At 43.0% G+C, this 129,619-nt stretch overlaps 6 protein-coding genes across 8 annotated transcripts; 3 read left to right on the top strand and 3 right to left on the bottom strand.

The window, feature by feature from the left end:
• The first annotated feature begins 33,453 nt into the window (after positions 1-33,453).
• Positions 33,454-46,692, top strand: ncln (nicalin). Of its 3 annotated transcripts, none has more exons than XM_030050411.1 (15): positions 33,454-33,747; positions 34,586-34,776; positions 35,418-35,559; positions 36,265-36,359; positions 38,885-38,965; positions 39,289-39,392; positions 40,250-40,338; positions 41,132-41,271; positions 41,655-41,881; positions 42,550-42,637; positions 42,762-42,800; positions 43,799-43,962; positions 44,320-44,373; positions 44,610-44,688; positions 44,840-46,692. In XM_030050411.1, the coding sequence occupies exons 1-15, from the start codon at positions 33,573-33,575 to the stop codon at positions 44,900-44,902; spliced, it is 1,731 nt and encodes a 576-aa protein (XP_029906271.1). In that variant the 5' UTR covers positions 33,454-33,572; the 3' UTR covers positions 44,903-46,692. The 3 variants fall into 3 exon arrangements, with proteins under 3 accessions (XP_029906271.1, XP_029906272.1, XP_029906268.1); XM_030050412.1 differs by having other exon boundaries at positions 33,455-33,747; positions 35,415-35,559; positions 41,655-41,833; XM_030050408.1 differs by having other exon boundaries at positions 33,455-33,747; positions 35,415-35,559.
• A 597-nt stretch (positions 46,693-47,289) lies between these two features.
• On the bottom strand, positions 47,290-84,338 carry cers1 (ceramide synthase 1). Its single transcript, XM_030050413.1, has 7 exons — positions 82,902-84,338; positions 57,718-57,877; positions 54,153-54,333; positions 52,788-52,949; positions 52,471-52,618; positions 52,145-52,317; positions 47,290-50,577 (listed from the first exon to the last, which is right to left on the bottom strand). The coding sequence occupies exons 1-7, from the start codon at positions 83,163-83,165 to the stop codon at positions 50,535-50,537; spliced, it is 1,131 nt and encodes a 376-aa protein (XP_029906273.1). The 5' UTR covers positions 83,166-84,338; the 3' UTR covers positions 47,290-50,534.
• A 290-nt stretch (positions 84,339-84,628) lies between these two features.
• cope (COPI coat complex subunit epsilon) lies at positions 84,629-90,119 on the bottom strand. The gene is made up of 10 exons (XM_030050436.1): positions 89,960-90,119; positions 89,713-89,775; positions 89,435-89,535; positions 89,182-89,334; positions 88,436-88,489; positions 88,041-88,122; positions 87,377-87,532; positions 86,253-86,321; positions 85,536-85,610; positions 84,629-85,021 (listed from the first exon to the last, which is right to left on the bottom strand). Exons 1-10 carry the CDS (start codon positions 90,059-90,061, stop codon positions 84,968-84,970), a joined length of 909 nt encoding a protein of 302 aa, XP_029906296.1. The 5' UTR covers positions 90,062-90,119; the 3' UTR covers positions 84,629-84,967.
• A 1,630-nt stretch (positions 90,120-91,749) lies between these two features.
• Positions 91,750-104,888, top strand: tnfaip8l1 (tumor necrosis factor, alpha-induced protein 8-like 1). Its single transcript, XM_030050515.1, has 3 exons — positions 91,750-92,091; positions 101,386-101,665; positions 102,145-104,888. The coding sequence occupies exons 2-3, from the start codon at positions 101,394-101,396 to the stop codon at positions 102,431-102,433; spliced, it is 561 nt and encodes a 186-aa protein (XP_029906375.1). The 5' UTR covers positions 91,750-92,091; positions 101,386-101,393; the 3' UTR covers positions 102,434-104,888.
• A 5,723-nt stretch (positions 104,889-110,611) lies between these two features.
• On the top strand, positions 110,612-115,726 carry LOC115357944 (atrophin-1). The gene is made up of 2 exons (XM_030049706.1): positions 110,612-111,994; positions 114,671-115,726. The coding sequence occupies exons 1-2, from the start codon at positions 110,813-110,815 to the stop codon at positions 115,724-115,726; spliced, it is 2,238 nt and encodes a 745-aa protein (XP_029905566.1). The 5' UTR covers positions 110,612-110,812.
• Positions 115,727-118,078: 2,352 nt separating this feature from the next.
• On the bottom strand, positions 118,079-123,872 carry mydgf (myeloid-derived growth factor). The gene is made up of 6 exons (XM_030049961.1): positions 123,622-123,872; positions 122,841-122,891; positions 122,623-122,684; positions 121,884-121,965; positions 120,139-120,211; positions 118,079-119,607 (listed from the first exon to the last, which is right to left on the bottom strand). Exons 1-6 carry the CDS (start codon positions 123,781-123,783, stop codon positions 119,528-119,530), a joined length of 510 nt encoding a protein of 169 aa, XP_029905821.1. The 5' UTR covers positions 123,784-123,872; the 3' UTR covers positions 118,079-119,527.
• Between the last annotated feature and the right edge of the window lie 5,747 nt (positions 123,873-129,619).

Genomic DNA, 129,619 nt, shown 5'->3' with positions numbered 1-129,619 from the left:
CCTTTGCAAGGACCAAGTGATTCAAAGTGGTTGTGTGTTTCCCCCTTCAGAAAAGGAATAGTCTGGTGAACTTTTCACATATATTAAAAAGCCCTCCAATTTTAATTGATACCACAATGAACAGAACTAGATAACACCATCACCCCCCACATACACATATGCCATGACATGTTCTAATCTTTGCCTCCAACAAGATGTTTGTCTGTTCCTCAGTTGAGTAGAAGACCCAGCCGTGCGAGAAAATGTTTGTAGGCTGCTCTCCCCTCCCTGCTCTGTGACAGAATGACTGATTGAAGTTCAAGGCGGAGGGGGCGAGGGCTGGGACTGCAGCCCCAAGGGCATACACAGCCGGGGCTTATTGATAAATTCATTATGACTGTCTGGCACGGGAGAAAGATAAGGTTTAGTAGGTAGTATCCACCCCTGTATGAGCACCATGTTGTACCTAAACGTCTGCATACTAGAACAACCTGTTTTTTTTTTTCTTTTTCAGCTTGAGAACACTCGAGGTAGTTTCATAGAGAACAAAACCCAACAGATAACCACTCTACAGAGGCAGACAGTATGCAAAATCAGTTCGGCTGGAACAGTTTCATATTTTAAATTAAAGACACTGAAACAAGCTGTCGAGAGTCGCTGTGACACTGTTCCCACTGTTTGTTACACGACTGAAGACTGGGTTGATTTTGTCTGTATTTAATGCAAGAATTCAAGAATTCATGCAAGAATCTACTATTTCCACTGTAAACATCTCAAAATAGTGTTGCTGTTTTTTTTTTTTCTTTCTTTCTTTCTTTCTTTTTTCTTTTTCTTTTTTTTTTTTTTTTTTTTGCTGAGGTGACTCTCTCAGGCCCTGGCAGTGGCAGCTCTGTGGCAGTCATCAAAGGCTTTTACAGGTCTTAAAATAATACAAATTCTTGCTTGTCATATATCGTCATGCATGCTGGAGGAAATGATGGAAATGATTGATGCATTTTATTAGATTGTGGGAGATGGAGGATTAGTTATTACAAATTAGAGTAGACATACTGGCAACTAATTGACAGAGTTTTCTCCTCTCTCTCTCTCTCTCTCTCAGTGTGTGCGTGTGTGTGTGTGTGTGTGTGTGTGTGTATGTGTGTGTGTGTGTGTGTGTGTGTGTGTGTGTGTGTGTGTGTGTGTGTGTATGTGTGAGTCATGATCACAAGCCCGTGATGTTGATACAGAAGATTAAAGCAGAATATCGGAAGTGAATAGAATTCCCTTTTCTAAACCAAACTTTGCAGCGTATTATCTGAAAATATTTTACTGTCGAAAGCATCCTGAAAATGCATGTTACTATATGTCTACTTTGTGTGTGCAAGCATGGAAAACTATAATGGCAGGGCAGTGAGCATTCATGTAAAGTGCCTCGAGTTAAAAATGTAGGCAAAAGTTACTTTGGTTTTTTTTTGTTGTTGTTTTTGCACTGGTGCTATGTTGTGGAACAGCCTTCCACACCCAGTCTTTAAATATGACAGGGGCTTATAGAAGTCAGGTAGGAGTTTTTTACAGTTTCATGATGACATCTGCAATGGCATTGTTCTTTTAGCTGTCTTGTTTTGATGTGAGAGTTGTTTTTGGACTTTTTTATGTTTCTTTGTCTTTGAACATCGTGGAACCATATTTTCACTTTTGCATGCTATCCCTTGGAATATAGTGTCTGATAGTCTATGAATAAAATCAGTCACTCAATCAATAAATAAAATCAGTTTGTTCACCAATTATGAAAAATATGCAGGAATTTCTGTAGGCCACGTTGCTGCAGACGCATGAACAATTAAGAGAGTAACAGAGCACACACACACACACACACACACACACACACACACACATACACACAAACACAAGGCACAGGGACGACAGGATGTTGCAAATGAACCAATTTCCTGTGCATTTTCTGTAAATGCCAATCACAGTGAGTCTTAGATTTATGAATATGATGATTCACATCCTGACCACTTCTTCGTTTTATGCCTCCTTCACCCGACCTGTGGAAAGGAGACATGGCACAGGAGCTAACTGTTGAGATGTGCTTGTGCTCTGGCTGCCGTTCAGGCAGGCATTCCTGTTCATGACGTGTGTGAGCTGCACGGGCTCGCCAGTGACGACTGGAAGAAGGAAATGAGGCGTTGAGGTGAGAGGAGAAGAGCGTCGCTGTTATCCTTTTCACCTGAGATGGCCGCCCACACAGTGGCTGCGCTGCACAGACACCAAAGCACTCACACAGGACACACACACACACACACACACACGCACACAAATTTAACTTGACTGCAAAGTTGAATGCAGATGCACACAAATGTAAATGTACACACATGTAATAGACACACAAATGCAAATATATATATATATATATATATACATACTACATACTGTGTATAAGGATGCATTTAAACATATGCATAGTCACATACATGCATACACAGATATACAGACACACTCACATTCACCCTTTAAAACCTGTGGATTTATTTATTTATTTCATATTATTTTATTTATTTTTATATAGGGGGTATTTTATGGTAAATTTTAAAACTTTTTCAGTGCTATTGTAGTATTTTTTTATTATTATTTTTTGGGGAACAATAATTATTTGGCCATTTTATGTTGATTCTCTTGTTTTTTTTTCTTTTCTTTTTTTAAATTCTGGTCTTTTTTAGGAAATTTTTCAGTAATCAATTTTCTGGTATTTTTTTTTTAGTTGTTTTTTTTTTTACGTTAATATTCTTGTCATTTTCGTGTCCTTTTGTTTGAGAGATATAAATCAAGTTGAATTGCTCAGGTTTCAAAGGGTTAAAACCTGCCTCTATAGTCTTTTGTGAGGTTTCTGAGAAGTAATCACATCCCTGTGAGATGTTCCGAGGCCAGCTCTCCTCTAAACCTTTTCCTGTTTTTATTTGTGGTTATGGAAGCAAACAAGTCAATGCTAGTTTTGCATGTCTGAGTGTTTGTATATATATGTGTGTGTGTGTGTGTGTGTGTGTGTGTGTGTTTCCTCTTCCCCACTCATGAATTCCTGCATCTTTATGGTTAAGAGCAGGGGATAAGCCTGCCTCATCTCTGGTCCTGGCACGGCTCCAGGTCCTTTGCCTGATGAAAAAGCAACAGCAAATTCCAGGCTTTATTAGCTCCGGGCTCAGAGACGTTTGTTGTATCATATTTGACATGTCAGGGGCTGATCACCAATCCCTACTGCTCTCTCTCCTCCCTACCTCTCTCTTTCTCCTCCTCTCCACAAAACAAGAAGGCCTTTTCTCTTCTCTAAATGAGGTACGATGGGTTAATGATGGTTGCGTGCAGACGTAGCCATGCCCTCAGTAATTACCTTGCTGGCTTTGCCTCCAGGTGTTCAGCAGACAGCTAATGATGTACTGTCTGAGGAGAGACGAAGGCGGGCAGAGGGAGTGTTAGGCAAAGCAGAGAGGTGCTGGAGCTGAGGGACCTGAGGAAGCTCCAAGGGACAGACAGTCTGATCTGAGGTCCTGAAAAAACACTGAAAACACAGGAGGAGTCACTCAGTCAGCCGGACAGTCGGGGAGACTGACCCACAGCACCACTTCTCGCTATATAAAAACACGCAGAATAAAGTTATGTTATAAAAGTAAAGGCCTTTTTTTGTTAGAATCTGCAACTTCCTCAACAATCCAGCCAACTTTCTTCAAACCCACAGAACTGATCCAGAGAAGATACCAAATATGTCATCTAGATATTTTTAGATTTGATGTAATGATGCAGCCACAAAACAATGTCTTCTTGAGTTTGAATATTTCATTCAGTATGTTTGTGATGTAGCTTCAATTAATCAATGTAATATGTTAGTGACACTGTTGTACAGTATGGAAAAGGGTGTTTTTTTAAAGATACTTAAAGTGGATATTTAGAGGAAAATCAGAGTTCAAGGGGTTGAAATGAAGCTGGCGTTTTACATATGTGGTGTAATTTCAGAAAATTATCCAAAGTTACTGACAAAGTTTCCATTTTCACCATCCATGCACATCACATTGCAGCAACTGGGAGATCATAGAGAATTATGGCTTTCTTTGTCTTATTCGACTTGTCACTCTAACATTTCCATGTTAATGATATTTGATCATTTCCATTATATTTGACTCGGTAACAGTTATTTAATAGCCCCTAAAGGCAGCGTGGCAGCTAGAATTTATGGCAACACTATACTGCTGCAAGTTGATGTTAGCAGAACTGATGCACTGTTAGTTCCTGTGCCACCAAATAAAAAAATCAATTTGTGCCATTTGGTTACAGCTGCCCCAAGGGACTGTGTTCACTTATTATTTCGGGGCCCATTGCTGCATTTTTGCTGTTTTTCTGCTTTACAGTGTAGCCCTTGGATAGACTGAGTCACAATTTATGCTCAACATAACCTCCTGTTGTTGTTGGCTCAATATATGAAAGGTACAATGTGTGAGAATGTATGGAGCCAGCCAGTATAGACCTTATTTATCTTTTCATATACTTGACTCACAGGTGAACCAGCCCGCTCAGAAAAACTGCTGCTGCTACCGACGGCCTCTGCACACCCTGCAGTTAGTCAGTCAGTCAGTCCCTCTCTGTCTCTTTTCCCATGTCTCCTCCTCTCCAGTCTGCTATTGTGTGCACCCAGCAGCAGCAGCAGCAGGTATGCTGTTAACCAAACCCGAGGTACACAATGTCCTACCCTGCACTCCTGTACCTGTAGGTCATGGGAAAGAGGAGGGACAACATGTGAACATGCTGGTGTGTGGAAACAGAGCGAGGTGCGGAGTGGGTCAAGTCTTCCCATCGTTTTGCCACATGAAAACATTTACATGGTTTGCCACAGGGGGCATGGCTAGTGGTGGAAAAAGTACTGCAAATTGCTACTCAAGTACAAGCACTGTTTCTTTCCTAATATTTTACTTAAGTACACGTAGAAGTAAAAAGTACCTCATTTAATCAGAGTCAAAGTTCTTGGAAAACTTTTTCAAAACATCAGGTGTGATCTTTTCCATGCTGTTATAAAAAGATGAGACTTCAAACTAGATTATCTTAAAGGTGCATTCTGAAAAACTGCCAAGGGTTGATTAAGGTGAGCACACTGTAGACTGAAAAATGGGGAATTAGCGCATAATATAATAGTTGACTCATCGTCAGGGCAACTCGCTGATATTCTTCACATTTTTCCACACTCACTCCACTTTTTTTTTTTTTTTTTAGTCCAAATGGTCCTCACTTCTGTCGACCACCTGCAGTTTTTCATTCCGCACATTTTACTGATAATGTGGAAATGACAAAAAGTAGAACCAGATTCCTCTTCTCATCTTTGCTGATGGGCCTTTCTTTGTGAAAGGTTCCACAATCTGTCATGGATCGTTTGTTTTCTGTAATGGATATGATTTGAAATGTAGTGAAACACAATGCTCAAGCAAAAACAAAGTCAAAAAAGTACAAGTACACAAAAAAAGCCAGTCAGTTACAGTAATGTGAGAAAATGTAATTAGTTACTTTCACCTCTGAGCATGGTCGTCCATTTTAACTGCAGCATCAACACACACATGAAGAACAGTGACATCAGATCCCTGGACTCTTGCATGTGTTTTTTGGTACAGAGTGGTTTTCTTGAGAATCACTGCACAACAATAGATTCATTGTAAGGACAATAGATTTTTGGATATGAGAGATCTGATATCCGTCATCGTCATTCAGTTCTTACTGTATAATTAGCCACACAGCACCTGTCCCCGTACCTGTGCAGGACAGGAGAATACACAATAGTGCTTTGTGCAAGTGGGTGAGCATGTGTGTGTGTGTGCGTGTGCGCCTGTACGTGAACCCATGTGTTAATGCTTGTGTGCATGTGTGATAATGCATGCGTGCGTCCGTGCACGTGAGTGGGCGTACATGAGGTAATGGAGACAGTGACAGCCAGGTATCTGTGAGGTCAGCGGTTATCTGGTCTTTCTCAGCCACACAGAGGATGATTTCATAAACTGGCAGCATCAGGAAGTTCTCTCGTTATTTAACCCAGCGGACATTCTGACTAGGAAAAAAAAACTCCCTGAGAAAATAGGCTGTGTGTCTGGCTACTTTACAGCGTCCCATTCCACACTCAGACATCAGTAATGGCTGTATAAATACTGAGTGTTGTGGATACAATTATAGCCAATCAATCAAAGCAGACGTTGTTTTCCTCTGGGTAGCCGGCGTCGTGCTCCTGCCAGCACGGAGAACAAAGAGGAGGAAGGGTGTATTTGCCGCGTGTCCACAAGAACAAATTAAACATTTGCATACAAGGCCATTTTCTTCCCCGTATGTCGGCTTTTCTGTCGGCTGCACCTGGAGGAGCTGGAGAACCGGGAAGTCTGGTGGTGTGTGCCACTGGATTTGTGGTGCCGTTGGTTTTGATTCAAACCGATGTATGTTCATGGTTAGAGGCATGTATGTCTGTTCAGTGATGTTCAAACACACACCAAGGACATCCCATATACTTCTCTTCTCACGCACAACACCCTACACACACATACACACACACACTGGGATTGTGACCTGTAGACGCACAGTACGAGGAGAACAGCTGAAGAGGACGAGGGAGGATGAGAGAATGGGGAAAAATGAACTCACATCAGCTGTTTCTTTTTTTAAAGGAGAAAGAGCCTTCGCACTCTAATTTTCTCTTTTTTCTCCGTGTGTGTGCGTGTGTGTCTTGAGGGAAAGAAGGGGGAAGGAGGACACATGAGAGACGGCTCATCTGAAATTCAGTCGTAGGCCAGCATGGGCACGTGTTTGGAAACGGGGGTCTTAACAACTACATCATCTTTGGGCACAGCTGTTTCCTCTTTCTTTATCAGATTTCAGATAGCGGGGCAGCGGATACAAAGAAGAACAGGCCAGAGGTTATGAGAAATAAAGTGGACACACTGTGCACACCGATCCTGAGTTTTTTTGTTTTTTTTTAACCTTTAGAGTTTAGAAAATAACTTGTTTCAATAAGGTGAAAAATTGCCGCCAGCACATCAAGGTACTTTTTGGCTCTTTCGTTTTGAGTAGAGAAAACAATTACTGAAGACAACACTAGTTTTCTCCCAGGTTTGGATCTCGGCCATCTTCGGTGACTTTGCTCTCAACCTTGGGAATGTATGTGGGCATGTTTTCCTCCTTTTCTTAATCCCCTCGCTCAGTCTTCCTCTGCTTTGGCTGAGCACCGTGACCACTTAACTAATTGTGTTGTGAAAGATGTTCCAAGGGTGATGATGTGGCTTCGGTTTCCAAAAGTTTCCAAAGTCAGGACACGGGTTTTCTTTGAGAGGAATCTGTTGTGCGCAGGTTCCAGGGGCCACATTTAGGAGAACATGCTTTGTCTTTATTTATTTATTTTGGAAGAAACTGCATAGATCCCAGAAGGGTTTCTTTTCACTTTACCACCTCCACAGGAAGGTCAAAGGTCAGAATCGGCTGCACAACAGTACAACCGGAGCTGGATGGGAGTCAGTGGGTGCGTCCCGTTACCGTTGAAATGCCTCCTAGTTTCCTTCCCTACCTCCTCCTCCTCCATCCTTGGTGACCCGGTTTTGAGGTCTCCATCTTGCGGGCTGTCCCAACACTCAGACTCTCCCTCTGGAAACTCTGAGCGAGGAAACTGAGGAGGATCTTTCAGGAAGTATTTGTGATCGCCACACCCAGTTCTGTCATCTGAAAGTCAATTGATTACCAGCTCTCACTGAAATATGGATTTAGGAAATATTTATTTTTTTTACCTTTAATAATATTGATTTTGATTTTTATTAATTCAAGTGTTCTGCATCCTAAACTATATGAATACTATATTTATAACATTCAAAAAAGGAGAAATTCAAACACTACCCATATTTTAAAAGTCAAAGGGATATTGACCATCTTGTTTTATCTTCTAAGCCTTTTCCAAAAATCCTATACATACTATTATTGCAAACCAAAAACTCCTAATCTACTAATGAAGTGCATAATCAACTGCATTTAGTGTGTTGTGCAACATCATTTTTAATATAGCACACTATTAAAACTTGCCTTTAGAACATGCCAGCCATTTTAGAGCTTTGCAACTGGCTGTTGGCAGTGGTCGTGATATGAGGAAACAACTGTCCCGATTTTATTCACTTCTGCGTCCTTCTCTCTTTCCCTGTCCTTCCCTCCTTTCCTCACTTTCCTCGAGTTACCTCCTGGTAGGAGAGAGGTGGTAGTGAGGGAGGAAGGGAAACGAGCGGTAGGACAGACAAATGGGACGCAGCCAAAGACACTTCAGCACAGGGGATCTTTAAACTTAAGCCTCGCAGCTGAAGGACACTCTCTCCACTTTCTACACCTCTCTGCTGTGCATCCGGCTAGAGCTTCACTCCAGCTTGCCTTCCTTTCAGTAAATATAGTAAAAGCAAAAGCTTAAATTATACTCACATATTCATAACTTGAATGATTATTTTTTCTAGGTGTTTTTATGTCAGCAAAACTTGAAGAAAAGCAATTTGGCATCCAGATCAGGATTTCATAAATCCCAGCTAGGGCTTGGAATTGGTCATAGGAGCAAAATTTGTGCATACCTTTTATGATTAAGGTCTCAGACTCTGACTAAAATGGCACAGAGTAGTAAATGAATGTTTTCTTCGCCATGTATCATAATGCTGTCATAGAGCCAGAATGCCACATCTTTTATGTATCCTTTAAAACGTCCAATACCTGACACATTAAATCAATAAAATATATCCTGAGTTTAAATCATTCCAACCATAATTTATGCCATATTTATGAGTCTATACAAAAGTTCAGCCTGAATTTTGCATGTCAAAGCGCTGTCACTCCTGTCCCCCTCTGATCTGTGAGGTTGCCATCGAGTGGCTTTGTTCATGGGGTCGTAACCTTGGTTTTGAGGTCCTGCATGGCAGCGGTGGCCCCAAGGTCTTCACAGGGCCTTGGTTTTTCACATAACTTGCCATTTACATGCTACGGAGCAGGAGGAACGGAAGGGAAGGGACTGAGGCTTTTGTAGGACAGATGTTCCCGTTCAGCCCTAAACCAAATTACCCAGCCCAGCTCTCAGCTATGGGCCAGAACCACACGGACCCTGATTGAATGGCGGAGGGGGCAACAAAAGCAGATCAGGCTCAATAAAGCAGCCACATCATGAAATCTGGTCAGCCTTTGAGGCCTGAGGATGAAAGCGGCATTGACATCGCTATGGGGACTAAAATGAGAGACGTGGTCAGAGCTGGAGGCTTTGGACTGGGTAACCCATTTATGGCTGTGTAATTGTGTATGTTCTCTCTCTCTCTCTCTGTGTGTATGTGTGTGTGTTTGTGTTCGGATGGGGAATGGAGGATGTGTATTGTCATGTTTATGATTTCAAGTGTATGCGGCAAGCAACCCGGCCAACTGGGTGTAACAAGTGTAACTTTAGAAGACAGATGAACCCATGACCCTCTGCAGTTCGCTTTGAACCCTCCAACATGGAGCTAACATTAACCTGTTAGCAAACCACTGTCGGGTGAGGTGACAACCCAAAAATGTAAGAACAGAGCGTTCACCCAAACTCATCCTTTCATCCTGTCTTAGCATCACTCACTTTCTCAAGCTGACATTTAAACTGTTTTTTTATTGCTATCTTTTGCGAGTTCGACCGTTTATGATTCTTTGTTCTCTAAACTCCACCTCTGTTCTTTGCAGCTGCAAAGGCCCAGTTTCCCCTCGGGGATCGGCAGTTTTATCTTGAATTTAAAAAGAGAAAAAAAACAAAAAAAAACAATGCTAGAATTCTTCCTCAGGCATGTTTGAACTTTATTCCATTAAACTGTGGTCACATTAGTAAATATTTTACATGAAAGACTGCTTGCACCTGTAAAATCAAAAGAAATCATGCTTCAAATGGTTGAAAGTAGTTAGAAAAGTTAGTGACATTTTGAATACCGCACTTCATGCACCGGTGTATCCCATACTCAGTTAGATTAACTGCTTACACAAATCATGTCCTAACTTTTCATTAATACCAGCTGGCTGGAACAATGCCACGGAGTCAAGATCCCACTGCTGACACGATGAAAAGCCGACTCTCTAGTCAGTCTTTAGGTAATCTCCTCAAGGTTAGAATGAAACATCCATCCACTGAAACTCTAACTCTCACCGAAATGTAATTTTATGGCGCCAACCACAATCAATGGGGGTTGCTGGATAAGAGCAGATTCATCGTACTCACTAATGAGCTTCCATTTTCCTACGGGTATAAAGTCTTCAAGATGAAGCACTTTTCTTTGGTGGTCGTGAGTTATCTCTAAAGTAGAGAGAGGGGATGAAGCAGCATTGCACACATTCCCAATCACTGATAATGGGGTCTTTTGGGGTGACATCAATTACACAGGCATAGCAGGCATTTCACTGGGATTACCTCACAATGAAGTGTAGTCTCAGTCTGGTCTTTGACAGCTCAGAACAACAGAAAAGAGAGCGAGAGATGGAGAGAAACGTAGACTGAGGGAGAGAGACGTGTTTGCAGCCTTGTCACGGGAGGAATGCGTCGCTGAAATAAACATGAAGGCTGAGCCGAACAACAAGTATGGAACAATATTCACACACAATGGCTCAGCACACCAGGGCCTACCTATCAAGCAAAAATGGTAAATCTGCTTATGAAACATTCATACTTTGACTAAGAAAAGGACAGTCGTCTAATGTGGGTGCATCGCCTTGGATACACTTCAGGGTTCAATGCCGTCATCTGACAGGTTGGAATGCTCGGGTTCGATTTCAGCAGGGCCAACGACGGCAGCCAAAAGCCCCCAAGGAGCTTATTGGGGTGTGGCTAACTGAAGAACAGGGTACAGCGATTGAAACTTGCTGCATGCTGATTGATGGTTGATGAGGTTACACAGATTCCACTAGTGAGTGGGCTCCACTCCTGTTCCTGCTGAACTGAGCCAGTTTTCATTGTAAAACACTGATACCAGTTCAGTAGGCACGGGAGGGCATAGCCCGAACACGCTTCCTTTGACGTGGGAGGGCGCAGCCTGAGCGCTAATTATTAAAAACCTACGTACACAACAATCACACACAACATGAATGGTGTCAGTGTGATATTTACAGTGTAACTACAGTAACAAAAGAATAACAGAAAACAAGCAAATAATCTGTGAGGGTGATACTCTGGTATCCTTTGTACCACACAAATTCAGGCTGCTTGGTGCCAAAGTGCTGAGGCGACTCAAATGGACAAGAAGTGGGCATGCCCAGACGGGTCTGACATTTAGCACCACATTCCTAAAATCCCAATACACACTTCGGCACATTCAAGTCCACATCAAACCTGGGTCAAACTGTATGTCACTGTAATCCTTTCTTATATCCGCATGCATGATGATTCTTGTCAGATGCGCTGGTAAGAAGTGATAAAGCCAAATGTAAAACCCGGTTGCTTCAGGCAGACAGCCTTCAAAATAAAAGGTTGTCAGGTACCACTTCTCTCGTGCGCAATCATAACCTGTGGAGTTTGGTCCCCAGAACGTGTCCAAACCCACACATCTCCTGCATGGACTCAAAATTCTTAGTCATTAAGCCTCCCACATTTGTCCTGATTCCCTTCCAGTCTCCCTCTCCTCTCTTTCCGCCTCCCAAACTCCCCCTTCTCTTTCAACCTAATCTCTTGTCACTCCTCTCCTTCCCTCCTCCTTTCTTCATTTCCAAGATCATCAAGTTCTTTCCATTCACCGGAACAAATCCCCTCCGTCGAATCAACTATTTCACCTCAGGCACTGAACTTAGCCACTGTGAACAACACATAGCAGGGATCAATGCTCACCAATTAGCTAAGCTCTGTGCCTTTAGCAAGTGGCTGGCTGGCTTTGGAGGGAACAGAGACTCACGCAGACCTTTACGTGACTACTCAGTGGTAGCACTCGTGGTTTCAAAACCTGCAATGCTTGAGATGCCAGAGTTCACTCCGCCTTTGATGGGGCTCATTTCATATTGTATTTCAGCATATGCTGCCAATAAGGGACCCTTGCCTACATTTCAAACAGCAAAAAAGTCTCCTTGGTTATAAAGCTCTAGGTCACTGGACACGGAAACGCGATCTGTCTCCAAAAATCTGATACGTTATTTAAAATTGGCTGATTATCAAATGCATTTACATTCACTTCCTGGCTGATTTGAAAGGGGAGAATAGTGCGGACAGTTTGAATTTCAGGCAGCTGCGCATTTAACTGGAGCTTTATAGAGGCATTAAAGCACTTTCAAGGGAGACACATGTTTTTTTGCGGTGTTCCTTGTGAGAAACTAATTCCACAATGTAATCTGTTCAAGTCTTGCGTGTGAGTTGAACACAACATCCATCTGAACTTTAGAGTCTCCCTGGTCAAATTTCTCCAATATTTATTCCTTTGACTCCATAGCAACATCCAGTGTCTCATATCAATTGAAAACAGAACAGCCGAGAAGACTACACAAAAGCATCCCACAATGGGAACATACCGATGAGACTGGGTCACCTACTGAGCTGTGAAGGAGTGGAAATCCCTGGCAATGTGATTTTTATTTCTCTTTGTGCATCAAATCACGGTGCCAGGAACCCTCCCCACCACAGCGAGGATGGAAGCTGGATCCGCTCTGCCATTCCCTGCCCTCTCCACCTTCTCCACCCTCCTGCTAGGCTCCAGATCCCTCCATCTGCAGCTGCGGAGCACCTGTGACCTGAGAGAAAGAAAGAAAGAGAGAGGGGAGGTTGGGATGCATTGCTCCTCACAGATTGCAGCGCTGCAACAGTATCATGTGGTCATTTGATGAGACGTACATCCCTGAGCAAATCAAATCCTTGCACTAATGTCTTAGGCACTCCTGAATGCTCAGGCAAGACATCACAAGTTGATTTGATGTCTGATTTGATCATCTGCGATGCACTTCAGTGCACTCATGTAACCCTGGAATGTAAGACAATACAACTCTCATCTCTGTAACAAAACTTATTAAGTTTGTGCGGACATGAGGAATGACTGTGCAGACTCCTCTTGCCCGGATCAGCAGGATGCAGCAGATGTGGAGCCTGGTTGGAATATACAGACCCAGCTACCTGCTCTGCCCTGCGTGTTTAAAGCAACATGCAGACAAAAACAGAGCACTGGTTCTGTTTGGAGTAGCTGGGTCCATGCAAACTGTCTGGCTGGCACCACTGGACATCAGTAGCTCACAATATTAAATGCCAGCATAGGGGAACTGGATATCAGACATGCAGCCCAACAGGCGCCGTGCCCATAAAGGATATCTGTCTCTATCTATTGCAAATAATCAAAGCCAAATATGACAAATGATTGGGGTTTTTGCTCTGCCTGTTTTAAACAAAGGCTTTCTTTTCGCAGAGCAGCTCGGAGTGGGCTGTTTGATTTCTTTTCCTATTGTAGATCACTGTAAAAAACCCTTGAAGTTGCTGGGTGGGTCAGTGAGGAGAGACATACCAAAACAAACTCCAACTCTTTTTACAACTTCCTCTCTTGCTAAATTAGAAAGTCACTGTGTATTATTATCTTTTTGTTGTTGTTGTTTATGCTGTTTTGCAAGCAAAATTCCAGGGCCACCCTGGTGGGAAGGGGATAATGACAGGATTGTTAAGCGGTGAGGAGGAGGAGGTTAGGGCTGCGTCTCAACAGTCTCTCCTTGATCACTTTGTATACATTCTCGACGCCTCTTCGCCCCTCATCTGACTACAAAAAACAATGGGGGAACCAGTTCTGAAGTACCTTCCGCTCCAATTCAGACGCTGAGGAGAAAGTTTCCAAAGAGGAGAGCGCAAACTTTAGAGGTTCACTCATAATGAAGGCGGCAGCAGTTAAACCGGTGTGAGGAAGGGACAGGAAGATGATTCAGTGCATAATCCTTCATTTGGACGTGTTGATAATTACACATCACCTTCATGAGAACTATCTTTCAGAGTCGCAGTTCTACATTTACAGATCTATAAAGGCTTTACGATGTCCGCTGACAGGATCCCAGTGGCATCTATGCATTGTGTATGTACAGGAACTGGGTGTTTTCCACGGCCCTGAATAATAGCTAGGCTTAGCTCCATGTGGTGTTTATGTGCAGAGCCACAGTACATCGTGTACAACCTAACAAAGTGGTGCAGAATCTTTTCCAGACAGTGAAATATATCTGTCCTGTCAACCAGTGTTAACACTCGGCTGGCCCCTCCCTACTCAGGAATCATGAATAAATATGTTTGCCTAGGTTGTGGAACGTAAAGTTGCGCTTCAGTGAATGGTTGTAGAAGGCTGGAATGAAGGATTGCATGTATGCATGTGTGTGTGTGTGTGTGTGTGTGTGTGTGTGTGTGTCCGTGTGTATGTGTGTGTCTGCCCATTGTTCGCTTGCATGCATGAGCTTGTTTGTTGGAGTGGTGTGGGTGTGTGTGTGTGTGTGTCTGTGTGTGTGAAAGAAAGAACATGTGAGAATGTGTGACAGGCTGAATCAAAGGGAGGAGTCTTGCCCTCTGACATGTGAGTCAGTGTTTGTTTGCTAAGTGTGTAGGCATTATGTAGGAAATGTTTCATTTGTGATATCATGTTCCAGTCAGCATTGTCAGTTTCAAATGAATGGTGTGTTAATCCGACATATTCTTGGCATGTGGGCAAAACACAGAGGACTGCCTATAGGGTTAGCATGTGGTACTGAAAGCAGTTTGGTTCCTGGCAAAAAATAAACATGAACTCACACTGAAGTAATCACGGGCAAACAGATGTACAAAAACAGGGGAGGTGTAACACATGAAATCTACAGTACATTAACAATACACAATGCAGGATGCTTTTGTCACATGACCCTTACAGTGTCAAGAACAGTGTTAAGCGTAACTAGATTACTTTTACTCAGACACTCCAGTCCAGTCACAAGGTAACGTAACAGGCTACATTTCAATTTTCAGTAATCGTGTTTATATAATATTATAATTACTTCTGTTACACGAGCATGGGACATTTTGAAAGAATATCAATTCCCAGTGGGGAGAATATAGGTCATGTGATCTGAGTTGCAGGCCCAGTCTGGTGAAGGTTTGTCCTGACCATACTCATGTCTGCTGTGCTAGGATTAGGTTTTCATGTCTTACTTACGATGATTTAATATGCAAAATTCATCCCAGATCAGTGTTCATATTATTTGATGTCCAGTATTGTCCTCTCTTCCCACTAAAGGCTGATCTGGATTTTAAAAAATAACTCAAAAGTAAAGTGATTAGTAGTCTAATTACTTTTTGGAGATAGTAACGATTACAATTTGTTATTCGTAATCTGTTACAATCGTGAGTTTGCTGAGAAAAGGCGTTGGTGAGGTAGCTGCAAGGACTGTGAACAGTGCAGGTGTGTGTGAAACACTATCTATTTTCCTTTTTGCACCATGCCTGACTCAAACAAAGTAATGAGTGACTTTACTTGATTTTTTTTTTTTTTTTTTTGAGTGACTTAACACTGGCCAAGACTGCATATGTTTTAGTATGGGTGGGCAATTAAACCCTAGTGAGCAATGCTGAACCATAAATCAGTGACAGACTTTACACAAATGCTTTTATTTCCATATATCCATAGCAACTAAACACAGCTGCCAGTCTTGTTTGTTTGTGGTCCCTCGAAGCATAAGGTCTGGCTCATAGTTTGTATGAGGCCAAATGAGCATAATTCACAGCCCGTTGAAACTTATTATTGTGCACGAGGCTGAAGGTGTAAACCGGTCACCACATTTAGAAAGTGCAAGGTTTGCACTCCTCCACTGAGCAAAATGACCTCATTCACAGCCTGGAGGAACTGCTTGTTGGGCAGAAGGCCGAAGGTGACAACAGGGAAAGTCGATGGGAAATAACACTGGGCCAACGAGGAGAGGGAGGCAACCATAACAAGGACACACAATTAATTGAAATGTTTACGTAATCTAAAAAGCCACAAATCACTATCCCTGCCTGTTTTCCAAAGGTGACAACAGCTGTCAAATTAGCTGAATATCGCATGAGGCAATATTCTTCTGAAGTGTTTTACGCAGGAGATGTTTATCATATTTGTGGTGGTGGTTCATGACTTTAGGTGCAAGTTTCACATCTGCATTCAGTGCTGTGCTGACGTCACTGCATCTCACACATTAGTGGCACTGTGGTTTGTCGGCCTGCTTTCACAAAACACAGGCAAAGTAGTGGAGAGGAAAGACTAATGTGTGTCTGTATGAGAGATAGAGAGCAATATCCCATCTAATTGGAGACCTATCTACAGTTGCCTCCGTATAAAAGCCTTGGTTTATGGATGCCATATTATCCTGCTGCTGCAGTCTGTTTGAAGTGCAAAGCAAACTCTGAATAGAGCGCAAAGCTCCTCTGAAATGTAAGGCATTCTTGTTTTCGCCTGAGAAAGTAACAAGGATTCGATCAGGGGACCATTCGAAGCAGATTCTACCTGCGTCTCTAAGTCCCAGGCAGCTGCAGGCTGCTGATATTATCTCAACTTACTTTGACCAAGACAAGACTGACCTCCAAGATGTGGTATTGTACTCTGGCACCCCAGAGAGGCTATATATCCCTGTATCTGGCACACAGGCACTGCTAGAATAGCTGCGATCAAAGAGATAGACCCGTGTCTCAACCAAATGACAGGTCACACCTCTGCACATGCTGGTAACACAGAACCCCATGAGCATTAAAAAGTCATTTGTAGTGTTGGTTAGATCTTGGCTTCATTATTCAGCCCATTAGATCACTCAATCTAGATAAACCAGCTCTCACATCGGACTGATGAAGGGACTAAGCTTGGAGCAGGAGGTTTTTCAACATGTCCCATTAATGATAATCCACTTTGTGTAGTGTTAATGCAATTTAGCGGGATGTAATTTCATGCAAAATCAATCATTACCGAGCCATTTTAGAAATGAAACGGGATAAGACATTTGAGTCTAATCAGATTTGGTTGATTTGGGAATTTTATATTAAAAGCACCTGATGCTAAATGATTTGAATGTTCAGTTACCTTTACGGCGGCATTGACTCCCCCTCGTGTAGGAACAATAGAGCAATAAAAAATGATCTAGCCTTCTGCTCTGACAGGAACATGATCGATTATAATGCATGAGGGGAAATGGCACAGCTGCATAAAAGCCTGGCATAGGCTATCTCTGAATCTGATAGTGGTAGCTATCCCAGCTATTAGCTAATAGCTGCTGCTACGCTGATAACATTCTGACTCGAGGAGGAGGAGGAGAGATGGAGGAAGAGAAAGACTCTCAGAAAGAGCCTGAGAAATGAGCCAGAATAATGGAGAAATAAAGAGAGAGAAGTAAAGCAGACAAAGAGAGATGAAGACGAGGGGGAAAGATGGTATGCATGTGTGTAAAAGATCAGTAAGAGTCATGTTCAAGTGAACTGGAGGTGGGGGAATAAAACACAGACACAACATTAGACTGCTGGGTTCATCTGAGGGAAGTGGGATGGCAATGAGTGGTGTTACAAGCAGAACAAATTTGAACAAAGTCCTGCACCAGACACAACTAACCTCTTTTTATTTATTTCCCCCCCACACGCCACCCCCACACACACAACATCCCAGCTGTTTTAGACACCACAATAAGAACAAAAGCGTCTGGGATCCAAAACACATTTTAGAGTCCCGTCCTTGTTGATCCTTAACTTGATCTGAAGTATTCCACAAGTTGTTACGTAAAAAAGGTACAGGTGGTAGGCGCAACAGGCTGTGGACTCGCTCGGGGGGGGGGGGGGGGGGGGGGGGGGCGTAAAGAAGAGGAGTTCAAGGAGACGAGGAGGTGGGAGGGAGCCATGGCCGACTATTGAGATGCACCCGTCACCATGGCGTGTGAGAAGGCCAGGAGGAGTTGGCGTGTTCGGATCGTGACCTCTGTAACCGGCAGGCTCCCTCCCACTCCAAGCATGCAATCTCTCCACAAACTGAGGCCTGTTTTTCCACCACACATGGCTTCAATTGGAGGCTGCTGCTGCTGCTGCTGTTCCTGCAGCTCCAAAAAAGCTGCCAGGCATAGCTTGACAAACCTGATTAGGAAATCAATGACTGGCAAAAAATATCAAGCTGACAGTGTCGCTACTCTTGGCTATTTCTATGGTCTTCATGTAATGGGTAAAAGATGACAAAACTTGCTTACATGGCAGTGTACTTTTCCTTGTACAGGCTTTGCATTGTGTTGATGTGTGCGACTGTGCACTTGTCTGCCCGTCCATGCATGCATGTGTGTGTGTGTGTGCGTGTGTGTGTGCAGTGTGCTTTCGTGCATGTGTGTGAACAGGCATGTATTTAAAGTCTCACTCCAGCGCCAACAAGGCAAGCTGTTTACTACTTGGTTGGTCGTAAAAAGTAAATACGCGTCAGTCGGAGCCTATCAAAGGCTCCTTCATTTGGTTCATGGCTAAGATGGCTTGGATGTGTGCTGTAATTGCCTCGGCTCAGACAGCAATTCTCTGTGGCAGCTGAATGGCCGGGCTGAAAAAGCTGAGGGAAACCATGCTGTCCTGTACACTTAAACACTCTGGAGCTGATCTGAGGGCAGTCAGGGAACACACAAAGTGCAGGGAAAACCAAGAAAACACCACAGAGGAGGCGGCCATGTGGCTGCACACAGGACACTGACACACACACACACACACACACACAGAAATAAACACACTCTAGACACACACAGGTGGACATAAATGTGTGAGAAGGCGCAACATGCATGTGTGCAGCCAGTCTCTCTCACACACACACACACAGACAAAGTAATCTCTATCGATGACGAAAACATCAGCAGCCGAACCCAAATAACAAACATCTGTTCATTTGGTCTTGCGACAACGCCCATGTCAAAATCTGCCACAGATAGTGAATATGCACCGTTTGACCTATTTGGAGCACGGTTTTAACTTAAGCAGAGGCCTCATAATGCTGCGTATGGAGGAATATTTTTATCATTTTCATCGCAGTATTTCACTCGAACGCCATACATCCAGAAACACAAAACTTCTAGTCAAAGCACTAACCTGCCCTTGTGTAACATTGCTCTTACCCATGGGAACGACTCTGAACCACTGATTTAGCAGACCCAGATAAAGCCTTGGAGCATGCTCAAATATTTGAACTATTTGTCTAAAAATGTTCTGTGCGCTTGACTTTGGGGTTAGTTTATCAAATCAAACTCCTTTTCCAAACAGTGGTGAGATTATGGTGCTCTGCGACCCCCCACAATCATGAGTTTGCTGAGAAAAGGCGTTGGCGAAGTACAGTAGCTGCAAGGATTTGAAACAGTGCAGGTGTGTGCGAAACACTATCTGTTTTCCTTTTTACACGGTGCCTGATCCAAATCACAAACAGCTTTGCATTTAACTTTTACAAGTCGTTTTTTAAAATTGACATTGCACAATACGCTGTGTTGCTATGTTATTTGAAAAGAAAATAAAGAGAAAGAGACATTCTACCTTTATTAAACAACAAGGGGAAAGCATCCTTTCTAGATTTCTTTGAGGAGCCAACAGTGGCTGTAAAACCAAGAGCTTGTTTGTCATACAAACAGATGCATCATCTTTCAAAGTGCCGTCATTTGGAGATCAAAGCCAGACTGGGAAGAGTCAGACAGCGTCCATAAACTCAAACTGATGCTTTGATCAGATCAGTTTGTCCTGTCTGATCTGGGTGACAAGTCGGCTGCTAAAGGAAGGTGAAACCAAGAGAAATAAATGTCAAAATATAAGGAGAGGGGAACAGAAGGGGTGGATGGATAAAAAGTGGTTATGGAAAAAAGAGCTACACCCTGAGAAAGGAAGAGGAGGGAAAAAAATGAATGAGAGAATGTGTGTGAGAGACAGGGAGGTTTTAGCCACTCACCATGTCCACAAGTCCAAGCGCTGCTGCCTGGCAGGTCTGAGTCACCTCAGAGTTCACACGAGGATATGGACAGGTGGAAGAGCTGACCACCTCACTGGCACACTGACTCACTGGTTTGCTGGCTGACTGATTAGCTAACCGACTGACTGACTGACTGGCTGGGCAGCTCGCAGACCTTGCCAACTGTGCCATTTCACATCCAGGAGTCAGCGGCGGTGCAATCCTCCAACCTGAGGTCATCCTCCGGGGTGTTGTTGCCAACGCTGTCCTGTCCGGTCCCGTCCTGCTGTATCCAGGGTCCGTTCCCAGAGCTCAACAGCACGGAGGAGGGAAAGACCAAGATCTTCCGCCTTGTTCCCACAGCCTGCCAGGAGGAGAGGAGTGGAGGCTGCTCTGTTCCCATAGAGGTCAGATGTGGAGTTAACACACCCAGCCAGCTGGCTGGTGACTGCTGCCTGCCTGCTACCGGGAGTTTTCTCTCTCTCTTTCTCCCCTCCCTGTAAACCTGATAAATCACTCTGGAGTCACAGCAGAGCACCGTCCCACTCAGCCACTCACAGCCAGGAGTAACAGGAGAGAGAAACACAGGGAGAGAGAGAGAGAGAGAGAGAGAGAGAGAGAGAGAGAGAGAGAGAGAGAGAGAGAGAGAGAGAGAGAGAGAGAGACTTTCAACTAGTCGTCCCAAGAGGTCCACTGTCCATATGAGAGTCTGGAGGCAGTGTTGCCAGTTCTCCCTCTTCCCTTCCTCCCTCTCCCTCCCCTTCTCTCTCCCTCCCTCCCTGCCTCCATTCTTCCCTCTCTCCCTGCCTCTCCTCTTTCATCCCCCTCTCCTGTTTTTTTCCAGGCTCCGTTGAGACACTCTTATTGTGGCAATTGCATTAGCCTTTAGCGAGAGAGGAATGGCTCTTAGTGCCTAATGCAATCCTGTCTCTCTGTCTTTGTCTCTCTCTCTCCTTATCTCTCTTTCTCCCTCTTGCTCTCTCTCTCTCTCTCTCTCCCTCTCTCTCTCGCCCTTTCTTGCTCTCTCCCAGCTGCATGTGTGTGTATCAGTTTGACATGTACACGTACACATACACACCTCCTCTCCCTCCTTCTTTTTCAGCTTTTCTTCTTCCTCTGTGAGTTATCCCTTAAAGGGACACTGTCTCTCTTTCCCTCTTTCATGGAGGTGCCGGAGTACTTTGAAGGAGTCCAGGTGCAGGATCATATTTCTGGAGGCTGAGAGGCATTGATTGTGTTTCTCTGGATGCCTTCTGATTGTCTCAATGTTTACCCGCTATTATCGAACTAATGGTGTAGTGTGCCACTGCAGGAGAGATGTAGGATCAATGAAACAACAATAGCGCCCAAAAACATATTGTAAACCTTTAGTTTGTTATCGACATCATAAGTTGGTGAGAAGCATATTATAACGATACATCACGTTGAGCTGCAGATAACTTCGCAAACCCGCACAAAGGCTCTGCAGACAATTTTCAAAATGGAGGATATTAGATGAAAACAATTTATCTCACACAACTTTCAGGCTCCTTTGATGTGAGGTATATTGCCTGTACACTCCGACATCTATTTGACCATCATAATTTTACCTACCAAATTACCCCATATTTCAAACACAAGTTTGTGAGTTTGAGCAGAATGTGGAAATGTGAACATTTTTTGGCTGCAGAAGACTTGGATCATGCTGCATTATGTGTTTGGAGCAATTTTATTGTCATTTTTTATTGTCTTTGGTTGTTTTGGAGAAGGCTGCTGCAGAGTTCGCTGGGTACCTCCGTACCTGTGTTTCAACTGGCCTGGGAGTGAGCAGATAACGCCAACATTTTCATTTTTGGGTGAACGGAGAGTTCTTGAAAGTTTCACATTGGAGAGCGACAGGTTGTCCCACTAGTTGCAGAGAACTTTGGTCCCTGTTAGTGAGACCAAAACATCTTTGTGTCCTGTTGACAGACTCCTGCTTGCTGTAAGTCCCTCTGGACAGAATCCCCAAACAATTAAATTACAGTTGAATGCTAGAAAAATCAAATAAAATGTGAAATAACAATAGGAGTGACCTTAACAAAAGGAAAGACACCCACTAACTTGATGATTAAGTACCAAATGCCTACAAGGTAGAAATGTGGTTGCCAGTAGCTTCCCTTGTTCCCCGTTGTAAATCTACAATGATTAGAGGGCAACAGTAAAGATTAGACTGTATTTCAAAAAGTATTGCATTTCCAGACATACCATTCATTAATTAAACTCCTGTGTTCTCTTTGAAGTTAGATAATGTCTTACAAAAGCAGTTTGGAGGAGCAGAACTGCAGTCCCTGCAATGTTCTTGGATTTGTCCGTCCTTCTCATAACTCACAGCCACTCTATCAGTGCAATCCATCATTTCGCTGCACAAAATTAGAGTTCTGTGTCTTTTTAACTGCTTCTGTTTGTCTCAAGTTGGTTTTTTTCTGTTTCTGAGTTAATGGAAATATTTCCTTGGCGAATCAAAGCGCTGTTGCCTTGGGTTTAACTTGAGTAGAGGACACACTCAGGACACACTTAGGACTTAATGAATCTTGAATCCAGCGACAAAAAGAAGTGACAGCGTCCTCTGAAAACTAAGACTTTATTCGCAAAAACAGATAGATGCTATTCCTAACAAAAGAGCTGACTGTTGTAAATAATGTCTCACCTAACACACTTTCTGAATCCAAATTGATTTTTTTTTTTTTTTTCAAAAGCAACGTGGCCTATGCATTAGCTTGCCAGTGATTATTTGATTGCTGTTACTTGAAAAATGTGGTTTATAGAAATGAATACAAATGGAGATAACTGTTTTTGCAAATAAACTCTTCTATTGAAAATCAATCAGCGGCTATGAGGGGGGAAAAAAACTCACAATATGAAAAGTCTTAACAGAATTATAGAAGTGCATTGAGGCATGACAAAATTAATCGTAGATCATGCAGATGATGCTTTCTCAGCACATCTCAGCGCAGCCATCTTTCAAAGCAGTGCTGGTTGGGCGGGAAGCTCATTACTCAGGCTGAGGTGCTGCTGATGTTTGCCTGTATGTCTTATATTTTCCCTCTGAGTTTTATTTGTTTGTTTATATTAGTCTGAGGCATTAGGACTTTCCAGGGGAGCATGCCAGGCAAAAGCAAAGAGATGCAGGGTTGCCGACCAGGATTGAACCCTGGTTTTCAGTGATAAAACCTAAACATTGACCCAGAAGACCTGGCAATATGGTTTCACTGCATGCCATTTCATTTTGTTATACATAACTATGCTACAGAGTTCATAATGTCACCCATAATTTCTAAGACCTGAACTTGTTACATTATCATTTGCATTATCATTTCATGTTTTGGAACTTAAAAAAAAAAAAAAGACAAAACAAACATAATTTTAGGAAAAGTTAAATTGTGCCTTTCAGTGGTGCATGGATCACTGTGATGGGTGGAAGGATAAATGTATTCAGAGGCGATAATTGCACCATATAACTTCTCCTCAAATTTCTCTCATTTTATTTTAAAAATCAAAAGATGTGTAATTCAAATATATATGATACACAGCTTTAGAGATGCTGTAAGTTTTTTTTTTTTTTTTTTTTTTTCACTTTGATAGACCAAGGCTAGCACCTCCCATAGATTTCAAGTCTTTATGCTAAGCTAGTATGAAATGCTGCTCATAGGAACTGGACCACCACTGGACATACAGAGGTGAAAATGGTATCGAACATCTTATCTCAGTCTGGATAAGTCGAGAAAAAAAAGGTATTTTCCCCAAAACGTTGGAGAATTCCTTTAAATTACGTAGCATCATCTGCCATGTTTCAAGATTTTATCACTTTGGAAAATAGTTTAAACAAGTAGAAAGGCACTGAAAACAAATGCGGTTATTTGCAAGTTATCACTTAATTTGTGGTTTATTTTAAGAAATACAAGACTTTACGGCCCAGTGCAAAATTAAATATTTTTGCAGCCCATTGCTCCTGACTCATCTACTGTAGGTTTGTGTTTTAATATTGAATCACATCACCGCCAGAGTGGGAAGAGCAGGAGGTGAGTGTGTTGTGCCGCTTGATGACAGACTGAGGGAGACAGACTGCCTGGCTGCCTGCTTCACTTTGACTTTTCCAGGGTGGGCTGAAGACAGTGCCAGCGGGGATGCCATGCATGGTGGCTGCCGGGAATGGAAGCCTACACAAGAAATGGGAGAGGGAACACACACACACACGTATGCACACACACACTATGCAAATGAGCTCCAGAGGTTCCATGGCATGTGGCAGATGCCCAGTTCTCCTGCCCACATCCTGTTTCCAGACCAAACCAGAGCTCGCCTCTTCACACAGGGCAGCAGCATGCCCACAGATGAAAAAATACAAATAGAAGAGGCTTTTCTATTGTTTTTTTTTTTGTTGAATTGTTTGCAGTACACAAGTTCATTTACTCTGAACTTACTTCAATTCATGCTCAGGTCTTACTGCATTTGTGAGTATAGTGTGCACTGAATTTGGGTGGGGATACTTAGGAGTCTTGCTCAAGGACACTTTGGCAAGGCAAGGCTTTTCAAAATGGGATTTGAACCAGAATCATACAGTTGAAGGCCAGATTGTCTAACCACTAAGGCCACCCTGCAGTAAAGCCATATTGTAGCTCCAGTTTTTCTGTTCTGTCTAGCTTCAGTAGCTGACTGTCAGAAAAACCCTTGCTAACCTGCTGCCCCGAAGTGTTAGTCAGAAATAGTCAGACACTAAAATGCAAATGCAAGCCAACACACACACACACACACACACACACACACACACACACACACACACACAGAGGCCTGCTACCTCACTCTTTCCAATGAAAACAGACACATATGTTTCCTAAAGCTTGGGGGTTTTCGCTGTAAGCCGTTAAAGAGAGGGATGGTGTGATGCATATTGCCTGGAGAGCTCTTTATTTGAGTTCTTATGCTATTCTTTCTCATACTTCTCGAGAATAAGGTCATCTGTAGCACAGCCAAGGTACATTACAGTGGCATATGTGTTCATTTTGAAGACGCTCACTTCTCCACTCTATCCCCTACAATGAGTTACTTATCCCAGTACGTTTGGAAATATGTATAAAAAGACCGCATTATGGTGAATTATGGCTTAAGGGTGAGTGAAACAAAAAAATGGCTATACAATACAACAGTTGTCAAATGAATTCGATCGAAAGGGCAAAACAGCAGCACAGAGGGACACGAATTTCAGCAACTAAGGGAGAAACTGAGTACAATGCAAACACTTAAGCAGAAATTAACCACGGGGAGACAGGAAATGGGAAGGAGAGGTGGAGGAGAGAAGCAAACAAGGATGGAGAACAGAGGATCAACCGAGGGAGGGAGGGAGGGAGGGAGGGAGGTAGAGATGGAGGAATGAATTGGAACAGCAAGGAGGACAAGGAAGGGAAGAGAGGGAAGGACACACACACACACACACACACTGTATGGCTCTTCCCATTGAGCCTGTCTGGGAGCAATCTCCAGGGACTCGTTGAACTCTCCTCACAGCTGGAGCTGCCACATCTGCATGCCACACCGCCGCTCGCCATCAAAGGACGGGACGCAGCGTACAAGCAGACAGGTGGCAGGGCAGTCCAACGGGGAAACACACAAACACATACATACTGAAACAAGATGCCGAGCATATGCACACGCCTGGTACATACAGATAAACACTACCAAGGAGTGTTTGACTGATGCAGGCTTTTGAAGGGTCATACTGATATTTTTGCACTGAAGCGGCTGATATTTTTGTGCCAACATTTTCTTTACGTTTGTACGCCAAGAATTAGAAAGAATTCAGTGTTTCACCCCAGAATTATAGTCTTTGCTATGTGAGGAGGCCTGTATTTAGACCATCATGGGACACTAAATCTCTTAGCTGAAACTCCAAGCGAAATTATTTTTGGGTTGGTTAGATAGATTCTATTTATGGACTATCAGGAACATAAGACCAAGGGATCTCATGTGAAAGGGAAAACATCCATTTCCAACATGGTCCCAAGATGTTATGCAGCTCTTGAAGGTAGATCCATCCAATCCATCTATTCATTGGCAAAACGGGGGTTGAAAAACAATATTGAACAATTATGTGAAACCTTTGTGGAAGCCTTTGTGGTTGAAACACATCATATTTGTTTTGTGCCTGTTATTTCTTTTCAAGACAAAGTTGTTTGTTCAACTGTTACCATGCATCATTGAAATGTGTCTCCTCTCGCCGCAACCGGGAAGCTCATGCATGACCTTTTGTTTGAAATGTGCAAAGGAAATAAAACGTCATTGCAGGTTTTATATATTGCTGTTATTCCTGTGGTCAGTGAAGAACTGCCATGACATCAGAGGATCTCCACACGGCAGGCCAATATGTGATATTTAATAAGAGTCCAATACTGGCCCGATTTATTGGCAATCCAATATATCAGTCTAACCCTGCTGTCAACCATTTTTGCCTGAAGGCAAGCTGATCCGCTGCCACTGATCCACTCCTACACAAGGAGCAGTCAGTTCTCTCACTCCTTCAACTTTCCTTCACCCTTCCATGTCTGAGCTTGGTGAAAATGTGGAGACCAACCTGCACACTTCAATCCTGATCGCCGAAATGAAGGAGCTTTCATTTCAAAGCTAGATTATCAAAATACAGAGTGAATATGCATGCTATCCATCTCATCTCTCTCACGAGTTTAACGTTATCCGGGGCCATGCATTTCAAAAACGGTGCCCTAGAGTCACCGAGGCTTAACTTGTCTCTGTGTTGGATTAAAGAAGCTTGCTGACGTTCATGTTGTCAGCCCTCTTGGGTAAAGCACCCTGGGAGGGTGCTCGGAGCAGAGGCTTCCCCAGCCCCCCGGCCCCTGCCCGGCCCGGCACCGTTCCCCTGCCTGCTGGTGGTGATGGATGACCGGAGGGCGATGATGAAGTGGCTCCTGTCAGGTCCTCATCATATCCTCATCTGGAATTCAGCCATACAGAGAGCACTGAGCATCACTGTCTCCCCACATTGTACTTTAAAATGCAACTTGTATTCAGTGAGGCAGACAGGGCTGTTGGTGATGATTTGTGTGATTTTGTATTGAATAATAAAGCACATTGTGGGAGTTGTTAAGAAATTGCTTTTGAAAACAATTTCACCAAAACTCATCAGGTGATGCAATCCAGCAATCTGAGCCATACAAATTAGACAAATGAGTAAGTTTCAGTTCTCTTGTGACAGTACTTAAGTGAACTTTGGAGCCCATATGTAGACATACTGTACTGTTACATGTCCTCTCTGCCAGCACTTCTGTTGACACCCTGGATATACTGTTTCAACTTTACACTCTTTACTTTCCTCACTTCTTTCACTATGATTTCTTCATTTCCTGTGTGCAGCAAGCAGATGGATCTGAGTTTGGGCTAAGGCCTGTGTGTCATCTGTGCTGTGTAAGAGAGAAAAGGGATTCCTAGTAGCTTCAAAGCCGGGAGATTTGGAGCTCTTCAAACAAAAGAGCGTCTCCAATAACTTGAATGCAAAGAGGGAGAGCGTTCGCACTGAGGTGGTCGGTGGGCTTTATCAGAGCGCACTCAGCAGCGCATATGTTTTGTGTTTGCGCAGAGAGAACATGTTAACACCTTGAGCCGATACAGTGTAAGCAGCTGGATCGATAAGCTGTGGGTCATAAACAGAGAGGGAGAGACGGGGAGAGGCAGAGAGAGAGGGAAGCCACGTGAAAAGAAAGTCTCATTTCACACAAATCTCAGTGCAAGTGCAAACAGGAGCAGACGGAAACCATTCCCTCTCTCCTGCATGCCCCGGTCCAGATTACTTCCTGAAGGCTCGCTAGAATTTCAATCATGTCCCCCCTCCTTCTTCATTCCCTCACTTTCGCGCATCTGGCAAATGCCAGCCAATATTTATATTCATAACAAACAATGAATCCATGAGGAAAATACTCTGGGGGAGAGGATAATATAGAATAACTCAGGCACGGTGGCCCAGCAGGCTGCATGCTTTGAGACTTCTTCATAACAACCATGCAAACTGCGGTGATGGGTTGCTGGCAGGCCAGGAACTTCCATCATAAACCTCCACTGTTGGGTTGGATGGAACGCGCCAAAGCCTCTCACCGTCCCCTCAACTCTCGGTCTCATCCCTACAGCAGCCCGACCAGTTACAAACCAGATGTGACTAAAGCCCAGAGATCAGGTCTCTCTGGGTGGAGCACATCAGCATCTCACGTTTGATTTGGTTTCATGATGTGGGTTTTGCAGGGTGCATCTGTGCTCTGTGGCAGTAGGCTAACTGGGGAGGTGTCAGTCTGTGCAACGGCAAAAAAAAAAAATTGTAGTAGCATTGTTTGGTTGGGAATACTGTAAAAAGCAAATACAACAAGAGTGAGTGTAAAAATCGTTCTTTTAATTTATACACTTTTCAATTGTTTTGTATGAATGCTTTTGGAAAAATTGACCCTTTACTACTTATATACGTATATTGCTACATTTCATCAGTCTGTGATGTTCAATGCATTCCACAAGTTTTGTGATGATGTTTTGTATCACCTTTGCCCACAACGTGCCTCACCTACTTTTACGGTTAGTGATTTCCGACATGAACCACAACGCAAGAAACAGGTGTGAACCTGTTGCACTCGGCTGAAGGTTTTACACGTAGATGGCAAGAACTAATAGCGAAAGTGTTAGCATACTATGAATAAAAGAGCGAGACCGTTTCCAGTCTTTTGCGAAATAAAAAAAAAATGCAAATGTGTAGTGTCTGCATTGCATTGCGGTTCACTGAGTCAGTTGAGAAACTGGAATCTCTCGTTGCTCAGTGATGGTTTTCTCTTTGTACAACTGCTGAACATTACGGCAAAACAGTGGTAAAATAGCTGAAACTGCTAGTAAATTCCACTGTAGATATCCTGTAAATACCTGGATGTAACAGCAGATGGATGTTCATCTATCCAAGAATGAAAAAATACACCACCAAACAGCAAAATGAGCATAGAAATCCAAGGTATATTAACAGGAGGTGGATTTTTCCTTTCATCAGGTGGAGACTGTTCACAGGACGGTCAGTCGACATGCACAAAGAAGCACATACATACGATACAGAATGATTAGACTTGGAGTTCTGCACTACACCCTCCTGGATTCAGCTCGTTCTCTCTCACCATGAGAATGACCTAAACCTGGCTGGCAATCAGTCAGCAATCAGCCCAATCAGGCCAGCAAACAACCAAAACAAACAGTGGGAGGGTGAGCGATGGGTGGACAGTGCTCCCGTAGGGCTGATGTGACCTCAGGACAAGGCAGCCTCATGACTAATTGGTGTTTAAGCTCAATCACAGTCAGCACACTTCCTACTCCTGTGGGCCTGCTAAATGGCTCTATTCTGTCTTTCACCCCCACCCCCCCACCCCCTTCTCTTAGCTCTCTCTCTCTCTGTCTGCATCTATGTCTCTCTCTCTCTTTCTCTCCCTCCAGGACACCCCCCCCCACCACAACTCCCGTCTGTCTGTCTAGGCCAGAGGGAGGCACCGTGGGAGTTTAATTGCCTCGTATTTCCATGAAGCCAAGTTCATTACATTAACAGCTCCAGCCCACACTGCATACTTCTAACCTGCTGCAATTTGTTTTTGTATTTATTAGGCTGTCAAAGAAGCAGCTTCCAGCTCAGCCGGGGGAGAGAGAGCAAGCGTGGCTGGGTGAGGGAGAAGGTCAGCGCGGGCTCTCCAGCACAGGCACCCATTGTGATCCACTAGCCAGGCGGATGAAAACATGACAGGGAGGCACAGACGAGGAATGCAAGGCCTCCTTGGTCTGGGAGAAATCAGGGTCGCTGTGGTGGGGATGTAGGGATGGGTGGCGGTGTGTGTATGTGTGTGTGAGTGTGTGTGGCGAGGAGGGGAGTGAAGGTTGGGTGGCTGGAAGGTCAGAGGCGGAGTTGAGTCAAACTGTAAACATTACTTTTGGAGGGAGGGAGGAAAGTTTTAGAATAAATTGTCTCCGCCATAGGTAAACACAGGACATAAAACCGCTTGCTCAGTGTGATGTACATCCTTCGTCAAAGACAGTCAGCTTAGTCAGCTTTAAAAAGCTATCAACCAGACAGTAACGTCAGTACTCTGTCTTTTTTTTTTTTTTTTTTTTTTTTTTTTTTTAATGTTTTGATACCTGACTGAGGTGGTCCTGAATGTCCTGAATATAGAGGTGAGTAACGCATGACTAGACAGCCATAATTGGGACTGGTAATGGTACCAGTCCCAACCACCAGAACCACATGTACCCCTCCCTTACCACCCTCTTCCTGCCATTACAGTCACAAGAAAACATTGCCCACTCTCCTCAGAATAAAATACAATTACCTGCCTGTAATCAATTGTAAAATATTGTGGAGAAACGGTATGATGACTGTGCATTAAGGAGAAGACGCTGACCGTAACTGGTAATTGATGAACTAATATCAGTCCATTTGATACACAAATAGATAGATAGATGGATAGATTTGCTCTGTTGTGCCAGAAGCCTACAACAGAGCACAGCATTATACAACATCCGTTCCCATCATGACGCTTACATTCCCAGCATTGTGTTGTACATGATTACCACACCACAAACCCCACTCTTACAACTCAGTGGCTCCATTCATGACTTTCTCTATGTTCTTCCCACCCACTGCAGACAGCACTGACAACCGGCCCCCCTCTCCGTTTCACAATCTCATACAGTAGTTTGCAACATACTGTAGGAAAATGCTTGAAAAGCACATTGAAAAAAGACAGCGAGTCTCAGAAGTAAGCTTTCAAGAATCCTGTATTGCAAAAGTGAGAAGCCACCGCAAATCCCCCGCTGTGGTTATTCAGAGACAGCTAATGCCTTCACCTATGAGCGATGAAGGTGCGATGATACCATAGCAAAACCACCAGCTAAATCGAAAACAGCACGCCGGCCCAGCACAAGATTTATAAACTCGAACCCTCTCAGGATTCATGGGAAAAAGGAGGAGTAAGACAAGCAGAGAGAGCGGAGAGAGAACAGGGATGAAGTGAATTACTCCACAACGGAAAGAGAAACAGGCACAGAGGGATATATGGAGGGTCAGAGGAGAGAGAGCACAGTAGCAGTCGAGAGAGCATGACAGATGGAGTGAGCGAGAGAGAGAGAGAGAGAGAGAGAGAGAGAGAGAGAGAGAGAGAGATAGGCAGAGTCCACTGGCCAGTATGAGTGAACAGCTCTGAAAGTGGATATGAAGGCGGATGAGCCACGCCAACCTCCTCTGACCGCATTAACAAAACCTAATGGAACGGCTGGCTCCAAGAGGCCTCGTCATCCATTATCTGACTGTTGCCCTGTGCAACCAAATAGGCTCACAGTCTTACTGGCTGCAGCTCAGCTGTCATACGCTATGTTCTCTCCTTCTCTTTGTCTTATTTCCAGTGGCCTTAATGAAAATGATGGGTAAATCAATTGCTGAGTACATAGAGTAGCCAGGGCAATATTGCCTCTACTCGGCCTGTGGGCACTAATCACAGCAAATCAGGAGGGGATGAAAGGAGTGTACCTTTGCATATTGAGATGCAGCCACTTCCTCTGTGTGCAACCTTTCTGACTTAATACTCCCTCGTTGTTGGGCCCATCCATCAAGCAGGGCCTTGTGGTTTAACGGTTGCCTGGTTGTTGTCTCAGCTTCTGTTCATTAACAAGGGGATTATGGCGGGGTGCTTTCAAGTGGTGTGTTACTGTATAGAGTGAGTTACTCTGCAGCCCCGTCAGGTCTTGCTTAGAAAGGCCGCCATTGTGTGCTAATAGCAGTGTCTGTGTGGAGAATTGAGCATGGCTCCCAGGCCGAACCCTAATCCACAGTTCAGAAAGAACTCCCTGTTACAGTATCTCTTTGGTATTCCCTGATTCTGGCCATTTCTTTGAGTGGCCTAAGCACTTCACTGCGGTCGGTGATTGTGCAACCTGCCAGCGTGCTGAGAAAGTGACAGCATCCTGTGGAAGGACAAGGAGGAGGGGGAAGGGGTGGGGTGTACGTAGACATGGCTACACAAAAATTGCTTACTTACTGCTTGCTAGCTAATCTCTCCTTAATCCGTGGTACTTACCCACACACAATGACTGCATCTTTTGTGTGGTCGCACAGAGAAAGTGTTTTTCTGTGGCCTGGGGTCTGGGGCAAAGGCTGGACTGATTCAGGACATTCCCAGGAGCAGTGGAAAGAAACGGGAACACTGAACAGCTCATGTATTGTGTGTGTGTGCATGTGTGTGGCTGTTTTTGCATAGCATAGTGTGCACTATGGCATAAATGAATAATCACATTCAGAAAAGTAATGGTTTATGTTTTTGGATAAGGCCTTATTGTCAAGTGAAAAATATGACCACATCCATTTCTCTTAAGCCACCCTGTGTTAACAGCACATTATGATTATTGAGGAATTAGATTCATGTGACAGGACTGCCTCAGCATGCTCCAAAACAAGGACATTGTGTTCTCCAACAAAGGGACAAAGTTTTATTGCCTCTAATGATCAAAATTTGGCCTAATAATTTTCCTGCATTTCCACCGGATTCGCTCGTTTTCTTCTTCTTTTTCTGTGTGTCCCTCAGCGTGGTGAGCGGTATCGTCTCCATGTGCACCAGACTATCTGAGCAGATCTGAAATTGATAACCGCCCAGTAATATGAAATCATTATTATGAGTTTGTATGGCCACACCAAATTGGTTTTGTGCTTTTGTTTGCCGTTTGCCGTCTCATCACGGATTACTCATACAACAGGAAACAATGACGCCAAAGTCCATTAAGTGGGATGGCAGGACATCATATCAGCATTAATCTCCCACTCAGCAGTGGAGCCCTGTGGGGAGGGAGGGAGAGAGAGAGAGACAGAGAGAGACAGAGAGAGAGGGAGAGAGAGGGAGAGAGAGAGAGAGAGAGAGAGAGAGAGAGAGAGAGAGAGAGAGAGAGGATGAATGACCTCACCTCTCTACGTCTTGGTGATAGAGTCAGGCTTTTAATTATTTTCAGAAGCACAAGCATATCCCCCATTTACCCAGGTTATGTGTGACTGTTGCATTAATCCAATAACAAATGGGATGGAATCATATTGGGAATTATAAACTGGGGATTACTGATCTTTTTTTTGCTGTTGTGATGGTTACACCTGTGTTGCATCCATGGTTTAACAAAAATAATAACACCTCAGATACAATTGAAAGACATTGTAATCAAACCTTTTTTTTTTTTTAAATAATAGTTTGAGCTGAGGTTTGAACCTTAACGTTGCCCCATATAATCTACCTGCTGCCAGTCATCGCCCCAGTCTCACTACACTGTGGTCTACAGCGCCACCTGCCGTTCAATACATTTATTCAAGCAACAAAGCTGTCCTCGACGGTTCCTGAAGGACCACAGCTTGAATTCACTTTGAAATTGTTTTTATTATTATTATTATTATTATTTTAAAAGTTAATTATCCAAATCAAATATTACACTTTGCGCTACTTGTGTTACTGCATTAGATTACTATGTACTAGGTTTTTTAGACAGGGTTTGAGAGTGAGTGCTTGATCCACATGAGGCAGTCCAGCTGTTCGCCTGATCATAATTGATCTCTCGTTGCTGCTGCAGTTGCGTCGCTGCTAGCTGTCAGTCCAGTAGTGCGGCGGTGACAGCTGAAAATATTGATTCGTCCTTTGTTGTGCGCCCGATACAAGCGACAAAATGTTCGAGGAGGCTAGTGAGGTGTTTGATAACATGTTTAAATCCTCCTTTCCCTTGACCTTCATTGTGTTCATCCCCGCCGTGCTCATCCTGGTGTCCCCGCTCCCAGCCGAGGCGGCACATGAATTCACGGTGTACCGCATGCAGCAGTACGACCTGCAGGGGCAGCCCTACGGTAGGTCCGCTCTTTCCACCGGCTCTTAAGTCAAGAAACACACTTTTACAGCACCGACGTGTCCGGTGGCCGTTTAACGCCGTTAAATATCCGTTAACCACCGTTAGCGACCGTTAGCTTCCATGGCTACCGAGCCGCCTGTCAAGTCGATGCAATGACAGCGTGCACGGCAACTTTAGCTACCTGCTAACAGCCTAGCTTAGCATGACTGGCTAACCCTCTTGTACAAAGTAAGCAGCATGTAAATGTTGCTCATTTCGACGGCCAAACCAAGTACTTTGTTCCCTCTTTTCATTTCCTGTATTGAAGTCAGCTAATCTGGTTTACGTGCGGGTCAGGTCAGCGGTTATAGCAGCATGATAGTCATAGTGATAGTCGTGATATCACTTCCCTGTTGATGAAAATGAATGGGACCCTAAGTCCACCTGCCAGGTTTGACAGCAAAATAGCATGATAATCAAAATAAAACTCCTCTATTATGTTGAACCTTAATAACTGCGTGTAATTCAGTTGATTTTACTTCAACATCAGTGAAGTTGAGGTTTATTTAGAGCTAAATATCACAGTTTACAGTCTCAAAGGGCTATGCCATAAAACAGGATGGCACCCCTTGACTCAATCCTCATAGCAGGCAAGAAAAAACTCCCAGATAACCCATCTGAGCAGGGACAATGGAAGAAGAGGTGTGTACATGTATTTGATTTGTATGAGCTGGAAGCATTAAGCAACCCTATTGGATATTCTAATGCTGGATCACATCTGCAGCTGCTGTGTTTCTCTGGTAGCAAGTTCCTGACATATAATCCGAACTGATGAATAACACATCTGGTGTGCCCAGGTACCAGGAATGCCATCTTGAACACCGAGGCCCGTACTGTGGAGGCAGAGGTACTAAGTCGTCGCTGTGTTATCATGCGGCTGGCAGACTTCTCCTACGACAAGTACCAGAAAGCCCTACGCCAGTCCGCGGGGGCCGTGGTGATCATCCTGCCTAAGAACATGTCTGCTATGCCCCAGGACATAGTACAGGTATTCACACATGTTACTGTCCCACATCAAAAATCTTCCATCAATACGCAGTCCTATCCCATTACCTAGATCGACAAGCGTTATCTCATTACTGCACGCAAGTTGTGACTAATTTGCCTTCCCACTTATGAGTGGGATCGTTAATCTATCTGTAAAGCAGAAGCAGTAGGTTTGATGAGTAACTCATTTGGTTATGTAACAAATATCTACTTTTGACTCATTGTAGAGATGGACTGTTAAAGCCATGCGTTCACTCCTAATAATGTATGATAATTTATAATCTGTGATATCTCCTGATGGTATGTGCTACCGTAAAAGCTACTGAGCTGGACTGTCCATTTGTTATGCAATACATAGTCACAAGCTGTTCAAAGAAAAACAAGAATAGGCAAAATCCGAATTTTAGGGATAAATAATGAAAGCATTCAGCTTTGACTGCCTTTCTTGACGTTCATTTGCTCTCACTTATAGGTGCCATTCTGCTTTATCTGCCTTTGCAATGAAAACCACAGGATATGGCCTTTTTCAGCAAATTAACTTAATCAGGTTTTCTCGTCCATTAACGACTCACTATAACAAAAGCAGCTGGGTGTCATAGTTCTCTGAGCATGTCATTGTCCTGTGCTGGTCCTGTGCAGCAGTTCATGGAGCTGGAGCCGGAGATGCTGGCTACCGAGACCATCGTCCCAGTCTACTTTGCCATGGAGGACGATGAGCTTCTGTCCATCTACATGCAAACTCAGACATCCTCCTCCTCCCAGGGGTCATCCTCAGCTGCTGAAGGTACAGGTTCACCGTCTCCAGACCACAAGAGAGGGGGGCAGGTTGATGGGAACTGCAAACTAATAGGCCTTTTTCACAGCAGCCATTTTGACATGAAATAGCAGGGTAAAGACGAGTGTTACTAATGACGCTGATTAAGGTTCCATTCCATTTAAAGCCCTATGTGGATGGGATTAGTGTTACAAGGGGACGTCAGGTAAATTGTGTGTCACAGACATCCTCAGTGATTTTAGTCCCATCTGATTTGACCATGTTTGTGTTAGAGATTATTAAACCACATTACCTACTGTTTTTATGTCAAATTGAATCCTGTCCGAATAGAAAGTTGTATGGACAGTCCTGCAAGTTGCTTTGATGGATGACTATACTGAGAATCTCAGGAAGCCACTCTTATTTGTGTAATATTGGTAAGAGATGATAGAGATTCTAACCCTGTTCATATGGGTCATGAAATTACAATCCTATGTTAGTAAGTAAAACTCAAACATTGTTTGGGAAACTGCTTTGAAAAATGTGTATTTTTTTCTTTATTTTGATTGATCTATCTACAAAATACATACATGTATTCACTGACAGACGAGAGAGAACAAGCAACATGTCTGGTGATAGTCCTATAAATCTGTTATTTCATTATGTAATACAGATCTAAGAAAAATTCTATTCTGTATTTAATTTGAACTGTCTTGTGTATGATGTTTTCTGCAGTGCTGCTGCATACAGCCACAGCTAACGGCTTTCAGATGGTCACCAGTGGGAGCCAGAGCAAAGCTATCAGCGACTGGGCCATCACTAGTCTAGAGGTGAGAAACTTCACTATAATAAAGAGTGCAACTGAGTCAGCTGGTTGAAACACCAAAGCCTTGATAAAGAGTGACTTGAAGGTGCTTGAATCATGTAAGAGCATTTACCTAGTAGCTTCTTGAATGAATGGTTCATTCAGAAATGAAAATGTGGCCATTATGTACTCAGCCTCATGTGAGCTGAAGCGTTAATGAGGATTGTATATCCATATAACATTAAGCAAGTCATCTGGTACAGCTCCGTTTCCACCTTAAAAAAGGTCCAGGAACAGTTTCTTAACACTTCCAAAAAGGTCAAAAAATGATCATGGATAAAAAGTCCTGTCCACAAACAGTATAAGAGACAAGGTGCTTCTGACAAAAATAGATCATAAGGGTTTATTAAATAGAGCGAAATATTTATATTCTATAGAGCAAGCGTCAAACCTACTTTTTCCCCTCTCATAAAACAGCACAATCCATTTGTTTTGAAGCCAACAAAAGCACTCAGAGTAAACTCACAAGGGTCTGGTCACCTCTGGTTTTGCTGCCCTCATGTGCTCCTCATGAACTCACACCTCTGGGTTTTCACAGTAAACAACTGGTGGTGTAGTCAGGTACTGAATAGATTTCTGTATGAGACACAAAAAAGTTTAAGGCTCAGAGTGTCACATCTTGGAATCTTGGGTATGGTGTAAAATTTGATTTTCCTATTAGAATTGATCACATCAATGGGCTGTTAAAGTGTGCTATATTTTCAATAACAATACTTCCACCTGCATTCGATGGCAGCATCTGCCGGCCACTGCTGCAGTTCAGTGTAAGTGTGGAAAATCAAAGAGGTGGAGGTAAATATTGAACTTTCAGTGTAGATGTCTGACTTCAGAACACATAGATAATGCTGTTCTCAGTGATTTCAGTGTTGTTGTTTTTTCCCCCTTCTTGGAACCAGTTTTTGGACACTTAGTGTTTTGGTTTTTGGGGCTGTTTTTGGTGCAGACTGCAGAGCAATACTAACAAACTAATGTGTCATGTCAAAATGCAGACTTGACCATTGTCTCCACTGGCATGTGAGCAGAAAATGCCCCAAATTTCCTTTTTTTTTTTTTTTGGTTGGATTATTATTAAAACACTGTTGTATAATGGCTAAAGGGCCAAACTTCTCTGGCACCATAATTTCAATGCTTTGATAGATCCAGGATAAATATTTAAGCTTTGAAAGCCTTTATCCTTAGAATAAAAAAAATAGAAAGTAACATTCAAATGATTTAATAATCCTCCCAACATAAAACGTCCTCCGACAAGACTATTTTTGTGCATGGAAGTATTCACTTGTCTTCAAAACATAATTGCAGTGAGGATAATGAGGACTTGAGCTTTATGGCAATCAGCCGTCCTGCTGACGTGTCCTTGAGCAAGACGCTGAATCCCTACCAGCTCTATGAGTGTTGTTCTGTAACTGAGCCTGCACTCTGACTCCCCTGCGGAGGAGGCAAACAAAACGAGAGTTTATACATCAGGGATTAATGCTGGGCAGGTCTGATATCCCTGAACATTGCCTAGCTGCAGAGCTGACCTGCAGACTTCCAAAGCGAGGCTTTTCAGAACAGAAATTATTTATTTTTACTCATGAGCATACTTCAATACCTGTATAATTATGCAAAATGTTCCATTCTGAGCATGTAAATGAATGGTAAATTGAACGTAGCACCTATTTGATTGCCACAATTAAACTTGTGCTTTCACATAGAGTTCACAAGAATTGACTGTTTCTGTACATCGTTCATTCATGCGGTTTTATAAAGATGTTCGGTAGGTTTGGTTGTTCCGTTGGAAGTACTTTAATCAAAATTTGAGAACAGAAAAGGTGCAAGTGTCTGTTGAAGTGTGTGTTGATCTAAGCCGGGTGTTAAACCCAGAGGGAATAAATGGGTTTAGTCATACTGCAGGGGATTAGGAGACAGACAGCGGATTTCCTCAGAGGCCTGGGGTCTGGGGGGCTACTGTGACTGTAACACAGAACGCTGCACCGTCAAGCTGCCAGCCAGGAGGATTTAATGGTCTGTGTGGTGCCATTGTGTTAGACTGCAACAAATGTCAAAAATGCCCTGTTTCTGCTTTCATTTATTGCATGCGCTAGTACACCCAATCCTTTACATTTAGCCGAGGGTAGTGGAAAATAAATGACTGAAGTAATTTCATTGCAGGTGCTTTGAAGTGTTGCTTTGTGCTTCCCTTAACTAATCTAGGTGCCAACTTATCTCCTAGTTTTTTTTTTTCATGAATACAAGTAGTCTAGAGTAGTTTCATTTTCAAGCAAATCTACTTTACAATTGGAAATGTCTTTTAAGTTGGACATTGATTCAGTCCTTGCTGCACACCTTTACAGAAAGCAAATGGCATTGCAGTTGAATTACAGTAACAGTTTCTTCATGGTATTCAAGCATTATAGTAAACTGGTCAAGGCAGTCAGTTTATGTGACCAGTTCTGATTTTCTGATTTTTCCGCTGTGACTTGTCTAACGAGTCTCTTGTGTTTTCTTCAGGGTCGCCTGGCTGGAGTTGGTGGAGAAGATCTGCCCACTATTGTGCTGGTGGCTCACTATGACTCCTTCGGTGTAGCTCCGGTATGTGCACCACCTTCATAAAGTCCAAGTCAGCTGCCAACTGGACAAATATTTTATCAATGAGAAACCTTACGATTTGGTCAAGTTGAAGACTTTCTTTAGTCCTCTCCTCAAATGGTCCACCTTTAGTGAATGAATGCAAAAACTCTGAGGTATATTTATCATTGTTCAGGAAGAAACACAGTATGAAAGAAAGATGGAAACTAATTAACCAACCGTACAAGTTTGTACTAACACCTTAATAACCTATTTCTCTTGGCTAAGATAGCACAGCCCCAGAAAAATAATGCCTGTTGGCTTCCTGTGTGTATTGCTGTGTCCAGTGGCTGTCGTATGGCGCAGACTCAAACGGGAGCGGAGTGTCCATGTTGTTGGAGCTGGCTCGTCTCTTTTCTAGACTATACACCTATAAAAGGACGCATGCCGGGTGAGTAGTCCACCAGCATTGACATTTTGATTGTTTAGATCAGTTTGGTTTCCGCTGCAGTTGAAGTCTCAGCCCTGGTCTGTGTTTGTGTGGGTTTCCTCCCACAGTTTAACAACGTGCAGGGCAACTGAACTGAAGACTTCCCTGTCTTCCACGCTGGAATAGGCTCTAGCCCCCCATGATCCTGAATAGGCATAAACAAATATGAAAAATGAATGAATGATAAAGTTGGTAATTTCCTTTCCTTTCCTCATATTCATGCCAACACTTACATCATGTTGAAATTATACACTCAATGAAATGATATCAGCGGCAGTGAATGGTGTCTATAGTGGACCATTTACACATGAATTGGTTGTTTATTATGCCCATCATATTTGATGTGGTGTGGATGGTTGGGCGTTATGGTAACATATTCCTCTCATCCCTATGTGAAAAATATATTGGGCATTAAATGTGCACTCTACTTGCAAAAGGAGGAATTAACCTCTTACAGTGGTCGATAATGTGGCACAGATAAATTTGTTTTTTGACAGCGTACTTAGACAGTAGCTGGGTGAGAAGAATCATTTCTTTTAAATAATGAAAGAAAGTGGTTACAAAAGAGTAATACACTTTGCTGTAAGTGCTCCTCTGTGTTTTCTTTTGAGTGTCCTTAGCGTGCATTTAATAATAATAATAATAATAATAATAATAGTAATGAGCCAATACTTATGACTGCCATGTGAATGGAAAACTTTAGCTCTGCAGACATTTGCTTTTCCTAGTTTTGTTTATCTGTGCTAGACTATACATCCTTTTGCCATATTCTTTTTTAAATCATTTTGTGATTGTAGTTTTTGACTCACTGTGTTCAGGTACAACCTGCTGTTCTTTGTATCTGGAGGAGGGAAGTTCAACTACCAGGGCACCAAACGTTGGCTGGAGGACAATCTGGACCACACAGGTACTGTTTGAATAGTCTCAACACAGCGGCCTGGATTCACATGGATTACTGAAACAGTGCAGACATGGAGGGAAAGATTGATTCAGCTAACAGTTTAGTTTGAAACACAGCACTGAGGTCAAAATTACTCACTGCCACAACATTTGGAGCAGAATCTCAATGATTAATAATTAATTAACATTATTATGTTTTTATTTCTGAGGGGAAAAAAAACAAAAGTGCAAACCATAAACAATGACTTCAGCTTTCTGTAAGTTTTTTTGAGATATTTTAATGCCGGTTCAAATCAAATTTATGGCCATGAAGAATGAAGAAAAAATGTCCAAGTATAAACTATAACTGGGAAATTATCTCACTAAAAAAGGAGTGTAAAGAGAAACAACTACATTTTAGACCTCTAAAACCATATTTATTAAAGACTCAAACAACATTTAACTATACAATGTACAACTTTTAGTTTTCATTGTAATGTTCTGTAATACATGGTGCAGTATATTGCTAGTGTTATCTGTAAGGCAAGACCTCCTTGAAGGCAAAGAATCCTTACCTTTTCAGTCGCTCTGTTGACTGTTTCTCCCTTAATCCAAAATCCTGCCACACAGCATACTTGAAACTTAACGCATCATCCTAAATTTCTTTTTGTGCTCGAGTTCATCTTGATACCCGCTATCTCTGCACCAGGGGTGTCAAACCACGTGCCACAGGGGGTCATTCTACTGAGACACACCAGATGATTCCACTTATCAGCACATCTTCCTTATTCCTTCCATTTTGTTTCCGTTTTCCTCTGTAGACTCCAGTCTGTTGCAGGACAACGTAGCCTTCGTATTGTGCCTGGACACTCTGGGAAATGGAGATGCTCTGCACCTCCACGTGTCCAAGCCTCCTAAAGAGGGAACTCCTCAGCATTCTTTACTCAAGGAGCTGGAGACGGTAAGAACCTTGAGGCTTGTTACACCTCACCTTGGGTTCTTGTTTATCTGTCATTGGCCTTTTTAGGTATACTTGATAGGATAGGAGTGATTCAATTTTAATCATTATTATTATTTTTAAACGTGACAGTATGAAAGAGGTCTCTTGCACCTCAGCCAGTGGGTTGGTTCTCAGCTTGGTGTTCACAGAACAATCAGCTCAGTGCAGATGAGGTGCTCCAGAGTACCTAATCAAAATATCGCAATACTTGGGTGTACACCTGTTTTATCCCTGAATTGTTGTTAGATCTAGCAGAATAATTGATTAAAAACTGCTTGTGCTGAGCCTTGATCTCCTGTTTTGGACTCCTTTCCCACTTTCCCTGTCCCTCTACTTTGATTCAGGTGGTTACTAGCCAGTACCCAGAGGTCAAGTTCTCCATGGTCCACAAGAAAATCAACCTGGCCGATGACACTCTGGCCTGGGAGCACGAGCGCTTTGGGATCCGCCGGCTGCCAGCCTTCACTTTGTCCCACCTGCCCTCGCACCGCCTGGCGCAGCGCTCCAGCATCATGGACGTGCGGTCAGTGTCCCCCTCCTCTCGCTCTGGAGCGGGAGAGCCCCCTGCTGGGTGGGTTCATTACTGCAAGTCTCTGAATCACCAAAAGAGTTTTCCATTGTAGTCGGCTAGTCGCTGTCATTCATGTCATAGTTGTTGTAGCCCAACCCTGCTCCACCTGTCCTGTACTAATGTTGAGTCCCTTTGTATACTCCCCATGAAGTGCTGACAAAACTGTGGTGTTGCAAGCAGCATGGCCAGTGTGTTTATTGTCCATGATTATATTTATGCACTCTTGTCAGATCAGGCCTATCTGTGGTTGTGTCAGCGTCTGAGGTTTGGGATTTGACACCTCCTAAATGTGGTAGTAAGATCTCCCTCTGTTCCTCCTCTCCACGCTTCCCTCTCTAACTGTTCACTGCTCTCATAGCCGTCCATCTCATTGCCTGTTTGTTTGTTCATAAACCATTTATCTGTTCTGTGTGAGTAATGCGTACTTGACCTGTCAGGTGATTTTGATAGTTGTTCAGTGTTGTTTTCTCTGGCAGGCATTCTGTGTTTCAGCCTGCCAATTTCAGTGAGTTGTTTGCAGGTTATGACTCTATACACTCCTACAGGTTATCTAAAAACAGACGCTCTGTAATCAAGCTCTCTTCTCTGGCTTCTCCTCTGAGGTGCTGTTTGGGAGCGTCTCCCCAGGTCTAACTGTGTTTGCGATCTCGCTGTGTTTGTGTTTGCAGGCCTCATGTCGACTTGAAGAAGCTTAGCAGGAACACCAAAGTGGTAGCAGAAGCACTAGCAAGGGTCATCTACAACCTCACTGAAAAGGTACACACACACACACACAGATGCAAATGAGGTTCAGTTGATTGTCCCAAATGGAGAGCTGCCTACTGTACCTAATCCTTGCCTGTGAAGAGATGTTAATGTTTGTATTCTGTTTGGTGCATAGGGAGCCCCTGGAGATTTACAGATCTTCACTGAACAAATGGTAAGCAAGTGAACTCAAGCTGCCAGAGTTTTGTTGGGCGTGCTGCTTCTTTGTATGTATCAGAGATTTAGTATGTGTTGCTGCCATTTTCATCACTGTGGCTGGGCACCAACTGGTTTTTGTCACCAGCTGAATGACATCAGTACTGTCAACTACAGAAATATGTTTTAAAAAAAAAAAAAATTCTGTGACAGTTTTATTTTCAAATGTTTAGTCTTCTGTTTAATCCTGTCACAAAACCTGCTCTGACTTCTGATTGGCTCGTTAGGAGCTGAGAGCTTGTCCACACATCAGCACAGCGTCATCTCTGGGTTTGCTCAAGTTAAGCACACAGAGTTGCAGAAATGGGCCATGGCTTGGCTACGTTTTAGTTCTACATTTTGGGATGTTTAGCTTCATTAAAACTGACAGTGACAGCATGTGCTGCAATATTTCTGACAAGAAATAAATGCCAAATCCTGCACCCCCTTCAGACTAATGAAGCACTTAATGGTGTACAGTGTGACAGGTGAATTGTGTGTGACTGTCAGAAAAAATGGCTACAAAAAATAACATATTGCTTTAAAAAGTTATACAGGGCGCTATTAATACTGTTTACACGTTTAATTAAAGCTCTTCATTAGTTTTAATATTTGGAATAATGCCTTGAATTCGATAGTTTTGGTTAAACCAAAGTCTTTTCTTTTATATTGTGAAGTTGAATTTTAACAAATCCTTTAACGGTTTAAATAACCTTCAGAAACAAAGCAAAGAGAACAATTAATGAAAAACACATATTTAAAAGTTTAAATTTATTTTCTTTTATTTGGGAAAACTATTAACAAAAGTATGCCTGTCAAGAACATTAGGCTGTTGTTTTAAATTCTAATCTTTTGTTCAGTACATAGTAGATACCAAACTGAGGACAAAGGTTTTGCTACAGAAAATGTTCAGATACCCAGCCGCGTCTGTTATGGATTCTGATGGTGATTGTCTTTTTTTAATGTGTGTGTCATCAGCAAGTGCAGGAGGAGCAGCTGTCGTCGGTGGTGGACTGGCTCACGGCGCAGCCCCGAGCCGCCCAGCTGGTGGACAAGGACAGCAGCGTGGTGTCCACTCTGGAGTATCACCTCGCACGCCACCTCAAGGACGTCAAGCGGCACTACGTCAAAGCTGACAAGAGGTGAGGACCAGGGGAGGTGGCAGGAGCTGCTTCAGGGTAGGGTGGTGAGACTCAATTAAAGGTCATTCTGGATATTTCTGCCTGGGCCTTAATTCATCTTTGTTGTCAACACAATGACTGATTGTGTTCAAAAGACGACTTTATGTAGTCTTTTAATCAAGAGTTACACATTAAGCCAGTGACATCAGGATTTATGCTTAGATACCAGAGCTTAGAAATATATATTCAAACAACTTTCAGGCGGTAATGAGTTTCCTCGTCAGTTTTGTCAGTGACGGGCCTCATATATCTTGTACGCCTGTGAAACCATTTTCTCCAGACAGTACTGGTGATATTTTTACTTTCTCTCTCCTTCAGGGATCCAGAGTTTGTGTTCTACGACCAGCTCAAACAGACTATGAACGCTTACAGGTAGGCAAGAGGGTCTCCACCTCCCTCCTCGGAGACGTTTTGCTCCAGTGCAGTTCCTATTGATTTCACCTCCTTTTAAAGCTGCTCGGCTCACAGCTAGCCATCTGTAAAGTCTTTGTCTCCTGAAGCGCTGTCATCCTATTTGACTCATCCATTTCTCTTTTCCTCCTGCTGTCTTTCTGTCTTCCCCTTAATTCTGTATCCCACTTTCTCCTTTGTGTTTCTCTGTGTCTCAGAGTGAAGCCTGCTATTTTTGACCTGCTGCTGGCTGTCTGCATTGCAGCCTACTTGGGAGTGATGTATCTGGCTATCCAGGTGGGTCACTATATTCCAGCACTAGCTGGTTTTCTTGCAGTTCATTCAGTGCAGCTCTTTGTTTTGCCCTGTGTTGTACAGACACTAATTGTGTGTGCAGTCACTCATCAGGAAACAAGAAACTGACGTCGCCTCTTTTTTCCTGTTACAGAACTTCGGCGTCCTCTACAGTGTTGTCCGCAGAATCACCCAACCCAAGACCAAGACCCACTGAGCCACAACAAACTCCTCTCTAACCCTAACCCACACTTTCTTCCTCAGATCACGAAGCTCTAGCCAGTAAGAATGCAGAGGCTGGACCGAGCACCTGTTTTTCATGTGCGATGTTTTTTTTCAAATCAGCCAAATCACTCTCCCCTTCGCCTTCCTCCTGAACACACAACATCAGAGCCTCTCTTTATCCGTTCGGTGCTCTAGTCAGGATTAATTTTTCGGTCTGCCTGTCCCCATGAACAAAAATGTCTTGTCATTTGTTCTAATTATCACAAATTAAACTCAAGTCTAGCTGCCAGTTACTGAGGCTTTGTCAGATCAGATCCATTGAGTACAGGAGCAGAGAAAGCCCTTGTGAAATGTGGAAATATTCCTAGCACAAAAACTGCATTACAATATTTATTATTAAAGTATATGGCTGAACTTAGCCAAACCTCCTGAGATCTAAATGAGTTTTAAGTAGCGAGGGCTTCCTGTTGCTGTACCCATCAATCTCTCTTCATTCCTCTTCTCAGCTTGCAGGTGATTATTCTGCCAAATTGATCGGGGCTGGTCACTTGTTGTCTTGGGCAGCTACATGGAGATTTGACCAGACTTTTACTTGGAACCTATTAGGAAGAGTTGCATTAAATAACAAACCCCTGTCGTCTTTAAGTGCTGAATGAAAATGATTCCTCTCACACCCCCAAATATTTGACATTTACGTAAAAGATGAGCCGTCAAATGAAATGTGAAGTAGTGTGTAGATAACCCAATTCCATTGCCTTCTTAATGAATTCTGAGATGTTAATGAGTTGAATGGGGAAAAAAAATTCCCTGTCACTGTATGTGTGAATCCTCCCCAATCACTCCACTGAATACGGTGAATATGGTGAAAGAAATTCAGCAAACAGATTTCAAATCGGTCAGTCTTGTTTTTCGTGTCACTTTTTTGTAGTCACCTTTTGTTTACTGTTGCTTGTCTTGTCGTGTCTTATTTTTAATTTCTCAAAGTCTTTTTTACCTAATAAATTGACAAAAAAATCGACGCTGGTGGAAAAACACTGATCCGAAATCAATCTTCCAATGTAAGCCAATAGGTCACTTTCCACATATGTGGTTCTTGGCTTTATCAGAGCATGTGTTTTGTGTAAGAGCGACATGCCAGCACATTTTAACATGATGAAATCCCGCCCTTTACTCCTTTTTATCCGCAGAGACAAGAGCCATGTTGCGTTGAATGTGACCTTTTGTGGGAGTTGGCAAAAGTGCAATCTGTCTTCATCTTAAATCTTAAATTTTTAGCAGTGTAATGAGACTTTTGTCAAGCCAGCATTGCAGTATTTACATAGTGGCTGTGATGTGATGGTCAGGGACACAAAGGTGTTGGGCTAAATGGGGGAAAATATTACTATGAGTATTACACAATTTTTAAATCCACTATATATTTAGAATCCAATGGCACGTATACTGCAATGAAGTCTTGATCAAATCTCTCACCCTCATGCCTTGTAGAGAGCAAGTTGTACTTGTTTTCTGTAATGTGTACTCCATGTGTTACTGGGTGACCTTTGACCCCACCCCACCACCATGATCACTATGACAAGACTGGCTAATTTAAGGGAAATACTGTGTGGTACATATGGAATTTAATTTATTGAAGCAGACTCTGCTTATCTGTGCACTGAACTCTCCTCTGCGCCCTAAACTCCTTTCACCTCATCCACAACACTTGATGTTCACACTGAAAATGACATCAGTTATAAATAAAATAAATAAATAAATGAAATTGTCAAAAAAAAAAAAAAAAAATCAGGAACACATTTTATTCCTTTATTGACATGTTTTATTTTATGGGAAAAATATGATACAATAACACTGGCTGAATGGAATTATTAAAACTGTATTACAAAAGAGTAAGTACCTGTCTTTATCAAGTGGTCAGATTTAGAAAGTGGTCAAATTCAAACAAGTCAACAATTGGGAGTAAAATGGGGCAAATGGTAAATATTATGTGTATCAATGGTCCAAAAAACACATATCCTTAAAATACACTTTCATTGTAGAGATTCAGTTAATGATTCTTCACAGAAAGTCATAAAAATTCGAAAATTCTCCCCTCTTTCCTAATTTAGATCTATTAATGAACAATAAAAACAATAGTAATAAATTACAGTGCAATTTGTAAGAAAAGCCTGCGGGCGTCTGCCCCCTCATATTCTCTACTCTGTCTCTCCCTCTCTCTCATCACCAGCTCCCAGAAACAGTTTGTGATTTAGGTTTTTGGCACTATCTACAAGCATTCACATAAATGCTTTGCATCATTACTAAGCTTTGTACATGAAATGTTTCCTGGGTAGCATCCACTCTAAACCAGGATGAACTCAACTATAAGCCAGCTTTGTAGTGAATGCTTATTAAAGCACAGCCAAATTTGTATAGAAAGAAAATGTTTTTTTTTTTTTCCCTTTTGAGTTTAAATAATATTTTCGAGGGGGATTACAGTCTTAATAAGACATTGCTGTCAGTTTCAAACGAGTGGTTAATCATTCACATTGCAGATCACAGCACTGTTTGTGGTCTGCAGTCACAGGTTTGACACACTGGGAGAGATGTGGGCAGAGGTGGAGGGAAAGAGCACACACACCTTTAGTAGACAGTACCATGCCAGACTTCAGGGACGTGTTACACATAATTCAGATCCCAGGTCTTGTTGGTTTACCACAAACATGGCGCCCCAATTCAGGTTTACTTCTTCTATAATCATGATATCATCAAATATCAGCAAACTATGGATATAAACTAGTCTCACAGTAAATATAGCATTGGACGGAGGTAAGGAGTGAATTGAGTAGGCAGGACATCCACAAAAGATTTGAATCCAGCAAAGTTCACTTCCTGTTCCCCAGAGGCCAGAACATGATGCTAGGAAAAAAAAAACGAGTAAGCCATGGATCTGAAAATACCATTTCTGTGCCTGTGGATGAGGCCAAACTGTTTGCTATAACACAGCATCGTGTGGTGCGTCGTGTTACTTACAGTACATGTGTATATATGGTCTATAAGAAATTAATACGATGCCGTACATCACCTTAAGTTCCTCATCAAACATTAAGGAGTCAGCATTCAGATTAAAAGTGAAGAGATCTGAAACTAAACCCAGATGACTGTGATCTAGATTAATAAAAGAATAATCTTCCTGGTCCCTGGGTATCTGATGTGAGCAGATTATCACCAACTCATACACAGCAGAGAGGAACACAACTGGAATACAAACAGTGCTCTCAGAGGAAATAAAACAAAAATCAAAACAGCAGCAATTCAAAAACAAATCAACAATGACAACCATAATTACAGCAACACTAGTGATGCTGAATGTAAAAACCATGAGCTAGTTTTAATCCCACAAGTGCACACTCGCCAGTCTGGCCAGTTTGCCGGCTTTGGGGATGTGGAAGACGAGCCCATAAACTAAACAGTACGGATGTTTTGCCTACGGACGGACGACGACATCTGCGGCCTGCTCAGGCGGCACAAGCATGCTGTTCATCGAAACTAGAGCTTGAATTTGATTGAGAAGGTAGGAAGCATGGACACACCCCTTAACGTAGTTTAGTCAGATGCAGCATACACTTCCACAGACACACATACTGTAAGCCAGCGGTGCTCAAAGTGAGGTGCAGGGACTCCCGGTGGCCCTTCGAGGAGGGTCTAGGTATTCCCCAGCGGTTTAATTTAATTGTAATTTAATCCTCTGGAAATGATTCCAATTGTAAATTATGTAATAATTACTGTAATCCTAGGTTTCACTCTGTAGCATAGATTTCTACTGTTTAGTACTAAACATCAAAAGTCTTCCCATATGAGGATAGCTGGGACACAGTCTGATCAAATGCAGGTGCCGACCTGAACGTGTAAACACGACGATGTTTGAGAAGCTCTGAACACATCGAGGAGACGCACCTTCAAATGCCAAGCGAGGTGAGGGGGGGGGGCAGGGGGTGGCAAACAAGTCTCTGTGTGTCTGTGTGTGTTTGGTGGTCTCTGCTGCTTCAGATGAGTTCACTTTGAAGATGAGTTCTGCACATCGATAAAGAGGTTAAGATTACATAGCTAGAGGATTTTTTTGTTCATTTGTTTTAAAGAAAACGTCATAGCATATTTTCCAAAACCATTCCGATGTCATGCATTCCAGAATACCATAATGTGTGCATATATGTTTTTTTTTTTTTAAATCGTACTTCATTTTTTAAATCTTTACACAAGTTTCAGGGCTATTGCTCCAAATACTCTGTTAACCTGATCGCCGTCACCACCCATGAATTAGTTATTAGTATTATTCAAATCTATATTTTCAATCACATGAAATCATGAGGATGACACTGAAACCCAGTCAATCAATTCCAGCTATTTGCTGTCATTAAACCAGCAATCAGCTTGTATGCCTTCATTTCAGTGCAGCAACAGATGGTATACAACACACACTAAGGAAAAAAAGACAAATAACAGGAAAATGTCTGTGAAAACACCTTTTTCCATACAGGAATGCCAAGTGACTATCCCCAATGCCTGTTTATTAACAGCACAAGAGACGAAGACAGACAACAAAACAACCGAAACAAGTGAAATCAAACTAGGTGAAGTGTTTCCACTGAAAATAGCAACGAAGCATTTTGAGTCCTTCATATTAAAAAGCCCTAACTTCATCAATACTCTGAGCGCTCATTACGCCCACCCCCACAACACACACACACACACACACACACACACACACACACACACACACACACTGACGTGGCTTTTCAATTAACCCATGGACGCAGGGGAGGCCGTGGCTGCCATCGGCCTGTGCGATGATATGAAAATCAATAGAACAACACCAGACAATAATGTGTGCTCTCGCACCGCTGCAGCCACACGGACCGTGCATGGAACAATGCAGTGTTTCCCTTTCAAATCGTCGGGCCCTCGCCTCACATCTGGAGTCATAGGATGGACGGATTAGAGGTGGGTGGCGGTGTGGAGGGGGTACAAACCAAAGCATCCACACGGCTTTTAAATAAACACTTGCTTCACAAACACAGGCAGAGAGACCTTTGACAGAGTTCACTGACGGGAAACACAGCTCACCCCTACAGTTTGTTGCTTGTTTATCAGGTCACTATAGGTTATCGCTGGTCTGAACGTCCAACACAATCAATACTGGTCGACACGAGCCTCGTCCTGTCTGGGTGCTTTAAATGTTGTTCAGGGTGACGGCGATGCTTATGACAGTGTTTGCACACCCAGCACTACTGTACACGACACTTTCACGGACCAACTCTCACTCAAACTGTTTTGTTTCTACTCAATCTATCAGATGTAATGATAACAATAATAAGACCAAAAAAAGTCACCTGAAAAAAACATTCACAGTGCTATAATTAAAAAAAAAAATAAAACAAAAAAAAAATGACAGTGATGAAATAAAACAGACTAAAACAAACAAACAAAAAAAAAAAGAATAAAAATTAATTGTGCCCTAACTTGGTATTTTCCATCCTTTTTCTTTTTGCCGCTCTCTCAGCCACGTTTTGAGTGTGAACCAACCAAGGTGGGCTCTTGTCCTGCTTGCACTTGCAGCCTGGTGCCAGCTGGTGGCGACAGAGAGCCCGTTATAGATGCTTCTCCTTGGTGATCCCGTTCTGCACGTGCTTCCTGCGGATAGAGAATAAGAGAGGGGAGTTAGGAAAAAAGGTACAGAGAGCGATGGAGCCTTAGATAGGACAGGAATGAGAGAGAATAGAGCGAGAATAGACGTGCAGGACGAGGTGATCAGCAGATGTGAGGTATTAGCAGGCACAGAGGATATCGCCAGTGTTCAAGGCCAGGCAGATAAGGAGTGCCACATAATCACATCTCCATATGGACAGAGGCTCTTTGATCCTATCTACCTATCAGGGCAGCCTGTTGCACAATAAGCTCCATGGGGGATCTGCTCCTCCTGCATCTACGCCGCTATAGCAGAGAAGGGGGAGGGGCTGAGCGGAGCGGGACGGGGCAAATAGTTCTCAGCAATTGTTTGAACCTGCTTGAGTCGCCAAATGGCTAAGTCAGCCCATATCAGGACAGCTAAGATAGAGCCAAATATTTTTGAAATTACACAAAAGTACAGTAAATTGACTTGCGAGGTTCTAAATGGTGAAAACAAACACTGTGCACTGTAAAACAGTACGAATTATTTTTTGTGTGCGTCCGTGTTCAGAGGTGTTACAGACTGTCAAGAACCTCATGATACAATATCTATCACAATACATGGGTCACGATACAATTTGTATCATGATACACTGAAATACTCTGCAGAAAATGTACCAACAGAGTTTCAAATATAACTTATTACATGACACTTGGGTAGAATAATAAAATATACAACATATTATATGACAAAAGAACAATTTAATTCAAAATTCCCATTCCAAGTTATTTAAGCAGAATTAGCAGGACACAAATTACTCAACAATGTGCACTAAAATGTAGATGTCACATATATCACATACCAACGAAGTGCAGAAATGATACATATCGATACCATGGGTAAGAGAACTGACATATTGTGAAAAATAACATCACCATGCTCAGCTGTACTGATTTCTCCACACAGCTACAGATAATAGTGTGTAGTAAAGTGTGTGTTTTTGTGTCATTGCACTCCGGGCGAAAGAGCAAAAGAGAGGGGCTTCAGTGGTCAAAGTTTATCATGTTAATCAATAGAGGATGATGATGATACAGGTACACATGGCAGTCAGCCACACTGGGGTGGGGCTGTCATGATAAATGTCGAGATAAATGTACATAAACATGGAGATATTGCCTTTGTTTTAGTCAAGTTGGCATTTTCTGGTCTAAAGCTTACTATCGCAGCATGACTAGACTCTGTACTCAGCCAACACACATCACATGTAATGAGTAACACAATGACACCTCTGCATTTGTAAAAGAAACTATAAGGAAGAGAATAATTCACATACATACTGTGTATTATTCTACTGTCCATCAGTGATCAAAGTAACTGACAGCATGCTGTCAGCACAGGACATATTTGTACTAGGGCCCCAGTGACTGATGGATAAAGGTTATCAGCTGTGTTTGCCATTTTACAGTAGAATATGTGCCATTTTAAGCAGTAGTTGGCTACCTGCCTGAAAAAATACACTACCATTTGGCTGGTGGTTATTTCCCAACCTGTCAGGTTAAATGAACGAAAGGACTAGAAGGTGCTGCTCACCCCTGGGCTGAGTTGTGATGTCCAGCATCATCGTCATCACCGTGGCTTTCTGCCTGGGGCTCTTTGAGCAGACCAGCTGCCGTTTTGGTGCCGTTGCCATCCTCCTCCTCGTATTCCCTCACGTCGTTCACCTCCTTCATCTTTAGCACCTTCACTACAAACACCACGATGAACTATGAAAGGAGAGGAGAGGAAAAGAGGGAAAACTTCAACACTTTCCCGCTTTTTAATATCACAGTTCTCAGTCATTTATACCAACAGAGGCCTTTATGTCTTGGTGTTTTGTGTTTGCTGAGACTCGTTGTGTTGCTTGTGTGTGTCCTCACCAAGAACCAGTAGATGTTCATGAGCAGCAAGGCCAGCAGCAGAGCATTGAAGAAGAAGTAGAAGGGGATGTTGGGGACAGTCTGGATGCTGGACACACATGTGGCATACAGCACCTTCAGAGGGAACCAGTAGAGACGAAACCAAAACCTGGAAGAGTAAGACGAGGTGGTAGAACATGGTTATAATACTACACATCTTTATTGAGAGAAAAAGAGAGTGAGAGAGAGAGAGAGTAACAGAAATGAAGGTAGTCTCAGTAGTTGCAAAGCTGTCCAGCTGTCTGACGAGGGAGTATTTGGCTGTAGCGGAACCTCACCAGGTGATGCTGAAGCTGACGGAGCCCATGTTGGACAGCACATCGTTGAGGAGGTAATAGCCTCCTCCTCTGGACTTCAGGTAGACGTTGAGCTTGGTGAACTCCAGCTGGATGTCATTGATGTCATGGAGGAACAACACCAGAATCCCTATATTGTGGTATCTGAAAGGCAGGGAGGATAAGGTGGATTTTGTATTAGACACAAACCACCAACCTTTACCAGCCTCTGTTAACGATGTGGTGTTAAACACAAAACATTTGAAGTCAATAAATTCAACAAAAAGCTGACAAAATGGCTGCAGTGATGCAGTGTTTTGAAGTCAGTCTTTGGGAAAACAAAATAATAGATGTTCTCTCAGGTACTGTGTATTTTTTATTTGATTAGGGTGAGGAAAAGCACTGGAGCGGTTCCAGTTGTGGCTTTATCAGGTTACCTCTTTCACTTTTTTGCTGAACAGTGACAACCACAGCTGATATCTTCTATTTTCTATAAGATCACTTTATCTGCAGACAGAACGCTGGCAGCCCTGTGTGTGTGCAGCATCCTGCATGATGTTGTTTCTCATACAGTGTTAATATTTGGCCAAAGTGCCCAGGTAATTTAACGGCTGCCATGCAGGTTTTTGTTTTGGATTCATTTTAAGTAATGCATGAGGATGCTGATGAGGCTTCCAAATATTCAAGATTTCATGCTGCCGAGCCTCTTAGGCGTGTTCGTGAAATTCAGTGAGCATAGTTTATTGCATTTATGATAACTTTTTTATTTTCTTTTAAGTGTTATGGTGCTGAGGAGTTACTATTACCTATTAAAGGTACAGTTAACCCTATTTTCTTGAAAAATAAGGTCAAGACCTGGCTCATGGACAACCTGGAAATACAGGAGTGTTAGTCAGGAGTGTATTCATTTGGATTATTGCTGCTTTAACCTGTTTTGCCGTTCATGTTTTCAGTTTCTGATGGTTTATTGTGGAGGACACTGCCTCGGCTTTTCTGCACTAGCTCTCTTTTAATACATCAGTGACCACAGTGGAAATATGCCTGTTGGCTTTAGTGGGCTATCCTTGACAATTTTAAGCTAAAATGCATTTTTTATTATGCTAATCTTGCTTTTTGTTGTCAAATGAACTGAACTGACATCTAAACTGAATGCCCTCCGTTTATATTAGAGTCTAAGAGACTTTAGTACTGGAGAAAAAATAACTGTCTACATGCTGTTTTTCCTATCTGCACCCACTATATCCTGCTGCTGTTTGCATGTTTTGGTGGTTTTCCTTTCATTTAAAATTTTGAGATTTGAAATTTATTCTGGTATTTATGTGCTGAATAGGTTTCATTATCTTCTAACCAAAACAGACAAAAAAGTACCTGAAGGCATAGGAGAAGCCAATGAGTGCCAGTGTGATGACATGGTGCACAACCATGACAGCGGAGTCCTTCCTCCATGCGTCCATGTAGACTGTAGCGTAGATGGAGTGGCCATAGAAGCTGCCCTGGATCAGGTAGGCTATGGCGATGTCTGTCGGCACCGACATGCCACTCTTCCAATCTGGAGGGCGGAGGTGGGGTAGAGGTTAGGGCCTGAGACACACTGATAGGACTAAATAATGGGAATATAAGGTCTTACTTTAAAATCAAGTAACGAGATGGATTCAGGTGAGAGGGAAGATCCCTTATTGATCTCACAGGTTTAAGTTAATCCAGTCATGGTTGTCAATAACGAATAATGGAGAGGAAACAGTTGTAAGTAGGGAGACATTTTGAGATGGATGAGAGCTTTTCAAAATGTTTTATTTTTCTTGTATAAGAACTTGTGCTTCCAAAATTGTTTTGTCATTTGTTCATGTTTTTTTTATGCTGTTGTCCTGATACAGTCACACCCTCCGGCCTCATCAGCCTCATTCCCTTCACCTGTGTATATCCCTGTCGATCTACTCACCTGCATCCCTTATGTATACCGGTCCACTCTCTCTCTGAGTTGTGTACTTTCTGTATCTGTGTCTGCTGGTTCACAACCTCTGGACTACTTTCTGGATTTTGAATTCCCCTCACCTGCCCCTTTTCAGATTTGTTTGCCTTTTGGTCTATCCAGGTAATGACCTGGATAGACCCCTTGCCTGTCTTTAGAGTTCATTTTTGCCTGAACTCTACGTAAACAACTGTTGAACTAGCTTGTGTTGGTTGCCTTGTTTTTGGGTTCAGGCCTTTCTGCACTTCTTAAAAAAACATGAACAGAGTGCAATCGATGTATGCTTGTGTTACATGTAAGCTGCAGCAGCAGTTGTGTGTGTGTGTGTATTTTTCCCCTGCTACCCTGAGCTCACTGCTAATCGATGCTAGCTGAAGCCAAGAAGACGTTTGCTGTCTCTCTGCCTCTCGCACGCATGCCTTGCAAAACTGGGTCTGCAGTGCATTCACCCCTTTTCATCAGCACAGGCGAATACATGGCCGACATGCCACAGTGATACTGATACTGCTCCACACAGGCAGTCTATTTCTGTAATCGTGTTTGCTGATGTAGATTACAATGCATTTGACGAGAAACAACTGGTAATGCATCGCTGTGGAAATACCACTGAAAAATCTGCGTGCGCTGCAGTTGGCTGCTGGATACATAGAAGTACTAAAGCCCTAGTATACACACTCTGTCCTAGACATAAGATGGATACAAGTACAACACAGGAATCCGCACGCACACACACACACACACACACACACGCATACTTGGACACAGACATCACCAAATGCTCAGCTATATACAGTGACTTCCGGGGGGAATACCAGATGTGAAAGGGCAGCTGGGGTGGTTCGTATAAGGGGACCGCAGAGGTTGGGGGTATCAGGTTTAATCCAGAGAGAATTAGAGAGGGCTTCTAAGTACGACAAAAGGCCAAATGTCCGTGGAGGCTACCAGGCTAGCTCATGTCTCTAAAACCTATCAAATAGATGGATGGTTGGACGGAAAGTTTCTCCCTGGTCGTTTGAGTAAGTTTGGTCTCCAGTGAGATGGGGTTACGTTTGGACCTTGTGTAATGTTTATTGATTGGCCCTTCCATCATTAAACATTGAGAGGAAGACTGCTAATTGCATCACAACGGAAGAACTGCCCTGGGGATAATATGGGAACTGGAGCCCTCTCCTTTCTCCTCTCCTCTGGATACACTTTCTCTGTCGCCTCTCTGCCCCCTCCTGTGTCTCCATCACTTGCTTTGATTTCTCTTCATTCTGCACACCCCCTTTCTTACCTACTCTCCTTTACTTCATCTATTACTCTCTACTAGTCTGGCCACATTAGCTTGCTCCTGTACACAACTCAGACTTGACAGCTATTAGAGGTGATGTGGCTTTTAAAGATGAACCTAGTGCTGTCAGCTCGCCTTTGCTCGCTCCACTCAGAGGGTGGAGTTGGACGGGAGCCCTGACACCTCCGTGTCTGATGGAACAGGCCAGGAGGCTATTAAAGACATCAACAGCTTACGAGTACAATCTCCATTGTTCATCCATCCTGCATCTATCCTCCATTAGCGCTACAGTGATAGCTGTCACAGGAGTCCCTCGTCACGCATCTATCTTCCATTAGATACACTGATGCAGCTCATTATTTTGCAAATGCTGTCAGACAGAATTGATGTACTGTATCATAAAACTTCTCTTTCACTAGGCATGTTGTTATTCCTTCTACCTTCTGATGGCTATGAAGACAGCAGAAATTAAACTTTCTAACCTTAAAAGTAGAACAACTCGTGGGCTTTTTCAATGGTTACATCTAAATGTTACTTTTGTGTCAATTGCGAGGAGAGGGAAACTATGCCCACTTATTGTGTAGCAAGGCAGAGCCAGGATCAGTCTAGTCTCATCCATGCACATCTCTACTGTTATCACAAAAATGGCTTATGTTTGGCCTGTGTGCAGTAGGAAGCTGTTAGCTGAAAGATACTGAGACTGGGGTTGTGTGTAACAGCTCCCTTTAATGAATCACAAACCAAGCTCATGAATCATAATACCCATTAATCAGTCACACCGAAACCACAGAGGACAGGCTGGATGTGAGACAACAGCTGAAAGCTGGTAGCAAGTCTGTGACACTTTAAATGCAGCTGAAGAATAAATGTGGTTGTTAGATAAGAGAATGGTGTGATTAATTGGAGGCTAACTGCTATGAACCAATAGGTTTTCTATCACTAAAGAAATGAAGGAAAAGGTATTCAAACACTTTATTTAAATAAAAGCAGCAATACCAAAACTAAAATTAGCATTAGCAGTAAAATGCACTCAGGTATGTCAAGTAAGAGCAGTCATTGTGAAGAATCGTTCCTCTCAGAGAGTTAAATTATTGATGCATCAACCTGTCAAAAGTAGTTTTGTGTTGTAGCTCTAACAGCTCCATATACTGTTGGCTCTAACAATACATCATATTTTATGAGACTATAATATGTTTTGCATGTCCTACAAACTAACTAGTAACTACAATGGAATGCAAATTACAACATTTTCCTCTGAAATGAAATGGAGAAAACGTTTCATAAAATGTAAAAGACACTGAAAGAACAAGCACCACAAAATTGTGCTTCAGTATAATTAGTAAATGTACTTTGTGACTTTCCATCTACGTATTCACTCTACAGAGTGTTAGTGAGATTAGGCCATGATGACGGTTGTGTTTCATTCGACTAAACTGACTTCCCCTCCTTATCTTGCTTATCTCCATGTTAGGTAAGAGACTGGCTCAGTCCCATTACTAAACACCTCCTGAGCTCAAGCTTCCTCTAATACAGACCAGGATCGAAACATTGTGAATGAACGAACGAATGAATGTGAACTGAAATTTCAAAGTTACACTTGGAAACACCTAAACTGAACTGAATGAACATTATATTATATTATGCTATCTGGTCACACATCCCTCCTCACTCCATGATGCAGTGTTCCTTACCGTAAAAGACAGAGGGGGGATTGTGAAAGAAGTTGTAGGAGGTGAAGAAGAGCAGGTAGGTGCTGTAGGACCACGACATGGTGTAGAAGACCAGCTTCCACGCGCTCTCCGGCATCTTGGCAGCATCTTTGGGCAGTAGCCTGCACCACTGTGCTAGAGGCTGTAGGACAGGGCAGAGAAGAAACAGCAAGACACCAAGTCAGTCAGTGTGGCAGGCTAATTGGAAAATGTGATAAAGTCAGTCAGAGAATCACTGTAAGTGGTTTCTTTAGGCATGTGAGTAGGCAAACCGCTGTGAGGCCTGTGCTTCAATAATATTTAAGAGATTTACTTTAAGCACTTTGTCAAAGGAGGTGTCACATTATTCAAATGGTACATATCTCATTTTGGAATTCTCTTATTGTGACAGTAGGGGAACTGAGAGGCAGTAAGAGCAAAAGAGACATGAGAGAGAAAGCTGTGATGGGATTTGATCCAAGGCCAGCAGGACTACAGACAGATTCCAGAGGGTCTTAACTATTAAAGCTGCTCTGGGCATATTTTTGAGAACTAATAAATGCTGGCTAGAGAAAACAACTTCGGGATTAAATGGGAGACACAAAGCCGGACATGCATCTTCAACAGATGAACCAGCTAATGAACTCTATAATGAAATAAAAAACACAAATGCTATATTCTGTAGGATAGGTTTGGTCTGAATTTAAAAAAATAAATAAATAAATAAGACAATATTTACAGCTTGGATACTCGACATTTTAGATGTATCAGGCAATAAACTTTAGATAACCCCCCCATCAAAATGTATATACACAGTAGCTCTTTTTGTTGGGAGTTACACTGGCCTACTGCCAGTGCAACTCCCAATGACAAGATGTTTATTGCTTAAACACAGATAACAGATACTGTAATTTGGAGAAAGATGCCAGAGAATGTCTAGTATATGAATATTATATACAATCAATATTTTAGTCACAAAGTCATGTATACTCTGTCTTTCTTTCCATCTTTCTCTCTCTCACACACACACACACACACACACACACACAAGCAATGTAAGCACGTGACAGCGTACACAAACTACGTCTTGCACAAGTCTGATTACAGTTTGCTGCTCAAGCAGAATTAAAGGAAGTCAGAGAGCGGCTTCCTGCCGTCCTGATGTAGTCTGATAACATTCCCCCCGCCCATCCACACCCACAGATATGCCCACTTATCTTTCTCCCTCCCTTTCCCAATCTTACTGCTGTCTCAAACAGAATGTCCAATCCCTTGGCTTGCTCCCTTTGTCTCATCTCTCAACATTTTCTCTGATGTGATAAACCCCCTGCCCTCAACTGTGAGCAGTCTGCAGCACTATCACAACCAAACCCACAAACCACACAGGCAGAGGGGCCTGGCAGTACCACAGAGATGTTTAGCATGGGGAGCTGCAGTGGGAATTGAACCGTTGACTTTGACAGTATTAATGCCACGCTAAAATCACTGAGCTGGAAACGGACAGACTAACATAATCAGACTGGTTCACATAATCTCACTCAGACAAGGAAGAGAGACATGCAAAATGGACAGATGGAGAAAGGCAAAGGGACAAACTAGACTTGTGCTACATGTTTTCCTGTCCCTGCTGGGGCTAACTAAGCTTCAGTTTTGAAGACTGGAGTTAATTTGGAGTCAAGTATAGTCTTGAAATAGTCTTGGTACTTGTATAAGAAAGGAACCGACAATGGCATCATTAAGGACATATTAAACAAAAAATAAATAAATAAAATAAAGTGGGTTCTCAAATATGTTTAAAATAATGTACACTCATGACATGATTCAAACAGTTTTGGAGGCTTGGAATAAGATGTTTTACTGTACATTACTCAGGTCATCCTATCTGTTTACATATTCTTCTCCCTCTGGGGCTCACCAGAGTATTACTCTCACCATCTGTCCATTATCATATACTAATAATATCATGTACATTGTTACAGTGTGTACTACAGCGAGAGCAGTTCATGCTAATCTCTTTACTGTACTTTGTTTAGTGCACCACTGGCTCATGTAGCTAGTGAGTTTTGTGCTGTGTTGGGACACAGATAAGAGAAAATCAAGAATTGAGGACCAATGTAACACCTCACCAGCAGACATGACTGGAAAGTCTGAAACCAGCAGACAAAAAAATGTAAAAAAAAAAAAAAAAAAAAAAAAAAAAAAAGTGTTGCTACCTTGATGGGTCAGATACATGAGTGCAACTGATAGATAATGAATTGATTAATTAACAGATAAATTTATGTACTAGATGCATAAGGTTGTTTGTCAAGATTTCTAGTAATGTCTTTTTGTCACCACTTTTATGATAGTTATGAGTTTCAGTGATTAGTTCCAGACCTTTAAAATCTACATAAACTAGCCAGTTGTTGGTGTGGGTTGTTATGACATAACCTTTCCTTGGTATGTTTTCAACTTGCTGTGCTGCTTTAGCCATGATAGTGGGTCATATACATCCGGTCATGCAAGCTATTTGATCTACTGAAACAACTGTAAGCTGGAAGAAATATTTTGATAAACTCTCATTCAGCTGTGTCATATTTAAGAGAAGGGAGGGCCATGTGCTTCCACTCCTAGGAAACAGCACGACAGGCCTGTGGTGTCGGGTGTTTTCCATATCTTACATATTCCATTCCATATTCCACATTCCATTCCAATCTTCCACATGGAGCAGCTGAGCCGATAGGTGTCAGCGCTGAGTTCCAAGAATAGTGTCATATTGGCTGTTTTCAAGCACAAACACGGACACAAGGCAGAACAAAGCCTTTTGACACACATTTCCGGCAGGGAAAAAGACACACAGACAGACAGACAGCCAGGTGGGCAGGTAAGGACAGTAAGACATGTATCAGATAGGCAAGTGGACAGTCAGGTGTTCAGTGCATCACCACTGTGCCAAGACAGGAAACCAAACCCCAGCGTCTTGTCTTACCTCTTGACAGAGGAGATGCCTGTCACACATACATGCACACACACACACACACACACACACACACACACACACACGCACACCATCACCACCACTTTGGGATGCAAGTGACCTGTGTAACTGGAGACAGGAAAGTGAAAGGTGCCTATTTCAGTGATACACCTCAGTCAGTTGTCACCAGGCTGACAGTCTACAGTACAAAATAGGATTCCTATCATAGGACCAGGCTGTTACATGATCAATTAGTGGAGGGGGATATCGCTGGACCGAACAAACACCATGTGCCCTTGGAGCGAAAGGCTTTTCTGCAATTACAGCAATTAAAAAACAAACAAACAAACAAACAAACAAACAAAAAAAACTTAATTTCCTATTTATGTTAAAATACTAGAATAACTTTTAAACTGGTTCAGTGATCTTGCATCCTAAAGAAACATGTAAGCTCTTAAGCCATGGAAGAAAATGTAAATTACAAAGATGACAAGGGTGTTATTATGTTTTCACACAACAGCAGTATTCTGTGAATGTCATTATCATTGTTATCTATTCTGTCTGTCATCTACCTTTCATTTACGTAGTTGCCTTTCTTGTTAAGCTTGACCCATATATCAGTTGGTGGATAATATCAGCCAGTAGCTCCTCACAGATGTATCCATATTGGCACATGTGCTGTCCAATATACAAAAAAGGCCATACATACTTAAGGAAAAATGATTTGAGATCATTTAAAAACAGTGTTATCATTAAATTAAATACCGGCAGCCTACACTGTTTACAGGTAATGATGGTGTGAATTGTGTGAAGTTAAAAAATGCATGGTTGAACTGTGAAATATCATTTGCCTCCAATTATTTGAAATTTGAAGATTCCTTGCTATCTATCTATCTATCTATCTATCTATCTATCTATCTATCTATCTATCTATCTATCTATCTATCTACCAAAAATCCAACATTGATCAGGCCTATTTTCCTCATTCTTATTCTTTCTTCTTCTTTTTTCTTTGTTGTTTTGATCAGAAGGTGTGTCCACATTAGTGAGATTAGAGGAAGAAAACAAGACAGGGGAGGCAGCTGACAGAGAAAGACCGACAGGGCTAACAGTAAAAAGTAACAGCACCAGAGCATGTGGTCCTCTGTCGTGACACAAGCAGAAAGAGTGAGGCAGCGTGCTGCATCACCTGACCCCAACCTGGGGCTGCCGATTGGTCGAGAGCACAGTGACATGTGGCTTGTGTTTCAGTGAGTCACGATTGGGGAGCACAGCAGCAGCATACTCACCACATTCCCTCCCTCTCTCTCTCTGTGTCAGTCGCTCTATCAAACCCCGTCTCTTAGCCATCCTGTCCTCCTTCTCTCCCCCTCTCCCTCCCTCCTCCCCAATCTCTCACTCCTCCCAGCTCCCTCGCCGCTTCTCTCTCTTCACCCCTGTGTCTCCCTCCTGCCTGCGACATTTATTTATAGAGGCCAGCTGTCAGCACAGAGCACCCCTCACCCCCGCCTCCGCCCCACCACTTCCACCGCATCACCCCCGCGTGGTCTGCATCTCTGCGAGGCCTGTGAGCTTATAGTCCTCACCCCCTATGACGCGCGTGCACACACACATACACGCAGCAAAGGGTGAAACACACCAGTGGGTTTGACAGACTGGTGTAAACATCCTGGTCTCAGTTCTGCAGCCCATATCTTATTCATTAATCACCATTACACTGCCGCTTCACTGCTGCTATATCCTCTATTAAAGCTGTACCCACTTTCATTCTATTTATCTCTCTACCATCTTACCTGCTGTTTCCCTCTGTGCCAGCTATGTCTACAGCACCCTACCTGTGGCTTCATCCGATTCGATCTCTGTGCCACCCTACCCACCGTCTCACTCTGTCTCACCCACCCATTAGTTTTCTATGCCAGCCTACAGAGTGGGGGTATACTGGGTCAAGGGCGGTGAGATAATCCACTAGTCCTGTCAGATAAATGACAGGGCCTTGAATTACACTTAACTGGAACGTACGACCACTCAGCGGCACCCTCCCCTCTCTCTCTCCCTCTTTTTCTCTGACAGACAAACTCTGGCTGAGCTCATTCTCTACCTCAGGGCGTCACTGGCTCTCATTTCGCTTTTCTCCTCTCTCTGCCCCTTTCACCCTGCCAGTAAGAGAGAGAGAGAGAGAGAGAGGAGAGACTGATGGAGGGAAGGAAAAGCCTTGCAGGATAATGTGGGCTGTTTTCAACCTGGGCCTTGTTTTCCTATCGTGGCATTTGGTTTGGAGTTGTTTTCCCATAGTAACATTTTGTTTTGTTTACAGTTTCATCACTTTCCTGAATGTAGTGTTGGAAGTACCTTTAGGTCAGTGGGAGCGCTGCTCTCCAATACACACACACTCACACAGCACTGACGTAATCCCAAACAGATGAACCCAAAAACTGATTTAAATATTCCCTTTTAACCCAGTAACACACACACACACACACACACACTGCAGTCCCATTTTCTTTAAATAGCTGTGATTCAAAAATTATGATGACATTTCAGTTAAAATACTACTTTTGATAATTTTTTCATGCTGTTCACCCACTACCTTTCCTTTTTTGCTCAGTGCCAGTCTAGATATATGTGACTTCATAAGTACACGAGATTGTATTATTGTGAGCAGAAGTGATCATTTTGATTTTAAATGCCTTAGACTGCCAAAATTGGTGTATTTCCAATGTTCACTGCTTTTTGAGACATTTCCACAATTTCTGATGCAAAGTGGGAGGCATTGGCACGCGCAAAAAATTACACTTACTTGTAATTACTATTAAGGGGTTGACATGTTTTCCCAGTCAGTAGTTTGTACTTGCCAATTAACATACCATTAGCAATGCTATACTGCAATAATATTTGCAAATTTCCAGAAATTGGATGTAGGCAGGTCTCACTGCAGTGTGTGTGTTACTGTGATGAAAAAATGTGTTTCATCACTTTTTGGGTTCAGCTGTTGGGAGATGACATTGGTCCTTTGGGTGTGAAGACCAGGAAGCCAGGTGAATCAGAGATGCCAAACTCTTCAACAACGCGCAGAAATGTTGAACGCCATGTTGGAAAATAAATTATAACCAAAAATATCCTTTATGAGAGGGGAAAGGGAAAGAGGAGAGAGGCTCAGGAAGCAATTAGAGAAACACTGTTTATGAGAGGAAAGAGACTGAGAGTGAATGAGACTTCACAGTGAACAAGTGGTTCCCTTAGCAACTATGCAGGGATGGCAACCCATGCTGCCAGGATCCTACAGTGTGGCTAAAAGCTCTCCCGCTCTCTTTTCCATACTCCCGTCTTCCCTTCCTCCTTTCCTCTCTTTGTCCGCTCAACCAAAACCAGCTGCACCCCATAGCTCTCCCTTTCACCCTGCGCTCTCTAACCAGGCCTCTGTTTCCCCACTCTGTCCTTCCTGGAAGCTAGGGATGAGAGAGGACAGCAGCTGAATGGACTCCACTGGACTGTTACATAAGAGGATAAAGTGGGCCAGTGAGTCAGGATGCTGGCTTGTGTGTGGATCTGTTCAATAAGGCTCTCTCTCTCTTTCTCTCACTCACTCTTTTATTCCTCTTGCTCTGTCTGGCCTGTGTTTCTCTTTTTGTGTATAATATCACTCTCTCCGTCTCGGTCTTGCTTTGAAATCCAGTCTGGTCACAGTTCCCTTCTGTTCTCTTTCCATCAGTGGATCAAATCACATTTGAAACGGCCAGACCAATGAGTATCAGGATTTTTAGACTATTTGCAAGTCAATTTAGTATACTTTTCAGCGATTAACAACTAATTTAACACTGTTTCTGTCCTGTAAACACATCTGCTGTGCTAAGTAGGTTAAATCAAACACTGATAGTTTGCAAACAGTTTTTGACCCTGGGCTGCTATTTCCTCCTTCATACACTCTCTCATATCTCCTCAAATCTCTCTTCCATTAGGCATCTTTCTGCCGCCACACCGCCTCCTCTTTTGCCATGCATCACCCCCTTACCCCATCCCACCCCCCTTCTCAGTGAGGCAATGGGGGACCAGCTGTCATGGGGGAACAAAGCCCTTACCCCAGACATAGACAGATGGGGCCAGAGTACTTCTTTGTTCTCCTTTTCATACATACACACGCACACACACACAACTCCTAAACTCTCCAGATAACTGCTGCTTTTGCTAATGTATTTTTTTTTCCAGTCATGACCTATTCTCACCCCCATCTCCCGCCCACTCACTGGGATCTAAGCAGCTGACGGACAGCTGTGTTGCACGCTGGGAGATGCAGTCCCTGGGAGGTTATTTTCAATGCGACTGAAGGAGGGAAAAGGGAGGACAGATGAAAGGCGTTGTGCTGCCGGGCAATGGTGGATGTAAGATCGGTTCCTTTCTTATACGAGTACCAAGACTATTCCATGGACCTTTACTGCACTCCAAAATGCTCAATCTGTAATTGAAGTGAATGAATCTGTGGAGAAACACGTACAGCTGAAACAGCAGCGGATATAAGGATGCAAAGACAGAGAAGCACACACCCACACACTGACAGAAACAATGGGCAGAGCGGTGCTATTGGCAGGTGCCAGTCAAGGCAGATTCAACTGTCCACATTTTTTATCTTATGTATATTTAATGTACAGCATCAGGTCAGCGAACTTGGTGATGTCTGGTGCCACAACACATTGTTTATTGCACTGCAGGGTGTTTCCTGTGTGAAGCTATTTCTGGTAACCGCCAAACGAAGGCTTTTCCGCTAACACCAAATGAAAAAAAGCAAGAAATAACACTTTGAATCGTTTCACTTGTGGCACATTTTGGCCTTCTGACCGTGAGAGGGCACACATTAATAACACTCTGTCAACAGATTTAGCAACTTTTCAGGCCTGCCGGTGAGTTTATCTCTCAGCAGCAACTAAACTAAAATCTCCCCTTTATAGACCATGGGGAAGAATGTTCAAATGTGTTCACCACCAAAGCCCAAGCAAAAGCAAGGAAATACATTCAAACAGAAACATCTTAAAATATCTTGAATTGGATTACGTATACTGAAGACCTCAAAATTCTTTGGTACTACTAAACTTCTGTTTTTCAGTCATCAAATCCGTATCAGAGGTCTTAAAAACATTTAGTTGGTGTGTTGTTGTTTTTTTGGTGAGAAAAAGCCCAATAATACAGACATTAAAGAAGTGTATCAGTCAGTAGCAGACCTGTCCTCACATTTCATCATAACTGGCATTAAAAGATCTTAAAGTCTTAGAATTAATTCTTGGGTTGTTGATTGACACAGCAAATGCCACTAATATGCAAATTAGCATCTGCCTTCATCTGGCCCTCACAGCAGTGCACCAGCAAAGACCCATTTTTAGCTAGAAATAACCCTGCAAATGTATTCTGTTGCTGCTGTATTCAAATATGAAATGGGTCTGATGCCTTTTAGTGTACAGTGTGCGTGGGTGTGTGCGTACACCCACACACTACTTCCTACACGAGTATGATGTGTATCTGTGTGTGTGAGACAGCAGTGAAAAGGCATACCTTTTCATAAGGGGGTCTAGTCTATTAGCTGTTCCCTGTGGAGGTGTTAACCCCACATTTCATGCTGTAAATGGCTTTTCCTGGGCATCAAATCAAACGAACCTCGCCTTAGTGGTGGAATACCATCATAGGATTGAGCTACATTACACACACTCATTGGCAATCACTCTCACACTCAATTTGTAGAGCAGCATCAGGTTTGTTTCTTGGTAACATCACAGATTAGCAACTTGGTTTGCTGGCTTGATCCCAGCTTTGGGAGAAGGATGTTCATGCACACAGATATTTCAAAAACGTCTACAATCATATATATATATATATATATATATATATATATATATATATATATATATATTTTTTTTTTTTTTTTTTAATTGAATTGAGCGGACTGAGAGACAAGTTTCTCACCAAAAACAAAATCATGATAACATAATCATTTACCTTCAGCCAATCTTCTTTTTTTTTTTTGTTTGTTTGTTTGTTTTACAAATTAGAGCCACTAAATAGAGGCGTTTATGGATTCTCGCCCCTGTTCTGTTGTGGTGGTTGGTTTGTGTGTCATCTGTGTTACTCTCTTTAAATAGCGCAACAGGTATTATTGCTAGTGTGACCGGGGCAATGGTTGCTATTGCAGGAACATTTCAGAATCATATTTTTCACAGGTCTTATGCCTCAGTCAACTAAAGGGACAGCTGGTGATTACTAACAGCAAGAGAGGAGACAATGTAGTCAGAGTCAGCCCCTGTAGCGGAAAACACTGGTTATAGACGAGATAGTCTCAGCACCTCAGAGTCCTGTAATTGTGACTTCATGACATTTGATAAGATTCAGAAGCAGCGTGCCGCCGCTACAAAATGTACAATACATGGCGGAAACGCTGCTAATGGTGTGTTCGTCTAGACAGAGTTCAGTAAGCCCTGAGCAGTCACATCACAGAGGCTCTCAACAGTCTGCCTGTCAAACATTATCACACCTGACAGGACAGGACAGCTGGGCTGCGACATTTTACCAACACACAATTCAATACAACTGGTATGGTGCATCTTAATCTAATTCTATGCCATGATGAGTGATGTTTTAAGACAGTGGAGATAAAATCAGCACAAATACAATGAACTAGGTAATATATACCTGACTTAGCTTTCTTACTACATTGTCTTAACCGCTTCAACTCAATTTCCCTTGAATTTCTCCTTGCTTCAAACTTAGATAAAAACAAATTTTCCATGTTCTATGACAATGTAACATATATATTTAGTATCTGCTAATTTTAACACAACATTAAATCTTCATGCCATTGTTTTAGGGCTGTACCATTACATCAAACAAAAAATATCTAGGCATAGATGTCTTGTGCTTCATTTTATGCACTTTTCCCTGTAATTCCGCAGCACATATTTGGTATCTTTGGAAAACTTGGAAGCTCAACTAGAATTTAAAATAAAGTTCTGTGGGTTTGAACAAAGATCAGCCAAGCAGCATGCATTTGTAATAACAAATCCACCAATGGAACCAGCAGGGTTGAAGAGGCTAAACTTTCCAGATATGTATTTTAACTGCTTGTGGTTATGATCAGGATGGGGAATTTACATCAACTACCATACTGATGAGTTTCAGCTAAGGATAAGTTTCTCTACTCTAGTAGCTACTTTGGCTGGACTTAGTGCTCTATAGCTGCGTGGAAAATGTTGGGATGAACTATCCTCTCCAGCAAGTGGACACTAGCACTTTATTTTCCTACCCTGGTTATGATCATGTCACCTCACACGATAAGAATCCCCTCCAGCAGTATGGGCCCAGCTAATGAGGCTGCTTAACACAGAAAGCACTTTATTCTGTGCAGTTGTGTATCTAATTTCTTGCTATGAACAGTACCAACACCGAGCTTGTGATCTGGGGTCATATGTCTTTTATTTAGGCCTACAGGCTATCCCACTTTACACTACGATAGTGGTTAGTATTATTGTGGTTTCACTCTTTTACTTTCACTCTGCTGTCTCTCACCCTGCACTGACAGCCATTATAAAGCCACAACTTTCACTTTGCAGAAGGAATAAAATCTTTCCTTCAGAAATTACACACTTCTTCTTATGTCTAAAGCGATTTCAGTAAAAGGACAGAGAGGAGAGAGAGAGAGAGAGAGAGAGAGAGAGAGAGAGATGAAGAAAGTAGGGATGGGAATTATATAAATATTAGACTGTTACCATGATAAGAGACTAGATATCATCTGGTGATTATTTATCAAAAATCTCATTGTGTAAAGTCTAGTCTTCATCCATCCACCAAAGTTCTTTGATTGTGAGGAGCAAGGCTGAGAAGTGTTGTTTAGTCATTCACACAAGCTGCTCTCTATCCAAACTGTCAGCAAGGAAACATATGGCTGTCATTCATAATGCAGCAGCCATATCACTGCCAACACACACAGGAGTGTCAGCATATGTATATGTATCTATATATGTTCAACCAGCCAATGTGTGTATGCACCTAGAAGCAGAGAGGAGCACTGGCTTATGTGCTCACAGTAATTATCCACCCACAGATAGTCCAAACCTAGCTTAAAAACACACACACACACAGAGCACAGGTGATGGCTACTTAGGAGACACTAAGGGTAATGAAGAAAGAACTCTGTGTGTGGTGTGTGTGTGTGTGTGTGTGTGTGTGTGTGTGTGTGTGTGTGTGTGTAGGTGCTGTGTTCAAGAACAAATCTTCCACAAGGTAGAAAAGGGTCATGGCTCTATCTACAGTATTTGAGATAAGCCATGATTGGATGTTTGGATTAAGGTTAAATTAGTTGTTTGGGTTGAGAGAGAGAGGGAGCGACAGAGAGAAAGAGAGAGAGAGAGACAGACAGAGAGCAAAAAATGGAGAGAGAAAGAGAGAGATGGCATGAGGACAAAGCACAATGCAGAACATAGTATAATGCAAGTTCCACATACAGATCTATAGTAATATTAATTGTGATGATGATAGTAACAATACTGATAATCATGGGACTGACTGTGGTGGGGCTAAATAATAATAATGATAAGATTAACAACAATAAGACTAATAATAATTAGAATAGTAGTTGTAGAAAGGTCAGGATCATGGGGGCAGCTGGTGGCTTGCAATCACAGATGTAGACTCTCCACAGGCAGAAAGCAGAAAGTTGCAGAGGAAGGGAGGTCAAACGGGAGAGAGCACAAAACTACAGGAGAGAGAAGATGCTGAGTTGGGAACATTCACTAATGGAATATGAAGATGTAAGGACGGAGAGAGGAGAGAGAGCTCAATGCATCATGGGAGGTCCCCCAGCAGTCCAGGCCTATAGCTGCATAACTATGGGCTGGTCCAAGGCAAGCCTCTGCCAGCCCTAACATTAACAAAAAACCAACAAAAAGGAAAGTTTTAAAGCTACTCTTAAACGTAGAGAGGGTGTCTGCTTGGGGTGCAAACATGGTCGAGTAAGTGAGTTCTCGTCAAGCAGACCATAAACATTTACATAAAAATTCTAATTGAAAATTGTTTTGTTGGCACTTTCCCCCCAACAATTTGTAAGTACAGTTTATAATTCTATATATTACATATAAGCAGAGTAAAGTGTCACATGGTATTATTTTGACTCGGCTGAAGGAGGAGATGAAGTGAAATGTAAACTATCAGGCAGAAATTAAGTATCTAAAAAACATGCTGAAACTGCTTGGCAATTGCTTTCTCAAGGATATTAGAGTGAAAGGGAAGGTTAGATACACAGCTATAGTTAGATAACTCACCAGGATCTAGAATAGGCTTTTTAAAAAGAGGTAGATGGTAGATGGCTTAGATGAAGAAATCATTGAAATTAGTTCAGGAAGGTCGATATATCACATTTTGCATCAGTAAATAAGGTTTCTATGTTTGAAGAGAGATTGGTGTCAGTTAGAGGTAGGAGGCAATTAATTTAGTCTCTGATAGTTAGAATTATAGATCAATAGATGCTTGGCTCTTTGTCAGCCTGGCCAAAGTGCTGAAAAGAAACCTAGGGCTGTTTTTATTTTCCTCTGTAAGTGATGAGTAATAGGAGGCTCGGGCATTACAGAGGCCAAACTAAGTGAGATTCTTACAGCTTGGTGGAGCGCCGTATCCTTTCAAGTCTTTGCAATGTTTGCTTCAGTTTGCGAGTTTGGGGGCTATACAATGGAGCAAAGTTCTTTATGTTTTATTATCCTCTTATTTAGAGGGGCAATAGAATTAAGAGTAATTCACAGTGAGTCTGCAGCACCATCAACGAAATGATCAGTTTGGCAGGGACTGTCAGCATAGGAGTCCTTACACAGCAGTACACTATAACAAATAGAGTGGACTACAGTGCTTTCAAGGTTAGGTGTGAGAGACTAAGAGCAAGGCTTTCAAATGAATTATGATTGAATTTAGGCTTAAAGTTAATTAATAGGTTTGAGTTGAGATTGCTGCAACTTCACCTCCTTGACCAGTGCCTTGAGGAAAATGTGCATTAATATGACTTAGGACTTTGAGTGGATTCATTTAGGCTAACATATTCTTCATGACACAGCCAGGTTTCAGTAAAGCAAATCAAAACAAAGTAAATCAAAATAATCATCTGATGTTAGATTGTTCACAGAGTCCACATTTGAGTATCCTATTTTGTTTTAGTGCCACAGTGGTAGTGTTCAATTTAATTAGGTTTTTATGTATAGCTCCTCCTCTGTTTACTTTTAATTGATTCAATTGATTTAAATGGTCAGGGGGCAGACAGTGTTGGCTGGGTACCTGCTCTAATAGAAGGGCAGACAAGCATGTAGGATTACAACTCTGCCTCCTGGTTTCAACTCTGGACCCCTGTTTTAGAGGACCATTTCAGTCTCTAAAAACCTGAACTTGAAATCTTCTATTGTGAATTTTTGTCAACAGTTGTGACAGCATCTATTGTTACAATTATTGGATGTGGAACCATGTACAGGATATGCTTTAGTATCTTTTAGAAGCCCCAGTTTATTCCACTTTGTGAACATTTGGCTGTCACCTATGTTTGACAGAACTCTTCTACATTATTATGAGTACTTACAGCAGTGGTGGTTCTGCCCATGTTGCCACCCTGGGCGAAATTACTGCCTTGCGCCCTTCGCCGCTAGAGGCGCCCCTCCCAGAGCCGGCCATGCTGTGCACGGCAGGGGCACCAGCACCTGTACAAATACCTTTTTTTTTGGAAAAATACTTTTTATATGGACAAAATCTTGTTTGAATAAAAAAGCCACCTGCCGCCACCAGGCGGGCCGGCCGCGGCACTGTCCTCATGCCAACCGGTGCCGCGCCCACCCGGTCAGGTCTGCCAGATCTGACAGGTGAGCGGCGCACACATACTGCCATATATACCTTTTATTATAAATCAACTACACGGCTGCAGCAGCACAACGGACAATTACACAGAAAACATGGTTGATTTGACGGCACAATGCGGCCATTCGGCGGTAATCGCGGCATCAGGCGAGCCTACCTACTGGTTTACATATGCAAGTCTTAGACCCCCAATATTAGACGAGGCCGTTTTTTCAGGGCATTTTCAATGGAGAAAATATCGTCTTATATTTGGATGAATACAGTAATAGAAAATTGCTTTGCAGCGCTGATTTTTTTATTTATTTATTTATTTTGCGCTCGTGCCGCCCCCCACATGACATGAAAAAATGCCGCCCTGGCGCCTGCCCGCTTCGCCCGTGCCTAAAACCGCTACTGACTTAAAGTTTGTGCTTTAATACCATGTGTTCCTTTGTTCAAGCCTTCCATAAACATAAACTACAAACAGAGCTTGTGATCGCTGCTAAGCTCAGCATACATCTAAACTAAGCAGCTAGCTCCAGCCAGGCCACTTATCTCTCAGGTGCAGCATGCAAAACTGAGGTTTGATTGAGGTCAGGACGGTTTATACTCCACTGACAAGACAAAAAAAAAAAAGAAAAGAAAAGAAAAGAAAAAAGAAATGGACTGGGCCTATGCATGTCATTTATCAGTGAATCAGGTGGACGATGAGAACCATGCAGATTCATCCACCAAATTTCATGCTTATTCCATGCTTTTTTGTCATTTCAGTCTAAAGGGTCCTCACTTCGATGCCATTTTAGAGTACACCTTTAAAACAACTTTGGTATTGATGCATGAATTTGAAATAATTATAGCACAATAGGTAATTTTAGCAAATTTATGTGCAGAGTATTTACAAGGTAAAATTACCAATGTGTAGCAACACAGGTTGCAGTATGTTTTCACCTTTTTTGAACCTGGGACTGACTTGGGGTAAGTTAGCCTTGACTTCTAAGCTATCAAAGCATATTCTATGCGTCAACATATTATCGGTGTTTGTACAGGTTAGATACGATAATAATTCTTGATGAGAAGTCAAAATAGGACTGGTATGTTTATTTCCACTGGCACGTAGTTAATGAATGTTTAACTATAAACTGGAGGTGGGTCATATGAAAGCAGGAAGTTAATTAAGAAACCAGGAAGTTAGTAAAAATTTGACTGTCCTGATACCAATCCTGATACTGACTTAAGACTGTCTCTTTGAAATTGATAAAGCAAAACATAACAAAACAATTTAAGAAACTGTGAAGAAACTGACCTCTGAGTCAGTTTTGTGGCTTTAGATCTTGAGCGTCTGTGCTGTAATCCTTAGCCAGCGCATCACGTCTTAACCCTGTTTCCGGGAGGTTTAAAAGTGCAACGACAGATTGTGGTCTGTGTGGTCTGTCTGAGTCACACCTTGGCTGCAGTCATTTTGCTTCAACAATCTCTGTAATGGCTGCCAGATGTGAGTAACCCTCCAACTCCCACCGGCTTTGGGCTAACCAGCTATGTGGCTATGCTAACAAAAACCCAGATGGAAGGCAGGAGGAGAACAAGAGAGAGGAGGAGGAGGAAAGGGAGGAGGAGGAGTCCAATCGAGAGATGATTAGATCAAAAGAAAGAAAGACAAAGAAAAAGTAAAAAGAACGGAATTGTGCAACATTGGCTGCACTTAAGCCTCTGCAGATGTATGAACTTCTACTGCATTTCGAGACAGAGAGACAGAGAGAGAGAGAGAAAGAGAGGGCTAATTGCATGTAATGCTAAGAATGCCTCTGAGGTCCTGCCCAGAACTACGCAAAGGGAAGTATCCAATTCATTATCAACAGCTTGTGGATGTTGATGAGACAAACACACGCACTTTCTCTCTCTCTCTCTCTCTCTCTCACACACACACACACAAACACACACACACACACACAGACACACATGCACACAGACACGCACACACACGGCCCTCCTGGGTCACAAAATATGTTGAGGACAAACAACATGAAATTTCATTTCCTCTGACCATCACTCTCTCTTATGCTGTCATAGAGTGTCCTTGTTAGAAGAAAGGCAGCTGCCAACTCTGACAACTACAATGTGTTGCTGTCTGCTGAATGGCTGCTCAGAGTCACTGGACGGAAATAAGGGGGAAGAGAGAGAGAGAGAGAGAGCGAGCGAGCGAGAGAGAGAGAGAGAGAGAGAGAGAGAGAGAGAGAGAGAGAGAGAGAGAGGAAAGAGGAAAAAGAGTAAGAGAGGTTAACCATAGCAGTTCTGAAACAGTCAAGGCTATACAACACATTCCAGCTGACCAACAGAGAGAGAGTTTGCCTGTCACACTCAGCAAACAGAGCTGATTCATGAGCCTGGATTCCAGCTAGTGGTTTCCCAACTGGGATGTATGGCTGCTTTGGCTCTGATTCACCCTCTTCATTTAAAAGATTAAGAGTGGCCAGTCAGCCTTCCTTCCTTTTGACCCACTATCTGTCGTAACACTACCATAGGCTCGTTCTTTGTCTTCTACAAACTGTCGCATAATGTTGCATAAACATCACAGGCATGATGGATGCCAAAAAGAAGGATGGGGGTGGTGTTGCTTGAAGCAAACGCAACGACTGTACTCAAACCTCCTCAGCTATGAGGAGGTTTTGGACAAACCGGGGGCCTGTCACCCCTTCTGCTTGCCCACAGAGTGAGAAGAGTTTATTGTGCAGCAACAGAGTTCTGAATGAGAACTAGACAGCAGACAACTGAGTGGTTGGTGGTGTAGACATGTGTTAGACAGGAAAGACAGGCAGACAGACTTCCATGTGAACCCATGAGACCACTTTATCTACGTATGACACAATGTTGCTTACTAAAACAGCATGTGACGAGGAAGCAGATATTTGTGTCACATAGAGAGAGGAGAGGAGAGGAGAGAGCAACTGACAATAATTAAACTTCAGAACAATTGCTCACAATCAGTGTCAAAATTACGAGGACGTTTCACCTGAGTGAGCACTTTTGACTGAATGGATGGCACTTTCCCAAACTGCCAATAAGGATCAGGTTTCTCTTTGCGGTTCTAATGCACAATGAGCAGGGGCTTAGTGGAACCTGATCTGGGATCTGCGGTTGGGGAGCATGTCAAACCTCGAGCTGCTTTGACATTTAGGACAACAGAGAGCTACGAGCTGCTACTCAGTTCTAATAGGATGATAAGCTCCGCAACAAGGCCGGAGCTGGCCAGCATACTGCCCTCTCCTCTGAGTGACCGCATGCCTGTGTAAGTGTGTGTGTGTGTGTGTGTGTGTGTGTGTGTCTGTGTGTGTGTGCACCTAGAGATGACACAAAAATCAATATTCATTACCAAATCAATACCAAAGTTTCAAAAACAACTAATGAAGAATTTGATTGGTTAATATTAATGATAATTGATTAGTTGACTTCAGTTACTATACTTATTAAATAATATTATAAGTTACAGTAAACAAGCCTAATTTTGGGTGCTGTCTGTCTGTCTCTCGTTAATAAAGTCTTCAATGTCCATCCATATCTCAAATGTTAAAAAATGACACCTCGACCAGAAAAGAAACTTATTTGGTCCTCACGCTCATAAGCAAAATTACATTAATTATTTTAAACAAATTAATCTATTATTAGATCATTGTTACTGATTAATCAATTAAAGAAACGTCCAAATATTTGAAACCCTAGTATTGATTCAAACTCATAACACTGGGTGATATATCAACATGTTATTGATATTATGATATGAAACTAGATATTGTCTGGGGTTTCAGATGTAGTAATGTTGCAACAATATCGAAGTATCTGGCCAAAGACATTGTGAAATTTGATTTTGTCAAAAACACATGAAGTTGTAGCCACACTCACAGCACTGTAAATCAAAATTAGAGCACATAATCATACCATTGTATTGTTGTTACAGCAGGACAGTCTACCCATTAGGCAATGCATGATTTTGATTTGATGTTGCTGCCGTCCCTTTCTTAATCTACTTAGTGCTCTACTAGACAGTTCTTTCATTTACTCCATTTGGCCAGTGGGTTGGCCCACACTTTTATACAGGCTATGGTCATCAATCCACACGTCACGCACTGGTCAGGTGGCTGCAACCAATCAGCAACCAGCGACCAGAGCAGACAGGAGAGAATAAAGACAGAATGACTGGCATTATGTTCACAATAAAGAAAACAGTGTTAGTTCATATCAGCTGCATAATATATAAAAATTGACCTATTGTTATTATGATTCCCGTCCTGCCCACTACCGTTGACTTTTTTCTTGTTCCAGTCACGTGATGAATAGTCAAATTGACTCCCATCCCACAGGAATCCCACATGAATCCTGTGACCCACACTGGATTCCTGAAAAAATGTCAGCCTCTAGTCCACATATCCCCACATCAGCATCACTTGTCTGTCCCAGTGGATGTGTGTCTGCATTTAATTAAAATCTAAAATAAGTGTTGTTGCCTCCCTGACAGTTCCACTAATATGAAGATCTGTATTCATGTTCACTTTACCTCCTGATGGCCACTGAGTTTTCTACCAAGGCTATATAGCAGTTTCTTTTCAATAAGCCTATGACAATGTCCAAACATAATAGATTACAATGCAAGCTGTGCCTGCCAGCAAATAACTAGGAAAATATCTGCCAAACACAATGTGTAGGCTACAGAGCATGGGTGCAAATAAAGAGTGGGGCTGTTTATTTGTTAATGTTTACACATATATATTTATGACTTCCCCAATACATGAGTACATGAGGCTATATGCGTACATGTGTGTATGAGACCTGCAGATGCTGTGTGCATGTGTTTGTGCAGTGCATTAGGGCAGTACTGAGTGCTTTAATGATGGCTGCTGAATGCTGAGCCAGCAGCTCTGAGCACCAGCCTTGGCCCCAGTCACACAATTCCTCTGCCCACTTCTTTCCTCCCTTCCTTCCTTTGACTCTCTCTTCCCTCTGGTGAGCCCCTCTCCTCTTTTCACCCCTCTGCTGCTCTCTCATCCAAAAATCACCCTCTTGTTTTTTTCCCTAACTCTTTCTCTGCTCTCTGTAGCCATCACCCATCTCCCTCTCCTTCTTTTTCTCCTCCTTTATTCTCTGGTCTCTGAGCAGCACCAGCCACAGAGGCACTATGCTGACAAAGCAGGAAGTGTCAACTTAAGAGTCGCGTCTTCACACTTCTAGCTGACAAACATGGTGAACACAAACATATGCACACGAAACCTAACACACTCTCATATGCACGTATGCACAATTCAATGATTCAATGCACAACTCGTAAATACACTGTAAACTGCAAGATGCATGCCCATTCTCCTGAATAAAAGCTGAGAGGCAACAGACTAACAAACAGGAAAAAGGGAAATGAGGAAATCATCCGGGGTGTAGTTTCACATTCAACTGTAACATGACATTTTCAAGATTACTAAGTAAAATTTCTTAACAAGACACTCATATAATGGAAGGAAAGATGTTCAACATTTCTCATTCTGTTCCCCTGAGAGGGATGATTAGCATTTCTACATTAAACCTGAAGGACACATTTAGCTGCAACTAAATTTTAAAATGTCAATGTCAATAGCAAAATGGATGAGTTGGCTGATTATGATGGACCACAATATTATTATGTAACACTGGAGCTGAAATAGCTATCAACAGTTTCCTCATAAAGGGACTAAACTGTCTTTCATTTAAACTTAGTGGGTAAACTCTCACTCAACCATATAGCTCTATGTAAACAGCCCCTCCCCACCCCCAAAAAGCTTATCTCACTCAACAGTTTGTTCAACGGCCCAGGTTTCTCTTCACTGGTTAATCAAAACACAGAAACACAGTAAAATTATCACATATGAGCTCATGGAGAACAAATGAGGACCCATCACACTTCCAGGCAGCTTTGCCACCTTTAACTCATGTCCATATTCACTTGAGGAAAGAGTGGCCTTGCGATTAGAAAGGCTGCACTGTAACATCATAACAGCAAGTGTTCATCCACAGACATGTTTGAGAAAGACACTGAGACCCCGCCCGTTCCATTGTTGTAAAATGCTTTGAATAAGATCGGCTGCAAATGCAAAACTCCTTGATGCATAATAAGAGCAAATATATAATGCAGAAACTTCAGCAGGGAGGCAGTTGACAGTGAGCAGGCTGATCCTGTGAGCTCTACCAAATGGTACAAGCTTCACACTTATATAAGTTTACAAATGTGTTACAAGGCCTGGCTGCTATCACTGTGGTAACACTAACGGAGCATGGCAAGTGCAGGATACATTATCAAATTAGGTAGCATCAGTTGGACTGTTTTTACACGTGTAATCTTTTCAACAAATAGCAGCAAAGATGAAAGTAAGTGGAAATTCTGAGTAAGCCAACTTCTGTTCTTCAAAGCTTTGATACAGATTACCTAGAACTGTGGTTATGATAGAGTAACAACCGCAAAAGCTACGCAATAAGTTTTCCAAATCTACTGGCAAAATATGTTTCTTGAACAAGAATTGGACCTTTGAACAATGATTAATTACTGCTCAAGGTTTCTGGTGGAAGGCCAAAAACAGCTACACAGTCAAAATTGATCATGACTTGAGTGATAAATTCCTCACCCAGTCATTAAGTGACAGCTCTAATGGCACAAAAATGCTCAAGTGCACTTTGCTTTGACTCAGAGTCCTCAGAAGACATTCTCAGTTTGGCAGGGGCACCCACATTCATTCCTCACACATCATATCACATCACGTCACCGCAGTCTGTCTTCAGCGGATCACATCAGGATAAGTTCATATGATGAATATACGTTGTGGCCACTGTTCTACCTACGGCCTACTGCTAAACTAATCCATAAGATCCCATACTGAGCTTAATGAAGTTTGTGAACTCATGGCTGTGTGCGTGGTCAGTTATTGTGCTCACGATACTCTAGATGATAACAGGAAACATGCACACCATTTGATTTTTTTCTTGTGTGGTGCAGGGAGTCAAAGCCCCCAAAGATCTAGTTCCAAAGAAAAAAGTCTTGTGTTGAGAAAGGTTCTTGCAACCAAATCATTGTCTGACTCCCTTGGATAAATCAATGCAGAGGTGAAAAAGTGTGTGCGGGAACTGACTTTTTTTCTCATGACACTCAAGCCATTCACTAGAAATCTAAAGCCAAAACAAATATGTATTTCTATACCCTGTGAATCTGGTAATCAGTCAATGATGAGGAGCTGTTATTAAATGCATTGTGTTTTGTTGCCTTTAAGGACTCATCCCGTTGGACTCAAGCCAGTGTCATTATGCTGGATTCACATACGACCTCTAAAACTATAGTTTTATGCAGTTGACAAGCAGCCTCAGCTTTGGTGATGTATGACAGCAATACTCATTTGGCATTAGCTCCGCACAGTTGACCTAACACTGAACCCATCCTCTCAATCCCTAATGTAAGCACTGTAAAGGTGGTATTACACATGCATCAAATAACTGAGGGCACACATAGGACCACACTGAACAGCAGTAATCTAAACTTTCACAGCCCTTGTAGTATCTGGGCCTCATATGGGGCTCATCCCATACAGTTCCGTCGGGGTCAGTGAGTCACATGCACATGCTGAGACTCACATATGTAAAGGCAAAACAGACCCCATTCTTTGCATTCTGAGGCCACATCTGGTTTAACACATGGGGCCCTGAGCTACAACACACAGCTACAGCATCATCAGAGCATCTAACATGTGGGAACACTCCTCCCCCACCCATCCTGATGGCAGAGTAACGATCCAGAGGCCACATCTAGAATATCTGTGGAGAGACTGCTAGATGTGAATTAGGGCTCCTCCCTGGCAACACTAACAGGGCGGAGGGATGGGTTCAGGGAAAATGGGAGACCCGGGCTCCCGGCCAGTGTCTTGGAGCACAGCCTTGAGGTTTGCTGAGCCTCTAACTGTCCATTTAGTATGCTAAAGAGGGCGTTGTGCTGTGAGACAGTGTTGTGATGCTACTTTTAGTGTCACTGCTTTTTTGTATGAACATGTCTTAGGGTAGCTGATGGATTTAATTATGTTCCAATGTGGATTCGACTACATGCCGACAGCTGTTATAATGACAGCATGTATCTGATTACTCAGAAAGTGATGGACTTTTTTTGGAATGAACACATTCAAATAGTGTTTGCCGCATAGTAGTAATTGTGACTAGAGCATTAATCTGAAGATTCATCCTCATTAAACGTGTTTGTGTGTGTGTGTGCCAGTGAGAGCATTGTTGGTACTATTAATTAATAACATAATTACTAATTAATTGCTAATTGTCATCATAACAATAATTGTTTGCCTTTTTAGAAAAGGACAACAAGAGTATACTTTTGCACATGATTTGATTTGCAGTGTGTGTCCTGTTCCACTTTTAGCTGCATGACTGATGTTAGCATCATTAAATTCATTCTTGGACTCCCCTGACATATTTCTGATGCCAGCCTTTCTGTCATGTCCTCATGGCCAGCCATTCGTAAAGTTTGACTCTTCAGACCAACTAGGTATGGTGTGATTGTACTTGGAAAAGCAAAACCTATGTGGTGTGCAAATGTTACACACAAAATAATCAAACCTATTGGAAAGTAAAAAGTGATTTCATACAGCTAACAAAGTGTTGTTTTACACTCATTGTCAGTTTTGATGTGTTACAACCGTTCTGGTACCAAGACATTTTCAGAGTGACCGATGGCCAGTTGAAAGCCTAAATGTAGATTAGTCCTTTGATCATAAAGAAGATAACAAAACATACAGCTTCTGTGATGTATCTAAATTGAACTATGCCTTTTTTGTTGATGACACTTATTTCTTATGCAGGAGCTTGTCCTGGCAATGACCATTGCCACAATTTACCTCATTTGTAAGCTTGTGCATACGCCCATACACACATGCACTCAAGACAACCTTACAGAGTCATAAACAAGCTTTGAGATATATGACATACCATATGGGAGCATGTGCCAGCCAGGAACCGCCTGGCAGTAATCCAGTCAGACCTTTTGTGCTGTGACTGCATTTAAGAGACACTGATAGCAGATGTCACAGTCATTGATTTACTCACTATATGCACCAAATCCAGATAAAGCTCATTGGTTGAGCTCAGTGTGTGTGAGGAGCAGTGGCTAGGACACAAATAAGCTTTATGAGAATACTTTGGCAGGTGAAATGATTATGGCAGACATTATAGTGCATTTGGGCCAATTTATTCAAAACCTTTATTTCTACTGTGTAGCAGTACCCCTCTTCATGTGAAAATGATGATACTGAAATACAATGACAGCTCTAAGTGAGAACCTTGATAGCAGTCATGTGTCACTTACAAGTCTGTGCTTGTATATTTGCTTGTCACACCTAAAGCCTTGGTCAGCTTTTTTATTACAGTTTTTCTTGATTGCTTCCACACCATAACTGGGCCTGTTAACTAAACATTCAAAACTATAATGCCATCTGCAAAGAAAAAAAAAACAAAACACACACACACACACACACACACACACACACACACACACACACACTTCCCTAAAGTATAAATACTATTCCTGTTTTCACAAATGCAACTTCTTGTAAAAAAACTCTACTCACTGGCAGTCAGTACCATTAACTCAAGTCATCACAACTGGAACCCACTTAACACACAATTCTCCAGGTGGAAACGCCACTAGTCCAAAATTGTTCACACACTAATCAGAATCTCAGGATGGATCTGGGGGCTTTCAGCAATGATCTGTAAAATCATGTGTATCAAGTAGAGGGTCTATAACATAAAAAAAAAAAAAAACCTTTATCTGCGTTCACCTCTTCCAGACCATGGAGGAGGCTTGTTTTGGTATTACAGTTGAGGCTTGCAAGGGCTGCATAAGGCATGCTGACACAGAATATATGTGATTTCTTTCTTTTTGCACAACTTTTTTTTAGATTGTTTTCCATGATTTTATATGGTAAGCACTTGGAAATTATTTTACTGTTCTTTATGGTCTTTGTCAGTTGCATATTTTTACTGTACATTTACTTTTTCACTCATTTTCAGTTGATTATGCAACAGGACAAATTCTGAAAGTGTACACATGTATTGTGTCTTTATAGTGTGTTCATCATGTAAAAAGGCGGTTCTGGGGCTGGCGGTGGGGGGGTTGCAGGTGCAGAGGCGCCAGTATTCACTGTGTAATGGCTATTCTGTAGTGTGTGTGTGTGTGTGTGAGATGGCGTTTGTGTTGTGTCTCCAGGCAAAGTTTTGTTTAGATGGAAGATTACATGGTTTTGAGTTAAGAGCTTGGTTTTGACATTGAAGTTTGAGGTTTGTAAAGATGAATGTGCAGTTTTGCATTAGTGTTTGGAGTTTTGGGAAATGATGGAGCATAATTTCAAACTGTGTCTTAGCAATCAAGAAATACTGTAACTTTTGAGTGTTTAGTACACACTCACTGTTCTTTCCTTTCTGAGTCTCGTGCCAACCTGTCTGCATAATGTAAGAACACATGTGTGTATGAGCATGTGTATAATATTTACCTTGCATTATCTTATATAGTAACCCATCATAAATCCACAAGAGTTCTTGTTGCATTATTGCTCAGTGTTGCATGTGCACAACACTGAGCAGTTAACCCATTAACCACTGGGAAACACTCTGTAGGAACACTTGTGCATGTTCTCTGTGTTTTCGGTAAGATGTGGGACGGGTTAATATTTCTGACAGAAGGGTTAAGCTATCTCACCAGGGGTGAAGGCTTTCCGTTCCTCATGACTCATTCACTTACCTTAAACCAACTACTGGATCTAATCTTGGTAGCAACATGTCACACCACACATCCTCTCTCTCTCTCTCACTCTCAGCTGTGTCGAGCTCTCTTTATACTGTAGCAAACCGACCTCACTCTTCCCCGTTGCAACACACACTGCCTCACATTCTTTCACTATCATTCTACTCTCCACTGAGTTTTCAAATCCCTTCATGAAAAAATACTAGGTACTTTTTAAAAGACCATCCTCACTGTTCATCAAGTATAGCAGTGCTGTGATGACGTGTCAACAGGAGGAAATAAATTCACCTTCTCATTTCACAGCAAGTGCATCCTGTCTGAGCAGTGGTTAAGATGTCTGTGCTCGTCTAGGCCACTGATAGGTAATATCACAGACTTTCTTATTCTAGTTAAACTGTAAGGCATGGAGCTTGTGTCTTCTGCAACAATCCCCTAGAGAACCGAGGCACAGAGGCCACACATGCGCTGCAGGGCTGATAGCTGAAGCCTAATTAGACTAAAGGAATGAGCAATGGATCCCATTAATTAAAGAGGTAAATAAATTAACATTGGAAGCGGGGTTATGAATGAATGTGTGTGCGTATTTCACAGACCTACCTTAAACAGACATTCTGTCAGTCCCCGTCTTATCTGCGTCCACAAAAAGGCGCAAAAGAAAAACAGGACAATTTCGGTCCATGTTATGTACGCGTTATCCAGGAGAGTCCGTTTGGAGAGCTCCAGACCGCAGGCGCTACAGTCTCTCAAGGCACCAAACATGACGGTGGAGGCTCTGGTGATGAGATCCACATAGCCCGGCATGGGCTCCACTTCCACCGCCCCGGCGCTCATACTGCTGTCACCCTTAGTATCACTGTCCATTGTGGTGCGGCGCGGCCAAAAAAAAAGAAGCAGAAATATCGACAGAAAAAGACTCCGATTCAGGTACAGAGGGAGTCCAGGGAGAAGCCAGTCCAGTCTATATCTCTAATCCTTCAAACTAGCTTGCTAGCTCACCTGAAAACGCGAAAATAAGCTTACCTAACCAGCTTATCTTGACAAGTAGCCTAATTCTTTGTTTTCTAAATTAAGACATGGGCCCATTCTCCGCGCGCAGGAGTTCATGAATGATCGCAGGGCCCGACGGTTCTGACAAAACAAAGCAGCCGTAGGAAGGGATCTGATAATCCAAGACAATTAGTAATTAGCGTTTTCTTAATTAATCTGAGCCATCAGTGCCTGGTGAGGATTTTGGTCAACATTCCGCTACTCACACTGACTGGCTCATCAGAGGCAGCGCGCCCTGGTTAGCCGCCTAGCTAAATCAAACGCACACAATACTGAATGGACCAGCATTGGCAGCAGCTTCCAAGCTAGCTAGTTAAAACGGATAACCTAAAATGTGATAGAGCGGATAGGATATCGCTCCCCCACACATAGAGTACATATGTAACTCAATTCATGAGGTCCCGTCGACCGTTTTCCAGTCGAGCACAGCACATGTATGCGATTATTGTGCCGCTACGCCGTACGCTCTCATCTCCGTTATTCGTCTTGCATAACGGCTCTTAGCAGTTTCGTTAATTAGAATAGCTGATTTCTACCAGAAGACAAACCAGTAGTTACCGTGTAAACCTTTTCACGCGACTGGAAGAGTCTCATACAAAAAAAAATTGCAATAAAAGGGAAGAATATTATCCTGGTTATTGTGTCGTCTGTCTCCCTCGCTGCTCTCTCTGTATTGGTCAACGTGTCCAGTCTGCGTTTTGACAAGTGACACAGGGAAAATGCGCTCTGCCCTCACTGGGAAACGGTTGGACCGTTGGAACAGGACGGCACGCGGCGGTTCTCACCATCCGAACGCAGCTCAAACATAGAACCGTTCTCCCTGTTCTCATTATCCGCTGTGGGGTTCTACCGCTGCTCGCGCCGTGCTCCCATCGGCCGTCCACGGAGCCGCTCAACGCGCAAAATTTATGTCAAACGAAGAAAAAGCCGAGGATGCGTGACGTAATTGGGACCCGCTGTCTTCTTGAACCGCTGAGGTTTAAAAAGGATGGCTTAAAGAGACAGTGTGGCACACTGCGCTCAGAGCGGGCTAATAATGCATGAGTGCACACGACATCCATGGCCGTCCCCCCAAAAACACCCCAAATCACAAACAAAACAAATACAAAATATGAGCATATGAGAGAGAGAGAGAGAGAGAACATTAAAAAAAAAAAATACAAAAATGCATTAGCTGGAACTCCACTGGCCACAGCTCATGTCTCCAAAGGTGCATCAGAGGCCATTTCCAACAGGCTTCTTTCAGTCACGTCTGTCTTTCACAAAGCCACAAAGCAAACAGGGCACTAAAACGTTTATTGGCAATTCAGAGGAATGCTTAGAGGAAACAGGTGTTCACATGAGCAAGAGATTGCACTCATTTATTAACAATGAAAGGGACATGAGACAGATTTTTTTCATCTGCCTACAGGAGGATGATGAGTTTGAATAGAGGGGGTGGGGAGGGCGTTATAGGTATGGTTTCATTTATCGTCTAAGCTATTTCTTACAAGTTAGAATATCAAAACAAAAACAAATATATGTGTGGTTGAGAGAGAAAGAGTCTCCTTTTCATCTTCATGGTGTTAAAACTGAAGTCCAGGGTCTAGGTGTCCCGGCCGATGCAGATGGGCGTCTTATGCTGTGGCGGTGGGAGCGTACTGCATCGTTAGTCTGTCAAACTCATTCTCCTACACAAACAGGGAGCAGAGGAGACGGTTAAAACCAGAGGGAAATATCCGTTGAGAGAAACATCTGCGCGCCGCATGGTTTGACACAATATAACCCAGCTTTTCCATGTTTATTTACACATGCAGTCTTGTGTAATTACTATACGATGTGTGTGACAAAGGCTCAAGATTCAAAGTTTAATGCTCTGATTGGCTTTGCTCCAAGGACACCTGGCCAATCCCAACCATTACAACAACAAAGCCATGTAATTTAATTATAACAGAGCAAAGGTTAGTAATGTTGTCAACAACTGTGAGTCTGAATGGCCTCTGTAGGAGGTATTCTCCATCTACTCCCACAATGTGTTTTGATATTGATATAGCTGGGGAAATTTGGCTTGTTCTTCTTCACCACCTAATCTATTCTTCTTAAACTTAATGGAAACCAATCAGACTGGTAAGAGAAATTACTGGTGTTTCAAATCTCGAGAGATGGGAGAGCAATGAATGATAAATACCAACAACAGCACATTACCTTGGCTAAATAGTCTCTCAGGAATGGATGGGCTCTGTGTGCGTCTTTCAGCTGAGAGAGGTAGCGATTGGTTACCTGAGGACAGAGACAAACAGACGAGACAAATATTTGGGAAGTGACAAGAGAAGAAAATAAACAAACAAAGAGGGCTTCACAGACATGATTTTCACTTCTCTTTAGATGCATTTAAAAAAAGAAAAGATAAAATACTTTGAGGCCCGAGCATTAGGGTTGATGTGGGTAACAAGAGGTCACATACCTCACACTGTCCTTGACACAGAGGTGCTAATCAGTTCATATCAGAGCTGAACCTCTGTTACGATGTCAATGGTCAAGATTCCACTGATGACCTGACTATCAACTCCATCAGATGTAGAGAATATAACCGAGTCTTTATCTTGTGAACTCTGTGTTCCAGGGTTTATTACTCATGCAGAGCACTAAAGCAGGAGATGGTGCATGGATGGTGCTGCACCAAATCGTTTTTGATTACGCCCTGTGAGCGACAGTAGCTGTGCAAACAAGATAGTGCTAAACTAAGTGTGCCTGGTACACAAACCTGCTGAAATTTTTAATCTTGTACTCTTGTACAATCTGGGTAATGGATGGAATTTTCAAATCTTTGATTCAAGGCTGGGCTGGGTCTAATGGAAAATGGAAAAGCTGATGGCTGTCTAGGCGATGACCTCGTTAACAGCTTTAGGTCCAAAGTCTCACCTCAGGAGCTTTGCCCAGGTGCTGAGTCAGCACTATGAGGTTGATCAATGTCTCAGGGTGGCTGCTGTCCTGGAAGTCAGAGGAGAGGAAGAGGGGATAAAATACCAAGTGAAAAAATTATTCAGACAAAGGGAGTACGACAGCAACAGAAAACATAATAGGGTGAAGATAAAATACTGAGCAAGAGCTGCACCCCTCCTTCAAGAATTCTCTCATTACTGAGATGCATAAATGAATAATACAGCCTTTTTTCTACTGTAAGTACAGCAGACAACAAATTGGTGCTTGTATACCGGCTTTAGTGCAGTGTTCCAGTGTTATGCTAATTTAAAAAACAAACATTTCTATGTGTGCCACATTATTTCTTCAATGAATCCAAGATGTAAGTCCAATTTACTGCAAATGTAAAACCAATTGGCTTGTTTGAACAGGCCAGATATGAGGCTTGACATGATGAGTGTTTTATAAATACACATTACACTCCCCTGTGGTTATAACAGGACTGTAAAGTGTGAGCTTAGATCAACAGACAACCATCATCCTGTAGTGATTTAACCTTTCAACACTGTTTTATGACATCCAAACAAAATATCAATGAAGCTGGTGAAACACTGAGCCATCATATGTCAACGACAGGATATACAGACAGAAACATTGTATCTGGCGCCATCTGCTGTTCAAATGCCAGCAACTGAAACACTAAAAATCACAGGAATTGTTAAGGGAATCATTCACAAGAAATGTTCTGCCTCATCTCTAAACATTTACATGCTGTCTCTTATGGCTTACTGCCAGAAGAAATAACTGACTTATTGACTTATCGCCAAGTTAATTTTCTTATTTGCAAATCTTTTTCTGAATGCATCCAGCTCACCGTATAAGGTTAAGGCTCAGTCAAGTACATCCATATTACAAAACACTTAGAGCAAATTTTCCCAGTTTAGCAGGCATTAATTCAGGATTTACTCAAGTCTAATACCAGCCTGGGAAACAAGCCACAGGGAGATCAACAACACTACAACACAGATCTTCTGAAACTGTGTGAGAGTGTGTGTATCAGAGTGTGTGTCAATGAACGGGAGTGAGGAAGAGGGAGAACATGAGACAGAGCAGTGTAGTCCAACCTTGTCGAGCGCCTCCTGCAGCACTCCCTCAGCCTCCTCCCACTTGTTCTGAGCCATGTAACAGGCCGCCTGTCCATTGAGAAGCAGCAGCGTGGACGAGTATTTGTCAGACATCTCCTGGAAGATGTAGTAGGCATCCTGCAGCTTCTCTCCACCCTGGAACAACAAACAGTGAGATGAACTGCAATCTACGTCTACCCACACCATTACACTGACATACTAATTCATATGTGTGCTTTTTAAAAATTGTGTCAGTTCTCATTACAAGCCTTGGGAGCGCTGAAGTGTGTAATACGCAATTAAAACTGAATTCAGTCCAGCTTCAACATGTCATGCTTTGGTTCACTTTTCTATGGTTACATTCTGTATAAACAATTACCCTGTACTTATCCTCTGGTTAATTAGTATTCTGGAAATGTGCAGCTGATATTTCTAACATTTCCAGCTTGATTGCCGCTTTAATTGCAACACAAATCCTGATAAGGCGATGAATAGGGATTTAATTTCCTTTGTGTACACACACATATTATATGGTACTTCTATTCACCACAATAAGTATTGAGTGTCTGCAAATTATTCATGACAGGGCATTTATTTACAAATCGACTATTATCTTGGCAGTGTTACACAGAGGGGATTTTACATTGCTTCGCAAGCTACTAACCACAGCAATATTGACCCAGGCTGTGGCCAGCTGGGTTAGAGTAGCATCCTCGTCCTGCTCCTGCATCTTCTTCAGCTCTTTCCTATTGGCAGGGAAAGAAATCATTGTGACTGGAGATCAGTGTAAGTGTGTAAGAATTTTTTCACTCTAACAATGAAGATTCATGCAGACCAAGACTTTTTCTCTCTGTGGGTGCAGACTCAGTAATATAGACATTCTAAGATCTTACAGTAAAGAGTGTGACACCCGTTACACGGCATTGCTGCATGCAGTAAAGTAGCACTTGGATGTTTTTGCACAAGGGTTCACCAAACAAAACTGATCTTGTGATGCAATGCAAAACTCATCATACTGTGTTCATGCATTTTTCTTTTGGTCTTTGAATGAATCCATACCTTGCCAGGTCAACACGATCCAGACTCAGCAACACCTGAATGGTCATGGCCATGCTGAAAAATTAAACAGATGATTAGGAGCCAGATCATCATGACTGCACTGTAAGAAATGTTGCCTGGGCCAGGAAGACATCTGCCCCATTTCCACCTGGCATTAACATGCATCTTGGGTGATCCGATCACAAGTGGACAGCTCTGAGTATGTCCGTACACACCTGGCATTGGACTGCATCTCAAGTGACAACTCGAGATCGGATCTCACTTCCCAGCTTGATATGCAGACAAACATGTCACCTGTCACCTATCATTTCCGTTTGTAATGTCCAAATGTTTTGTGTTTTTATTTTTTAAATCAAAGTTAAGAGGCATTTAATAAAATGAGACTTGCTCACTTGAGCCTCATTTAAATACGATGTCAGTTAGGCTACTTATGATTTATTTCACATCTTTACATTGTGACTGTCATTTCCTACCTCAGTACGGCTTTTATTTCCATCCCACTTTGTTATGAAGCACAACAGTTTTTTAACAAGTATAAATAATCCTGACAATAACGATAGCCTTCAGACCCATGACCTGATATATTGTATACAAGAAATTGTGGGTAAGCAGTCTCACAACCTTACAACACTATGGATGTAGTAAATGTTGTGTACTCTAACACTAGAGTTTGTAATTCTCAACCCGATGATGTTGGCTCAGACTCAGATTATTTAATTATTGCAGAGTGTTTGATCCCTTCTTACCACTCCAGGCTGTCTCCTTGGTGCAGAGTCCTGAGAGCAGCATCAGTGTTCATCTCATGGTAGTAGATAGAGGCAGCCATGAGGAGGAACGTGGTGTTGGCTGCATCCACACTCTTAGCCATCTTTTTATCTAAATCGGCAACAATAGCATCCCTGTGCACAGAGAGGAACAGCTGGCACAATGAGAACTTTATACTTGAGGGAATTGCGGGGGGAACTTCATTTAAACTGCGCTCATGGACTGAATGCAGACCTTTTGTTTTCACTGGAGCGATACTCGGCGAACATCCGGACAGCCTGCAGCTCAGCTGAAGAGCTTGGCTTGATGTCGTCCAGGACCACAGCAAACTTCCTCTGCGATAACACAACATATAACAAGTCAGAGAAGCCGGGAGCTCTGGCATGTAAACTCATTGTAACAGCAGGTGAGAGGCGATGGCAAAAAAAAAAAAAAAAAAAAAAAAAAACTCTGCACCGGCGATTATATTACACGCAAGCTCTGTCGATAATTAAGTAAAAATATGTAATTACCTGGGCGATGTATGCTCTGTACAAAAACATGTCCCTCTCGATCTCTTTCTCTGGTGTCGAGGGCTTCAAAGCAAAAACAGGACAGGCAAATAGATACCACATTAATGTTTGTGACAACAGTATTAGTGACAATCCTGCTGTTGTGGCCAGCACAGAGCTAGCTAACGTTAGCCACGGCAGCAGAGCCCAAAACTGCCAAGTCACCGCACCAAACCAGCATTTAACATATTTAAAAGCTCATACTTACCTTCACCTTCTGGGCCTCGTTGATACATTGCTGATAGCTACCAATGTAGTAGGCATTTTTCACGTCAAAGAGCTCATCAACATCTCCCTGATGCGCCGCCATGTTGACTGGAAAACTTCCTGACACGTCGCTCAGACGCGTCACCGGCCTCTTGTGCGCTGAGGACTATGGGATATGTAGTTTGACCAAAGAGGAATTGGCTACAACGTCTCAGTTGAGTAAACAAGGCTTCGAGAAAAAAACAAAACAAAACAAAACATAAGTATGTTAGGCTTTAGAGAAAGTTTTTTTTTTTTTTATGTTTCCCTCAAAGGAAAATAGAATATCTAAAGAATACACATCAGATATATGAATATTAGCCCATACATTCATATTGAACTAACGGTATTGATAAAGGTGGATAAACTGAGTAGTTTTCTAGTTTTACTTCCCCCCTCGGTTTACAATAATGTTCTTTTCTAATTTTCTGTAGTTATGTTACTGCTAAATGTGTGTGTTCCATTGCGTCTGGCTGTAATCAGTTTACTTCCTTTTTTTCCATTTTAATCTGTTTTATTACAAAAGCTGTTTCAGGAACGAGTTCTGCGAGTTAGCATTCGCTTCAGACATTATAGGATAACGTTTATGAGTTTGTCTTTGTATATTGTATCGGTCCCTAACAAATAAATAAATAAATAAATGCCTCTCCCCGTGTATACTAACCATTCGTAGGTGTTAGAAGATGTAATTATTTTTATACATATGACGATGATATTTTGCAATCAGTATTGCAATGTGGTGTGTAATAATCAGGGGAAATGCAGATTACACATCTTGGAATACCAGTTTACTTACTCACTGGCTGGGCGTCATTCACTTAAATTAGCAACGATAAAGGAGCAGCCAATCAGTGAAGAGATCCAGTCTCTTCCTGTAGAAAGTGCTGTATGTTTTCTAACCATTAACAGTTCATTTACTAATTTGTAGTTTAAATTTAGTTTCACAGTAATATGTATCGGAGGGCGTGTTTGTTTATTTTACTTTATTTTTGCACATTTTTCATACAAGATTTTTATGCACCACTAGATGGCGCCCCAGCACAGTCTCGCCACTATACAATTAGTACAGACAGACTACCAGGACAGTGGTTGTACATCCAGGTATGACCTGCAATTAGTATTCCTTCCTCCTATTCTGCTGGGGAATAAAATGGCTGTTTTGAGATGTGCCACTTGCTTTTATAGGCAAGCTGATGGTTGAAACCCATGAGCCGTATCAATATGAAAGGCTAAAGAAAAGAAAGTATCACAAGGGATGTGTTTTGACCTCGGGAATTCCTGCAAGGAAGTGTTCATTAGACTGAGGGGAAACTTGCCCTGTCCTGAAAACATCCGCTGCAATACACCTATTCAGTCTGAAGTAACAATCTCTCTCTCTCTCTCTCTCTCTCTCTCTCTCTCTCTCTCTCTCTCTAAAGCCAGCTGCTGTGAATACCGACGCATTCAATGATTTTGAATGTATTTCCAACCCATAACAAGAAGGCTGTATATCATCTTGTCCATGATATAAATCTGCTCCCCGCAGTTCCTGCTCATTGTTCCCCTAACACCGTTTCCTCTGGGAAACACTCAGCCTTGGGACTGGGAGCTGGATGAGGATAATTACTGGAAACCCTAATGGGGGCAGGGAATGCGGAGGCAGTAAATGGGCCTTTCTGTTGGCCTGATTGGGCTGGTCCGCTCCAGTTGAGCTCCTCCATTGGCCAAAAACAACATCAATCCGGTCCTCTCCAAGTCAGCCTCAAGTTTGAAACTTTTTTACCAGTAGGAGGAATCGGGTTACAACAAACTCCTGTAACCGATCTCACAACAGCCGAGAGAGAAGAAAACACTCTTTCAATAATTTACACATCAGTGCCTGATACAAAAAAACACCGTCACGGAGCAAAAGAGAGACGAGAAGAGGACATTTTTTTTCCCTCGCTGAAATACCGGAGATCCTGCAAAAGAGAAAAACAAAATCATCCAAAACAAACACCAAAAATGCTGTGAAGCGCCTCGCTCTGGGTTGCCAAGATGAAGACTTGAAGTTTTTGGCTTGATAAACTTGTCAACTTGTTGCCTTCCCACTCCTGTGTCCCACTGTAGCGAGAGGTGAGTGCATGTCGCTGGCACTGGTGATAATGATCGGAACGGCTGACCAATTTTTAGTGAAACATCTCATCAACTGCATAGTGCTAGAGACCAAAAACCACTTACATTACATCAGGGGGGCTGTGGTCACATTATTATAGTGGCAGGGGGAATTCACAGCGCTCCCACCCATGGGCTATTAGGCCGTAAAACTCTTATCAGGCTGGAAATGCGGCTCGTTTCATGGGAGCACAACAACAATATACCATTTAATCTCCTCTGAATGAAGGTTTTGAGTTTTGTTGGGTCATTTGACTTGTCTGACAGACTGCCTTTAGGCGGAAACAAACGACGAGGCTTGTTGGAGAATCAGTAATGAAAGCTGCTCCCAGAGAAGTGTTGCGGAGTGTATTTTGATAAGCCTGCTTGGTTTACTTTGAGGGCACTCCATCTCACGTCTAAACAGAGACTGGAAGGGCAGCCGCATGTTTAACAAACACAGGTATGTTTTGTAACACATTGCCGTGTTGACATTGTAAAGCTTCTCCCCGAACAAGGCTGAATAGCTCCACTGTGCGGGTCTGGGCTCTGGCAGGTAGCAGGACACATTATCATGCACGGCCGCACCAGACATGTCAGATGAATTATGGCCTTGCATTAGGACTTGGAGCTGCCTCTCTTCTTGCATTAACTGTGTCAGGGGTGAAATGATTTAGTGTTTTCTTACAACTCTGTGGTAGTTGTCAGCGCTTTAGTGTGTGTCTTGGTGGTTGATGGCAACAGCTGACAACCATTAGGCTGAGGGAGGGACAGGTAAATTAATATCGCAAATTATTTCAACATTGATATATAGGGATGTATGCTATCATCATCAATTACATGACAAATGAATAAACTGATCATTGCATTGGAGTGCTTAGTAATATAATGAACAATAAAGCTGCATAATTCACTTCAGTGCCTGTTTTGTGATTGACCTTAATTAGTTTGCTTAACTGTGTTGCTTGATAACTTTCTATGGTTCTTTTGAAAGACCACAAACCATTTCTCTCTTGCAGTACTGATGAAGGTGTCAGTGTAGCTGCGTGTTTGGAGATATGTGTTTATTTTTAAGGGCGAAACTTGCCATGGCACCACTGATGGCGTAGTCAGTGTTTTGCTCCTGCAGAAGAGAATCTGTGGTAACTCATTGACAAAGTCTGAGAGGTGTTTAACCTGCTTCACAAGGCTGCAAAGTTCAGTTGTGCATGCAGGTGGCCTCCTGTTTCCGTGGAAACCTTAAACACTCTGAGCATGTGGCCTTGTCTGAGAGAGCCGAGCTGCTTGGCGAGCCGCATGACCTGCAAAAATCATGGCTTTATTTGAAGTGGAGAGAGTGAGAGATTGTGCTGTCTGCCAATAGACAAAACAGCCTGCGCTGCCAGCCCCTTTCTACTGGAGAGAGACGAATAGACTGCATTCACTTGAGATCTCACTTGAATCACATATTAGTCACTGCTGTATCCTTTTGTGTTGGCTCACCTCTGTTTAACTCAGCCACCATTCCTGCTGTACTACTTACAGTCAAGCATGCTGGCATTTGCCACTCTCTATTAACGCCCTTAGTTAACAAATTATGCTCTCTTGGTATGAGGTGAAGAAAGAAAATTAGTCATAATGTGCCCTGCACTTGTTGTGGGTGGGTGTAATCTAAAACCTCATGTTCATAGTTTAGGCACTGTTAATGCCTTGATTATATCCCACATTAGCTGTAGCAGTCTTATTAAGGTACTAATTACAATGTAATAACATTTAATAGAGCTGCTGTCATACACAGCAGGTGAAATGTAATCACATGAGAGTGGAGTGGTTTCTCTTAGCAACTAGCCAGTGTCCTTCCTCTTTCTTTTCACAAATGTTGTTATATCAGCTGAGCTGTAACCATGAAACTACAAAGTTCTGATTTCTCATGCTACAGCAAATGTTTGTGTGAGACGGGGGTTGTGCTGGCCCTTGGGTGCTGCAGGAATGATGTTGCCACTGTATTCCCAGTCTCATTATACACACACAAGACTAATTGATGTTACTGAATTAATGCCAACAGCTATCTTTTACTGTACGCGCTGATATTCCTGCTTGCATCTGACCTGTTATCACCGTCCCACACCTCTGCTCCAACCCTTTGCCCCAGAGCAGACTTCCCTTAGCCTCGGGTCTATTTTTGTCCAAATCAGCAGGCTAAATTATTAATCTCTGATCCATTATATGCCGATGAAGTTAATTATTAATTGCTCAGTGGGCTCTGGCAGATCTGAGAAAACTATAAAAGGGTAGGATGGTGCTTGGTTCTTGACTGAAGGGACTGACTGCCTCAGTTCTCAGCAGATCTGCACGAGATGACTGTGTGGGAAGATGAGAAAGCAACGGCACATGCTCATCACACAGACCGTCTGAATCCACTTGAGCATTCACATACGTGCCCACGTGCATGGTGCGTACATGCTCATACATTTGCGCCTCATTAGTGCAAAACACATTCATGAATGTCATTTGTGTCAGAACCACTGAAATAGATGTGCATGCGTACGAAGGCACCACTACACACATGCATGTGTACCATATACTGTAGATAATACACACTGTGATCCCAGAAATGCCAGTCTTATTAGCAGTCAGCACCTCCACTGTTATGCAACAGCTCAACAGAAGAGGAGAGCGAGACAAACACTACAAAACTTGATGAAAGATAAGATTGCAGTATTCGCTTGTCCCCGAATCCTGCTGTTGATTCCCTAACAGTGCAGTTGTTCCAGTCGTGCAGCTCATTTGAGTGGTTACTTGTCCTCTCTGAACACAAAGCACGGATGCACCTTATATAACAACTAGGATTGTCTATTGTTTCTCAAAGTGAAGAAGGATTATGTCATACAGCTGGGGAGATTCTGGGGAGGAAGAAGTTTTCTGGTGCAAGTTTTTTCCCTGTCAAATATGCATGCTAATGTAAGTGGAGATGCACTGGCGATGGTGAAGCACGGTAGTTTTCAAACTAGCTCCCAGGGGGATCTGCATTTTCCTTGTGACCCAAAACTGTTTTTTTCAGGCTACTGTACGGAATAGTGACAATTTTGCTCAGCTTGTATATGTTGCAGGGACCTGGGAACACAGCATAAAAAACTGTTGTTCACAAGACCACTGCCTCTAGAGTATGCCTAGGTAATATTTAATCTGTTATAGCCTTTGACCGTTGGTGTCAATAATTCTGTAAAGCACCATTTATCTCAGGCTTACATCCTGCTGTGTCAGTGAAAGTCTAAGGAAATTGAAATTGATACAGGGCACAGCACTGTCTCTTTGAGAAGGTCATGGCTTTCTGAAGTGTTGTGCATCTGATTGATCTTCTCTGCACCATCCATAGTTTCTATTCATGGTGTTTCACCTAAAACTCTACCCCTCTGAAAAAGTGCAGGACTTAGAAAGAATCCTTTGGAAGTCATATCCATGGAGATAGAGGTCCTTTGGGTTGTCAATATGAATCTGATGTCCTGAGTACTCATGGGGATTGCACGCTCTTATGGAGATTATGAGTTCCAGGTCACTGCCAAAATCAAAGATCTGAGCAAATGAGGGATACAAGTTCAGACAGTCTTGCATGTTTTTGGGCATGATTTAGCTTCATTGTGTGTTTTAGTGGGCAAAATAAATGGCTCCAAGTACAAAAGTGTTCTGAATAATCAGCTTGACCTTATAACAGTAAAGCATCTATACTGATTGGAGTGGTCTGTACCAGGACGGCAGTGCTCCCATCCACACGAGACAAGTGATTACTGATGAGCATGAAGACAGTGACATTTTATACCGCCATCTACAAATCACAAATGTGGCCAAATTTCTCCTAGAAAATCTGTGTCATCCCTCCAATAGACTTCCAGACATTTCAAAAGTCTATATCAAGGCAAATGCGTGCTGTTTTAGCAACTTGTGGTGGCTCAGTGCCATAGCACAGTGTTCTATATTTGTTTCCTCTTTATGTTGGCCGTTATCTGTATCCACCAAGCTGGCTGGATTGGCAGTAGGCATTGCAGTGGGGCTATTATGCGAGCTATGGCCTCTTCTTCCTCATGAGGCATGGCACAGGTTAGAGTGGGCGGGAGCTACAGGTATCCAATTTCTGTCCGTTTCTCACCTGTCAGACCTCAGGTTCAGCTTGAGTGACAAATGAGCGCAAAACAGAGGCTGCATCCTGGATCCTGCTCCCCCTTCTGAAACCAATGCCGCGTTCATGTCAGGTCAGATTTACCGTAAATACGCGCTGCCGTCTGCAGAAAAAGCATTCACATCAGCCCCGTAGTGGCAGTTCCAACTAGGATAGTTTGGATTTTTTTTTTTTTGTGAGCTGCAAAATCTCTGCAAAATCAAAATTATCAGTCGTTTTCACAGTAATCAACCCTGCTTATAAAATATGTCTCCTGTAGTTCTTTTAAGAAAAATAATTTTGGATGCGAGTGATTTAAGGAGTTATACAATGTGCAAGATGTCAAATTTATCTGTGCAGCCCTCAATCACTGTTACAGCCTAAAACAGCCACATTATGAAACAATAAATGAAAACGACACCCCGTGGAGTTGTCATCTCACTCTCTTGCGCTTTCCCATATGGCGTGAATGCGGCAGGATCTCTTGGCTAACATTGCCCCAATGCAGACATTTGCTTTACCTGCCGCCCCAAAAGTTGAAGATGAAAATCAAATTAAACCTGGATATTATAGGGCATGGCCAGTTTTCTCTGTCAGAGCTCCAAAAATCCTCCCAGGGGACTACTGAGGACTGTTAGATTTTTTTTTTCTGCCTCTTTTATACCTTTTACCCCCCGAGCCAGGCTATCATCCAGGCCTGACCAGGCTCTTGAAACTGCAGGAGCGTGCGTGTCCCTGCAGACGAGCCAGGCTCCCTCACTGTCACGTCAAAACAAGGGTCCAGTTTCATTTCCATGAGTCATGTTTGCCTAGCCTTGGCCTATATGTCGTCTCGATTGAATGTATGCCGTCTTGTTCTGTGGGAGGTGTCAGCTGATGATTTCGTAGCTTGTTTAATGGTCCTAATTATGCTGAATAGCTGTTGGCTGCTGCTGCACTCTGTCTCTGTTTTTCATTTCATTTCATTTCATATTGCTCAGCCAGCCAGACCCGCCGTGAAGGTGTGTGCATGCACGTGCGTGTGGAATTATATACGCGCGCGCGTGTGTGTGTATTGTGTGATTTGTGCTTGCAGTGATGACTGTGGCTTGTATATTTTGCCTGAACACGCTGCAGTGTTGTTGCTGTCATGTCTCGTTCTGCCTTCAATCCATTAAAGTTTCCCCTCTATAAATACGGGGAGATGGGGTGTCAGGGTTTGCCGGGCAGTCCCTGGGCACCTGACTTCACAGGCCTCTTAGATTTGGTACTAACAACTCTCATGGTGCAAAGTCACTGAAAGAAGAATCCTTGATTGAGAACCTTTTCATCATTCTAAGCACTTATCCCACGAGGACCTTTTTATGAAGCCTTTACTTTTTTCGCCTTGGGGAGAGGGGAGGAGAAAGTGAGAGAGCGAGGGTGAAGATCTCCCTCCATCCTTTTGATGAGAGCGCCGGGGATATGTTATGTCAGTCTCTGGCTTTGAGTAAAACCTCAGACAGACACTCCTAAGTGCCCATCGCATCACAAGTTAAAACTGTTTGGATTCACAGGCATGGAAGACAAACACTGCTTCCTTTCTCCCTCTGCCTCTCTTCCCTCCCGCTCTTCTTCTCGGAGGTATTATTCATCAGTAGGCAACACAACGTTGACAGCTGTGATGGCTCAGGTCCCTGACGAGAGGGGAATTTAATGAGCACTCAGAAATCACTCTCCAGTCTGAGAGAGGTTGTTTTTTTTAATGTGCTGTTATCCATTCCTTCTTTTCTAAAACTCTTATACATCCATCAGCAGAAGCACAAAGAGAACGAGGAGGTAATGTGAACTTATTCTAAGTGTCATGACGTGCACCGCTCTCTCACTCTCAGCTCTCTAGAGGCTGGACGTTTTGATTAAGGGTAACAGGAGGAGTAATTGCTGGTTTTCAATGGCCACTGATAAGGACGTGATTTTTTTTTTTTTTTTAATCTAATGGTTGCTGCCTGTCTCCTTTTTTACTCATTCACGATACATCAGGGCAGAAGTTTCAAAAAGCCTCTCGCTACTGTCACGCAGATTGGCTCGGCCAGGTTAGAGTTAAAATCATAATCAGGAAAATGGTCGAGGGGATCTGCCAGTGATCCTTGATCAGCACAACGAGAAGCCTGATTAGACTTGCGGTATTGGCAAGGAGAGAGGGAGGAGACGAGATTCAGCAGGAGACAGTATATAAATCACCTCTCATTCAACACTTACATTTCCCCGGTGTTTCGGGATGGAGACATAATACTCACACCCCGTCTTTCCTCTCGCTCTCTGTCTCTCGCTGTCTCTGTCTCTCGCTCTCTCCATGTGTCTTTTCCCTTGGAAGCATCCTGCTGACACTCTCTCCAAGGAGTCTTATTGATATTCTTGGAGAGGCAATGCAGAGAGAGAGAGACGTAGAGAGACACGGAGAGAGAGAGAGGAATGAAAGTCACACTCTGTAGCAGCAGACACACTGCCTTCTAGTACCAACAAGAATGAAAATCACAAGTCACCCAGCAGGGATGTGTCGTTGTTCATTTTGTCTGCTGCACTAATAGCACCTCTCTAGCCTTGCCTGTTATTATTCTGCACCACACCGATTAGCAATTTGCCAATCATAGAGATTTTCAATAATGCCTTTGTATTATTTACACTTGGAGAGAAATTGCATGAAAATAAATCCCCTATTGTGATTTGAATTGGACACTTTGCTCAAATATAATTAATTTGTTCCTCTGTGGTAGTCATCTATTAGGCTGCATTTAGCATATCAGTGACAGGGAAATGGATCAAGGAAATAAGGACTGACTGTTGAGCCTGTTTCTCCCCCTCCCTTTGAGGCGCGGCTACGTCAATTAATTGTTCGTGTATTTCCTAGATTCCGAGGCAGTACAACATCCCAGTAATTATCTCAGGTCCCTCTCCTCCTCCACTATATCATACATAATGCACATTTATTTTGAATTTGGAAGGTGTGTTTAGTGTTTACTGCTCCAGACTGCAGTGGAGTGAATGGGATTAATCAGCTGTGTTGGCTGAACTCGGCTCCTGCTTACTGTTTTTTTTTTTTACTGTTTTTTTTTTCCCTAAGTGGTGCCTGCAGTTGATATTACCATGTATACATGCGTCTGTTTATGCTCTGCGCACTGACCTTGCCGTGTGAATTTCCATGACTAATGGGAAAGAAATAGTATTAAATTTCAAAGTGTGGGTAGTGAAGGAGAGAGGCAAGGAGAGAAGACCACATTTGCATGAAGAGCTGATTTTTAAAAATTCTACACTTACAGGGAATAAATAATTACCTGGAATTTCTACCTCAGTGATATTTTGTAAAAGGTGGGTGCCTTTTTTTTTTTTGAAAATCTTGTTTTGGAACGAAACTTAATGCAGGTGCTCCCTCCACCGCAACCTTGCTCACTCCCCCTTGCCCTGATGTTGGAAAGCAGCTTTTTGTTGCCTCCTGCTTGTGCACTAGATTATCCTGGGAGATCTGTGAAGGTTAGAGGTGTGTATCGGTACAGGATCTATTTTTGGTCTTTTCAAAGCAGAATGCACAAACCTAAAGAAGCGACCGATGGAATGTATTGAGATGTGGCTCCTGAAATGATGTGGCGTGCTCCTGAGCGGGCTCATTTGATAGAGGGAGACGGAGGGGATTTGAAAGCCGGTGGCCCCGCTGACCCCGCTATTTATGAGCTGCCATCATGGGCAAAGCCTTCCACTGAGTCACCCTTGTTTTGGCAGACAATCACACAAACACACCAACACGCATGCACACACAGACAGGAGCCACATACATAAATCAACAAAACGTGTGCGGTGAATGAGTTGTCTGTCTCCTGCTCCCCTTCACACACACAATTACCCACACACATGCAGACCTTGTTCTTGAAATACATTCAACAGATGAGACAACCTGATTATACTGTGTGGCTTGCACGATGGTGCTGTGGCTGGCTTTACTCCTACATGCATAATGACTTTAACTACCTTGAAGGCTCAAAGCCAGAGGGTTGCTGGGACTAATTTGACAGCTGCCATGGCTCATTATCTGATAAAGGGGACAGTAGGTGGCGTGGTGCTTAAAATAGAACGGTTATAGATGTTATTTGCAATAACAATACACGTCTGCCCTCCATGTAACATGACTTTTTTCTTTTCTTCTTTGTCATGTTGAGATGATGAAACCTAATATGATATCTGATGCAAAAGAAAAAACAAAAACAAAAAAAAAAAAAACAGTCCCTCCTCTGTTTATTTTTGGTTTCAAATGTAGAACGCCAAAAAACCAAATAAACAAATATTTTCATATCATTTCGGGTGTTTTCTCCAGATGGTATATTCGCCTGTTGCATTAGTTCTCACAGTGCCAAAACCAGTCATCAGTTTAAAGGTGCACTATGCAAATTTGCTGCTGGTGGATTGCAATGATGACCTTTTAGATTCAACTAATAAAAAACATAGAATAAGCATGAAATTTGATGATGGAGTGTACATGGCTCACATTGTTGGTCCGTCTCACTGACAGATTATGTGCTGCTTCCACCGCTTCCTCATGTCAGTCATTCCTCAGGTATTATGCGTAGTCCACCTTTAATTATCTGTCAATCAGCTTATTTCATCTGTTATACGGGGTTAGTACAACTTTTCTTCAATCAGAGTCAAGCATTTACAAGGTGAATTTTCAAGCACCTTGCGGCTACTCAAAATGATTATTGCACTTCATTACATTACATAATTTTGACAATCAATCATTTTAGTCTTTCATTAAGTAAAAATACCAAACATTCTCTGGTTCCAGCTCCATAAGTGGAATAGGTTGGGTATTTGGCTGCTAGTCAGACACATTTTTAAGATATCACTTTGGCCTCCGGTCACCTGTGATGGCCATTTGTCATTATTTTTGACATTTCATAGTCTAAATGATTAATCAAAAAGACGGTGAGAGTTGGGCTGGGCATCAAGGGCAAAATCAAATATTGGTATATCTTAGACCAAACACCTCAATAGTATTGTGGCGAAATTGTGGGGTTGACTATTTGTACTTTTGAAAGATTAATTGATAATGAAAGGAAGTGGTTATTTGCAGCCTTAATTTCTTGCGTGTTCATGTAACTCATCTCCTCTCCTCTCTTCTTCCCCCCCCATCGCTGCAGACTTGACCATGGACTCCTTCAGCACCAAGAGCTTAGCCCTGCAGGCGCAGAAGAAGCTGATGAGCAAGATGGCCACCAAGAGCGTGGCCAACCTCTTCATTGACGACACCAGCAGCGAGGTGCTGGACGAGCTGTACCGCGTCACCAAAGAGTACACCCGCAACCGCAAAGAGTCCCAGAAGATCATCAAGAACCTGATCAAGATGGTGGTGAAGCTGGGGGTGCTCTACAGAAACAACCAGTTCAGCGGCGAGGAGCTGGTGCTGGTGGAGAGCTTCAGGTGGGGAGATTGACGCTATACGCTATATATTTAAATAACGTTACTGCATGTATGTTAGAGAGTGGGAGAACTTGAGAGAGAAAGGGGCCATCCTGACTGAAAGCTTGAAGTGGGAAGGACTATAATTTAAGTGCATTTATTGTCTGCTGGTGAAAGCAAATTAAGGAAATGGGCTTACACATCATTTTATGTATTTTCCACTGTATAAGCAAAATGTGTGCTCGGAAGCATAAGAATTTATTAAACTGACACAAGTGCACAGTATGGAAAAGGACGATTTTTATAAGCACAGAGATGTAATGCTCTGAAGGGCCATAATATAACTGATATAAATGGTTGTGTAACTTCTCTAAACAAGATCATGGGATAGCGCCTCTATTTTTACACAGCAGATTTCCTTTCTCTTTTGGTTGCAACAGACCCAGTGCCGGTCAGAATTAGAAAGTGAGCTCACCGCTTCTCCAAATTCTCTCTCACAGGAAGAAGGTCCACACTCTGGCGATGACGGCGGTCAGTTTCTACCAGATCGAGTTCACCTTCGACCGCCGCGTCCTGAGCGCCATCTTGAACGAGTGCCGCGAGCTGCTGCACCAGGCCATCAACCGCCACCTGACCGCCAAGAGCCATTCCCGCGTCAACCACGTCTTCAACCACTTCGCCGACTCAGACTTCCTGGCCACGCTCTACGGGCCCTCGGAGGTTTACCGCGGCCACCTGCAGCGGATCTGCGACGGCGTCAACAAGATGCTCGATGAAGGGAACCTCTGACCTTTTGGCAGTCCCTCGTCAGGCACCTTCACCTCCAGCCACCCGACACACCCTCTTTGGGACTCATTTTTTTAAAGAGAAACCATGAACATATTATATTTGGACACTTGTTTATTTTATTATTTTTTTTTTTTTGCATTTGTTGGTTTGTGTTTTTGTGTGTCTCTCTTACATTACTGTAACACTGAAGTCCTTCTGGCTAGTTAGTCCAAAGTCTGTCTTCTCCAGCCTCTTTTTGCTATTTAACAGTGAGAGGATTTTTTTTTTTTTTTTAAAAATGAATGTAAAACTTCATGCTCTTATCAGAATATTCTGCAGTAGGAGCCTTGACAGCTGTGCCTTGAAACCGTTTTACCTTTCAGTCCATGGGCGTTGTGCTTGCTCTCTTCCTTAATCAAAAAGACATGAATCCAGCCACAGGCCTTCTCTTGTCTCTCTTAAAGGTGCCTTTAATGGACGCGAGAGGGTTAGGGAGCACCAGCAGAGGAACAAAAGTGAATTTACATCTTTCCCCAATCACCCAAGGATATAAAGAAGTGATTTTGTTGCTAAAAGCAGTAATGCACTCAGTCCTGAATGAGCACTGTACTTTCCTGCAATAATGAAAGCATGTTAAGCACAGCAGTTCAGTAATCCTGCTTAGCCTTTGCGTTTGTAAATCTCGCCATCATGCACTGAACCGCGCTGTACACATATCCTAGAGAGGCCGGTGTTGTGTTTTGAAGGCAACATACAGTACCTATAAACCCAGTTTCGCTTTAATAGTCTTTGTTTTATAGCCACCACAACAAAGGCGGACTATTTGGGTCATAGGGGGACCATAAAAGTGAAGGAATTTGATTGTGCTGTGCATTGTTGATTGTCTCTGCGCTGACTCAGACGTCTCGCCAGCTGAAACCTCACCCGAGTTGCTCTGAAACCGCTTCGGCAGAGGCACTTCCAACTTTTTGCCTCCATAAATGTCTCGCAGTCACAACATGGGGACCGAGGCACCAGGTGCAAAGGTTGCTCTGGCGTTTTATCAGAGGGCAGCGGAGAGCGCGCGCAGGCAAACTAGATGCCACAAGAGATGTTGGAGGCATGTTTTCGCATTGGTTCAGTTGTGTTTTAGCTTTATCAGTTTTGCCTCGGGCTTATACGAAAGCAAGCGCTATAACTCTGGTGCAAATTCTGATAGATCTGAGCTAGAAAGGCTCCCCATGAGCAGTCAGATGAAAGGCTGGACGAGAACACGAGGGATGCAGAGAGGAGAGGTTGATCATCCTGTTTTGGTCAGATCACAGCAATGCAGCTCTGTGGCGATGAAGAGGGCCAGCCAGGGTATAGAGATTAGAGCAGAGAGAACAACGGTACCTGATTGTACTCTCCCGCTGCAATTATAGCTCCCCGCGTCTGGGTTGGTAATGGCCTCGAGCCTGCCTCCATCGAGCAGCCGGTCCACTCCATTTCACCACACATCAACCCCGTATAATGTGATGGAGATAACCATCGCTGTTTGCGCGATGCAAGTCCTTTAATCGAGTGAAGGATGTTGTTGTGCTTCTTTCGTATAAAGAAACACATGGATTGCTTCTACTACTTCACCCACTCTTCACCTACTAGGTGTCTTTCCCTTTGTCTGTGTGTTTTTGTATCACTGAGCCTGTCTGGTAGATTGTTCTGTGCTACGGCCTCATTTGGTATTCTGTATGTGTGTGCGTGTGTGTCTGTGTGTGTCTGTGTGTGTCTGTGTGTGTGTGTGTGTGTGTGTTTGTACACATACCTGTGAGAGAATTGGAAATTTAGCCGTGTAATAAGCACTGCGCTTTTCCAGATAGGATTGCTAAGACTTTAACTTCATCCACAGCAATTCTGCCAAAGACGAGGAAGACTGATGTTTTTTTTTTTTTTTTCTGTTTTTTTTTTTTTTTTTCTCAGCTCTCTTCAAAACTCAGTCTCTTCAAAGGAACATTCTAGTAGATCAATATGCACTTGATAATTAGAGCCATGATGATGGTGGTGATTAAGACGAAGGTGGTAGTTGTTGTGGTTTCACATTCCTATTAATTCACCCTTTAAGCCTTAGACACTTTCCCTCAATCTGTTCCTCTCTCGTTGAACCATCTGATTTTGATTTCATCCTTTTGGGAGGCTTTAAAGTGATCCCATGTATCTAAGTCCCCAACAGTTGACTTTAAATGTCTTTACATGCCATTCTCGCCAATCCCTCTACAACTCAGGGTTAGTTTCAATCTCCCACAGCTAGAATCTATGACACACTTACTGGATTGCACCACAATAGAAAGATTAGGAACCTCTGCAACAGCTCCCACCGATTTTACTTAAGCTCTCAAACGAAGCATACTTTTCATATAGCATTTTTACGTTGATTGTGAAATATATTTTTATTTTCACTTATGTACATATGAATGTTTTTGTGTACTTTCTCTTAATTGTATCTACATGTGACAAATATAATACAACTTACTTTTTTTGAAAGAATAAATTTGTCTCATTTTTTTTGTCATTATCCAAGCAGCCAGTCTCTTCCTATTAGTAAGGTGGATGCTGGAATTTTCCGGCCAGATCAGGGGGTAATCTGACTACGCCTGACCTCGATTTAGTCAGCCAAATCCCCCTCTCCAGCTCCCAGCGCTGTTAGGAAGCTATCAAACTAAACACAAGCCTATCTGACTGACAAAACAATTTCAGTTTTGGGGTCATTATTCACTGCTTATTCTAAACTTTAATTTCAAAGTCCAACCAAAAAAATGAGCTGTATGGCCAAAGGTTAAAGGGGATCATTAATAAAGCAGAGACGAAGCCTCTTGCAGCTTTTATGCAGGCTTCTTCGTTTAACTTGGTTATGATTTAATATTAAAGTGTAGCGAGTAATTGAAACACTTTCTCTTCCCTGTAAAACTGGCAATGAGGGTGAATTTTGTTTGAGGTCAGGCCAGTCATTGGTTTTAGAAGTTTTCAGAGAGGGCCGATAATGATTATTCGGCCTGTAGCACGTCTACAGATTCTGCCTGCAGTACACTTGAAAGGCTGCTGCACTACTAAGTGCCCAATTATCTTGTAATGGCAGTTATCTTGTGATGCATTTTTTTTTTTTGTGGGTGCTCCCCTCGGCTCAGAGGACCATGTGCCGGCTAAATTAAGGGTGGGAATTTGACACACCGGCTATATCATATCTCATAGTTTCTGTATATACTGCCTCTGTTTTTGACTGTGCTGAGAAGAGAAGCAAAAATAAGCTGACATCAACTTAAGTGGTTAATTTTTGCCAGTTTTAGGTCAGCTGTGCAATATTAATAGCAAAAGAAAGTGTTAAAAGTCAAGAAATATTTGGCAGGGAAAGGAAGTGGAGAATCGTAAGATTGCTTATACTTTTTTTCCGGTACGTCTGGTTCAAACACTTTCTGAAAATTAAAGTTCCAGAATGACAGTCACGACTTGATTATCAGTGGATATGAATGAGGGCTCTAATACATTTTGGTGTGAAGCTGGCTTCCATTGGGGCATAATTATCATTTCTACATAATGAAGTGACTACAAAAGAGCTGTCCTGCATCCTAAGGAGGAGCGGGCTGAATAGATGAAGGGTGCAGAGGAGTCATTACTCATTCCACTCATGCTCAATCACACATTACTGAGTTATCATTTGTGGTCCGGACTGCTAACCTAACCTCAACTATACACCAAGTTGAGCTGAGCTGCTCTGGGGCCACCAAAGAGGCACCATCACAGAGAGTGTGCCTCTATTTGACAGGTTAGTCAGGAGCAAAAACGAATATTTTGTGGGAACGGTTTTCTTTGCTGCTTTTGCACACTGTGGTGGGAAGGATAAACTGAGCAGCTGTTTCATCACTGCAAGAATAAAGGAGTTGGCATCAGCATGACACCAGCAAGCCCGCCTGTCAATACGGGCACAATCGCCACAATGCTTGACTTCTGTGCGATGCACCAAAACAAACTAGGACATTGTATTGAAATGGCAGACAATGCTCACACAACATGACACACTCCTGTTTCTAGATTTTTTTTTTTTTATATCAACAATACTGGCAAAAAACAGCTTTTAGCAAATAAGAGAAAAAGGATTGGGATGCAATCAAAAGCAGAATGGCATTGAGGATGATGAAACCAAAACAATATCAAAATGACTCAGCCTTTTCTGTGATGAGAACACGACCGGCACAGTGATATGTATTTGATTTATCCGACAGTATAATCTAGAAACAGCTTTATTTGTCTTCAGCAGAATTTCTCCAGCTTGGGATGCCTGGGAGTGTCAGCTGAATTGCTGATATACACTGAGCTTACACATGTACCGCATTTTCTCACATTTTGACACACTCCAATCTTCTCTGCTGATGTGTCTCATTTCTATGGAAATTCATGTGTCGAAGCCAACATCCCAATATAACAGTTACATCTATATACATCACCTATACATCGGGGTAAATCTTATTAGAATATGTGCTCGGTGTGAAGAAAAGGAAAGCCATTTAACATGAGGCCTATACTGAACTTTCAAGAGGTTCCAACTTTTTTTTTTTTTTTTTTTTTTTTTTTAACACCAATCTCATATAGGCTAGTTGCCTGGGCAAAGCAGAGCACGCTCCGCTTATTATGTATTGCTTTGCTTTTGTAGTCCCACCACATCGTTACTCATCCAGTATGCTTAAAGGTGCTCTCCCCTCTGGCAAGCACAGCTATGACAGCCAGCTTGGAAGTTAGGAGTCTTTCAAAACTCTTTTTCTGTCTTCCTCCCCTTTCTCTGTCTCTCCTTTCCCCCCCCACCCGCTCTTTCTTGGTGTCCCCACGTCTTTCTCTTTTCCTCTCTGTCTCTCTCTTTCCCTCACTTGCTCAAGTCCTCAGAGAAACACCTGACTGACATGTTATTCAAGGATGAAAAGCACAGTGGAAGAGAATCCAAAAGCAAACAACACAAAAATATACATGAGAGGACGGAAAGACACCGCTGTACACTCTCAGCGCTGTGCCAAAACCCAGAGGAGAGTCACCGGCACGCAGTGGACACTTCAGGGAAGACAGCAACCGCTAACTTCCATTTTTAACAGCAACAAGAACATTTTTCTTTGTTGAGGAACCTCTAATTTTCACTTTGCATAAACACAATGGCATACGCAGGACTGCACGCATGCAAAAAATTGCTCACACACTGCCTCATGCACATTTAGGAATTTCTGCTGTCCAAGTGGCTATTGAAAGTGGCCCAAAGGCCTTCATGCTGTGACTAAAAGCCATTTTGCACAGAAAATTTTGACAGACATGCGCAGCCTTGGCTTTCAAAGGAGTGCATTTACATATATCATTGCAACTGAGTTATGTAAGGTGTTCAATGGTGCGCTCTCTCCCTCTCTCTCTCTCCCCCTCTCTCTGACTCTGCACAGAGAAATTCAACCAGGATACTGTATCTGCAGTGGTTGCAAAGTTCTGCAAACACGCGCGCATGCAGGTAAGTGTCCCTGCACACACGCTCCACTGCTTCTCAATGGGCTGGCGGCCTGTTACACGGCTCTGAACAAGTGGGAGGGAGCGCTACAGGAGGTACTGGACAAGGTTATAAGGAGGCCACATGCTCTCTTTCTCTCTAACTCCCTACTGTTCCAGTAATGTTGAAAACTACATGCATGGCAGTGATGAAAAGGCCTGCTGCGTGGAGCTTGTTCGGCCTTTTCAGGGAGGCAGAGAAAAATAGAAAAAAAAGAGGAGTTTGAAGGAGAAGAGGACATCTAAAAACACTGCGGAGTGGTTGAACAACAGGGGTAGAAGGCTGATTTTCACCCTGAGCTCATGTTGATCCACTCAGACCTATTTCTCCGTCTTTCATTCACTCACACACAGACACACAAGCAGCACCTTGATATCACTAATGGATGCAGCGAAGGCAACTGTGCTGCAGGTCGGAAGCTGCATCCACCAATGTTAAATGAACAGCAACTGTGACAGGTACTTATTATTCCACATTGACTTTAAAATGAGCAACTATTGTGTTTCACCGCCATGTTATTTATGGACCTTACACGGTGGGTGGCTGATTGGATGAAAGCGGAGATTTTTAAGAGGTGCATGACTCAAGGTCCTAACACACACAGGCATGCAAACATGCACACAGTAAGTTTGGAAGGTTATTTTTGAGATGTAATCCCAAACATATTACCAGTTGCAGGCTTAAAGTTTCAATAGGTAAGTAACTGACTGGATTGCATTTAATCATTTATGTACTGCCTTGCCTACAAAGTGAAAAAAAAAAAAGTTAAGAGGACAATTTATTCTCATTTATAGAAAATATAAGTAGCCTTAGTATCACTGCTTATATCAACAATAATTAGCCTTTATTACAAGATGGATTACAGTTAGGATTTTTCATAATGTAATCCCATTAGAGATGAACATGCAAATGTGTTCACAAGGTTATATTTTCAGTTTAATCCACTGCAAATTACTGATGACCTGCTTGAATTTTTAATCAGTAAGGGAATCCATTGGACCCAGTAATGTATTAGGAGTTTTGATTACTTAATGCAGAGATCACTCTGCATTTGTGTGTGTGTATGTGTGTGTGTGTTTAAGCCATGTTGAACAAGAAGCCCTAAAGGATTAATGGGGCATACTCTATTACTTCCACTCTTTATTGTCTTTTTAATCCAGCCTGCTGGTCATTACCAGCAGAGAACAGTCTATCAACATGTAGGAAGGAATCTTCTTAACCAAGAGATTATACCAGGCTTGTGAATCTGCCTCTGTACTCCTATATTCTGTACAATATGTCACTGAATGAAGTCATATTTCAGCAGGGCAGTACCAGAGGAATAGATTGTTATGCTGACTAACAGAATGACAGATGCTTTGAGTGTCTCACTGCTGAGTGACAGCCAACTGTCAAGGATTTTGTGCGGCTGTGCTGCCATCGTTTCATTGTGAATGCCGCCAGAGAGGGAGGGACTCATCCAGCCGCAGTTGAGTGAAAAGGCACCTAGGAGGCATCTTTGGGCTTGTCAGACACAAGAAATCTAATCCAGACAGCCAGGAATTGCAATTTGAATGAGAAACCCGAAAATAGCAGCTGTCTCTGCATAATTGGAACAAATGGAAGTTGGAAATGCAGCAGAAAATAAAACAACAAAACAACTGGGATGTAATGTGACACGATTTGCTGACAGTTACAAAAAGATGGAGAGAGCTGTGCCACAGGGAATCTGAGGTTTGGAGCTGGGCAGCTCTGTCACGCCAGCACTGATCTCTGATCTTATAGGTTGTAATTATATGCCCTTTATTCCTCATCCTCATCTTCATCCCCTTCCTGCTGCCAGTATGCCCAACTCTTCTAAACCCCCTCTGGTATCCAAGGCAGCATTTAATTGTGAGGGGCTGAGCCAGGAAAGGAGTAATCAGATGAGAGCAGAGGCACAGGGACTCACGTGGATGTATGTTGGCTTGGCTAACTGAGGATTAAAAACACTGGCATCTTGATTGAAGTTCAGCTGTTCTCCATGGCAAAAGGGAAGTGGGGCAGGGAGGGAGGGAGAGAGAGGGAGGGAGAGAGAGAGAGGGAGAGAGAGAGAGAGAGAAGTAGAGGGGAAAGCAGGGAGTCAGAGAAAACAGGGAGAGAGAAAGAAAGAGCAGGGTAGGAGAGGCACAAAAACATAATGATGACAAAGGCAAAGAGGTTTTCAGATGTGAAAAGAGAGTAACAGGGAGAGAATAGACAGAGATGGGGAGAGAAAAAGGGAAATAGAGACAGGGAGTTACAGCAGTGAGAGGGAGTGGGAGGAAGAAAGAGCGAGAAGAGGAGGTAGCGCAGCGCAGTGCGGGAGGGGGAGAGAGAGAGAGAGAGAGAGAGAGAGAGAGAGAGAGCCAGGGAAAGAGATGTAGAGACAGGAAGCCTGCCACTGCTACTGAGCCAGTGAGATGCAGACAGGGAGAGAGAGGGAGGAGGACGGAGAGAGGCCCTTAGCACTTCCCAGGCCGGACCAATGAAGGGGTGAGGGGCTCAAGAGCACTACAACGGAGAGAATAGCGGGAGGAGAACCAGAAAAGGAGGGAAAGGAAAAAAGGCGATACAATCAGAAACAGGCTTCAACAGGAAAAGGGGAGTGGGAGGGTGGAAACTGGATCTGATTTTAGAGGGGAAAAAAGCAGATGCAAGTTTTGAAAAGGGAGGAAGCGAGGGAGAGAGAGAAAGAAGGGGAAAAGAGCACGGGAAAGAGACTACAGATAGAGAGATCTGTGAATACTGTCTAGATTAATGGCAAAGGTAGGAGGAGATACACTGAAAAAGAGGAGGAAGCTCTCCCTCTTTCAAGAGTCCTCCTGCTTCTGTTCTGCTTCTTCTTACTGTGAGGCAGCTGGACGTCATCCATCACTATGTTCTCTGACAGCAGGGCTCCGAGGCCTGAGGACCAGAGAGGCTTCAAGCCCCACACCCCTCACTTCTTCCCTTGGCTGCGCAACAGTCTCAAGCCCCACCACAGCAGTGACCTGGGGCTCAACGGACCGTACAAATGCAACTCCGAGCCCCACAACAGCCTGAGCACGCTGGAGCGATCCAAGGGGATTGGGTTATTCTCCAAGGAGCTAATCCAAGGAAAGGGCAGGGAGAAAAAGGGAGAGATGCGTTGTAACGGTGTGGGTTTTGCCAGGAGGCTGCCAGTGGTGCTGAGGGGGCACCACATACTGCCAGAGAGCCTGGGCAAGCAGAGGGAGGACAGTCCCGCCAGGTGGAACCAGTCTCCTGAGCTTGAGCCAGACTGCGGCACAGGGACTGACCCAGGGGACCGGCCACAGGGTCCCGGCAACAGCTCCACCTCTGTTCAGGACTACTACTCTGAAAGCTCCTTTGTTAGGAACCAGCGTAGCCACCTCAACCTCCTCCATTCCCAGGAGGACGGGACGGGCCCGTCGGTCAGGAAATATGGGCCACTACTGGCACCTGCCCCTGTTCCTGCTCCAGCGTCTGCACCGGCTGAAAAGTTCAAAGGTCAGGAACCAAACTGTAAGGGGCCGGTTGTGGTGTGCACAGAGGACGGGAGGGGGAAGCTGTGGCACTATGCCAGGCATACCTACCACCAGAGAGACCTCCATTCATCGAGCTGGCTCAGCTCAGATGCACAGGGACTAATCAAGAGGCAGCAGGGGTTCAGCTCCAGCTTCAGCTACATCACAGAGCAGAGCAGGAACTCCCAGAGCCACAGAGACCTGACAGGGCTACGGGAGCCACCTGTGGAGGGGTTCAACGGCCCCAGCGCCCTGCACGGTGTCATCTTCTCCACCGAGGTTCCTCACAGAGGCCTGGGCTGCACCAAAACTCTACGAGGCCCCAAGAAACCCAGACCGAGCTCGGAGCATCTCTCGGTCCGGGGCCAGAACCAGACGTGGGTCCAACCGCGGCGGACCAGTGAAGGAAAGCCACAAGGTTTCAGGAAGGAAGCAGGCCACTCGGGGCCGAGGTGCAGCCGAAAGGCAGTTCGAAACCAGATCAAACGTGTGGTGGACAACCTGGAGCAAGTTCTAGGAGCCCTGAAAGACGTCCAGCAGGAAATGAAAGAGGTAACAGGGATGTTGCATTCGTGTTGTGCATATGATCAAAGGCATAGTGAGTTCTAGGTGTCTTGATAACTTGTTTCATCTTCGCCCCCTACCCGTATCTGTAGTCTCATTTCATGTTTATTCAACCAATTCACCCACTCCTAATGATTATTAATTTGTCTTTCCAGGACTCAAAAATAAATAAACATAAATGATTTACAGTTCAGAGAGGGGACAGCTAGAGAAGGGAGGGTCTGGTTATTGCATGCTCTCTCAGTAAATTAATCATTTTCTTCAGGGAGGAGAAGCTTGTGCTCTTGCTAAAAACCTTGAGGGCTTGAACACTTTCACCAAACAATGCAGTGCTAGAAATGGATGTCCTCAGCAGAATTAACACGCATTAAAAAGTAAGCAGCAGGTTTGCGCCGGTGCCAGATCTCTAACACTCATCCAACACCACAGTCTGCAAACTGTCTCTAAATCTCCAGTGTGTTCTTCCTCTGAGCACAGAAAACACTCTTCAATTCATCAGTGGGCTACATGTTCATAGAGGTGGACGTGACAATAGTTATGCCCCATTTGCTCAGTGCATTCAGTGGTTGATGTGATGATGCTGTGTAACACTAAGGCAAAGCAGTAACCTCCCTCTCTCTCCCTCTTTCTTCTTCTAACGTCCCCTCCGTCCTCTCATCTCTTTCTCCACTCCCCCTCCTTATAGACAGATGCTGCTTCAGGCGCAGCTTGATAGCTCCGATGCTTTTATAATCCATTTACGGCTAAGCATCTCTGCCTCGTATCCCTCATCCAGTAAAAGTGACACGTAAATCTCGTCTCTCAGCCCTCCTCCTCCTGGCATTTGATCTGCATCTGCGGGGCCGGAGCTAAGCTGGAGGTAGTCACCTCATCATCTAGGCTGTGCGGTGTGCGGGGCGTTTTGCGTGACAGTAATAATATAACACTGAATAAAGAGCACAGGCAACACATGGCCACGCTGTGATAGAAAAAAAAAAAATCCCAAATTTTCACAACAAAGACGACAGATGAAAGGAGGATAGACTATGGTCGCATATTTATTTCAAAGCCCTGGTTTATCATTCTGTTGCATGAGCACAACCCTCAGCCATGATTAATATTCAATCAACATTATGAAAAAGAACTAGAGTAACTACTAATTCTGTAATGCATTCCAGAAGGGATACTTGACAAATATTACAACAAAACTATGGTCTTAAATCTTTCCAGAAGTATTCTAAATACACCAGAGGGGATTTAAAAGGCCACAAAGTATGATCAGAATCACTAAACTCACTCATGAGTAATGTTACACAAGTCCATATATAAACGTCCGTTATTTCTCATCGGGGCATTTTGAAAGACAAAGTGTTCTTGCGAGCTGTTTCTCAGTGAATCCCAACCAAACAACAGAAACTTAAAAAAAAAAAAAAAAAAAAAAGACTGAGCCGTAGGATTCCTGTTCATCCCTGATCTGTTTTTGGCCTCCTCTTCAGCACCCGACTGCATCGTGAGGACCTGAGGGGTCAAAAACATTTTTTAATCAACACACTTGGGAGAGGCAGATTGGAATCCTCGGCTGGGGTCCTCTGCTCTTTTATCTCGGCTGATTCTTGACATTAACAAGCATCACCTGCCCAGAGTCACTTGATGTGCATATGCGCCGTGTACTTCAAAGTGATGCGAAATGCCTCGCCCAAAAAGCTACGGAAGAAAAAAAAAAAAAAAAAAAAAAAGGAAAAAAAGACAAACCAGGTCATCGGCAGGGCTGTTGTTGAACACAGAGAACAAAACAATAATTCATCTGTTCCAGCAGGGACCCGGGATTCATCTGCTCACATAGAGCAGGTGGAGAGATAGGTCAAACATTTTCCCTGGTGTAATTTTCTCCAATCTCTCCAGCCTCCATCACCGTGTGTGCATGAGTGTGCCTGTATGTGTGCGTGTGTGTGTGTGTGTGTGTGTGCGTGTCCACCAGCCTGACTGTGCCTCTGAAGGTTGCATGTGTGTGTAAGTGTGTCTGTGCATGTGTGCGTTGTGCGTATAAGCTCATGCATTACACGGTCTGCGCTCATTTGAATGTGTGGAATCTATTTGTGTGCGCTTGTGCATGATGTATGATGTGTTCCTCTGTATGCAGGGAAGTAGCGTAGGGTAAAGCCACCTAAATTCAGCAGCATACCCACTTTGCATGAAATACAGTTTTTCTAGGCTGAGGTAAATCTTTAAACTGCATTTCATAGAGTGCACTGTAAGTAGTGTTAATCTAATGTAAGTTAACATGAAAATGGAGTGTTTTCATGGAAATAATAAATCACTGGGTTTTGAGGATATATGTGTGAAGAGCTCATGTCTAAAATGAAAAAGTACTTCCTGAAGGATACACAAAACTCTTAAAAGCTCTCTAAAAAGGGTGAAATTTTATGTGTCTGAGAGTATGAAGGAAAAAGAAACGAGGCACTCTGATGATAAATGAATAAAAAGCCTGAAGCATGGCTAGGCCAAAGTTTTCAATATCTAATTCAACATCTCGAATATACTCAGTCATTTTGTGAGACAATGTTTGCTGTTGTTTTTTTCAGTGTTTATCTGACTTGGGAGTGCACATTTCTTTCAGTTCATCGTAGGAGCTCATCGTTTTCCTGTCTTTTTATTTATCGCCGCATCACTGTGTTAATCTCCCAGGTGGTGGAGCAGATTGACTATCTGACCTCGTCCATTGACCTGAATGAGGAGGAGCAGGAGGGGGGCGGAGGAAGAGGAGGAGGCCAAGACGAAGGCGCCAAGCCTCCCAGTGACAGCAGCTCCAGCTCCAGCTCTAGCTCCAGCTCCAGCGGGGTCACGGTGGGCAGCAACCATCAGAGACCCTCGGAGCAACAGGACAAGCCAGGAAGCCAAGACCCATCTGGCACCCTGAGGAGAGGTCATCCGTTCAATAACAGCGGAGGCCGGTCTCCGCCGAGTGTGACACCGCACGGGCAAACCGGGATTTCATCAGAGAAGACTCCAACTCTCCACATCACCTGCAGTCTTGGGTCTTCTTCAAAACAAGGCAGGCCGCCACCGTACACCCGCAATCCTCTTTCGTCCACTTTGTCGGTCAAAACTGGCAGCCCACCTCAACCTCAAAGCCTCACCTCCCAGGACCTTGCATCCTCTCCCCAAAGAAGCAGCTCCCTCTCACTGCGGCCTCCTACTCCTGGTCTCTCTCCTCTGACAGTGAACTTTTCTCACCCCGGCAACACCCCAGGTGCCAGCCCTGACTCTCAGCTTCCCTCCCCTGGGCCCTCCTCACCTCTCAGGGTCAGCCCCGTCTCCCCTCTCTCTCCCCTGTCTACAATGCCTCCCCCACCTCCTGCCCTCAGCCCTTCTGTCATCATAGAGACCAAGGTCGAGTCTTATCGGACCCCACAGGGCGACCACCCATCTGCTGCTCCGCTCTCTCCATCATCGGTCCAGCCTCCCTCGGCCAGCTGCCCACCCAGGGACTCAGAAGCACAAACTGTGTCCAAGACTGATGGAGAGATGCAAACTTCCACAGGGGGGAACGTTCACCCACCTTCGCAGGAGCGCGCCGCCCCGGCAGACACAACGAAAGCCCCAACCGCACAAGGCCGCAGGGGTCGCAAGCCTCCCCCGTATCCGCACAACAGGCTCTTTGAAAGAATGAAGAAAGCCAAGGAGCCCCGCAAGGCTCCTCCGTACCCTGAAAAAAGAAGGCTGCTCTCTACCACAGTGTGAGACGACACAGCAGGAGGGGAAGGCTGATCGAACAGAGCCATATTCACAGCGACGGCCGCCGATCTGGAGGGTGGAGAGTGATTTAAGGCTCGCCAAGTTGAGCTGAGACCAGGTTTCCAAGGTGACGGGTCGAAGTAGCAACTTGAGGTGAGTATGCCAGGAAGAGCATTCTGGCTGGGCTGATGTCATCTCTTTCTCATTCCTTCTGTCTTTCTGTCTTTTGCATATTTCTGAGTGCATACACTAAATAACACAGGGCATCGTAATAGCTGCCTGGGTTGCTGCTCTGGTGACAAGAGCCCCTGCACAGATGCTCACCGTGAACCATAAACTCTCCCTTTGCTTCTGAACTCTCAGACTCCCGCAGACTGCACACTTAGAGGGCACAGAATACATCTAATTGGACAACCTCTGATGAAATATGAAGGGATACTAATTAATATTATACAGAAAGACGGATTAGGAGCTGATTACCAGTTTACACCAATTGGTGTTGATCCAAATGACATCCCACTCCACATGCATCTGTGCTGCCTGTCTTATAGGCAATATTTCACACAGCTGATGAGGACGCGGTGGTATAACCCGGGCAATGGCACCGTGTCTCACTTCAGCTCAGACTCGCTTTGGCTCAGCCGTGTGAAAAGTACAAGCAAGGCTGGAGTCTTGTAGATCTGGAGCCGGAAAGGTCAAATAATTTGAGCGAGCTAACAAGGCCGAATAAGAAATGAAAAGGCTCCGTGGCTGTGGGCTGACTGGGTCACCGGTCCAGTGCCTGGGTGGCCATCAGGGGAGACAGGGGGCAGCTGGACGTTAGTTGTACCCTTCACAGGGCCCCTGGTGTTAAGAGAAATCCCATCTCCTTTGCTGCCTCTGGCTTGACCCACCCAGCCACAATCTCCATCTGTTCTCCTCCAAATGTCAGGAGATGCAAAGAGGGGGCAGGTGTGAGCGAAACAGAGAGACCGAGAGAGAGAGGGGGGGGGGGGAAAGAGAGAGGAAAGAGACATTGGAATGCCAGCCAGAATGATTACAGGCACTTACCACAACGAATCGATGGCTCATCCATTTAGGTCACCCAATATCATCCTCTCCAAAACAGATCTATAGCAGTTATTGTCGCAGATGGTGTACATATAACTGTAGCTCATCTCAATGCCATCTTGTGGTTCTTTCATGTACTTCAAACCCAAATTTGATTTTTGACTGCGGAACATGGTTCTAATCAGGACTCTTTATAATGCATGCCAGCATAATTTCATCCAGCGTTGGGCAGTGTCTGCTGCATTTTTTTCTCCCCTCCTGACAGTCACACTGTAGGGGGAGAAGCTGAAAGTAAACATCTCCAGTGGTACCAGATGGTAAACAGTACGGATGTATTTAGTATTTGGACAACTGCATAGTGGCGGCACTGCCTCTCTGAGGGAGAGAGTGAACTGATGGCAAATAAAGAGCTATTGTACTACAGAGACTAAGGCCTCCACGCTAAAACTATGTGAGAACAAACTGTTAGATTTAATGTCAAACTGGAAGACACAGCCTGGGATAGTCACACCAGAAATCCTGAGTGTCACAGGTGGAGATACAGAGGCGGCAAATGCAGCCGGGTTCATGACGCCTGGTTCTCTCGCAGCCTGGGGAATCACATACTTGAGGAAGGTCATAAGACTAGCACGTATACATTCTCAATATTTTCATTGTACGAGTCTCTGTGGGAGTTCCTTAGAACCTTCTGTTGCATGGATTGCCGCCGCATGAAATCAGGACGCTTGCAGCATATTGTATACTACGGCTCTTGCGTCAAAGATTGTGCTACAACCGATGCTAATTTGAGTACAATCAAGATTACCCACTTTCCCTTGGCTTAACATAAGATGAATAAATCCCCCCTGACTCTATAAGCCCTCAAAGATCAACCTCTATACATTCCCATATATGCCTCTGGATTTAGTAGATTCCCCCTGCAAAGCCCTTTTCCCCAGAAACTGAGGAGAACAATGGAGGCTCTTTATCTCTTGAAAACATTTTTGCTAGAGCAGTATGTTAACAGTATAGAGTATCAACTTTGTAATACCAATTCTTCGTCATATGTAACGCAACATCTACATCCCATGCCTATGAGAAATTTCCTATGCTGCACTAATTTTTTTTTTTTTTATGATGTCAGTTTAAATCAGGCCTACATTAGTGGCGGTACTAAAATTATGTAAGCTCTGCCACTGCTCAGAAAAATGGATGCCTCTATGCTGGCACTCAAATTTCTCCTTTCTCTCCTTTCTCTCTTTTCACGTTAACAAGGCTATGGGAGGTTAAATCAGATTACAACTGACACAACAAGACAAAAACATCAAATTATCTCCAGCAAAGTGACAGCATGAGTTTATTGAAGCATCCATCACACATCATCATGAATCAGAACAAACAAGGTTTAGAAAAACAAACGTGTACGAAAATCAGTAACGTTCCGTCTGTCTTGTGCCTTGTCTTTCCATTCCCAAGTTAGCATCTGGTCGTGGTATTTCCTGTTGTGACCCCGGAGGGAGCCTAGTCCGTGACGAAGGGACGGCAAAGTCCCTGCTGAGCATTTCCTCAACCCAGAGGATCACCTCTAGACAGACAAGGGAGTGTGAACCCAGACGGAGCACGGTACGTCTCTCACAGGTAATCCATTCACTGCATCAAATCAGCAAAATCTTCAAATCCGAAATCAATCCGCAGGGCTCATCTTCTGGACACTTGTGTGGATCTAAGGAGATTGGATCAATGTAAGGAAGATAAAGACAATCCCACCTGGTACATAAGGGAGCAGGCAGGGACAGTAATAATTATGTACTGCTGAAACCTGTCCAATATCCTCGCTGATCCACACAAGTGCTGCTGTGGGACGAAAGCAACGGGTTCATGCGGGGCTCAGGAGTTTCTGATGGCTTCTCTTTGCCAGGATATGTATCCTCTTCACATCATGTCGTGAAACTGTAATTTGCCCCATTAAGATGGAGTACAACTTGTGGCCACAAAAACAAAAAATAAAAGAATCACCAGAGGAAATGAGTGGTGATCAGGGATCAAATGAGGTGCTCACAGTTATATGGAACAGATGCAGATGAACGGAGAGAGATGAGGAGAGAGCGAGGCACTCCACTCAACAGCATAATAATCATTTGGCAGTTCAAGACAGAAAGAGATTGGAGAAATCGTAATTGTTTATGTGCATATGATGACAACATAGAGGATTACTCACTTTCCCCTACGGATTAACATAAGATGAATAAATCCTTCCTTACTCTAGCTATCTGTACTCTACAAGCCCCCGGAAACCAATCCTCTATACATTCACATTCAACCCCAGTGGATCAAAACAGATTTCCCCCCTGTAAAGCTTGCAGCTTCAGGAACTGCGAAACAACTACGGAAGCACTTTATCTTAATGTAAGCATTTTCATTAGGACATTGTGTGGTAAAAATCAGTATTTATAATGTAGTCCTTCTGTCAAATATCTCAGCACAACCGACGCCTTGCCATATTTGTTTTCATCCTAAATACTATTTTCACAGAGTAAATCCAATTCAGTAAGTACATACCATGTAATTAATGTACTGCAACACAAAGTGCTGCCAAGACAACAAAATGTATTCAACAGTAAAGTATCATCCCACTCCAGTCTCTGGCTGTCACTCAGGAAGAACTGCTCCTCGCTACAAATCCATCCTCCATTAAAGACTCAGGCGAAAAGACGGCGCACCCAACCTCGGCTTTCCAATTGGTCAACATGACCAAAGTCAAGTCGGACGTCCTACTAATTACAGCTCATCGTGTCGTGTCCGGCCAATGACAGTCAGTTTTGAGAGTTCAGCGCGGAACTTTCCATCGGTGTGGGTCACTAGAAAACAGAAAGGAAAACAAGTCAAATAACATTTGTGTGATCTTTTGCAAATGGCCAGTAACCTAGTTACGGACAATAAGGACAATAAGGCTATCCTTAGAAATCAGGCTATCCTTAGAAATCATGTCTGGAAGTGATTCCAGCCACACACTCATAAAATTACCCTCGTGATAGTTTCAAAATTTTCACTCTATAAGCCTTTGTATTGTAGCCTCTAATCTGCTCTGTAGTTACAGTAACAGTAAACTGCAGTGCAGACCAATGTGTCAAATCCAGCTAATCACAGTCCAGAACTGTAGCCACAGTAGGGATTTATGCAGAAATTGAACAACAATAAATAACTCTACAGGGACAAGCAGCAGCCCACTCACAGCTGTAGCATATGCTTTAGTGGGTAATCAGCAGGGAGCTAGCAACAGCAAAGGAAGGAGAAAAAGACAAAGGAAGAGAGAGAGAGAGGCATAGAGAGACTGACATGACAAGCAGAGGGAGTTGATTGATCACCAGGAAGCACAGCAGAGTTCTCACCTGTTGAGTCTCCTACGGTGAATTCCTCCGGCTTCAAAGCCACGTCACTCTGTCCTCCCATCGCAGTCTGCGACTGGAGCCACATACAGCAGGAGGGATGGAAGAGGAGGGGGGGAGGGGTGGGGTGGGTGAAAAAAGAAGGAAAGAAACAAGGAGAAAGAGGGAAAAAAAAACACCAAAACAGGATGAGAGGCGGCACCGGAGACAACAATTTCATTGCAACAGACGGGCCGGGGAAGTGGGTGGGTGGGTGGTTGGGGGGGGGTGAGACAGCAAGGTCAAGGAGATGCTGTGTAGAGGTGGCAGGTGTGTTTGTGTGTGTGGAGTTATTTTTGTCCCATCATTTAGAGAAGTTGCTTTCTGTGTATTTGTCTTCCCTTGCAGGACACAGAGCTGGAGCAGTAGGAGAAGGAGAAGGAGAAGGAGGACGAGGAGGAGGAGGAGGAAGCGTGTCCTTGCCGGGGAAGGAGGCGTGTCAAGGTGTGCTGCAGTACACCACCTCCAGTGAATGACTCAGTGACTGAGAATCTGCACATTACCAGCCCCATGAAATATCATCCACTAAGCTCCAATTCTTGACATAAATGTGAGTTTGACTTCTAAAGCAATAAAGCTGTCCAAATACCAGAGTGTCTGATATGATGCTTTGACCACCTCTGCCTGTTTTAGATAAGACGGGATTTAGCTTGAACCATCATTAGTGGACAACGGATCTAAAAGTGCACAGAGACGGATGCAACACACTGCGGGTTTCCATGGCGACCTCATTGTTAGTGGAGTAGATGCACAGCAAATGAAGAAAAAGCGCCACAAGGACAAGAGAACTTAAGATTAGATCTCTGCAGTACTGTATAATTAGCTATACTGTGCACAATATGCGATATGATACATGATTATGTTCACAAATCAGTTTCCGAGGAACATTTTAACCATTTCATACCGAAGCGAAACATGTATCTAACAAGTTAACCATGGCTGTGTAAGACGACATGTCCAGAGAGACGTAACAACAAATGGTCCCAACACAGGTCCTATTGATTTTGATTTTTTTTTAGGCTGTTTCCTCTGTTGTTTCTAAAGCCAGGATCAAAGTGCAGACGGTGACAGCGCTTTGCACCGAGTCCATCTCACATAAACTTTTATGTCTTAAAAAGGCCAAGTCAAGCAACAAAAGGAGAAAGAGATTACTTCAAAGTTTATCCCTTGGCTTGAGAAAAGTATTGCTGGCACAGAGGCGGACGGTTTGTTATTGCACACTGCGCAAAACTGCTCATCAACTGTGACATTTTTGCAGACGCTGTAAATGCTGCAGATGCTTCTCCCCTCTGCAATTATTCTGGTCTTAAGAATGAGTTAGAATCAAAGACGTTGTTGTCAAGACAGACAGGGTGCCACAGCTGTAGAGCCAATATCAAGGAAGCACTCATTTGCTCCATTTCATCTTTGTTTGGCAGTAAAGCGCAATGAGACGCCTGCTGTGCAGCATGAGCAACACTCTGACTAATCACGCAGTAAGAGAAAAGCTGAGGGGATGAAAATGGGGTTATATTTAAGCCAAAAGAGGTTGGAACAAATTACACCCATTATAACTACTTTCCACAGGTTATGATGAGGTCAGCCTCCAACAAATTAGCACACTGAGGACTGGGATCTGTCAGCGGCGTAGAGGCAGATTATGTGAACAGAATAGGCAACATTTCCATATCACAGCTGAGGGAATTGCATTGCTATTAGCATATACTTACATATGCGTTGGCATATTCAATTTTGGTCCCCTTCAGTTCAGCTTTGAACTGGGTGAAAAACAGGTATGATTTCCCCTGGGGCCTGGCAGATAAGAAAAACTGTTATTTACCATCATTATTAATTCATTTCCATACATTCATCCACTTACTGAGCCAGACTTGGAGACATTTAAACCCTGAGTCACTGCGCATGATGATAGAAACTCTATCCTTTTGCTTTCCCCGGTCACATCCTCTCTGTTCCTGCTGCAATGAAATGGAATTTAACAATGAATCAATGGATAAAGGGCACCGATTCTGCATGACAGCACAGATGCCAGGGTCACCGGACAGAATACTAATCTTTATTTATATGGCACTTTCAAAGCAAAGTTACAAAGGGCTGGGCTATCAAGAGAGATAAAAGACAAAGGATGAATAAAAAAATCATGAAGATAAGTACAACTGTAATAAAACAGATGTGATGATGTTAATAATAAATCAAAGGTCAGGTAAAATAACCCAGCCGCCCAAAAACAGGATACGCAAGAGGGATGAAAGAGGCAGAGATGAATAAAAGTCAGAGTCTTAAAAGCCTTAAAAGTTTTAAGATGAGTCAAGAGATGCTGCTGAACTGCTGACCTGAGCAACGTGAATAATCAGCACCGACAGCTCTGTATCCTTTGTGCATGTGTGTGTGTGTGTGTGTGTGTGTGTGTGTGTGTGTGTGTGTGTGTGGTAACCTCACACCTCGTCTTACCTCCACACAGAGCAGGAGAACAGTCTGTCGTCATCGCTCAGGCCCACACTCATCAGCCATTGCTGCACGGGAGAGAGCGTATGCACTACAGCGACCGTTTGGGTTGACAGCTCAATGTTACGATGCCACATTTGAAATGGAATAATAATAATAATAATAATTAAAAAAGCCTTTTGGCAAAATGAAAGAGAGGAAACTAGATTAGAGATAAAACTCACCTCATTAGTTCCCCCTTGTGATGCATATGTGAAAGAGCACTCATATTCTCGCTGTAGTGAGGGGGCAAATGAACACAGGGGAATGCATTAAAACAGATCCAACTGCGGGATAAGCATATGATTTTTGCAGAAAAAAGAAAGCATATTCCCTTCATTCAAGAGTGAGAGTCACAGGGAAAAGAGCCTCTACCTGAATTAGTGAATCTGATAATTTTTGTGCATACAGAGATACCAGCTGTTGTTGTTATTGTTGTTTGTGTGTGCAAAAATCTACTACAATTAAAAAAACACTTCACAAATCATGCATATGTCCACAGTTCAGTCACAGCCTCCTCTGCTTTATCCATGCGCTTTCAAACTCTCAGCCAATGAAAAGCGTCGTTGTGGCGGCCGGGCAGCGACGTGTCAGCCTCTCAAAGGCTGGCACGTCATCACACCGCGACTACAGCACTGCCACAAAACCAGCCAGTCAAATGTAGTTCATATCCTATAAACTACTAATACACAGTAAATGCGTCGAGCGGGATCAAATTTTATGTATGAGAAACACCCGCTGGTGCACACCTTCATTGTAGCGACACACTGCACTCCTTTATCAAGCCTCAAACAAGGAGAAATTTGATAAGTGAAGTGACAATACACCCGCCGATTGTATTGAAATGAAGCTGTCTAGCAAATGTAAGGTTTTCAGATGTTAGCACTGCATTATGAGTGTGTTTTATGGAGGTTGGCGGTGTGTGGGAAAAGCTTTAGGGAGAGCAAATGGAGCTCCATCACCTACCACCCTCTCGCTGAACGTGTGCACCACTCCTCCCGGCTTCACGTTGAACTCCACCGTCTTGGTCCGGTCCGGAGAGCCGCTGGCCGGGCCCAGGGTCCACAGCAACACCAGAGCAAACAGAGAGGACGATTTAACAGCAAGAAATGTCATCTGAGGGGCCATCTTTCCTCTGCAAGCCAGACTGTCGCACTACTTTCACACACACACACAGTTTTGTCGACGGTGAGTATCGTCACACCAGGAAGTAAGTCAAAATAAAAGCCCCTTCTTCGTCGTTTTGTGTGTGTGTGTGTGTGTGTGTGTGTGTGTGTGTGTGTGTGTGTGTGTGTGTGTGTGTGTGTGTGTGTGTGTGTGTGTGTGTGTGTGTGTGTGTGTGTGTGTGTGTGGTGGGGGTTAACATCCACCGAATGAATGAAAGCCTTCAGCAGCGAGGTTGTGGCCAACATTTCACTCACACAACACAAGTATCAACCAATCAGAGTTTTTCTTATATAGAAGTTTTCATACAAATGCATGTACATACAAAGTGCTTCACACAGTAAAAAAAAAAAAAAAAAAAAAAAAAAAAAACCTCCAAAGAAAAGACATAAAACTACGAAAAATATATACAAAAAGAATAAAAATAGGAGACGCTATGGTAAATTTCATCATTTTGCAATGAGGAAACACCAGAGAGAGTCAAGACCAATAAGAATAGCAAAATAAAAGTACTAGCTGATAAAATGAGTAAGATAGGAAAAGCAAAAAAAAACAAACAAACAAGTAAAAAAAAACCTCCAAATAGTAGAATAAAAGTAAGTAAATTATTAAGAGTGAAATAAATAATAAAATAGACCAAAATTCAACCAAAAGCCAGATTAAAAGGGTAGGTTTTGTGTTTGCTTTTTAAAATATTGACATTCTCTGTTGCCATGCAGGTTTTCTGGGAGGCGGTTCCAGAGTTTTGGATCATAGTAATACAATAACACCTCACTGTGAGTTTTAGCTCAGATTTTAGGAAGAACTAAAAGACCTGAGGGATCTCACTGGCTCACTGCAAATCTGATCAGTAGGTGAGAGCAGACCATTAAGAGCTTTGTAAACTAATAAAGGAATCTTAAAATCATTTCTGACACAAACAGGCAGCCAGTGCAGAGACTTTAAAATTAGTTACATGTAATAACCTCCTGTTTTGATTTGTCACATTTACTTATATGAATAATGTGAAAAAAGGCTGTAAAATTGGGAATGGACTCTATAACAATGCCACTTTTGGCCAAAAGGTGGCGCCCTTTTTCAACCATTTCCCTCTGTCTATTCCCTGACATTTTAGGGATTATTCAGCAAGACCACAGAGGTTTTTTGGATTTATATTAGGACATTCCAATAAAAGTCCTTGACCTTAAAAGTATCAAAGTATTTTTGTATTTAATTTGAAGACCAGTGAGGGCAAGCGAGCTAAATTTATAAAGCCAACTGACCTCAAAACCGACTCAGTGTTCCCCAGAGGGAAATAACAGGGGTACGGTACCTGACTGTATAAGTATTTCTGGATCAGCACGGCCAGTGTCCGTGTCTGAGTTTATTTAAGTCTCGTCTGAGCTCTACATCCTGCACACCGGGCCCTATAGGGGACACACACACACACACACACACACACACACAACAGACGGCATACTAGTCTATAGCCCTTCCTCACCAAGTCTCATCTCATCTCATCTCATTCTTCATTCACACCTCATTGCACCCATTACAACTGCATGAAATAATAGCCCGTAGTTAGAGCGGGTATGAATACATTGAGGGATATTTGCAGAGCCCATGATAATTTGCCTGGTGTCTGAGGCTCCCTCAGAGACTGCTGATGTGTTCCTGCACATTTAGCTGTGTGGTTATGCCTACTGTCTGGTTTCAGTGAATAAATATGAATTTTTAATGCCCAGTGGTACAACTGAGGTTGTTACACTCAGCTGGCAGACACCACAATACAAACTCTCAGCCATTTACATGTTGTCTGATGGTGCACAGGTTAAAAAAAAAAAAGAAGAAAAAGAAAATAAAGAAGAAAGAAAACACTTTTGGCACAAAGATGACAGAATAATGCAAAATATTGCCTGAAAATGTTCCACAGTCTTATTTCATTGAACAAATGATAGCAAGCAAACAATATAATTCTGTACTTGACCCAAATTCCAATAATGTGGAGAGATGAATTTGAATTAAATTCCTGGGAGCTGAACTTCAATAAAGTACGTATTGCTGGCGTCATATGATTCCTGTTGATTGTATTAAAAGTTTCAGAGGCTTAGAATAAAAATAAACGTGAACTGCCACAGCTGAGAAGGCAACATCTTCAGCAGTGCCTTTTGATGCACCAATTAATTTTACCTAGCCTCATATTACACATTTTGTGCTGCTTTAATAATCCCATGTTTTCTGAACTCTGTCCTATGAAATAAACTTATGATACATCTCTACGTGAATGAATGAATAAATGAATAGTATTTCCTCTCAGTCTACACTCATATTCACTACTCAAAATGCAAACTTTGAGCCACCGTCTGACATTATTGTCAAAGTGACCCATCAGGCCTGCTATCAGTCAGTCTGCTAATGTAACATCTGTCACAACAACAACTCCATGTGGGTAAATCCCTCTTATTTTCATGCTTTATCAACAGTTTGTAGCACAACAGACAAGAGCAGCCTAGGACCCTTATGCCTGTTTCCACCCGTCTGTGTCTCTCTGTCTGAATGTGTGTGTGTGTGTGTGTGTGTGTGTGTGTGTGTGTGTGCGTGTGTGTGTGTGTCGGCGGATCCATAAAGCGCTCTTTTCATGGAGCGTGACAGATGAACAGATGTATGGTATGAAAGGAGACATCTTAACCATGGCAGACACCCATGTGTAAAACCCATAAAACAATACTAGCATTTAGAGCCCATTTCAAACAAAAAAAATAACAGGATCATCTCAGCTTGAATGACCTCCTCCTCATCCTCCTTGTCTTCACACTCCTCCGCTCCACTCCTCCTCCCCTCCTACACCCCCCCACCCCTCCCCCATAGCCTCATCTGGATGTCCGCCCTGCCCAATCCCACTTCCTAGCCTAAAAATAATAGAATAACAGGATTTTAACTCAGGTAAAAATGAGGATACGTTCGCTCCGATGGCCAACTCACTATTCTGGTATTTGCACAGCAGGTCCGAGAGGAAAAGTACAGGGGCCATTGAGCACACATTCTTCTATTTCAAACAGGAAAACCTGTTAAAACTGTAATGATGTGTAAATGGTGGGACCAGGGAGTCCTTGTCCTGTCCAGGTAAACACTGTTTCCTCTTTCAAGACGTCAGACACTCAGCTGTGTAATACCAGGAGGGCAGGAAAACATTCTGTGTTATTTCCACCATGCTCACACAAAAAGCTTCTTCTCTCTGCTGTAAATAAACAGCTCTGCTATTGATTTAAAGCAAATACAGTTCACATATCCAGACAGAGAATTCCCCTTTGAAGTAAAGCATTAGCACTGATTTGATGCTGAATTACTGGGTTATTGATGGCTGCTCATATTCCAGACTTTACACATGCAAATTGTCAGTGTTAAAAATCAACAGCATAAAAAAATTTCCACCACTTAGGAGACTTACATCCAACGCCTCTGATGGTTTTGAACAGCCGGTTCAGAGCCATATCAACTGTGTTAGTGGACAATCAACTCGTTACCCAGCACTTGTCTGATCAACATTATTATCAGTGAAAAATCAATGCTGAAAATTTGCTGTGCACCTGAGTTCGCCTGTGAGTTTGATTTTCAAGAACAAACTCAATCCATGTTGAATGACAAATTTTGCTGTGTTAATAGGTGTTCATTTTTCATTGCAGTATTGCCTGTCCTCACATATCATTTTTATGACTGTGGCAGGAGTTCAAATCTATTTAAATAAATGAAGTGTTAGATGATGGGCATCAACTTATTATTCACAGTCTCGGAGTTTCAGAGTTACAGTGTTTCTGTGTATGTGTGTTCGAGGAACAACAAAATAACTATTAACATGTGTCATAATGGTCTAGCCTGTGGGCTCTGGGGCTTGTTGACTGGGTGTCTCAGACAGTCAGGCCTCTGGATGGGCATCACACACAGAGCCAGCCTATGATAAGGATGGTTTAGCCCTGGTGCTGCTGATGTCAGCAGTCTCTCCTCTGTGGAATTTCTCTCCTCCTTGCCATCTCCAGCAGGGGCAGGCAGGGGCGCCCCGCACCTCCGTCCACCCTGCACGCCCTGGAGGCTTAGCACGTCGGCCTGCCCTGAGCAAACACCGTCCGCAGCGGTGGAGCAGGCTCTGCCCTGACCCTCCGTCACACTCAAATTCGCATCAGTGGCTCACCTCTGGGGCTGTCTGACCAAAGATGGTGTAGGCTCGGCAAAAAGGCCATGTTTGTACAAGAGGACAGAAATTCAGGGGGTTTGCAGATTGGGTTCAGACACAGTGCGATGTGGATATATGTGGTGGACGCACAGTTGTAATTCAGGGACAAGTTTCCTAATATCTGAGGCTCACCCAGCGCCTGACAAATTGTGCCATTCTGACTGCATTTTAAAATTAACAGTGCAAGAGTGAGAAACTCAGTCCAATCACCCATGCTTTTTCAGGATTCCCTTACGTCGTTATGGCTTTCTGAATGACTTGATAACATGCCACATAAGATGGAAAATTGGTCTCATTACCACTGAAGACCAATTAGAGCAAACCTGGCCCAACTTACAAGATGTCTTAGAAACCCACAAAAAACTTGGTAAAAGACAAACCCTCACTCTTACCATGGAAACCTTGTGTAAAGGTCAGCGATCGCCTGCAGCCTTGCCTCTGGATGAGCCAAGCTGCCTGCAGCTTTCTAGTTAGAGTCATAAGATAGACTGCTGTGGGACTGAGTGAGTGGATGAGCCATCTAGTTTTAGCACAGTTTGACAGATCGCAGCAAAGAGGTACAGTAGCAAGACTGCACTCCGCGACCTCGGCACCCCCCATCTGCCTATGCTGCTCAGAAAAATCCCAGAGCTATTTCTTCTTGCCAAGGCTTTGCATGAAAATGAGAGGTTTGAATCGAGTTCAAACTGTCACTCGCTCCCCATCATATTGTGTTAACTCAGCTTTTTCAACATGCTAACACTGCAAGTAATGAGGGTTCTTTTAATGTGTTCATTATCATTTCAGTTCCCTGAATTGGCCCAGTTCATGAAGCCAGGCAGGATGTGAGATGTCGTTTTTACAGGCTGCAGTGGAAAAGGAACCCCTGAGAGAAGAGATGAGTCATTATAGCAGTTGCCCTTCCATACATCTGATCAAACAGGAAGCGCTTTGACCTGCATGGTATGTTTAACATTACAAGACCATGAGGCAATGTATTTGTCTTGGACAGCAAGTAGCAGTCATACCCCAAGAGTGAAATGTGTTGAGAAAACCTCTAGGGGTTAGTTATGTGACTCCAAGTACCAATGAGACAGTGCTCTCCGTTAATTCACTGACTATGTAAATAAAGGTAAGAAATTCCTAGACACCTTACATGGAGTTAATGCCAGGGGAGCGAGTCCTTTTCCAATCACTCTGCTAACATAACACGAGGAGCCTGACGGACACACATGCAACAACAGCCTCACAGTGAAAAGCTGGTTTACTTTCTCCCCCATTTCATAATGTTGTAAATGGGATAATTTCATTTATTTTACTGAGGTGCGATGTGTTATTCCAAGTCATTTAAAAAAATTGCACCACTCCAAACTCCAGTGGTGTTCTGCTCAGCTTGCGGCGCACAGACAGACTGTTGAGTGCGAGTGAACGAAGGGATGACATCTTGTTGTCAAATATTTGTACAAGTTAGCCTGTCCATTGGTGTTTCTTAAACCTATTCTTTGACCAGAGCATACAGAAAAATGATTACAATTTGTTCTTCAGTTGTATTTTGGTCTCCAAAAATTCTGTCAATATTTATTATAAAATGCAACTGTATAAAATTAACCAAAA

This window comes from Myripristis murdjan, chromosome 4, assembly GCF_902150065.1.
Source record: "Myripristis murdjan chromosome 4, fMyrMur1.1, whole genome shotgun sequence".
NCBI classification, from domain to species: Eukaryota; Metazoa; Chordata; class Actinopteri; order Holocentriformes; family Holocentridae; genus Myripristis; species Myripristis murdjan.
The sequence above is the reverse complement of the archived record's forward strand: the minus strand, read 5'-3'. Positions and strand labels throughout refer to the sequence as shown.

Coding starts and splice junctions, on each gene's coding strand:
- LOC115357944 (XM_030049706.1), top strand. CDS start 110,813: ATGTTCTCTGACAGCAGGGCTCCGAGGCCTGAGGACCAGAGAGGCTTC. Junction 111,995..114,670: donor TCCAGCAGGAAATGAAAGAG/GTAACAGGGATG, acceptor TTAATCTCCCAG/GTGGTGGAGCAGATTGACTA.
- tnfaip8l1 (XM_030050515.1), top strand. CDS start 101,394: ATGGACTCCTTCAGCACCAAGAGCTTAGCCCTGCAGGCGCAGAAGAAG. Junction 101,666..102,144: donor GTGCTGGTGGAGAGCTTCAG/GTGGGGAGATTG, acceptor TCTCTCTCACAG/GAAGAAGGTCCACACTCTGG.
- ncln (XM_030050408.1), top strand. CDS start 33,573: ATGTTCGAGGAGGCTAGTGAGGTGTTTGATAACATGTTTAAATCCTCC. Junction 44,374..44,609: donor CAGACTATGAACGCTTACAG/GTAGGCAAGAGG, acceptor TCTGTGTCTCAG/AGTGAAGCCTGCTATTTTTG. Junction 44,689..44,839: donor TGATGTATCTGGCTATCCAG/GTGGGTCACTAT, acceptor TTCCTGTTACAG/AACTTCGGCGTCCTCTACAG.
- mydgf (XM_030049961.1), bottom strand. CDS start 123,783: ATGGCCCCTCAGATGACATTTCTTGCTGTTAAATCGTCCTCTCTGTTT. Junction 120,212..121,883: donor TTGAATATGCCAACGCATAT/GTAAGTATATGC, acceptor ATGTGGCTCCAG/TCGCAGACTGCGATGGGAGG. Junction 119,608..120,138: donor CACCGTAGGAGACTCAACAG/GTGAGAACTCTG, acceptor TCTGTTTTCTAG/TGACCCACACCGATGGAAAG.
- cope (XM_030050436.1), bottom strand. CDS start 90,061: ATGGCGGCGCATCAGGGAGATGTTGATGAGCTCTTTGACGTGAAAAAT. Junction 87,533..88,040: donor CCTGGGTCAATATTGCTGTG/GTTAGTAGCTTG, acceptor TTGTTGTTCCAG/GGTGGAGAGAAGCTGCAGGA. Junction 85,022..85,535: donor TGAGAGACTATTTAGCCAAG/GTAATGTGCTGT, acceptor CTGTTTGTGTAG/GAGAATGAGTTTGACAGACT.
- cers1 (XM_030050413.1), bottom strand. CDS start 83,165: ATGGACAGTGATACTAAGGGTGACAGCAGTATGAGCGCCGGGGCGGTG. Junction 52,950..54,152: donor GGCTTCTCCTATGCCTTCAG/GTACTTTTTTGT, acceptor CCTGCCTTTCAG/ATACCACAATATAGGGATTC. Junction 50,578..52,144: donor CATCACAACTCAGCCCAGGG/GTGAGCAGCACC, acceptor CTCTATCCGCAG/GAAGCACGTGCAGAACGGGA.